Source organism: Harmonia axyridis, chromosome 5 (assembly GCF_914767665.1).
Source record: "Harmonia axyridis chromosome 5, icHarAxyr1.1, whole genome shotgun sequence".
Classification (NCBI taxonomy): domain Eukaryota; kingdom Metazoa; phylum Arthropoda; class Insecta; order Coleoptera; family Coccinellidae; genus Harmonia; species Harmonia axyridis.
The window spans coordinates 3,241,932-3,386,110 of record NC_059505.1 but is presented as its reverse complement, the minus strand read 5'-3'; the positions used below and the strand labels follow the sequence as shown (position 1 = coordinate 3,386,110).

At 34.9% G+C, this 144,179-nt stretch overlaps 13 protein-coding genes across 19 annotated transcripts in view; 3 read left to right on the top strand and 10 right to left on the bottom strand.

Annotated features, from left to right (window-relative positions):
* LOC123680601 (tyrosine decarboxylase-like) overlaps window positions 1–19,082 on the bottom strand; it is a 19,128-nt gene extending 46 nt beyond the window's left edge. The window contains exons 1-12 of one of the 2 annotated variants that reach the window (XM_045618582.1): window positions 18,884–19,082; window positions 6,816–7,132; window positions 5,056–5,107; window positions 4,929–4,999; window positions 4,634–4,870; window positions 4,281–4,567; window positions 2,375–2,627; window positions 2,152–2,317; window positions 1,098–1,150; window positions 538–725; window positions 399–485; window positions 1–294 (exon numbers count right to left, since the gene is read on the bottom strand). The exon at window positions 1–294 is cut by the window's left edge and continues 46 nt beyond it. In XM_045618582.1, coding sequence (XP_045474538.1) covers window positions 120–294; window positions 399–485; window positions 538–725; window positions 1,098–1,150; window positions 2,152–2,317; window positions 2,375–2,627; window positions 4,281–4,567; window positions 4,634–4,870; window positions 4,929–4,999; window positions 5,056–5,107; window positions 6,816–7,130 — 1,884 coding nt within the window. In that variant the 5' untranslated portion in view covers window positions 7,131–7,132; window positions 18,884–19,082 and the 3' untranslated portion in view covers window positions 1–119. Of the gene's footprint in view, window positions 295–398; window positions 486–537; window positions 726–1,097; window positions 1,151–2,151; window positions 2,318–2,374; window positions 2,628–4,280; window positions 4,568–4,633; window positions 4,871–4,928; window positions 5,000–5,055; window positions 5,108–6,815; window positions 7,133–7,268; window positions 7,460–18,883 lie in introns of those variants that run through there. The other variant, XM_045618584.1, reaches the window with a different exon arrangement.
* LOC123680602 (uncharacterized protein DDB_G0283697-like) lies at window positions 7,583–10,940 on the top strand. Its single transcript, XM_045618585.1, has 2 exons — window positions 7,583–8,563; window positions 10,442–10,940. The coding sequence occupies exons 1-2, from the start codon at window positions 7,669–7,671 to the stop codon at window positions 10,873–10,875; spliced, it is 1,329 nt and encodes a 442-aa protein (XP_045474541.1). The 5' UTR covers window positions 7,583–7,668; the 3' UTR covers window positions 10,876–10,940.
* Window positions 19,083–27,566: 8,484 nt separating the features above from the next.
* On the bottom strand, window positions 27,567–28,099 carry LOC123680498 (60S acidic ribosomal protein P2-like). The gene has a single exon (XM_045618427.1). The coding sequence runs from the start codon at window positions 28,097–28,099 to the stop codon at window positions 27,674–27,676; it is 426 nt and encodes a 141-aa protein (XP_045474383.1). The 3' UTR covers window positions 27,567–27,673.
* Window positions 28,056–28,535, bottom strand: LOC123680499 (60S acidic ribosomal protein P2-like). Its single transcript, XM_045618428.1, is given in 2 exon segments — window positions 28,056–28,447; window positions 28,450–28,535. Coding segments are annotated over 2 exon segments (342 nt in total). The 5' UTR covers window positions 28,534–28,535; the 3' UTR covers window positions 28,056–28,189.
* Window positions 28,254–44,333, bottom strand: LOC123680497 (large neutral amino acids transporter small subunit 1). The gene is made up of 8 exons (XM_045618426.1): window positions 43,828–44,333; window positions 38,525–38,771; window positions 34,610–34,735; window positions 34,085–34,178; window positions 33,978–34,022; window positions 31,977–32,301; window positions 30,812–30,886; window positions 28,254–29,431 (listed from the first exon to the last, which is right to left on the bottom strand). The coding sequence occupies exons 1-8, from the start codon at window positions 44,032–44,034 to the stop codon at window positions 29,111–29,113; spliced, it is 1,440 nt and encodes a 479-aa protein (XP_045474382.1). The 5' UTR covers window positions 44,035–44,333; the 3' UTR covers window positions 28,254–29,110.
* A 5,524-nt stretch (window positions 44,334–49,857) lies between these two features.
* Window positions 49,858–65,128, bottom strand: LOC123680303 (N-acetyl-D-glucosamine kinase). The gene is made up of 4 exons (XM_045618129.1): window positions 64,829–65,128; window positions 53,648–53,831; window positions 52,698–52,950; window positions 49,858–50,638 (listed from the first exon to the last, which is right to left on the bottom strand). The coding sequence occupies exons 1-4, from the start codon at window positions 64,855–64,857 to the stop codon at window positions 50,061–50,063; spliced, it is 1,044 nt and encodes a 347-aa protein (XP_045474085.1). The 5' UTR covers window positions 64,858–65,128; the 3' UTR covers window positions 49,858–50,060.
* A 3,244-nt stretch (window positions 65,129–68,372) lies between these two features.
* LOC123680297 (TWiK family of potassium channels protein 18-like) lies at window positions 68,373–78,933 on the bottom strand. 2 transcript variants are annotated; one of them, XM_045618117.1, is made up of 4 exons: window positions 78,315–78,933; window positions 74,503–74,772; window positions 70,521–70,723; window positions 68,373–69,364 (listed from the first exon to the last, which is right to left on the bottom strand). In XM_045618117.1, the coding sequence occupies exons 1-4, from the start codon at window positions 78,742–78,744 to the stop codon at window positions 68,762–68,764; spliced, it is 1,506 nt and encodes a 501-aa protein (XP_045474073.1). In that variant the 5' UTR covers window positions 78,745–78,933; the 3' UTR covers window positions 68,373–68,761. The 2 variants fall into 2 exon arrangements, with proteins under 2 accessions (XP_045474073.1, XP_045474072.1); XM_045618116.1 differs by lacking the exons at window positions 74,503–74,772; window positions 78,315–78,933 and adding an exon at window positions 72,244–73,533.
* Window positions 78,934–83,457: 4,524 nt separating this feature from the next.
* On the bottom strand, window positions 83,458–91,991 carry LOC123680026 (carboxypeptidase D-like). Its single transcript, XM_045617663.1, has 8 exons — window positions 91,708–91,991; window positions 89,837–89,967; window positions 86,702–87,035; window positions 86,316–86,498; window positions 85,159–85,277; window positions 84,919–85,098; window positions 84,481–84,699; window positions 83,458–84,019 (listed from the first exon to the last, which is right to left on the bottom strand). Exons 1-8 carry the CDS (start codon window positions 91,892–91,894, stop codon window positions 83,477–83,479), a joined length of 1,896 nt encoding a protein of 631 aa, XP_045473619.1. The 5' UTR covers window positions 91,895–91,991; the 3' UTR covers window positions 83,458–83,476.
* Window positions 91,992–94,231: 2,240 nt separating this feature from the next.
* Window positions 94,232–104,205, bottom strand: LOC123680028 (carboxypeptidase D-like). Of its 2 annotated transcripts, none has more exons than XM_045617667.1 (8): window positions 103,880–104,205; window positions 102,027–102,157; window positions 98,448–98,781; window positions 98,062–98,244; window positions 96,506–96,624; window positions 96,266–96,445; window positions 95,760–95,921; window positions 94,232–94,782 (listed from the first exon to the last, which is right to left on the bottom strand). In XM_045617667.1, the coding sequence occupies exons 1-8, from the start codon at window positions 104,064–104,066 to the stop codon at window positions 94,261–94,263; spliced, it is 1,818 nt and encodes a 605-aa protein (XP_045473623.1). In that variant the 5' UTR covers window positions 104,067–104,205; the 3' UTR covers window positions 94,232–94,260. The 2 variants fall into 2 exon arrangements, with proteins under 2 accessions (XP_045473623.1, XP_045473624.1); XM_045617668.1 differs by having other exon boundaries at window positions 94,633–94,782; window positions 95,735–95,921; window positions 103,880–104,187.
* A 1,089-nt stretch (window positions 104,206–105,294) lies between these two features.
* Window positions 105,295–107,446, top strand: LOC123680198. The gene is made up of 3 exons (XM_045617982.1): window positions 105,295–105,696; window positions 105,749–106,110; window positions 107,426–107,446. The coding sequence occupies exons 1-3, from the start codon at window positions 105,303–105,305 to the stop codon at window positions 107,444–107,446; spliced, it is 777 nt and encodes a 258-aa protein (XP_045473938.1). The 5' UTR covers window positions 105,295–105,302.
* A 763-nt stretch (window positions 107,447–108,209) lies between these two features.
* Window positions 108,210–114,559, bottom strand: LOC123680027 (carboxypeptidase D-like). 3 transcript variants are annotated; one of them, XM_045617664.1, is made up of 8 exons: window positions 114,322–114,559; window positions 113,463–113,593; window positions 113,025–113,358; window positions 112,533–112,715; window positions 111,403–111,521; window positions 111,163–111,342; window positions 110,664–110,825; window positions 108,210–108,750 (listed from the first exon to the last, which is right to left on the bottom strand). In XM_045617664.1, exons 1-8 carry the CDS (start codon window positions 114,506–114,508, stop codon window positions 108,229–108,231), a joined length of 1,818 nt encoding a protein of 605 aa, XP_045473620.1. In that variant the 5' UTR covers window positions 114,509–114,559; the 3' UTR covers window positions 108,210–108,228. The 3 variants fall into 3 exon arrangements, with proteins under 3 accessions (XP_045473620.1, XP_045473622.1, XP_045473621.1); XM_045617666.1 differs by having other exon boundaries at window positions 108,614–108,750; window positions 110,603–110,825; window positions 114,322–114,557; XM_045617665.1 differs by having other exon boundaries at window positions 108,635–108,750; window positions 110,639–110,825; window positions 114,322–114,557.
* Window positions 114,560–117,589: 3,030 nt separating this feature from the next.
* Window positions 117,590–117,994, top strand: LOC123680197 (FUN14 domain-containing protein 1A-like). Its single transcript, XM_045617980.1, has one exon. The coding sequence runs from the start codon at window positions 117,590–117,592 to the stop codon at window positions 117,992–117,994; it is 405 nt and encodes a 134-aa protein (XP_045473936.1).
* A 2,236-nt stretch (window positions 117,995–120,230) lies between these two features.
* On the bottom strand, window positions 120,231–143,719 carry LOC123680319 (carboxypeptidase D-like). Of its 2 annotated transcripts, XM_045618153.1 has the most exons (8): window positions 143,139–143,719; window positions 130,808–130,938; window positions 128,107–128,440; window positions 126,783–126,860; window positions 125,678–125,848; window positions 123,938–124,056; window positions 123,705–123,884; window positions 120,231–120,684 (listed from the first exon to the last, which is right to left on the bottom strand). In XM_045618153.1, exons 1-8 carry the CDS (start codon window positions 143,323–143,325, stop codon window positions 120,334–120,336), a joined length of 1,551 nt encoding a protein of 516 aa, XP_045474109.1. In that variant the 5' UTR covers window positions 143,326–143,719; the 3' UTR covers window positions 120,231–120,333. The 2 variants fall into 2 exon arrangements, with proteins under 2 accessions (XP_045474109.1, XP_045474110.1); XM_045618154.1 differs by lacking the exon at window positions 126,783–126,860 and having other exon boundaries at window positions 143,139–143,714.
* Window positions 143,720–144,179: the final 460 nt, after the last annotated feature.

The window sequence follows — 144,179 nt, the reverse complement described above, 5'->3', positions numbered from 1 at the left end:
ATCTTCTACCAGTTGTTCTAAGAATTAGGTAGATACAGTTACTATAGACAGAAGCTCAGAAATAGAATACCATGATCGAAAAACATTGATACACAAACTCGTGAATAACACATGAACTTTTAATTTCCATTTCCAGAATTCTGCAATTTTTTTGGAGAAAACTTATATTCTGAAGAAGAATTAGAATTGTTAGCCTTTTTTGAGGTCCCTAAACACTCTGGAGATGGTGATCTGGTACCTCCATTCGTTTTTGATCCAGGATTCAGTCTCACACGAGTGTCCCAGTGGCGAAACCTGAAAAAATTTTTTAATGATAGTTATATTTCCAAACCCTGATATGTAGTTAGATAAATGTCTCGTTAAAAGATATTCATATCAAAGAATTCCTCAAAACCTACCTCAATGGAACATTACTACTTGCACTCTTGTCTTCTGTTTTATTTTGGAAGAGAAATGCTAAGGGCCAACTTATCCAAGATGGACTCCTGGAAACATCATGATTAAATAATGAAAAATTAAGATTTTTTGCATACTCACGAAGGTGATTGGACAGATTCTTGGGTCTGTATTTGAGTCTCTCCAGCAGTCCTTCTTGTAGTCGATGCAGCTATTGATGGATTGTATATTTTCGGGTCGCTTACCATTCGTACAAAGAAGGATCTCTTGTAAGCCAGAAGATCACGCTTCTTCTGGAGTGTAAGTTCGTGAACTTCGTCTTGGATCTCCTGAAGGTAATTTGAATTAGAATTTTATGGAGTAGTACGCACCGCAGATCTACCTTGTAGGTAGATCTGTATAGCCCACAGATCCACCTTTTTGGGTAGATCAATATAGCTCATAAATCTACCTTTTTGGGTAGATGAATACAGCTCATTGATCTACATTTTAGGTAGATCAATAAATACAGTACGAATGTTCTGTATAAGAACCCCATCTATGTATTTAAAGGGCTAAAAATCAAAAGATGATCTTTCATAGATGGAGCTTTCAACGTGATAGTTTTCATTCATTTGAAATAATTTTCTTCTATGGCCTCAATGTGTTTAATGAGGAAAAATTACCATTATTTAGAATATTAAGTATGAATTTTTACTTACTTTATCTGTTAAGATTTCGGTTGCAAACTCTGTGATTACATCCCAAGCGTAAGCTGAAAATGAAAATCAATTATTTTTTCATTAATTCAAAATATATCCAGAAAGACGAGACCCAATGCATACAATAATTAAAACGAAAAAAATACATAGGCGTACGACTTTGCTTCCACCGTTTTTTTCGAAATTCGAGGCATTATTGTAAAAAAAATAGTTATACATTTATGATATGAACTTAAAGACAGAATTTGGTTTTTCAGTGCATCAGGTGAAGAATATCTTCTTTCGGCCATAATTCCAGAACGCATGAAACTATCGCTTCGCGACCTTCGGGTTTTTTAATGCAAAATCGATGGATGTTAAGAAAATACTATCATTATAAATTTGAAATTTCGGAGTAAAATGAACAAAACAATGAACTTCTGACTTAGCGTCTCCTATCGAAAGCAGCAAAGATAAATTTATCATGAGTATATTTTGTCCTCGATCAACAAGATATTATCTCTCAGACGAGAAATAATTTGCTCAAAAATGTTGGTCAAACTGAAATTACAGGCATTTCAATCAGTCAGATTTCTCCCTTTCCGCTACCCTTATTGGATGTCGTAAATTCGAAAGTGACAATTCAAAAAGGGAGATAATTTTCCAAGGATTACAGTGATGATATTTTTTCTTCAACTTTATAAGAAATATTTTTGAGTAAAATTCGTTTTTCTACTCGACGATAGCTATTACGCCCCCTAGCGGTAGATGTATGAACTTCAAAACAATTTCTAGTGTGTTTTCTTTTCTTTTTACCGCAAGTCTCTACGATGAGTGTATCCTGAGATATAGCAGCTTACCTCGCTTATTTGCCCACCCTGTACATAGTCTATTGGAATCATTTTGCAAAAGCCAGCAATAGGGAGATTACCTGTACCTTATTTCTCTAAATATCTTGTAACATTGGCAAAAAGTAATTTATGTGAACAAATTGTTAGTAAAAACAGTTTCCCAAACAAGTGTGGGAAGTAATACTTATCGGTAAAGAGAGTATTCCTTAAAGGTAAGGACTTACTTATGTCATCCTCGGTAGCATGTTGTGCCACTACGCAAAATCTGATGAAATACGTATCTTTCACAGAAGCTGGCACCATGTGCAATTTCCCAGATTCATTTATGTTACTCAGTAATTTTTCATTAGCCCTATTAGATCCTTTCAAACGAAAACAAACCAAACCCAACTGAAACATTTATGAATCGACAATTTCATCAGAGTTACTCAGTAATATTTCACTTACCACTACTTTATGGCATAACTCAAATCTACTATCGCTTTTCACTAAAGCTTCGAATTGTTTCGCTAGCTTCAAATGATGTCTGATGTAAGATTGCAAGCCTGATATTCCGTAACATCTGAACACAAACCACAGCTTCAGAGATCTGAATCTTCTACTTAGAGGAACGCCCCAATGTCTATAATCTATGGTGGAATTTGAATAACCATGTTGCAGATATAGCGGATCGACTACAAGAGCTGATGTCAACTTGAATCTGGAAATATAAATACAATTCAATCCGATGAAGTGTTTCAAGCAAGAAATGAAAGATCGATGAAAACGTCCAGCTGTCAGAGAAATTGAAATATAATAACTGACAAAGAAACTACAACACCTAGAAGAAGGTGTCCAAATTTAAATTTTTTTTGGTAAAACATAGATAGTATAGTAAGAAGTAAATGATTGAAATTTGGAGGAAAAACGAAGAGTTTACAATTTTTTTTCAATAAATTGGTTAATAATTTGTTTGCCCCTCGCGATTATCTATACACTCCCTAACATGTCTTGGCATCGATGCAATAAGATGGTCTATTTCTTCTTGAGGGATACTATCCCAAGGTGCCTGTACTTTATATCTCAGAGCCGCCAAAGACCATGGGGGCTGGGGTAAATTTCCAAGCCTTCTTCTACCCATGATGTCCCAAACAAGCTTTATGTGCGAAAGACCGGGGGATCTAGGTGGCCATGGCAAAAGATTCTCTGGCAACATGGGGCGGGCATTATCTTGATGACATATTGGATTCTCGAGCCGGTTGAGGTAAGGGAGAACATAAGAATCCACTATTTCTTGAAGATAACGCCGCGCTTTCATGTTACCTTATGAATATTAGAGGTGACCTACTTGCATGTGCAATTGCACCCCATACTATAACACCTACTGTCCGATGACACTTAATATCAGAGTGAGGTTCACGTCTTTCTCCCTGACGTCGTCTAACCTAAGGAGAATCGAGATTCATCAGAAAAGACGACCTGATGCCATTCCACATTCCAATGTTGACGTTCTCTGCACCACTGTAATCGTTGCCGGCGATGCTCAACCGTCAGAGGTAACACAAGATGGAGTCGATAATGCTGCAGTCCAAAAAACCTTATCCGGCGGTAATCCATTCGGATAGTTACAGGATGGCCTTGTTTTCCTAACCACTCATCAGCCAAAGATCGAGTTCTCTAATGGCCATGAGTCTTAGATGTCGATCTTGAACTTCGTTTGTGCCCCTTCGACGCCCGTTGCCTACTCTTCTTCGATTTTAGGCATTTTCAAACCTCTATTGACTACATCTCATAACAGTTGTTCGATTTCTGTTCGTACGGTTAGCGATTTCTCGAAATGACAACTCCGCCCCCCGTAGACCAATAATTCGACTTCTTCGAAATTCAATTAGCTGGCCATAAATTCCGCGTACACGTGCTCTAGGCATCTTAACAACAACTAAACATCGATTTTGGAACTCCTCGAATAGCTGGTTTGTTGTAAAATTTGAAAACGACAACAATATTTAAGTAACAAGAATTGTTCACATGAAAACATATTTTTTTCTACAAATTCAATCATTTAGTCCTTGCTATACTATCTATGTTTTACGAAAACAAATTTAAAATTTAAACAGCTCCTTCTGGGTGTTTCTTTGTCAGTATATTCTTATAGTTTTGCACAGAACAGTTATATCTTGATATGTGCAAATTTTTTGGATTTAGAACTAGATAGCTCATTGAGAATGAAACTTCTGAGCACTGTATAACATAATACTTTCAACTAGGCAATAAATGATCTTTTATTTATCGCCATTATATGTATCATTCCTATATCTCATGAATATAGTTGTTTCTATTTGGAGTGAGTGAGTAAAATATTAAAATAACTTACCTATCCCGAACCCACATACAAGAACAGTCATAATTGGTCAACAGGAATTTGTTAGGATTAGTATTGAAAGAATCAGCATATTCTATCCCTTCCAATAGGTATTTCAATTCTGGACATATGAATGCATTTCCTGCGTAGGCTGCATCAACATGTAACCAAACGCATTGAAAATTTTGGACTACCTCGCCTATTTCCTTTATATTATCAAAAGAACAACATGATGTTGTTCCAAGAGTTGACGAAACAAAAAATGGAACGAAACCATTGCTTTCATCTTCTTCCATAGCCTAGAAAAAATATACTCTCTATTCGCATTTTATCTATTTATGTGAATTTGGTCGATGGTTTCTTACCAATCTCAACGTTTCGCTGTTCATAGAAGCATTATCATCAGCTTCTAAAATCCTTAGTTTGACGAAGCTTATCATAGCATCTTTCTCAACAGAAGAATGAGCTTCTCTTGAACAATAACCCATGAGTTTCGATAATAGTACACCTTCTTCTACATTTGGATGTTGCTGTTTCAATCTTTTGATTGCTTGTGCTCTTGCTGCTAACATTGCTACCAAAGTGCATTCGCTTGCGGATGTCTTAGAGAATAGTATCATTAAGAGAAGAAGAAATTTTATATTGTATATTGAAAAATACCTGTATGACACCACCGCCTCTACTTTCTTCAGGATATGAGAGGAATTGATCTGGCAGTCCTATAGCTTTCCCTGAAAATTTTTTCGATCACAATCTTCGTTCAAGATGAGAAACGATTTTTTCTTACCAAACCAATCTAAAACTATTGTTTCCAATTCTGTACAAGCTGGAGAAGCTGCCTGAAATAGCACAATGCTCAATTTGGAGAAGAAAAATTATATTTATGTACTTTTTTTTTTAAACCAAGTAGATAATCATTTAGGACATTATTTATAATGACAATGGCAATATTAATAATTATCAGTCAATTTAGGGCTTATGATAGGTTTGCCAATAAGAATTTTCATTTTGAATAGCACACATTGATTGTTCAAACTCACTACAAAAATAGTGAAAATTATGCAGTAACAATTCACAAAACTGAAACACTTTTGGGTCGTCATAAAGCGTTGATATCATATTTAGTGGTACCGGAAGTCAGACGAATTTTGAAGTTTTTTTCAAGATTTCTTCTCTCTAAACAAAGCTCAATGTCGAGTATTTATCTCATCTAGAGTCTTTCTTTGAAATGTTTTTACCAACCACGCGAACCACCCTGTATATATGTAAAGGGAAACTTTAAATTGCAATAAAACAACGATGGATTATTCGATTGACATGAATTTTATTTATCCGCAAGATAATCTTGTGGCATTACATTTCAAATATGATTTCTGGCATATGACCGTCACGGCTGGCTCGGATGTAGCCCAATCTAGACGTCGAATTTTCGATGACTTTTTACAACATTTGTGGCCGTATATCGGCAATAACACGGCGAATCGTGTCTTCCAAATGGTCAAGGATTTGTGGCTTATCCGCATAGACCAATGACTTTACTTAGCCCCACAGAAAGTAGTCTAGCAGTGTTAAATCACAAGACCTTGGAGGTCAATTCACAGGTCCAAAACGTGAATTTAGGCGGTCACCAAACGTGTCTTTCAATAAATCGATTGTGGCACGAGCTGTGTGACATGTTGCGCCGTCTTGTTGGAACCACAGCTCCTGGACATCATGGTTGTTCAATTCAGGAATGAAAAAATTAGTAATCATGGCTCTATACCGATCACCATTGACTGTAACGTTCTGGCCATCATCGTTTTTGAAGAAGTACGGACCAATGATTCCACCAGCCCATAAAGCGCACCAAACAGTCAGTTTTTCTGGATGTAACGGTGTTTCGACATACACTTGAGGATTAGCTTCACTCCAAATGCGGCAGTTTTGTTTGTTGACGTAGCCATTCAACCAGAAGTGCGCTTCATCGCTAATGGACGTAGTGCGCGATACGTATTCCGCACAGAACCATTATTTTCGAAATAAAATTGCACTATTTGCAAGCGTTGTTCAGGCGTGAGTATATTCATGATGAATTGCCAAACCAAACTGAGAATAAATCACTTGATAGCTGTCAAATCGGTTGCCATCTTGAACATAAATGCCAACTTAAAGTTATATACCTCGAAAAAAAACACCCGTTATAAAATTTCAAGTATTTCTCTCCAGTCTTCCTTTGAAATATTCTAACTAACAGTCTTCACCCTGTATATGTAGTATACGACTAGATTATTCCCTGAAGAGTTTATATTATAGCCATTGACGAGATATGTTATAAGTGATAAAAGTTGACATTTCGATTTTCACTGAAGAGTTCAATCAATATAAGAGACGTTTCACAATCAAACAACAAAAATAGTGTTTCTACATCAACATTTCCACGAAATTCGTATGAATAAATGATGAAAACCAAAATTTGAATCATTATGCAAAAAATTCTAATTTTTTTCTTCATTGGAGAACCTCAATATTTGCCCTTTCATAATAATAGTCGAATATAAAATGATTTACCCACGAAAATCCAATACACCCTATTCCGGCACTCAGAATTTCCGCCATTATACTCGGATATGAATTTCCAGAGGGAAAATATGCGTGGAATCTAGGGTGCTGCCAATGAGTCACACCGGGCATGATTTTATTCTCAATGTCTGCTAGTATTTCCTTCCAATCCTCTGGATGATAGGGAGCTTCTTCTGGGAGCAGTTTTCTCAAATAACCTGGCTCAATATCTGGAGTTACCCTTCGCACATCGATCTTCTCCAAATAGTCTTTGATGTAATCTATCATCTCCTTGCCATAGCAGCTGAACTCTGATCCGTTCATATCTAAAAAAAAAACTAATGTTATTTAAAGTTCTCAAGTTCTTAAAAATGAAGGCAAAATAATATTGGCATTTTATAGAGGATAAAAATTCAAATATTGTTGTAATCCAGGCTTTTATCAATTTTGTAGACTACTTACACTCCTATTGTATGTTGAACAACAACTTTTCGAACCTTCATAGCTTAATTTTCAAATTAATAATCTTGGGGATTGAATTCTTGAAGTTATTAATCCTAACTTTGCAATGCTAAAGAACTGAAGAAACAACTAACGAAGATACCAGAATATTCATCTTAGATTTTAGGCTCACAAAAACCTTTAACATGTTTTTCATATTTCTTCTCTCATGACATCTTATCAACTCGCTCTGTCTATGGATGAATTTTTGTGTCATCGAACCACAAAATAAATTGATATAACGCAGGTTCAATAAACAAGGTAGGCTTTCTACAACAAATTCTCTATAAATTCTGACGTCTGAAATAGACAAAGCAATTTTCTTTCAATCGTAATCAAAATTCGATATAACTGAATAATTATGGTGAGATTCGGAGGCAAAATAAAATCTTCAAGTGGAAGGAAGGGAACACTTCATAGTCAAGTGAAGGGCAGGCGAAACGTAAAAAAGAAACCTCTACTCCCTAAAAAGGGTTTGAACCAAACTTCATACGAGACTGGATTTTTCGATTTTTTTAAAGTATTCTGGAAGAACAATGCTCGCATGGAATTGCTTCAATTAACAAAACAAGTTGCTAACGCGTGGGAAGCTTTACTACCAAAACCAAAACTGAGTAAGAAAAGAGTACTTAAGGACTATTCCAAAGAACTCAAAGCTCTTCAAGACGAAGCACAAAGACAGCAAATGGAAAGAGAAAACCTTGAAAGAATGAAAAAAGAAAAATCCAATAAGAAAAAAACAGAGGAGACATCTGACGAAGATGCTGCAAGCAGAACAGATGCAAGTAGCAGAAGCAATTTTGATGATAGCGAGGCCAGTGTTCGTAGTACTCAAAATGAGGATCAAGAAGATGATGATAATGAAAGTCGAAGTAATGAAGAGGCGGATGATAATGAAAGTCAAAGCGAAAATGATGATACAAAAAGTTACACTGGCGAAGAAAGTATGAGTGAAGCAAACACCTTATCTCGTGATTACTCTGCATCTGACGTCGATGACAATAGAAGAAATGGAAATGAAGGTAATAACAGGAAACGAAAGGCCAAAGAGAGAAAATATAAAAGTTATGAAGCATACCTCAAAGCAAAGAAATGTAAGGTCGAAACGAACGATGAAGATTCCTATAATGATGAAAGAAACAATGACAACAAACATTCAACTCCTAACCCAAATCAACAAGATAATAATTCTAACAAAAAACCTGAAGATGGTATATTTTTTCCTATGAGGGAAGAAACATCTTTCGAAAGAATAGGTTAGTATTTGAAGTGAAACTGATCACTTATTCCTTTGGAAAAAATTAATCTTCAGCATATTATTTTGAATTTTACATGAACATCTTTTAACGATATAATAGAAGATAGGTATTTGGGAAATATTTGATGATATAGTTGCTAAAGCCAATACAGGCAATTAATTTTTGTCATAGGTACTTGTGTGTCATTCGTTGCTCAAAATCTTAGCTATAAATAATTTCTCAAATACTCTTGGATTCGAAATGATTTTTTGTTTTTAACCTCTCAATATTTTCTTAAGAAGTTAGTAGGATTCATGTGGTCCTAACTGATTGCCCATTAGTTTATGTTACCCTTTTATCATATATTTGCCCATAACTGCATAGACTTTTGAAGTAGCCTATATACCTATTCCTAAGAAACTCAATTTTCTTCAAAACATTGAACAGTTTTCACCTAGAATTTAGAGCATTTAATCATTTGATGTTTGAATGTGCTAATGGAAAAGGTTGCAAATCTGACATAATATCAGGCCATTTGAAAAGTCCTCGATCTAGTATAGTAAAACACATTTTTTTGGCAAAATTCGATTTCAATATTCAACATAGTTGCCTTCGAGGGCGATATAGCGATTATAGCGATCTTCCAACTCTTCGATATCATTTTTAGTACGATTTGTCTTTCGCTTCAAAATAGGCCTCAGTTTCGACGGTAACTTCTTCATTGGCGCTAAATTTCTTTCCAACGAGCATACTTTTGAGGTCTGAGAACAAGGAAAAGTCGCTGGGGACCAGATCTGGCTAATACGGTGGATGCAGAAGCAATTCGAAGCACAATTTATGCGATTTTGTCATTGTTTTCATTTAATTGTGACACGGCGCATTATCTTGATGAAACAGCACCTTTTTTTAACGAATTCGTCCTTTAAACGATCCAATAACGCTATATAATAATCGCTGTTGATGGTCTGACCCTTTGGAGGTAATCAATGAATATTATACCTTCCAAATCCCAGAATACTGATGCCAAAACCTTTCCAGCTGACTGTTGTGTTTTTCCTCGCTTTGGATTCGGTTCATCTTGTGTAGTCCACTTAGCTGACTGTCTATTGGACTCCGAAGTGAAATGATGGAGCCATGTTTCATTCATTAACACATATCGACGCAAAAAATCAGGTGTATTGCACTTGAACAGCTTCGAGCACTGCTCAGAATCATTAACACGTTGATGCTTTTGTTGATTATGAGCTCGTGCGGCACCCATTTTGCACACAGCTTTTTCATGTACAAATATTCGTGAATGATATGATGTACACGTTCAGATGATATCTTCACAATGTCTGCTATCTCGATCAACTTCACTTTACGGTCATTCAAAATTATTTTGTGAACTTTTGTGGTTTTTTCGTATGTGACAGCCTCTTTTGGTTGTCCACTGCGTTCGCCGTTTTCGGTGCTCATCTCACCACGTTTGAACAAAGCATACCAATCAATGATGATTGATTTTCTTGGTGCAGACCCCGGAAACTCTTCATCAAGCCAACATTTTGCTTCAACTGTATTTTTTCCATTCAAAAAGCAATATTTAATCAGCACACGAAATTTTTTTTTCGAATAACAAAAGTAGCTACATTTCACAATAAAAATCATATGGATTTAATACTAGCACCGCCATCTGTGCATCAGTCCGGGGACTTTTCAATTGACCTAATATACGACGTCCTTGCTAGTATAGACTGATCAGCTTATTAAGTTTCACCGAAACCTATACGAGTATTTACGAGAATACCGATTCAAAAAGAAAATTGAAATTTAAGATCGTTTGTTATATCTTTGTATGAAGGTTCTTTCCGTCATTTGAGACTCACTGTTGCTCAAATCTCTGTGTATTTTTTTCAGTTAAAAATGATTATAATGATCAGAACGAAATGATGAGGAAGCTGAAACTTTTTGGATCCACAAACGACATCGATGGTCCGGACAATGACGATATAAAAAGACCCGATAGTATTGACAGCCTTGCTTCAGTCGAAATGCCAAAATTACCCTCTCAAGGTAGAGATGTCAACTCGATCTCTAGAACAACAGATACTCTTCACGTGAAAAATTTAGTGGTTGGTATAAGGCAACCGGAACTACAGGAAATCTTTAGAGTTTTCTTGAATGAGATTATTCTGATCAGGGTACTCGATAACAAATTTAATGGAGAAGCTATCGTAGAGTTCAAGACTGTTGAAGCTGCTGAGAGGGCTTGGAGGCAAATGAATGGTGTAGAGTACAAACGGCTCCCTTTGGTTCTGGAGTTTGCCGACAAGGAAGATTTTCTTCTTTGAAGTATTCATTTCATATGTCTTCTTGTGAAGGTAATCGTGAATAAATTGACAGATTCAATAACAAATTGTTTTCAAAGTAAACACATTGAAATTGATTGAGAGAACAGCACAAAATTTCAAAGCGAAATACTCATTTATGAAGAAGATTGAGAAAACTTTTTGAAAAATAATATACACAAATCGTCGAAACTCTTGGCCCCTTTTAGGTTTCTCAAGAAATAAACAATCTGTTCTAGAAATGAGATGAATAGTTTTCTCTATTTCAACTCCAATATATTTTATAGAAAATATTTGTTGGTTACCTCTTTACGTAATGCAGGATGAGACAAAAAAGAAGAATGGGAAAAAAATTAAATTGATCGATTAATTATTTGTGATTAATTAGAGTTACACATATTCAGAGGTGCAGTATCGCGCACCATAATAGCACCAACCTTCGAAAGGAAAGAAGAAGAAGAAATAGTTATTCTACCACTGAATCCAAATTCAATAGTCCGTATTAAAACCTCTTTCTTTTAATCAACTGCTCAATACGCCTAGGCATCCCACGAATCAAGTCATTAATGAAATTTTCAGGCATATACGTTCCATTGAAAGGCTAAACTCAATTTCTGAAAAGTTGAAGGTGGGTTTTGGCGATTGGATATTGCTCTCCCTAAGTAATCCCATACTTGCTCAATTGTGTTCATGTCTGGTGAGTTTGTTGGCCAGTTCATTCTCTGGATATTGTTGTTTTGAATAATGTTATCAGCGTTATCATCCTGATAAATGAAATTATCCCCAAATTTGTTGCACAGAGGAAAAATGAAGGGTCCAATGGTGTTTTCTACGTAGATGGCACCAGTAAATGTTCGTTCAACGATAATAAGAGGGGTACGGCGACCGAACATTATACACCCCAGTACATTACTGATCCGTCTTGAAAGGGCACAACTTCCAGGAGGAAATTGAGTGGCTCTAGTCTGCCTGGACCTCTCCAACCCCTTTCTCGTCGAATATCACTTTGTTAAATGAATCATGACTGGTCCGAAAAAAGTACATTGCGCCATTGTGGTAAAAGCCAGTCTTGGTGGTGTTCTGCCCTTGCCGACGGGTAGCTCTATGTCCAGGTGATAGCTGAGGTACTCTTAAAAGTCTTCTTGCTCCTAAATTTGAGGAATGCGATCAAGTCTTTAGGGTACTGGTTGAAACTACCCGTCTATAGGTCCTCAAAAAATGACTTCAGAGGGCTGTTACAATTACCGTTCGAATCCTTTGAGTAAAATTTGCGATATCATGGTCTTTCCTTGAAGATTTTACTCTTGGTCGATCAGGCACCGGTCTCCGGGCAACGCTACCAGTTTCCAGGAAAAGGGCCACTATCCGCCTTACTGAAGTCCGTGGAATATTCAAACGTTACGCAAGCTGATGGTTCGACAATGCTTCTTCATGTAGGGCTACTATCAATTCTTGCTCAAGCCAAACTGAAAAATGGGATGTTTAGGCATTTTCCACGGAATATTCTCCATATTACAACTCTCGTTATTCGCTGAAAAGTGATTAACTTCGAATACACAAAAAACTTGTCTTGTTATACTTTCAACAAGTTGACAGTCGACAGGAGGGGAAGGCTTTTTACGATGTGTGTATATTCTCTAGAGAATAACCGAAAAGTAAATATAATTTCCATGCTGAAACAAGCTCTATGAGGATGTCAATAAAGGGATGGACCACCGTAATTGTTTACGACAGCGGCAAATTTTCTAGACATGCTTCTTATCAGGATATCATCTTGTTTTTCATAAATTTGTTGCCAGTGTTTTCTCTAACAGTTGATTGCGTTGGTCATAGCATTACCTTACTTTCCTGTTCACATAAGAGACTAGTGACTGTGTGTGCTCTATGAAGACTATGATACATTGATAGTATATTGTGCAACAAGTGGGAAGAGTCCAACTTTTCTCGCGACTGTGGCAAACACACGAGCGAAAAAAGGACTTTCTCCACATGTTGCACACTATACTTCTCCTACAACTGCACAAATTTCAATAATTCAAGTTATGGACTTGATTCAAATCAAAATGGCCTTCGTTGACAGTATGTGCTAATTGATTGCGTTTCCATAGAAACGACTCAAAACCCCAATTGCATTGGTCTACCAAGCGAGATGTGGGCTAAGTGCCGTGAGAAATAATATTTCCCACAGTATGAGAAATACATAGTTTTGAAATTGAGTAAGCTATGAAGAATACGCTACTTTTCATAGCAGTTGTAGGAAATAGTATATTGTGCAACAAGTGGGGAAAGTCCAACTTTTCTAGTGTGGAAGTTTGTGACACGAGCCTGAAAGGCGAGTGCCGCAAACACTCGAGCGAGATGAGGACTTTCTCCACATGTTTCTCACTATACTTTTCCTACAACTGCACAAATTTCAATAATTCAAGTAATGGACTTGATTCAAATCTAAATGGCCTTCGTTGACAGTATGTGCTAATTTATTGCGTCTCCATAGAAACGACTCAAAAGCCCAATTTCATTGGCCTACCAAGCGAGATGTGGGCTAAGTGCCGTGAGAAACAATATTTCCCACAGTATGAGAAATACATAGTTTTGAAATTGAGTAAGCTATGAAGAATACGCTACTTTTCATACCAGTTGTAGGAAAAAGACATTTTTCGCTTAAATCTGCAGCATATGGCACAAACGCAGGTTGCACAATATTGCTTTGATATTGACAAGCCATTATGAAACCTTCTACGGTAACGAGATTAGATTCTACAGTTCACTTCTTGATTGATTATAGCTCAAATTTGGGTTTCTTCGTGCTTGTAAATTTATGAATTTGTCATGAACCGGCATGTGTTTCTCAGATATCCACTGTTCCTTGAAAAAGTTGCTTCAAACGACTTATCACGTTTTTTGAGAAATTTACCATGATTCTATTACACTTATATGAAGCGTATCTTCGTCGAGAGTAAATTGAGTGGCCAACTTGAAAAAAGTTTTTTTTTCAATACGTATCGGTATCAGAATTTCCAAATAATTTACTCAAATCAGAATTTAATCAGAGTGAATCTGTATCCAATCAGTTTTTGTCGCGCTCGAATGAGTCAGCGAAGTCGTTTGCTTCGGGGTTCAAAGTAGACGGGCAAATACCTGAGGAGATATTGATGGCATTTCGATAGCACAGAAAAGAACTCTACGAACAAACGGGATTTCTGTGGCGGTACCGATTAAAAAAGCGAGGATATATACCGCTCATAATAGATAGGTGAGCATTTGTATGAATGCTTATCCTTTGTTAATAATTTTTGGCACACGTTTTCAGCGTTCAGTTAAGCTTATATGAGCTAGAGTAGAGTATAATAGCCAGACGATGAAACAAATGATAGGGTCTACGATTTGACGTAATATCAATGATGACCCATAAATAGAATGACAGTCACTCTCCGTTACTTCATACACTGATTAAGATGTATAGAAACTCTGGTGTTTCTACTTATACCTGTAAAACTTTCAGATAAAACGAAAAAATAAAAATATTTTTCAGATTTGTGTTTACTTGATTTTGAGAGATCATGACAGTTTCAGATGGCGCATACAGCGTTTATATTTGACATTTCTCGCGATTCTCGACCCTCGTGGCTAAGATGCATAGAAAACCTGGTGTGTGCACTGATTCGATTTTGTTTTAGACTTTGAGAAAGTCCACCTGTTGCTTTAGTGTTTTGCTGACTAGAGTTCTGTAAGGTGGCGCTCTTTAGGATTGTTCGAATTCCCGCTATGTATCAAATAATGATTTGAGACACTGCAAAATTTCACAAGAAATTAGAATTCAGTTCCTTTTGATTTATTAATAAAATAATGGAATATACTGACAGACGACTACTGTATATTCTGGTATATTCAGAGTAAGATGCATAGAATACCTGGTGTGTCTACTTATACCTGTAAAACTTTCAGACAAAACGGGAGATTTATACCTACTTGATTTCGAGGGATCGCGGGCTTTTCAGATGGCGCATACATCGTTTGAATTTGACATTTCTCTCAATTCTCGATACTTGTGAACCAAGGGCGTAGATCTTTTTTTTCTTGGGGAGGTATAATCGAAAAAAAATTTTTGACAACTTTTATTCATATCTGTAATGTTAGAAAAAGAAGTTTGATAATGAAGTTTGAACCAAATTACTCGAAATAATTTTTGTTGTTACTAATTCGGTTGTTCTTACCTTGTTCTCAAATAAGAGTTACGAAGGAAAATGAGAAATTACTTGTATAATTTTGAGAAAAAAAAGTTTCATGAATATGAGCCCACAAACGCTTTGCTTTCAATATACAGGTTGTTTCTAGTGTGTCGTACAGTTTATCAAATATTTATTAATCTTCGCTACAGATTAGGTAAATAACTACCAAAACTTAAAGTTAATGCATTCATTAGAGCTTACTAGCTGGATCTTTATAATAATTTGGATTATCCTGAGGATTACTAGAGATTCTTTCTCGAAATCGATAGCAGATACGACAAAACTATAACAAACCAAAAAGTGTAGTACTGGACCAGAGTTTTTTCTACATTTTTCTAAACTAACAGCCATTCACCAAAATATATTTTTGGTGGAAGGAAGCAGGCATCCTTCCAGAAAATATATCACCCTGTAGATTTGCATTCAGAATTAGCATATCACATAGTGAAAACTTTAAACTGGAATATCTTTGGCCAATTCATATTAAATATCTTGTGAAGGGAAGGTTATACGAGAAAATAACTTGAACTTCAACACATGTATTTCAAAACTAAATGTTTGGGGACTCATCTTATAGGACTTTTTTTCTTGAAATGATCCGGAAATCTGTCATTTTCATTTATATCTCCAATTTAGGAGCACCGTGTAATTACCCCCAGAATCCCCCTATTTCTACGCTCTTGTCATGAACTTTGAGTATAGAACAATAATATTTTATATTCTATGGTCTGTCATTATATTCCATTCATTTGAGTAAAAATTCGATATGAACTGAATTGTAATTTATTGTGAATGTTTGCAGTGTCTAAAATCAGTATTTCCTTTTTAAACGGCACCAGGGCAGATGCGGGAATTCGAAAAATTTTAAAGAGCGCCACCTTACAGCACTCTGGTGAAGCAGACCACCAAAGCAACAGGTGGGTCTCTCAAAAAGTCTGAAACAATATCGAATCAGTAAACACACCAGGTATTCTATGCATCTTAATTCAGAGTATGGAAGATTGTCACGAGCATAGAATATAAAATATTATCATTCTATATAGACGAGAATCTAGAGAAATGTCAAATATAAACGCGATCTCTCGAAATCAAGAAGGTATATAAATCTGAAAAATCTCCCGTTTTTGTCTAAAAGACATTAATTTCATTGTGATTTCGATATGAAACAAATTGTAATTTTTTGTAAGAGTTTGCATTGTCTCAAAACAATATTCCATATGAATGAATTCGAACAATTCAGAAGAGCGATACCTTACAGAACATTGGTGAGTTTTCACCAAAGCTAGAGGTGGACTATCTCAAAAAGTGTGAAACATAAAAGAATCAGTGCAAACACCAGGGTTTCTATGCATTATATCAGTGATGAAGCTGCATTGAAAAAAACTCAAAAAAAAAAAAAAATTTAAGAAGAATTTTGCATTGCAATTGATTGATGCATTATTATGGAGAAGGCGATAAGTATCATACTTGTAAATTTTGCTGATGGCTTAGGAACCAGCGTGTTAACAATATATATTATATTAGCAACAGAAAGTGTTAATAATACAGAAAGCTGGATCGGGTAAAAGATATCTACTCGATGCAAGTAATCTCGAGAACAAAGAAATGTTTTATTTCAGTGACAGTTGTGAATATTTTAATAATTGAAATCTATATTAGCTTTCTATGAAAGATGATGAAATTATCAGGTAGTTTCGAATAATTATAGTGCACTTTTTCTCCTACCAAATTTATGGACTTAATTGAACCTTGAGGGTTATGAACAAACCCCTCAAGGTTTAATTAATCTAACCCTAAACGCCTAGCAAAATTCTGGATGTGATAGAGATGTTATGGTACGTGAACTGACTCAATTTCCTCTGAGATAGTTATTATTTTGATATTATTAGTTATATCTTTGCTTCCGATAGAAGTAAAAAGTTTGAAATCTTCCTAATATTCCGTCTGTAGCTCATAATTGAAATTATACAAGTTGAAATATATGAAGTTATGGAATTTTGAGCCAAAAATTGTATTTTTTTATAGAAGAAGGTTTGGCTCACTGAGCCAGAATTGATTTTCCTACTTTTTTGTGATGATTATACCGGTTTATCGAATTTTTATTAATCTTCGCTACAGATTGAGAAAATAAGTAGCAAAACTTATAATGTATTTATCATATATAGCTTACTAACTGGATCTTTATAACAATTTAGATTTTCTTGAGGTTGACTAGAGAATAGTTTGAAATTTTTTTCTCGAAATCAATAGCAGCTACGACAAGATGCCAAATGTGTACTGGACCAAAGTTACTTTTTAAATTTGACTCAACTAACAGTGGACCACCAAAAAAAAAAAGTTCTAGAGGATAGAAGCGGGCACTGTCCCAGAAAATTCATCACCCCGTAGATTTGCACACAAAATTACCAAAGCGCATGATGAAAACTTTAAATTGGAATATTTTTGCCGAACTTGAGTTAAATATCTTGTGGAGAAAGATGCTATGAGAAAAATATTTGAAAAAATCGAACTTCATTAGAGAATGAAGCGTTTGCGGGACCTATGTTAATGAAACTTTTTTTATAAAATGATCCGAGGGGTCTCTCATTTTTGTTTGTACCTTCAACTCAGGAATACCCTGTATAGTTGAAATCTTTTTATAGTTGTATTTCTAATTCCTTCTTGAAGAATATCTCAGTACTGAGAGACATAATAATTTCAGAGTTCCCAAAACGAAATAAATATTGCTCAATTCTGAACTCTATACGGAAATTAGAAAGTAGATTTTGAAAGTTGGCATATATCAATTGCAGACTTTATTTAATTACCAAAATACTGAGATGTTCTTTGTGATGAGGTAATTTGAAACCATTTGGAAGCGATTTTCGTTAAATGCACTCTTCTCCTGAACCAATGAATCAAACAACTGGTATTTTCCATAGAACCCCTATCCTACTAAAAAACTGTTGTATTTGCCACATCATCCAAGTATCATGTCCATTATTAAGCGGATCTTATCGGAAAAAATTCAAAAATGTATGATTCCCGAACTATTTGTAGTAGGTATTACTAAATAAATAAACATTTGAAATGTTATGATTCTCCGTGATTATGATATTTTTTCATTCAATTTTTTGTCTTCAAAATTCATGTAGATATTGGATCAATGTGGTATTAAAATTGATTTCATGGTAATAGTTCTTATAGTTTCCAAATTTTTTCCAATCCATTTGAATTTCACACTTTCCTAAGGGTAGAGTGAAGACATTTCAGCGGAAATCAAAAACTTATTCCACCGAATGATTCCAAATTATTAGAAATAATCTGAACAATTGCAGCGTTCCTCCCAAAAAGGCTACAATATAATTAAATCGTCATCTGCTGCCTGCTACTTTTATGTAGATGGAAATTCTACATCTCACAACAAATTAAAAAAATCACATTAATTTGGATTTTCCTACCCACTTGAATTGAGAACTTAATTTATTTATTGACCTCTAAAGTATTGTGAATTATAAAACTTAAGATACTAGCGTATGAATGAAGTATGAGAATAGATGTTAAACTTCCGCCAATAAAGCCTAATTCATTTAAGTTTCAGTTGTTTTCTCAACTTCCGTCCTAACCAAATTATATCCTGACGCATTTAGCTTAAGCGATAACTATAACTCATACTATATATATTCATAACTATTACCTATAACTTCAGGAAAAAAATCCGATAAATTCAATATAATTCTAAACGCATAATGTTAAACTTGGAATGGAGATCATGTAGAGTCAAGGTAAAGTTCAATCCCTACCTGTTGCTGGAGGTATTCACTAACTGGAAAACGCAACGGAAAATGCTCTTCGAGTTTTCACCACCGACTGATGATATGACCTGTCTGCTAGGGGAGAAGACGAAGAAGCAAGGAGGGAAACCTACCGCAGCCAACAATGATCTCGCTCATTCCATCGGCACTACAGACAGAAATTTTCATTGATTTATTTTTCATTCACCCTGTCCATCTGTTGAGAACAATTCTTTGTTATAAGCATAACTGAGAAAGAGCCTATAGGTTTTATTGATAGTCTGCGAAAATACCATCTTTCCAATTAAGACAAAAGTACTGATTTGAAGTCAGGAGCTTTCGAGCACTTGAAGAGGATACCCAATACATGTGTGACTACAAAACCCATAGAATTGAGATTTTGCTTGTTTATATTAAATCACAATTTCAAACAATTTGAGAAATTTTAAGCAGATCACATCACAGGAAACATTTAAAGGGTTCTCCAATAAGAGGTTTTATTTTGAATAACCCGTTATCTGGGCAGCTGTCATCTTTTGACATTTAGCAAGTAAAAACACCACCATTACTGAAAATTGAACGAAACACGCTTCAACAACACATGAAATGGTGAAAATTTTGCAGTCAAATTTCGCAAAAGTAAAGCACCTTTGGGCTGGCAAGAGTGACACTGGAGGAAAAATTCGATCTTTGGATACAAGTTAGTGATATGAAGAATCGAAACCGTCGTGTCGATCAGAAACAACTGAGAATATTGCCGATGTAGCCTGTAGTTTTGACAAAAATTCAGGATTGTCGATTCCTCGTCGTTCTTGGGAATTAGGCATTCCAAAAAGATCATTATACCGTATTTTGCCTACACACTTAGGTCTTAAAGTCATCTTCATTGATGAGGCCCATTTTCACATTGGAGGCTACACTAATAAGCAGAATTTTCACATTTGGGACTAGAAAATCCAAGAATGAACCCTTTCCATTTCAACATGATTGGATTTGTTATTTTATAAACATTGGGTGTAGGGAGTCATCAAGCCAAGTAGCTTGAAATTTCAACCAAATACTTGGCTTGAAAATCAAGCTCGTGAAAAATTACATACTTGAGCTTGACTTGATTTTAGATATTTATTGTTGGACTTGACATCAAGCTACTTGATATTAAGCTACTTGATATTACATGAGTTTGATATGCACGTGTCGCACGGCATATATTTCTGCAATCTCGTGCGCGCTTAGACTAAATAAGGAGATTCCTCGAGCGCCAAGAGACTGAAACATTCGACAGTGTGACTTTATAAGTAGTTTTCTCACATTTCTATGAAATCTATTGGTAGATTCTGGTAGTTTCAGAAATACCTTTCCAAATTTGGCCAAAATGGCCAGGGATTTTTTATCAACGCCAGCATCTTCAGCTCCTGTTGAAAAACAATTTTCCAGAGCTGCTCTTACACTTACAAACACCCGCAATAGGTTAGGCGACAAATCTATAAGATGCCTTATGTATCTCAGATCCTGGATGGAAAATTATGAAATCAAACAAAGCCTGGAGTTTCCTGAATATTGAGATATTTTATATTTTTATTTTGTTTTGATTCAGAATGATTTAATTGATGTTATATTTCAAAAGAGTTGATATTCTTGGTTCTTTTATACAATGAGTTCAATAAAAAAAGTGTTCTTTGCAAGGTTTCTTCTCATTTCATCATTTTTTCATTGATGTGACGCTATACGATAAAACTGCTGAAAATCAAGTAGCTTGATATGATTCAAATAATAAATACTTGACTTAAGATTGAAAAACTACTACTTGACTTGAGCTTGACTTGATATCAAGTCGAGTAGCTTGAAAATCAAGCCAAGCTGTGAATATCCCTACTCCTCATCATTTGCTCTAACACTGAGAGTTCAATCCGTGAGAGGTTCCTTTGGCAGGATATAAGAATCGGAAAGGTTTATGTTGAATTTATTACTTACGACTTCATCAAATGAGAGGCTAATCAAGCTCTTTCTGACCTACAAATCTGGAAATTCAGAAATCATTAAATCGTAAAATAGATTATGGCCCATTACCCCTGACAATTGACTACGCTATCTTGAGAACTTCGTCTGAATACTTTCGCAGCCGTTGATTGTTTTTCAGAATATTGATTTCTGGATGTTGAAAATTTCACTCAGTTACTTAACGTCGTATTATTTCAAGTAGAAATGGCTACTAAAAAGTTTAGATCATCTTGGCTTTGGCAGGTAGTGGGTGATAAAGATGCATGAAACTGGGAGCCAATTACGTCATAATTATAAAAGCAGAAATTAATTACCAATTACCAAAAGATGTTATCTCAAGTATCAGAGCCTTTGCATTGAAGAGTTTGTACCTTTCTTTCAATCGATATGATTACGTAGATCACGAAAATGCTTGAAGTTGGGTGATTAGTACATTATTTCAGAAATAAATTGATATTTCGAAAAAAAATTAGATAATTTTTCCCGAGGCTGTCTTCTCTTGTGGACTCAACATACGGACCTGAAAGCTCATCATGTTCTAGATCATAACTAGATCTTCGAAGAACGTTTTTATTTGAGGAGTCTGTAACAGATATTTCAGAAGATTCAAGACGATTTTTGTGAAGATATTCAATTTTAACTGATTTTTCCAAAATTTCGAGTTCAGTTTTCTCCTCGGTTGCCTCTTAAACTGTGAGTTCTACGAAAAATCGGTGAATGGTGTGGAAATTGACGATCTCTAATTATTCACATTCTATTCTTACCAAAAATTAACAAAGAGTCGGCACATATTCGTGTTATGACAAAAACTCGGAAGTGCTTTGGGCTTAGTAATCCGCCAAAGTGCTAGCGAGCACTTATTAATAAGAGGATTAAGCACTAAGCCTTTTGTGAAAGTGCTTGAATTACTAAGCACTGAGCACCGCTTTTAAAAAGTGCTCGGAAGCACAAAAAGGCTGCAAGTGCTTTCGAAAGCACTAAGCACAATGTTTTGGCACAGCTCTGCTTTGCATAGTGGAAACTCCTCCGCAAGGCAATAGTGAATTTCAGCCTGATTTTTTAGCACGAACATAATATGTACATTATAGTCGAAGATTCCAGAGCAGCCAGACAATACTTCTGATTGAAAAATTTATCGAATTGAATAGCATTTTTATAGTTTACGAAGTTATTCTTACTTTGCTAGTTTAGGCCGTACATTTTCAACTTTTATTGAATGCTGATTGCTAGTTTTCATATGTTGATGTTCATAAGTTGAACAATTAGTAGGCAGTAATCATCATACCAACTTTCAAATGTTCTATGTTCTAATTTATTGTCAACTCAGCACTTTTTTATGACCAGAAAAACCCATTGTCCAAATCTGACTGAGTGTTGCAAAACCTGTAAGGAAGTCACTGGCAGAAATAATAACATTGATTGTACAGGTTGTCTTGAATTCGATGCTCACTGGAAGCATTTCGAGAACTATAAAACTTAGAGTTTTTTTTTTTCGGAATAATAAAGTTATCAGAAAGCAGATAATAGATATCTTGTTTCATTCTTGAGTTACAGGGCGTTTCTGAAAAATGATTGTGTCAAATATTCGCTATTTTTTTCTGGTTTATAATGTCAATATGATAATCATATCAGATTATGGAGATTAATAACCATTTTGGAGATATAGAGGAGAGTTGGTGTTTTTTAAATGAAATACACTTTATATTTCAATGCAGCTTGTTAGCCTCAGGTTCATCGTTAATTTGAAAAAAAAACTAAAATCCGATGTTTCGAGAACTAAATTTGCATTTCATGAATTGTAATTGATTGTTCGTTGGGATTTTCAAGAAAAACATAAGCCAATAAAATTTTCGATTACAAATAATTGATTCCAATTCAAGAAATGTTAAATTTAGTTATCGAAACATCGAATTTTAGTTTCTTTCTGTCGCAGACTACTCCACACAGTTAGCAAATGCGGTTTTCTCTTATTTAATGTTCTTCCTCGATAACTGGTTAAAGTATTCAATTTGGTTCAGGGTTTGCTTAAGTAACCCCTCTCTTTTTATACGTAGAATTGACTGAAATAATAAGAAATGTAGGTTCTAATTTGAAAATCTTAAGTTTTGATGAATTAGAGTTATCCAAGTTCATGATCTTCTGATAAACACGCTGTACATTGTTGGTCCAAACCGCAATCACCCTGTTTAAGGAGTTTCATAAAAAAATAAATATCTTTGTTATACCTCAATACTTAGAACCTTGGTTAGAACTTTTCGTTATTGGTTCTAATAAAGATTTTTTTAATAGGTCCAAGAATCACCACTTCAAATAGTAGTATATCTTCAAGGAACACCCTGTATATTATAGGTACCCACGCAAAATCAATTAGGGAACCATTGGAACGTTTTCATTGTTCAATACATCCACGAATCATTATAATAAGATACCTAGATTAAATTCTCAAAAGGACCTTTTTATCTATAGATATTCAACCAGTCTTCAGAGTATCGATGTTGTCGTGCATATCTTCTTGCTGATGGTGTCTTTGAGGGAAACCCCAACGCAATCCTTCCATCTTCTGTGAAATCGACCGCAGCCATAATAATTTGCCTCATTTATACCGAAATGATTCCCCAACTTCCTGCATGACTCAATAAGGCGAATTCTTGGTGCTGGCGTCATCCGGAATTCATCTGGAAGTCGAATGGGACACTGGGAGCTGCCAATACCATCATGCCTCCGACAGACTATTAAATTCTCTTTATTCGGGGCTGTTGTTGAGGACGCTTGAAAGCGGCATCCATTTATTTACCCTCTTCCTCTATTTCTGCACTGGAGTAGTGGAGAAAGATCGAAGATTCGATGTGGTAATGAATTTGATTATTAGATAATTATTTTTCGTTGACAGGTTGTAATTAACTTTCGGAATTTGAAAAGAGTTCATGCGTGTGGGTTTTTTTTGATTAAGAGTAAATATAAGCAAGAAATATGCATTTTTCATTAGAATATTACGTAATATGCCAATGTGAAAATTTCGAGAAAAGCTCTTTATATAAAGTCTTCTTTAACTTTCTGGTATTTAAAACATCTAGTATTTTCCAAGAGAAATCAATGGATATTTATTTCATTGTAAAGAAGGTATGCCATTAACGATAGAAAACAATATTAATAACAATAATCTCATAAAAATAATCTTTACTCACAGAAATATTAGGTGTACAACTTTGCATCCGCCGTTTTGCAATAAAGGGCTGTACCGGTGAGTGGTAGTCGAAATAAATAGATCGTAGATGTCATACAATAAGCTTAGGTATTTGTAAACCTAATACCATCGAAATATTAGTCGATTTGGTCTGCATCATAAAGTTATTCTGGATAAAACATGTCAGCTTACGGGCCAAATTGTTGTTATTCACGGGAGGTTTTGATTTTTTGCTTTAATATGGAAAAATCTGTGGCTGAGACTCATCGAATGCTCTCAAATACCTATGGTGAGGCCGCTATTAGTGAAAGAACATGCCGAGAGTGGTTTCGAAGCTTTAAGAACTGTGACCAGCATGGCTGTGGAAGAGAGAAGGTTTTCGAAGATACAGAATTGATCTTCTTCAAGACTCGTGTCAAATGCAAAAATAATTGGCAGGACCATCGGGATTGACGCAACAAGCGATTTACAAACGCCTGAAAGTCGTGAGAATGATTCAGAAACAAGGAAATTAGGTGCTGTACGAGTTGAAGCCGAAAGATATCGATATCGTTTGTTTGCTTATGAACAGCTACTTGCAAGGCAGAGACGGAAGGGATTTTAGCATCGCATTCTGGCTAGAGGCGAGAAATGGGTTCATTACGATAATGCCAAGCGCAGAAAATCATGAGGATATCCCGGCCATGCTTTCACGTCGACGGCTAAACGGAATATCCACGGTTCCAGGGTCATGATCAATATTTGGTAGGACCAGCTCGGCATAGTGTATTATTAGTTGTTAAAACGGACTGAAACAATCACAGGCAATCGTAATCGAAAGCAATTAATGCGTTTGAGCCGAGCATTGAAAAACAAACGTCCGCAATACAACGAGAGATATGATGAAGTGATTTTACAGCGTGACAATGCTCGACCTCATGTTGCGAAAGAGGTAAAGACATACTTGGAAACGATGACATGGGAAGTCCAACCCCCCCTCCATACCATTCTCCCTCGGACTATTACTTGTTTCGATCAATGGCACACGGCCTGGCTGACCAGCACTTTCGGTCTTATGAAGAAGTAAAAAATTGGATCGATTCGTGGATCGCTTCAAAAGATGACCAGTTTTTTCAACGCGGAATTCGTACGCTGCCCGAAAGATGGGAGAAAGTATTGGCCAGCGATGGAGAATACTCCGAATAATAAAAGTATACCCAGTTTTTCACAATAAAGCCTCGAGTTTCGGAAAAAAACGGTAGAAGCAAAGTTTAACGACGCTTTACGATATCTAGAAATACTGTTGCGCCCCTTTTTTTTTAATATATGACTAACAACTTTCACAGTGACCATCCTCAAATTCAAAGAAAATATGCCTAACTTCAGTTGATTTTCACATCACATATTCTATGGCGCTCACATTGAATTCCACAGTCGTTTTCATAGAGATATGGTCCATAATTCTGGAGCAGCTAATAGCTAAGTGGGTGAAAATAATGGACTGAAGTGGACTAAAGGTACTCAATTAATCTAATTGTAAAATGATTCTATACAATCGGCTTTAAAAAGAATGAATATATAGTTTTCAAGAATAATGAACGTATGTAGCTAGAGTGAGATATTTTGATTCATTTGCAATTTTATAGTGACATATCTTTCTGGTTGCAGAATGAAAAAGAAGACGAACATCCTTAATAGTGAAAGATTTGTTTGAGAATATGTGGTACATATTTTGATGACAGGTTTCCATATTCAATAAGAAGTTTATGTTAGGTTCCCATTCCAATTAACTTCAAATTACTATTTTTTTCTGCAAAATAATAGGGAAGGAATATTGTTTTCAGTTCATTATTATTGCTTTAAATGGATTGTTCAATTTTTATTTGCATTAGAATCTTCTTGATCTAGAGAACTTTTGCTGAAGTAACCTACCTGTCTGCTGGGAATTGAAGAAAATGAAATGGCTAGAGATTTCAAAGATAAAGAAAAAAATGTCAAAATAGCGCAATCTCTAACCTTATCTTACCTTCAGCTTTATCTGGCGTTACAAGGATATTCTTATTTTGATTATCTTACAATCGATTTCTTCTTCCTCTCAATATGTGGGTGCTGTTCACTCCATTGTGTATTTGAAGACATTGCTGATTGATCTGAATATCAGACTATTCACACAAACAATTCTTTCATTTACGCATTCATTTAGCGACTAGCCAATGAGTATATGAATTCTTGTAAAACAATCAGTCTTACAACATGTTTTGTTAACGAGGCAGAGAATTTTATATATTTATATTAGGTATAACCTTTTATGGCCAATTATGAACTGGGCTGAAACTGTCGAAAATCTCATAACATTATAAAGTGATGTGTTTTGAAATTCTACCAGCAAGAACTTCACATTTAGATTTTTACTTTTTCAATGTTATTTAGCTAATGCTTCCAATAGGTTAGCTATTTATCAATATTTATATCATAACAGGAAAAAGAGAATTTTGAAAACTACTTCGATCCTTTAGTAGTAAAACCCCAATCGTCTTCTTCATTGAACCAAGGCATTTATGTAAGGCAGTGGCCACCTCATTGACTGGATTTCGATCTCATCGAATATGGGTGGAATATGATGGTAAGGAGTTTAACACAGAACGAAGTGTTAAAGGACACATTGACTATGCTTTTTATCGATGCATATAGTTCTTCCATAAATGAGGGTGGGCTTGTCACTATACTATATGATTGGGAATTTAAGGTGACTTCTAGCACATGCTTCATTGAATAATTTTTCTCCTATTGAAATATGTCAAATAAATTGAATCTTACAATTACATCCGTAAGGCATATCAAAAAATATAATAGAAATATCAATGGATATTGAATAGGTAGAGTTTTCTCACTATACTCATCGTAACCTACAACTGCACTATCAATGAAAACTTAAACCCTGACTACAAATGTGTGTAATCAACAAGACAGTTGAATATTTCAAAACCAGTTGTCTCTCATTTCAGCTTATAAATAATTTATTGTCACAAAATGGTATGATAATGTTCGCAGAATGAAATAACAAATATGAGGCATGTCTTATGATTTTGACAATTTTCGAAATACAAATAAAATGTAAGTATACAGAGCATTGTTATTCTAGTTGATATATCTCACATTCAAATTTCGACGTATCTTCGAAATCTTGGAAAAATTGTATTTCATACAATCCAACGGTAAAAGATGATAAGGTTCAATTACAATAATACCCTTTCATCCGATTTGGTCTTAATTTTTCATGGTATCAAATACAAAACAGTTCTAGGAGAAGGGTATTCGTATTAAAAATCATTAGTTCATCTATGAAAATAAAATGATCCTGATTGTTGTTGAAGTTGGTCAATATGTCATTTCCGATATTCTGTGTATAACACATTCAAGGATGGGTGGGAATGTTCAGATTTTAACTGCAATATTGGTATAATCTCATGAATCGCTGTCACAGATACATTGAGCCATATTAATAAGAAGAAAGATTTGCTCAAAAGGAAAAGGTAAGAGTGAAAGCATATCCTTCAATCCGTATCAATGATGATTATCTTTTATTTGTGAGCAAACCTTTTGCTCTGAAGAAAATTTATTTAAAAACATAGTTGTTCTTAAACTAAGTCCAAGAGACCAAAGCCCATGTCATCATCAGACTCTGATTCTGCAAGTTCTTCCTTCTTCTTTTCTTCTTTCTTTCCTTCAACAGGTAGGGCTGCTGCACCACCGGAGGCAGCTGTGGGAGCAGTAACAGCACCACCAGAAGGTACACTAGCAAGTTTACCCTGTCCTAGTGCAATTACTTCATCAATGGACTTTCCATTTAGCTCGACAATAACTTTTTTGACCTTAGCTAGGTGGCATTCAATACCAACAGAGCTCAATATCTTTTCCAAATCTGAAGCAGTTGGCTTGACTTTTCCGCCATAAGATGCCAAAAGGTAAGCAGCCACGTAACGCATTTTTAAGTCGTTTGACAGGAAACGAGTACTACTGTAAACGAGAGGTGAAGGAGAAATGATTGCATACATGAAACACATGTTGAAATGTAGAAATCAGCTGTTCTGTTCGTTGAGAGTATTGTACAGCAAATATACAGTTACTTACATTCTTCTGTCAAACAGTTTAGGTTAGTCGAAGAGACCAAAGCCCATGTCATCATCAGACTCTGATTCTGCAAGTTCTTCCTTCTTCTTCTCTTCTTTCTTTTCTTCAGCAGCTGGGGCTGCAGCACCACTGGAGTCAGCTGTGGGAGCAGCAACAGCACCACCAGAAGGTACACTAGCAAGTTTACCCTGTCCTTGTGCAATTACTTCATCAATGGACTTTCCATTTAGCTCGGCAATAACTTTTTTGACCTTAGCTAGGTCGCATTCAATACCAACAGAGAGCTCAATATCTTTTCCAAATCTGAAGCAGTTGGATTGACTTTTCCGCCATAAGAGGCCAAAAGGTAAGCAGCCACGTAACGCATTTTTTACTGTGAATTTTTTAAATTAAATTTTTTACTGTGAACATTTCTTTACCCCTAATAGTATTGTAGCATTGTACGTTATTTTATTCAAATCGAAATATTGTTTTGACGCCTATGGTCTGTGAGATTTTACACTCTTTGTAAAACTTGACCTCTCTTACGTTCACTACATCTGCCATATTGAACTACAAACCACAACACATCCTTTTACTTCAACGAATAATCTGCCATTAAACAGATGCATCATTGTTGAAGGATTTGCTAAAAGTAAATGGTGACTTTCATAACCATTTTCTCCTCTTATAAGCAAATGCTATAATTTCTATGGATTACCTTTTACGTTCAAGCAAAATGTTCGCCTTTAATTTTGATACAGATTGAATTAGAAATAATTTTGATACAAATAGAATTTGTTTTGCTTGGTTGTCCTTCTTTTCATTAATATGACTCATTGCAAAATCAATTCAATAACTTATCCCTGAATAAAAAATTCCTTGTATACGATCCCGCATCTGAAGATTCCCACCCAATCATCAGATTTCAATAACAATAACACAATAACAATTAATCGCCATCTTTACAACTGAGCAGTCTTCGCCTTGCCAACAACTAGAAGGATCTTTTGTAAGAACACAGTAGTACTGTTGATCACTTTCAAGAAACATAAAGGTTTATTCTTCCAATAAACGAAACCGAAATAAACAGGAACAGAAGAGAGTATCATCAGGATCCCTATGCCTGTTTCAACAGGACTAGCCACCATGGGAACCGCTGTGATGAAAATGGTCGCCAGTATGTAAAGGATGGGCCAGATGAGGTGAACTTTGATGGGTCGCTCAAGATCTGGACGTTTCCACCTCAACCATGGTACGCAGAGCACAGACACTCCTATGCTGAGCTGAAATATAATGATCGTTATGAGAAAGCAATTCAATGCTAGAGAAAAGCACTGATTTGAGCCCTCGTTCATTAATTAACTGATTGCACTCTTTGAGACCAAAGAACTGTATGTAGCAATATGTGGTCTCAAAGGGCATAACAGGGACAGAAATGAACGAATGCTCAAAAGCTCCTGACTCACATCGAGTGCCTTTTGTTTTAACAGGTGTTTTTTTTCGATGTATAAAACTTTAAGTTGGCATTACTGTTCAAGATATCGACCGAATCAACAGCTGTCAAGTGATTTATTCTCAGTTTGGTTTGGCAATTTATCATGAATAGACTCACACCTGAACAACGCTTGCAACTAGTGCAGTTTCATCTCGAAAATGATGGTTCTGTGCGGAATACGTATCGCGAACTACGTCCATTTTATTTTGTTTAGCGATGAAGCGCACTTCTGGTTGAATGGCTACGTCACCAAACAAAACTGCCGCGTTTGGAGTGAAGCTAATCCTCAAGTGTATGTCGAAACACCGTTACATCCAGAAAAACTGACTGTTTGGTGCGCTTTATGGGCTGGTGGAATCATTGGTCCGTACTTCTTCAAAAACGATGATGGCCAGAACGTTACACTCAATGGTGATCGGTATAGGGCCATGATTACTAACTTTTTCATTCCTGAATTGAACAACCATGATGTCCATAAGCTGTGGTTCCAACAAGACGGCGCAACATGTCACACAGCTCGTGCCACTATCGATTTATTGAAAGACACGTGTGGTGACCGCCCAATTTCACGTTTTGGACCTGTAAATTGGCCTCCAAGATCTTGTGATTTAACACCGCTAGACTACTTTCTGTGGGGCTATGTGAAGTAATTGGTCTATGCGGATAAGCCACAAACCCTTGACCATTTGGAAGACAACTTTCGCCGTGTTATTGCCGATATACGGCCACAAATGTTGGAAAAAGTCATCGAAAATTGGACGTCCAGTTTGAACTACATCCGAGCCAGCCGTGGCGGTCATATGCCAGAAATCATATTTAGAATGTAATGCCACAAGATCATCTTGCGGATAAATAAAATTCATGTCAATCGAATAATCCGTCGTTGTTTAATTGCAATTTAAAGTTCTATAGCTCTAAAAAAACACCCTTTACATGCCATAAAAACATGAAATGACATGATCCTACCAAACATTATGATTTATCAATTTTTCTCGAGGAAACCCTAACGAATATCATATGAAAAATTCGATTCTTTTCATTTCAATATATGCCGTTACATATCAGCAACAAATCGAGGAAGAACATTCTGCATTCAAATTTGTCCAATAGTTTTACATTCAATGACTTAAAATAGTCAATATTGAAGAAGATAGCTCAATAAACTTACCCATGTGGAGAAACCAACGTAGTTGATGAGGGCATATATGTCTGAGACTGTCAAATAAAGCATGGAAAGCATTGCCTGAAAGAACAGAATAAATTGAAATAAACAATCATGAGCTACTGTTCCCAATCTATTTAGAGGATATTGGAAAATTCACTGAGATAATATTGGTTCACAATGAAAACATATTGCGGCAATAAGTTTGTTTCAACACCCAGTTTCAATAATAACGTACATTTGAAAATCAAAGTTTTTGGTCGACATATGAAAGAAATCTTCCGGTCTAGACCATAATATGAAATTTTTATAAGCCAGTAAAATATTTTATGAGATGGGAATATTCTGTTACAAATTTGTGATGACACTGGATTTGCAAGGATAAGAAACTCCTTCCAAAACTATAATATTCTTTTAAACTCTTCCATTTAGATTAGATCAGACTGAATTAAGGAGGTTTCGTTTCACTGCGACCTAATGGTCTATTGTGTCCCCCATCAGAGCTTTTCTCTCCATAACGTGATCTACAGCTCGCCTTCCAGTTCCAGAGTTCTAATGAACTCTAATATCTGGGATGGCTTCATGAAGGCTAATTCCTCACTTCTACAGGTTTCCTGTCCAAAGCAGGTTTTTCGTTGGCTAGCGATGGCGAAGCATTCCATCACCAGGTGATCCGGAGTTTCTTCCTCATCACCACAGAATCTGCACTAGTCATTTTCTGTTAGAACCATTCTCATGAGGTGTTTCCTAAGGCGACAATGCCCTGTGAGGAAACCAGTGAGGAGGTGTACCTATTTTTACTAAGATCCAGATACTTCTTGGATCTGGCAGAGCCACAGTTTCGGAGTAACTTTTTGGAGTGATCCAAACCAGGAAGACTCCACCAGAGAGTTTTTCTCTTTCGGTTTCTTCCATCTCTTGAAACTCTTTCTTGTAGGCACAATTGTCTACACCACAGATAGGTGCCGGGCCGATGAAACTCTTCCATAGTGGATCTCCAATTTTTCCTCAGGTGTATAATGCTTTATTTGAAGGAAAAAGAATTCTTAACATGAAAGACCTCCCTCGACCCCTTGCTGAAAAGTCAAATACAAGTTCTCCCATCAAATCATGACACTCCTCAAAAGCTACATTATTCGAAAGATCCATACAAAAAAAAATGTATTCTTACCATGACCAAAACTGATGGAGCTGGTGTTAAGGTCTTAGCTTGGATCATAGTCAGCAGTTCTGGCATCTGTCCTTGGCAAGCTCCAGCGTAAAACAGTCTCGACGATGTGAGAAGAATACCATTGACAGCTCCAAATGTACTGAGTGCTACAAAAACTGGTATGGTCCATGCAAATGGTCCAAATAGTCTGTTAGCAAACGATACCGCTACAGCCTCGGATTCGAGTACTTCTTCCGGTGATAGAGTCGTGTAAAAAGCTACATTAGTCAGAACGTAAACGACTGTTACTAGTGTGCAAGATATGGCTATGGCAAGTGGCAAGTTCCTGTTGGAATATTCAGATTAATTATAATATGATTCATTCAACTGGATATTTTGTATAATATATTCGTCGAGGAGTATGTCGCTCAAATACAAAATCGTTCGAATTTTTAATTCGATAACTGAATTGAACAGGCTAGCTTTCATTTTTTTTAACGAGCACAATACGAAGTGAGTCCATTGAATATGAAACCAAGCTACAATGGCTCTATGAGATCTCAACTTTCTCCAACATAAAATTTTCAATTTTTTTCACTCCTTATGAAATCTTAATTTTTTGATGCATCAAGAGTTGATGTGTCAGTGATTAGTGTATTTATTAAAATCTAAATTCCTAGGTGGATATTCGAATAGTATTATCATCAAATACGGGTGTTTATTTTTATTTCTGTTGCTTCACATTCAACGTATATCATTGATATATGGTGTACAACTTTGCTTCCGCAGTTTTGCTGTAGAGGTGAGTGGTAATTGAAATAAATAGATCGTAGATGTCATACTATAAGCTTAGGTAATTGTAAACATAACGCCATCGAAATATTTGTGTCTGCATCATAAAGTTATTCTCTATTAAACATGTCAGTTTATGAGCCAAATTCTCGTCATTTCGGAAGATTTTAATTTTCCGCTTTAATATGAAGAAATCTGTGGCTGAGGCTAATCGAATGCTGTCTAATAGGTACCAATATTAAGGCCGCTATTAATGAAATAATGTGCCGAGAGTGATTTCAACGCTTCAAGAACTGAGATTTTGACGTCAAAAAGAGAAGGTTTTCGAAGATGCAGAATTGGAGGTATTACTTGATCAAGACTCGTGTCAAACGAAACAAGAATTGGCAGGATCATTAGGAGTGACGCAACAAGTCATTTCAAAACGCCTGAAAGTCATGGGAATGATTTAGAAACAAGGAAATTGGGTGCCGTACGAGTTGAAGTCGTCTTTGCAAGGCAAAGACGGAAGGGATTTCTGCATCGCATTGTGACTCGAGCCGAAAAATGGGTTCATTACGATAATTCAAAGCGCAGAAAATCATGGGGATATCCCGGCCGTGCTTAAACGTCGACGGCCAAACCGAATATTCACGGTTCCAAGGTCATGCTCAGTATTTGGTGGGACCTGCTCCGCAAAGTGTATTATGAGGTGTTAAAATCGACTGAAACAATTACAGGCGATCGTTTCGATTGCAACTAATTCGTTTGAGCCGTGCATTGAAAGACAAACGGCCAGAATACAACGAGAGACATGATAAAATGATTCTACAGCATGACAATGCTTTACCCCATGTTGCGAAAGTGGTCAAGACATATTTGGAAACGTTGAAATGGGAAGTCCTACCCTAGCCGGTGTTGCTCCCTTGTACTATCACTTGTTTCGATCAATGGAACACGGCCTGTCTGACCAGCCTTGACCATCGGGATTCGTACGCTGCCCAAAAGATTAGAACAAATGGAGGCCAGCGATGTACAATACTTCGAATCACAAATATATAACTAGTTTTTTACAATAAAGCCTCGAACTTCGGAAAAAACGGCAGAAGCAAAATTGTACGCCTATGTATATTTTCATTCTATTAACTCGGGATTCGGAGTGTACCAAATGAAGAAGCCAACTCTCGATTTGTTTATCTTTGTATAGTGTGCATTTATTGAAAGTGAGAAAAATTTATTTATTAAGCTCACCTCACAGGGTCTTTCAGTTCCTCGATGATAAAATTAAGATAGTTCCTAGAAAAAAAAAATAAAATATGGAGCTGATGCTCTTTCTATAATTGTCACCAACAACTTACCATCCATTATAAGCAAAGAGCCCAGAATAGAAGGACAATGCCAACGAAGTAACTTCAGTCTTTGTATTCAAAAAGGTGAAATGTTGAGTCTGACCTGGAACAAACACAATTCTTTCAAACGGTAAAATAATCGAATAATTCATCTCATGTTTCCACAAAAATAAGGAAATGAAAATTGAAGCACTTCAATAGCAATTCTTGGTTCATTTTTATTATGCATGAAAAGAAAGCAGGTTGCACATTCTTAAGAGATTCTTGTGCTGTTTGAAATATCGAATTGTGAAGACTAAAAAAACAAATAATGGATGATAATCTGAAGGTAAACTGTTTTGGCAAATGCAGATCTATATATGGTAAAGCATTTCACAATTGTGGAACTCAATGTTTGAAAATGCTCATCATTTTTTTTTTTTGTTGACTCAATTTGAGTTTGTGGAAACAAAAAACATTCTTACTTTTCCCAAAGCATCTGAAGTATTTTATTCTGAGCTTTCAAAATTTCTAGATAATCCTAGAAATACTCACCATTGTATAATTGGTAAATGCCAGCTCCTATGATGATGAATAAAGCCAGTAATTTAGCGTATGTGAAAACATCTTGGACCCTTGTTGCCCATTTCACATCGTAGCAATTAACAAATGTCAATACCACTGCAAATGAAAATGTCTTGAAATTCTTAAAGTCAATTAGGAGAAAAGGGATTAGGTTTGTTACGGGAATTGGAAGCATTATGGTCCCCAAGGATTTCCCCGAGGAAGATAGAAAGTCAATTGGATAGCAAAGGATCTGACAATTGTTGTTTCATTACAAATATCCCACAGGGACTTAATGAGTTGTTCCAATTTCATCATTATTTTAATTGAATCCACTCCACAACCTTTCATATGAAAGGATTTTACACCCCAAAGAATTTTTTTGTCAACATGTCAATGTTTCAGTTTCAAGTTTCAAACATTATAGCAATTTGTTTTAAACCAAATACATATCACTCTGTTCTAGTATGAAGAGTTATGAGAAGTGACTCCTTTGCCGTTGAGATGTCATCTCAAAAGCTATAAGATCTATTTGCATCCTATTTTTTAATGGAATTATGCTTGACACCAACAGGCAGGATTACATAGTGTTTATTCAAATATTCATGCCATAGGATCCTGAACTCTGTTGACAGATTACCTCACATATCTCACCACCACATAGAAATGCCATGACAACCCGATACTGTAGATGTTTTGTACATTTTTGGGATTACTTTATGAATCAGTTGAGGTTATTGTTGTTTTTGACTCTTGCAGTTTAAATAATGGTTGATAAACGAAAGGCCTCAAACATTTGTTATTTTGTAGTATAAGATGGCATACCTACCATCAGCTTGAGAGAGAACAAAGTATGTCATTTTACTCTAGAAAAATGGGAATATAACGGGTGTTTTTTTTCCGAAGTATATAACTTTAAGTTGGCATTACTGTTCATGATGACGACCGATTCAACAGCTGTCAAATGATTTGTTCTCACTTTGGTTTGGCAATTCATCATGAATAGACTCACGCCTGAACAACGCTTGCAAATAGTGCAATTTTATTTCGAAAATAATGGTTCTGTGCGGAATACGTATCGCGTACTACTTCCATTTTATTTTGTTTAGCGATGAAGCGCACTTCTGGTTGAATGGCTACGTCAACAAACAAAACTGCCGCATTTGGATTGACGCTAATCCTCAAGTGTATGTCGAAATACCGTAACATCCAGAAAAACTGACTGTTTGCTGCGCTTTATGGGTTGGTGCAATCATTGGTCCGTACTTCTTCAAAAACGATGATGGCCAGAACGTTACAGTCAATGGTGATCGGTATAGAGCCATGATTACTAACTTTTTCATTCCTGAATTGAACAACCATGATGTCCAGGAGCTGTGGTTTCAACAAGACGGCGCAACATGTCACAGCTCGTGCCACAATCGATTTATTGAAAGACACTTTTGGTGACCGCCTAATTTCACGTTTTGGACCTGTGAATTGGCCTCCAAGATCTTGTGATTTAACAGCGCTAGACTACTTTCTGTGGGGCTATGTAAAGTCATTGGTCTATGCGGATAAGCCAAAAACCCTTGACCATTTGGGATACAACATTCGCCGTGTTATTGCCGATATACGGCCACAAATATTGGAAAAAGTCATCGAAAATTGGACGTCCAGATTGGACTACATCCGAGCCAGCCGTGGCGGTCATATGCCAGAAATCATATTTAAAATGTAATGCCACAAGATTATCTTGCGGATTAATAAAATTCATGTCAATCGAATAATCCATCGTTGTTTTATTGCAATTTAAAATTCTATAGCTCTAAAAAAACACCCTATATATTATAATTTCATTTTCCTTTTTAGGATATTCGTATTCTGCAATTATGCACCTTATTCGTCTATTAAAAGTATCAAGAAAGATATAAATTTGCAATAAAGTTAAAATTGGTTAATAGGTTTTAAGGAACGTACTCATCATGTTTAGGTATGCTATAGGCTGTAGCTACTTTCACCAGCACGTGAAAAAGCTATACCTGAACTAGCTTAAAGTAATGAAAATCTTTGAGCTCTTAGATAGTTGATGTTATTCTAATGATAAAAGTTTGAAACGAAATTGAAAAGAAAGTAGCAAGAGCGTTAAGGTAGATAAATCGTACGTTTTTAGGAGAATTCTGATAACGATTTTACTTAGGATGTTTATACCTCTATTACTTCTTGTGCATGTCCTTACTGTAACGATTTATGAAGTCAATGGAAACCAGCTTTTAGTGGGTCCATCAGTAAGATCTTCAACTACGAATTGTGGTGTTGGATAAAAGTAAATAATGATGTGAGTATAATGACGGAGCTGAATGGGAACAAGATCTTTTCTGAAAAGCTCAAACTTTGATTTTTTGAAAATAATAGAAATTATAAAATTATAGAAATAGGTACTTCATTGAATAACATTGAAGTATCATTTTGGATGATAATTTTTCGCACTTGTTAAATGAACCAATCAGAAGTTTTCGTCAAGTTCGAATTAATTAGATGATTGCCTGTCGAGTTCAGTGTCTTCAGATGTGTGAATGTGACAGATATTCCGTCGTCATTTCAGAATATTTTCATTTTGCTTGTGAAAAAGTCTTATTAAATTCTAAACGTGATCGATTTTATCTGAGTCTGTGCTTTATTTCATAACTTGACTAAGTTTCTTAGCAACTCCTTATCGTTATGAAATAGATCGACAGACTCGCAAAAAATCAGTTAAACTCATTTAGATGTCTTCTATTCTCGAGTAATATCTATCTAGCTGTTGTTAAATTACACAGATAGTGAAGCACGTCGGGAAGGACTTATAAAATTATTGATAGTGCTCCATTCCTTCCGTTAGGGGAAGTTAAATTCGTAATATCGTAAAAATTCACACCCCAATAATATTTTGATGGCTATTGATATACCCTCATGAGATAAAGGGTGTTTTTTTTCGAGGTATATAACTTTAAATTGGCATTACTTTTAGAGATGGCGACCGATTTGACAGCTATCAAGTGATTTATTCTCAGTTTGGTCTGGCAAACGATCATCAAGTAAGGCGTAGAGTCATCGTATGATCCCAAAATGAGATTGCCGTTGTTCCCGATTTTCATGAGCGAATTTTTTTTAGCGATGAAGCGCACTTCTGGTTGAATGGCTACATCAACAAACAAAACTGCCGCATTTGAAATGAAGCTAATCCTCAAGTGTATGTCAAAACACCGTTACATCCAGAAAAACTGACTGTTTGCTGCGCTTTATGAGCTGGTGGAATCATTGGTCCGTACTTCTTCAAAAACGATGATGGCCAGAACGTTACAGTCAATGGTGATCGGTATAGAGCCATGATTACTAACTTTTTCATTCCTGAATTGAACAACCATGATGTCCAGGAGTCATTGGTCTATGCGGATAAGCCACAAACCCTTGACCATTTGGAAGACAACATTCGCCGTGTTATTGCCGATATACGGCCACAAATGTTGGAAAAAGTCATCGAAAATTGGACGTCCAGGTTGGACTTCATTCGAGCCAGCCGTGGCGATCATATGCCAGAAATCAGATTTAAAATGTAATGCCACAAGATTATCTTGTGGATAAATAAAATTCATGTCAATCGAATAATCCATCGTTGTTTTAATTCAAAGTTCTATAGCTTTAAAAAAATACCCTTCAGAAGTGAGGAAGAGTTCGTTAGAACTCTAGAACTGAAGACTACGATGACCAATGGTAAAAACAGCTCTGATTGGGGGCACAATAGACCACTAGGTCGTGGTGCAATGTAACTCCCCTCAAATCTACAATCTACTCAGCAGCGAACTTCAATTACGAAATCTAGATATTTTCAGTTCGAACAAACCATTTATCTCAATAATACGTATTACAGAAGTCAAAATAACTCACATATACAACATACAGCCAACATTCTAGCAGCATCATTAGGTGGTTCACATTCTGGAAAAAACGGCTTCATGACGTAAACGCTGAAGGTTAAGGCTACAATAGCTTGAGAGCAAGGCCTAACTATCATACACTCTATCCACAGCCTGATGAAGGCCATAAAAGGACCGAAAGTCTCCATTATATAAGCGTAATCTGCTCCACTCTTTCGGATCATGGTTCCTAGCTCTGCATAACAGTAGGCTCCCACCTGAAAATAAGAATTAAAATTCATTTATTGGTTACACAGAGCAAAAGGTATTTTACAACTGTCCATGGACATTTGACATAATAATTCGAAATGGCCTTTGGTTTTTTAAACTACCTTTTGCATTTTGTATTTTCAGCTTTTGTATTTCTACTGTGGTCTTCCTATTACTATTGCCAGTGTAGAGGAAATAAGTTAGATCCACGTATTCATTAAAAGAAACACATGAGTTAAAGTATTCATTACAAAATTCTATCAGCCACTTATCACTTAAAATGTTCCAATTATAAGACTTTTTGGCATGGATAGTGAGAAGTTTTGCTGAAGGCTCCAATAGTGCATGGAATCTTTTCCCATGTTCTTTCCTAAATTCATTCAAGTTTAAAAAAAAAGCGATCTAGGTGTGGTGGCTGTAGAGGTAAATGAAAGGAACTTTTATGGTCAACCGAAATTTTGAAAGTATATTTTCCACTAATTTTATTCTATGATCCCCAAAAAAATTCTATACTACTTAACCAAATGAACACCAAGAAATAGATGCAGTCTCGTTCATTACTCTGACGAATTGTGTATTTTTAATGAATTGTCTCAATTATACTGCCTGTTAGTATTTCTGTGCTAATCCCAGCAAAATACCCTAAAAATACCCTAAAAAATGTCCATCAGCGATTTAAAACATTCACCAATTTCCTCATCAGCTCCAACGTGATTTGCAAAAACGAAAGTAATATTTTTTTCTTTCAAAACCTCAATTTCGTCGATTACGTATTGTTTTTCTCGAATCAATTCAATTTCTGTAAATCAAGAGCTCGCTTTCAGCTCTTCTGCCTCAAAGGTATGAGAAACAAGTATATTTTGTATATCCACTTTGCTGTCCAAATGGTTCACCATTTTTAAATCAAAACAAATTGGCTATTGATTTTCTTCGTATTTGATTCTTCAAAACAAAAATTAAGTAATTATTGCATATTGCTCAAAAACTATTACTTATCATATAGAAAGATCTCCTGTTTAATAGATCTAATGAATATTGTTCGATTTCAGAGCCTTTTTTGTGAAGCAAGTTCTTAAAGTACCCTCCGATTCTTGTTCATGCATTGTATAGAACAAAGCGGCCAAAAATTGATTGTCTGCATAACCTCGTCTGAAATTAATTATCTCTCAAAAACTCTATTGAAATTCTCACTACGTCAGGCATTCTCTAATGAAGTCAACCTCTTGGAAGCTAAGAAGCTCCTAGCAAATCATTTAGGAATTTCATCTCATTCTAATGATGCCCTAGATATGTTGAGGGTGGCTGAATGCTAGATGATATCTTCCTCATAAATGAAAATATCCTGTATTCATCTCTAGTAATGATCTTTTTACCATGATGAGTAATTGAGTACCTACGCTTGCAATCATCTTCCATCTGGAATCATTCATTTTTCCAACATTTTTTGTTTCAGTGTTTTTGATTTATTTCATCAGATTTGCCTCTCAGTATTTTCAAATGCTGGTATAGCTCAGGGTTTTAACCATGCCATCTGATAAATATGATTTGATTTTGTTTCCTTATCTTCACATTGAAGTATTATAGGACTTGAGTGGAAATAAAAAGCAATATTCAATTCGTTTTTGCGAGAACTTCAATAGAATTCAATAGCCCACAATTATTTTGTTCAAAACTGAAACATAGATTTAGATCGAATTACTATTTCATTCTGACTGTGCTTGGAGTAAGTTACATCTATGGTGGGTTTCATAAAATTTCCATCATGGTGATTAGTTCGATCAAATCATTTCTGTGTCCAATTTCAATTCATTTTTGACACTTCCATATTTTTCAATTAACAATCAACGAGTTGATAAGTCAATCAAAGTTTTATGAGACCTGTTGCTAGTATCTAAGCATCTTAACAGTATTAAATCCTAGTTATTGATCATCTGATTATGTCATTTTAAAGCCCGATTTTTGATCTCACAATGTCTTAATAGAAGTAGGTGTAAACTTATTATTTCCGGCAGAAAACGCTCGTTCAAATGTGAGCAATAAAACTCAATTCCACCATTCTTATTCAGTACCTAACTCAATTGAAAGTATTATATGAAACCTTGAACTTATTTCAAAGTTGTGGGGCTTTCTATGTTAAATATAGATCATTAGTGAAATTATTTTATTCTTTGAGTTCAATCTCAAAATTTATTCATTCAAAAAGAGATACCTAAATCTTCAAATTTTTTTGAATGTATTATAACTATTTATTTGGAAAGTAAACATTTTGGGATTGGGTAGAAAAGATACGTTCAATACTGATCTCAAAGAGCAAAAAAGTTATACTAAGGTATCTAAACTGGTGAATTGTGTATTTTCAACAATATGCCTCAATTATACTGCCTTTTAGTATTTCCGTGTATTTTTAATTTCATGCATTGATGATGTGCTAAGTTGATCACTCTAGTAGTTTCAGAGTTTTGAAATCTTATTACGATTCATATGTCCAGATCAAACACTTATAATGTAATTAGTGGTGTAAAACTTGAGTGATATTTCCAATATGTATATATTTTTTTGGGATTCAACTTTGAAGATATATTGTGTTGAATGTGCATACCCAAGCTAGTACAGAATGTTTATTATGAAGTATACAAAAATTATATAGATTTTTCAGAAGAATAACAAGAGATCGATTCAGAAAATTTAGAAAATTGAAACAAAATGTAATAAAACTGAAGAAAATATATTTCAACGTATGAAATTTCCACTTATAATAAGAATGTTTTGATCTTCCATTAGAATTTTATTTTATATATTTCTTGCTTTTTAAATTTTGATAATTCATTCCTTTGAAATTTGCAGAATGAAATTTTGTGAAAAAACCTGTTGAAATGCCGCATTGATCTTTCTAGTTCAAGAATCTAATGAATGGATGAATTCTAAAGACTTAAACTAATATTTCAAGGATTCCGTATAATAATCTACCCGACATACATCCATTGAATTAAAAATATTCATTGCAACGTTAATATTCAATACAATTTCTTTAGCACATATGACTACCTGTAATAGTTTTCTCATGGCCTTGATATTATATGTATATACCTCGCTCAAAAGATTCAAATTCTATAGTTACTAAGAAATGGGGTATTAGGTATAACCATGATCTTAATCTCATATTACGATCTTCATTGAAATGTTCGAGGGATAATTTAAATTAACCTTGAAGATTATTAGATAGATTATCAAATTCGTTCAGAAGAATGGATACGTTTTTTCTATCAAGTTCAGAAGAAATGATCATTCCGCTTGGACTAAAAAGTGTATTTCTTTAGGATTTCACCTTTAACGAATTATTTTATTACTGTGATGCCACAGATCGCATTTACAATGGACATAAATGTCAGTTTTAATTCCAATAAACTATTTTCATTATATGATAGTACTCATTTATTCAATCACCAGTTTTGTCCACGACTTGTGAAATCTCAAAAGATGAGATAATCCATTTGGTCTTCATCTGATTTCAACGACTCAATCTTCATATAATGTTCTGAGTTAAGCATATTCAAAGTGTGGAAACACTAAGCAAATTCGTGCAGGATTCTGTTTGATAAGCATGGACATATTAGGGGTAGACAAAAATTATTTTTCTTGTCCAACTCATTTTTTGATGAATTCATTGAATTTTTACCGTTTTCTTCTGCTTTAGATTTTATATAGGGTATTTCCAAATTGGTGATACAAAAGAAAATGAGAGTTTGCATGAGTCATTAAAAAAAATAAATCGTAGAAACATAGGCCTAAGAAGGCTTTGTTCTCGAGATATAGGATTTTAAAGTTTTATTTTTTTTTCAAGTATTTTTCTTATAGCACCTTCCCTATAAAAGATATTGAACCTTGATTTGGCATAGATATTTCAATTTACAGTTTTCATCATGTGATTTGCTAATTTTGAGCACAAATCTAAAAGGTGGTATTTTTTCTAGGTCAGTGCCATCTTTTTTCTCCAGGACTTTTTTATGGTGGACCACTGATAAATTGTAACTTTGTAAGTGTCTAGACTTTAGTCCAGACACTTTTTGGTTCCTAGTAGTTTTGTGGTATCTGCTACCGTCGCTACCGATTTCTAGAAAAACATTTCAAACTGTTCTCTAGTGGGTAATCCTCAGGAAAATACAAATTATTATAAAGACACTGTTGGTAGGTTATGAACTATGATGAATGAATCAATTAGAATTTTCAATACTTATTTACCCAATCTAGCGAAAATAAGTAAAAATTCTATAAACTGGTGTAATGATCACACAAGATTAGGACTACAAGACACATCCTGTACCTTGAAAACAAAGCGTTTGCATACACATGTTTATAGGACTTCTTTTCTTTAAATCATCCAAGAAATCTCTGATTTTCCTTTGCACCTCCAATTGTTGATCATATCTTGAAAGATGCATGACTTACACATTCTTCAATTGGAAGATGAAAATGACTCGATTCAATCACATTCAAAAATCCAAGAAAAGGTCATTTTTGTATGTTCAAGTTCGAGTTGAAGATTTTTTGTGCTAATTTCAGTTTTCGCAGATGAAAATGCATCTCTGTTATTTATTCAAATAACAACACTCAAATACATTTTTCGTTAATTTTTTTTTGGAATCGTTCGAAGAAGTTTTGGAATGTTGAAAGTCCAAAAATTTAAAGAAAAACAACCACCTGTCAACCATCCACAATTTTTTCTGGAGACTCGAGGTACTTTCATCAAAAAATTCCGTATAAGAATTGAAAAGTGTAAACAGAACATCCCAAAATGTTACAGAAAAATATTCTCGAGAATGATCATATTTTGCTATCCAATTTTCTGAGCATATTAGAATATTTATCGATACTAGGCCATCTATGTGGTAATTTCAAATATTTTCACAAATCGTCCTAATTTTGCGTATTGAAATGCAAGTGTTGCAGGTGATGTAATACATCAAAACACATGTCATCAGCATAAACTCGATTACGTACAAATATTCCCTATGCATTCAAATCAACAAACTTCCCACAAACTAAAAAAAATGAAAAACTACTCACCATCGAAAACAACCCCGAAATTATCCATACCAAGAGGGCAACATTCACACTGCCTGTCTCCTTCAAAACGCCGGTAGGACTCACAAAAATCCCTGAACCTATAATAGAACCTACTATCACTGTTATCCCATTTATAAGGGTCATTTTCGGCTTAAGCGTAATCTCATCATTGGTTTTCGAGTCATCGTCAACCAAATTCACCGTCATTTTGATGCTGGTGCACCGGCAAGACTTTTATCAAATGCCGTGAGCACGTTGACAAGCAACTCTAACGCTCACTCTTCAATGAATGGGATCTTCTGAGAGGGGTAGAACTCACAACGGTGCTGGATGAGAAGGAACCAATTGGCAACGACGCGGAGTGTTGGCCCTTCGGGAATGATGAAAGAATCAATATCTGGACCATTCTGCACTGACAGGTTATTCCCTTATTGTCGCCCTTTGAAAAAAGGGTTGATTTTGTTGAGGTGATGTACAGTCCACTTTGGGGATCGCGAAGGAACTGAGTGATGATATGTTGCAAGAAGATTATAATATGGTAACTAAGCATTTCCATCGATCGTTTCGTTGAGAATGGGAAGCCAAAGGTTACGCGTTGCGTCTTTTAAAATCTGATTTGTGTTAGTTCAAATTATCTTCAGCAGTTGATGGATGAAGTTATATTGTTTTTCAGATTTTAGTCACCTTTTTTTTAACCCTCTATGGCTAATAGAGCCGCAACGACCCTGATTCAGTGAATAATAATGATAATAACCCCTGTATGGCAGTTATGAACCAATAATTATGATTTGAGATGTGTTTGAAATTAATGAGATCGAAAAAGTGTAGCTCAGCATACAGGGTGAGTCTTTGACTTGTAAATATATTTCAACTGAGGATTGTTGAAATCAAAGGAAACACTTTCTTCCTTTACCATTTTTTCCAATTCAGCTCAGTTGAAAAGATAAAGGCTGTGGAAAATCCATTAAAAAAGGTAAATATAAGTTATATCTCGCAAATGGAATAGAATCGAAAGAAATGATTTTCAAAATATAGTTTTTTATTGATGTGAGGAATTTTTTTCGAACATAATATTCCACTAAAGTCTGGTCAACTTTAGAATGTGCAAAAAAAAAACGAATCGGAAAAATTAGTAAAAGGAAAAGTGATTCTTTTGACCTCAGGAATCTTCGGTTGAAATATATGTACAAGTCAAAGACTCACCCTGCATATTAAGTTATTTTCTCTATTTCAGTATCGTAATGAGTTCATTACAGTACTAAAAACAGTGCTGTAATGAACTCATTACTTTTCTATTCTACAAATTAGTTATAGTTCATATTTCATGTGTTGTACAGGGTGGGCAAATGAGCGAGGTAAGCGGTACCACTAAAGCGTACAAGAAAACACACTGAAAATTGTTTTGAAGTTCAAACCTCTACCGCTAGGGGGCGTAATAGCTATCATCGAGTAGAAAAATGAATATTACTCGAAAATGTTTCATATAAAGTTGATAAAAAAACATCATTACTGTAATCCTTGGAAAATTCTCTATCCTTTTGAATTGTCACTTTCGAATTTACGACATCAAATAAGGGAAGGGGAAAGGGAGAAATCTGTCTGATTGAAATGCCTGTAACTTCAGTTTGGCTCAACATTTCTGAGCAAATTAAATCTCGTCTGAGAGATAATATCTTGTTTTTTGAGGATAAAATATACTCATGATGAATTTGTTTTTGCTGCTTTCGATAGGGGGCGCTAAGTCAGCTGTTCATTGTTTTGTTCATTTTACTCCGAAATTTCAAAGGTAATGATAGGATTTTCTTAACAGAAACAGAAGTTCCATCAAATTTGCATGAAGAAACCTGAAGGTCGCAAAGCGATAGTTTCATACGTTCTGGAGATATAACCGAAAGAAGATATTCTTCAACTGATGAACGGCGAAAAACCAAATTGTGTCTTTAGGTTCTGACAGAAACAGAAATCCCATCAGATTTGTAGAAAAAAACCAGGATGTCGCAAAGCGATAGCTTCAGGCGTTCTGGAGTTAGTTACAGATGTTTCAATCCGTCAGATTTATCCCTTTCCCCCACCCTCATTTAATGTCGTAAAATCGGTGAGAATTCAAAAAGATACAGAAGTTTCCAAGGATTACAGTGATGATATTTCATATGATTGACTTCAGTTTGACTTAATTTCGAGTCAATCTCAAACATTCAAGTCGAAGTTGTGCAACTCAATGAACAACCAATGCAGCAGATATTATATGATCTCACGATACATATCATTTTTAATTCCAACACTTTTTTTCCATCAATCATCAGGAACAAAAAATTTTCAATGCGGAACTCTTCATAAACTGGAGTAACCATTTCTCTGTGTACTCAGTAGGAAAGTAGGAATTCCATTTTTTTTCTGGAGACTGGATAAAAGTATCAATTACTAGATGTTCTGTCTTACAATTTTCTGATTACCATTCTGCAAACAAGGTTTAAATTATAGATTTTTCTCATCACGACTGTAATCAGTCTTGATGTGTTACATTTGAAAGGTGCCCATTTGCATGAAATCTAAATACCACGATTGGATTATCACGATTTGAGTATCGTGAAAACAATCTAATTGGCATATTACATTTCCGTTTGTTGTCAATGAGAATAACAGGCCAATTGAAAAGTCCCCGGTCTACCATAGTAAAACACATTTTTTGGCAAAATTCGATTTTATTATTCAACATAGTTGCCTTTGAGGGCGATACAGCTATTATAGCGATCTTTCAACTTTTCGATACCATTTTTGTTGTACGATTTGTCTTTCGCTTCAAAATGGGCCTCAGTTTCGGCGGTTACTTCTTGACTGGCGCTAAATTTCTTTCCAGCGAGCATTCTTTTGGGGTCTGAGAACAGGAAAAAATCGCTGGGGGCCAGATCTGGCGAATAAGGTGGATGCAGAAGCAATTCGAAGCCCAATTCATGCAATTTTACCTTTGTTTTCATTGATTTGTGACACGGCGCATTGTCTTGAGCAAACAGCACCTTTCTTCAAATGAGGCCTTTTTTTAACGACTGTTGTGTTTTTCCTCGCTTTGTATTCGTTTTTGATCACTCCAAAAGGGCCAGACCATCAACAGCAATCATTATATAACGTTATTGGACCGTTTGAAGGATGAAATCGTTAAAAAACAGCCCCATTTGAAGAAAAAAAAGGTGCTGTTTGATCAAGACAATGCGCCGTGTCACAAATCAATGAAAACAATGGCAAAATTGCATGAATTGGACTTCGAATTGCTTCTGCATCCATCTTATTCGCCAGATCTGGGCCCCAGCGACTTTTTCTTGTTCTCAGGCCTCAAAAGAATGCTCGCTGGAGAGAAATTTAGCGCCAATGAAAAGGTAATCGCCGAAACTGAGTCCTATTTTGAAGCGAAAGACAAATCGTACTACAAAAATGGTATAGAAAATTTAGAAGATCGTTATATTCGTTGAATCGCCCTCGAAGGCAACTATGTTGAATAATAAAATCGAATTTCACCAAAAAAATGGGTTTTACTATGGTAGACCGTGGACTTTTCAATTGGCCTGTTATATTTCCGTTTGTTGTCAATGGGAATATCCATTTTCTCCCTATGTGAAATTTGGGAAGTCAAATCATTGACATAGTAAATGATGATTCAACTTCTAGGCAATTTAATAATAAACCACTTAATCCTGTCTCTCAATTCTATTTTATTTTACAAAGGAACGTCTTCAAGACATACTTAATGAGATAATTGAAGTATATTTATATCTGAGAAAGGTTTATTGCAGGGCGAACAATAGCCAAACAAATATATTGTAAGATCCAAATTTTCTCGTCCTATATCTAGATAGAGTTGATAGCCTTATGGACTGTTCGTGGACAACTTACAAAATTGCTAGGTATTTGTCCCTTCCACGTATTCGATTCAATTCCGAATTCAAGTGTTATGCAGTTATTTTTCTGTATTAACTTGTTCATGAATAGATTAGGTTAGATTGAGTATTATAGGTTTGTACCTCTACTCTTATTGAAATTATAATAATAATAATAAAAGGAACGCATAGGGAACTAAACAGTTAGTTACAGAAATATGAGGATGATATTGTATAGGATTTTCCTATAAGAGGTTACCTCTTGAATATCACGCTATATGGGTGGTCATTGTACATTTCATGGGAAGTCATAGGAAGTCACAGGAAGTCATGAGAAGCCCTGGCAATTTCTGTATGATTTATGTAACTTTTCTTTTCTTGCTTTATATCTTCTGGATGCAAGATACGTACCTGAAACTTCATAATGTTTTAGATCAAAGTCTGATCTCCAAAAAATATTTGAGGGGTCTGTGACAAATATTGTAGGAGATACATATAACGATTTTTGTATAGGGATACAATGTTTACGGTTTTTTTCCAAAGGTTGAACTAAGTTTTTCCCTAAACTGTGACGTCTACGAAAAATCAGTGAGCGGTGGAAGATTTGACGATTCCTGATTAGCCAAATTTCGTTCTCGCCCGAAAACAATACCGCATTCTTGCAGATCCGTGGGATTGGATTCCCTACCTCTAACCTTTACAAAATTGAAAGTTCCTCCATATGGGATTATGTACCATTTTATTGATTGATTCGACTATGAATATCACGAAAATGCTTGCAGTTTGGCGATTAGTAAAGGTTTTTTTTTTTTAGAGCTATAGAACTTTAAACTGCAATAAAACAACGATGGATTATTCGATTAACATAAATTTTATTTATCCGCAAGATAATCTTGAGGCATTACATTTTAAATATGATTTCTGGCATATGACCGCCACGGCTGGCTCGGATGTAGTCCAATCTGGACGTCCAATTTTCGATGACTTTTTCCAACATTTGTGGCCGTATATCGGCAATAACACGGCGAATGTTGTCTTCCAAATGGTCAAGGGTTTGTGCCTTATCCGCATAGACCAATGACTTTACATAGTCCCACAGAAAGTAGTCTAGCGGTGTTGAATCACAATATCTTGGAGGCCAATTCACAGGTCCAAAACGTGAAATTAGGCGGTCACCAAACGTGTCTTTCAATAAATCGATTGTGGCACGAGCTGTGTGACATGTTGCGCCGTCTTGTTGGAACCACAGCTCCTGGACATCATGGTTGTTCAATTCGGGAATGAAAAAGTTAGTAATCATGGCTCTATACCGATCACCATTGACTGTAACGTTCTGGCCATCATCGTTTTTGAAGAACTACGGACCAATGATTCCACCAGCTCATAAAGCGCACCAAAGAGTCAGTTTTTCTAGATGTAACGGTGTTTCGAAATACACTTGAGGATTAGCTTCACTTCAAATGCGGCAGTTTTGTTTGTTGACGTAGCCATTCAACCAGAAGTGCGCTTCATCGCTAAACAAAATAAAATGGACGTAGTGCGCGATACACAGAACCATTATTTTCGAAATGATTTTGCACTATTTGCAAGCCTTGTTCAGGCGTGAGTCTATTCATGATGAATTGCCAAACCAAACTGAAAATAAATAACTTGACAGCTGTTAAATCGGACGCCATTTTGAACAGTAATGCCAACTTAAAGTTAAATACCTCGAAAAAAAAACACCCGTTACATTATTTCTCCTGGACTTAAGCTACTCCCTTGAAACCTCACTATGTTTCAGATCAGAACACGATATTCAAAAAACCATTTCAATTTGAGGGGTCTAAAAAACAATTTCGATGCTTTTTGATAGGTTTTTCTTCACGAATATTTCAAAATTATATCAGTGCTTTGTACAGAGTACATATCATCCATTTTTTTTTCGCAAAAAACGAAAAGTTATCTACTTTCTTTTGTTTTTCATTCGAAAATTCAAAATATTTACTTTCTACCATGTAGATTGTCCAAGAAAATTGTATGAAACTACATAAAAATCAGCGAGTTGCAAGAAGAAATATCTCTAATTTCTTTTTGAACTGAGCAACCACGTGGTGGTGCTCCCGCTAAATTAAATGAATTAGAAATATTCGACCTACATAAATAAATAATTGACAACATATTAAAATCAACCATATTTTATTACCAATGTACACAAAAATAGCTCTGAACTGGATCATAGTGAACCAGTTTTATTTTCATTTGAAAAAATAGGAATATAGTTCTTTAGGAGTCTTATCAACATTCAGATATGTACGTATGCATATGATGCTTATGTATATATTATATACAATATTATTTTAACGAATTCTATACATCAATTTTCTAGCTACTTGAACAAACGTAGGAACTGCTATTTCTTTTGTATCTGAAGAGTATCTCATAGTTCTTATTATAACTTCTAGGAACATCTAAACCCAGTTTATCACAAGCCATATAAGCAGCACCAAGTCCACTAGGACATATAACTCTTATGAGCATTAATTTCTGGATATCAGTATTGTCCTCGATGTGTCTAACGAATCCTTCTTTGAGTAAGCTCCAACTGAGCCAAACAGAACCTACACAGGCTACTTGAAGACCATCCGGCATATCAGTTAGTTTTGGTGATGCCTTAGGATAAACAGCTGTTATTGACTTGGCAATATATCGTCCAGCTTCTGAGAATATATGAAGAGCAAGAGGATCACCGGAGTTTGCTAATTCGGCTACTTCTTTGCAAAACCCTGCAATCTTCGCTTTGCAGAATGGACCGTAGAATATGTCTAGGAGGTCTGGTTGGTTGGTGATCTCGAAATATTTTTGGATTCTCTTCCACAGAGTGTCTATAGGATGTGGAGGTTTTTCGAGTTTGTCAATCGCGTCGAAGCAGGTTTTGATGGATCTGTGAGCGATGTCCCAAGCTGAAAAGAGTTGGAAAGTTTAAAAATCTATGTAGAATATGCCACCATTTCAAATAATTCGAAGATGTCAATGAATGTTCTCAATTTATAGGATCGCTCAGTTGAACAACGGACGGATTATCTAATTATAATCAAATATTATTGAAATATTCATGAAAAACCAGTCAAACTAAAGGTTTGGATCATTAAATGTATTTTTTGCTGAGGAAATTTTTAACATATTTTCGATGATGATTTTGTCAACATGGACAGTATGTTAGCAACATCCAGTACCTTTTTCCAGAAGATGCACCTTCGTTAGTTTTTATCAGCTTTCATTACTGACTCAAGTTAGTGCAAATGAAAAATGCATTAGTTTTATCTATTTATTTCAGTTATATCATGGCAAATCTGTTCATACTACCATAGAGAATAGATAATTGACTGAAAGATAGCGAAATAAATGGTGTATCAAGAAGAATGCGAGAAAACCACCAACCAAAACAATGAAGAATATAATGAGATATATCGCTTCCTATCACCTCATAAAAACACAAAAAATCGGCAGTAATGGCTACATCGGCACGGCATAGCTTCTAGAAGCTGATGAATTCAATAATTCAACGGTTGAATGAAACATGAATTACCAAGTTATGTAACATTTATTGCATTATAAAGTAGACATTTGAGAACAATGTATGGTCGAGAACATTATCTTTGAACAGAGACAAATGAAAGCAAGGTATAATATTAGATTAGCAATGATATTCATTAATACCTCGAAAAGTTATTGCTAGCTATAACTATAACATTTAGCCATACCTTAATTTATGAAATTAAAATTATGGATATATTTATATGAATATACAATTTTGCTTCCGCCATTTTGCTATAGATTGCTATAACGGTAAGTGGTAGTCGAAATAAAAAGATCGTAGATGTCATACAATAAGCTTAGGTATTCGTAAACATAACGCCATCGAAATATTAGTCGATTTGTGTCTACATCATAAAGTTATTCTCGATTAAACATGTCAGCTCACGAACCAAATTCTTGTCATTTGCGGAAGGTTTTGATTTTCTGCTTCAATATGAAAAAATATGAGGCTGATGCTCATCGAATGCTCTCAAATACCTATGGTGAGGCCGCTGCTAGTGAAAGAATGTACCGAGAGTGGTTTCAACGCTTCAACAACGCTGATTTTGACGAAGAAGACTTGTGTCAAACGTAACAAGAATTGGCAGGATCATTGAGAGTGACCCAACAAACCATTTCAAAACGCCTGAAAGTTATGGGAATGATTCAGAAACAAGGAAATTGAGTGACGTACGAGGTGAAGCAGAGAGATGTTGAATGGTGTTTGTTTGCTTGTGAACAGCTTCTTGCAAGGCAAAGATGAAAGGGATTTTTGCATCGCATTGTGACGGGTAACAAAAAATGGGTTCATTACGATAATCTCAAATACAGAAAATCATGAAAATATCCCGGTCATGCTTCCACGTCGACAGCCAAACCGAATATTCACGGTTCCACGGTCATGCTCAGTATTTGGTAGGACTAGCTCGGCGTAGTGTATTTTGAGTTGTTAAAACCGCCTCAAGCAATCACAGGCGATCGTTATCGAATGAAATTAATGCGTGTGAGCTGAGCATTAGAGACAAACGGCCGCGATACAACGAGAGACATGATAAAGTGATTTTGCAGCATGACAATGTTCGACCCCATGTTGCGAAGTGGTCAAGACATACTTGGAAACGTTAAAATGGGAAGTCCTACCCCACCCGCCGCATTCTCTAAATGTTGCTCCCTCGGACTATCACTTGTTTCGATCAATGATGCACGGCCTGGCTCACCAGCACTTATGGTATTATGAAGAGGTAAAAATTGGATCGATCCGGGGATTGCTTCAAAAGATGACTAGTTTTTTCAACGCTGGATTCGCACGCTGCGCGAAAGATGGGAGAAAGTAGTGGCCAGGGATGGACAATACTTTTAATCATAATGTAATGTAATGTAATCGAATTTCTGAAAAAAAAATGGCGGAAGAAAAGTTGTACACCTATGTATATTAGAACTTACCACTTCCTTCATCTCCTAGAAGGTAACCCCAGCCACCACATTGTGTCCTTGTCCCATCAGGATTTATGAGAAGAGTATTGGAGCCAGTGCCTGCAATGGAAACCAAACCACCATTATTTGAGGTTGCAGCTACTGATCCGTCAGTATCACTCCCGATAGCAATATATTGACTGAGGTTGGGATAACTTTTTTTAAGTCCCTCAACAAGTTGATTATTTGACTCCTCCAGTTCGCACCCACTTAGGCTCAAACCCTAAAAAATCAAAGAGTAGCACACTATGAAAGAGAGGCGTGTTCAATTTTTCTTCAATGAAAAGGACTTGAAAAGTTAGTTTACTGCTTTCACCGTTGCAAAAATTAATTAACTGCGAAAGAGCAGACCTCATGTTCAGGGATTCAAGGCCTGACTTGATATTCAAGCTACTTGACTTGGGCTTGACTTGAAATCAACACAAGTTCAAGTAGTAGTTCTTCAATGTCAAGTCAAATATTTATTCATCAAGTTCTTGACTTGATTTTGAAAAACTATTACTTGACTTGAACTTGAATTGATTTCAAGTCAAGCCCAAGTCAAGTAGCATGAATATCAAGTCAAGCTCATGATACAAAATCTACCCTAGTGAACCTGCTATCTTATTTGTACGATTATGGTATAAGATTTTGGACTATATTGCATAGTTGATTTGGAAAATATTAAAAGCAAGTAATCATCACAAATTCTTTTGGAAAATATTTTCATTGGCTCAAATTTGTACTGCATTCTGACATTGAATGTTGAAATCCCAGAATTATATCAAAATTATAATTTCCATATCCTTTCCAATGCATGGCAATCTTGGTGGACTAATGAGCCACCAGTTCCCCCACTACGGAGGTTTGGGTGCACAAGGCAGGGACCGCTGAATTGTACTTACTAAAATATCGTAGTTTGATTTTTGTTGATTACTCACCAAGGCTAAAAGTGGTGTATCTAATGAAATTCCGGCTTCTTTCTTGGCCATATTGACTAAGTTTGCTATCCTTTTTCTGCATTCTTCCATTCCTATGAGGTGATGATTTGTTCCTTGGGATTTTACTGTAGTTACTACATTTCCCGATGTATCTAATAGTGTGAGTGTCGAATGGGTAGCCCCACTGAAAGGAGAAATAATCGTGATTAGTAACATTTATTAGATTAATCTATTGCTATTTGCTATTTGAATAGCTTTTGAAAAACTTCAATTCTCTCACGAATATTACATAATGATGATAAGACTCTCTGATCAACGATGAATTTATTGCTATTCTTATAAAAAAAAATTCTTGAAGATTTCTAGTATTTTCAATTTCAAATAACATGGACCGTAAAATATTTTTAACGCCTAAAAGATCTAAAAAGTAGAGAACTTGGTAACAGAAGCGATCAACTTATACAGTGCCTTCGCCAATAAGTTATTCATCTTTATCATTGTGGAGGATTTTCCAGAAAGTGGTTGGGCTGCTATCACTTTTGAAGCTGTCATCTTTTGACATTTGACAAGTAAAACTACGACATCACTAAAAATGGAACGATACACGTTTTCAACAACGGATTTAAATTTTAAATTGTTGAATTTCAGTATTCACTACAAAAATGGTGAAAATTCGCAAACATAAAGCACTTTTGGATGGTCGTGAAGCACATTCTCGGCCGGCTATAGTAGAACTGGTGGAAAAATTTGAGCTGTTGAGACAAGTTAATAATGTGATTTTTGGATTTGAAAGATATATAAAGGGTGTTTTTTTTAGAGCTAAAGAACTTTAAATTGCAATAAAACAACGATGGATTATTCGATTGACATGAATTTTATTTATACGCAAGATAATCTTGTGGCATTACATTTTAAATATGATTTCTGGCATATGACCGCCACGGCTGGCTCGGATGTAGTCCAATCTAGACGTCCAATTTTCGATTACTTTTTCCAACATTTGTGGCCGTATATCGGCAATAACACGGCGAATGTTGTCTTCCAAATGGTCAAGGGTTTGTGGCTTATCCGCATAGACCAATGACTTTACATAGCCCTACAGAAAGTATTCTAGCGGTGGTAAATCACAAGATCTTGGAGGCCAATTCACAGGTCCAAACCGTGAAATTAGGCGGTCACCAAACGTGTCTTTCAATAAATCGATTGTGGCACGAGCTGTGTGACATGTTGCGCCGGCGCCGTCTTGTTGAAACCACAGCTCCTGGACATCATGGTTGTCCAATTCAGGAATGAAAAAGTTAGTAATCATGGCTCTATACCGATCACCATTGACTGTAACGTACTGGCCATCATCGTTTTTGAAGAAGTACGGACCAATGATTCCACCAGTCCATAAAGCGTACCAAACAGTCAGTTTTTCTGGATGTAACGGTGTTTCGACATACACTTGATATTTGATCGAAGTACTGCCTCGTCTATACGCGTTTTGCTGTAGCTCTCAATCAACTTTAGATAATAGATGGTTATCTGTGTTCTACATTGATATTTTAGTGTTGAATGATACAGTTTTCAGTATTTCCTCAGGTAGGATAATATAATTTTCCAATTCACTTTGGTAAATCTTTGTCTTAATTCTGTCGATTTTTTCATCACTGATCTTTGTTTACATCTCTAAGGTCGATATTAGCATCCCACCCGCGCAGATAATTGTTGATCCTGGCGTTCTTTCCCCCCCTTCGTTGAACGCTCATTGGTTTTCGGTTTTTGATCCCCACATTTCACAATCTTTACATATTTCATTCTCTCGGCTCTGTCATGGGAACCGCTTGGACCGCACTGGATCATAATATTTAAATTCAGCAGACCGATAATCGTAGCAAATTATTTCGCGGCCTGATCACCATTTCCTATCATTCCGTGGTCTTCCCTCTCTGTGAAAGTCTCTTGTATCGACCCACAAGAGTGAAAAGTTTACTTGCCTCTCCTTTCCTATTTAAATTAATATTTTTCTACTAATCATGCCCTCGTACTGCTTTAAATGCTCGAAAAAAGCCACCGAATCAGATAAAAATGCTCTACCTGCCGCATATTCTATCATGCTTCGTGTGTTGATATATCGCCTGTTGACTCTGAGTTTATGAGGGAGTCGAAGGGTAAGTGGAGCTGTCCGCCGTGCCTGAGTAGCAAACGATTGCTACGGAGTAACTCGCAATCTGATCAGCCTGTAACACTCGAACATTTTTCTCTCCTAATGAGTAAAATGAGTTCAGTATCTGAGGATATAAAATCAATAAAATCCGATCAGTCTCTAATTTTGGCCGAGCTGCGTGAATGCAAAACAACTCTCGATGAACATACCTCGCAGTTAAGTAGCCATAGCTCCATTATTGACGAGTGTCAAAATAAGTTGTCTCAAATAGAGTCATCACAGAACGCTGTGGTTTCGAGAGTTGATGAGATGACTTACGATATAGTAAAGATTAAATCTACTCTATCCGCTGCTCCCGATAGACTACCATCTCTATGTTCTTTGGATTCCGCTGAGATTTTAGAGCGAGTCAAACGTTCTTATAACATTTTGCTTAAAAATGTACCTGAATCTGACCCAGAGGAGGGTGACACCGACGTGGCTGTCAAGATACTGGAATCGATTGATAACTCTATACAAAGCGCGATTGTCAAGATTTCCCGTATTGGAAAACGTAATCCATCCCACCCACGTCTGCTGAGGGTTTCCTTTTCGAACAACGGGGTTGTGGGAACATTGCTGAGAAACAAGAAGAAGCTTCTCAATTCTGGAGATTTCAAGCGCGTACTAGTTTCTGATGACAAGACTCCTCACCAGTTAGCAACTCTGAGTCAGCTTCGCCTTGATCTGAAGGAACGCGAAACGTCCGGAGAAAGGGACTTGACAATAAAGTACGTCAGGGGAGAGCCAACAATTGTATCCCAGACTCCAGAAAACTGAGTGGTAGTGGTGCCATGCAGGAAAAGAGTTTTATTTATACTTACATTCAATCTCTCCATTCGAAATATCATGAACTTCTCTCATTTGTTAGAGTGCATGGTCCATCGCTCATTTTCATTACTGAATCTTGGTTGCATACTGATATTTCTGATTCTGTAGTCCTTATTCCGAATTACCAATTATATATATTATACGATGGATGGTGTACTCGGCGGTGACTTTGTATATTTACCTTTGTGCTTTTTGGTTTACTTTAGTTTAGTTTAGTAATGTACTTCTGTTTAATTTAATTTTTATTTTTATTTTTTTTCTCCATTTCTGAGCTTTTATAGGTTACCAACCTCAGCTCTTATTCCATGTAATAATAATAATAAACTTGAGGATTAGCTTCACTCCAAATGCGGCAGTTTTGTTTGTTGACGTAGCCATTCAACCAGAAGTGCGTTTCATCGCTAAACAAAATAAAATGGACGTAGTGCGCGATACGTATTCCGCACAGAACCATTATTTTCGAAATCAAATTGCACTATTTGCAAGCGTTGTTCAGGCGTGAGTCTATTCATGATGAATTCTCAAACCAAACACAGAATAAATCACTTGACAGCTGTTAAATCGGTCGCCATCTTGAACAGTAATGCCAACTTAAAGTTATATACCTCGAAAAAAACACCTGTTATGTGGAAGACGTTATTTCCAACAAGACGGCACTACGTGCCACACAAGCAACGGAGTAAACTGTTTATTTCGAGAGAATTTCAAGTTAGACGGCAGGCCGGGCGGACAGAATTGAATTTGAGTACAGATTAGTCATAGTTTGAGAAGTTAGACAAAAGCAATGTTCAAATTTGAACAAAGTGTATTCTCCTTTTTTTTACGGAAGAACATGTTGAATATTAAACTGAATAACTGACCGACAATAGAAAAAATTAACATATATATGCATAATGAATAGTTTAGGTATGCTTATCATATTGGAATAATAGCTAATCGAAGATTAAAAGTTCCAATAATGTTTGAAGAATTCAGTTTACGTTTTCGGAAGAGTAGTATTTGAAATTGTTTAAAAAATCGGTGGGTCTGTAGAACAATCTCGAGAGCTCTTCGAGTGGAGTTTATCTAAAGAATCGATTTTAACTGTAATGATGTGATACAAATGTCAATGCGAAATTTCATTATATTTGTTGAAGCACATTACATATATTTACAACTAAAATAAATATTTACACAGATATTAAAGAGGATATGTGAAAAACATTTATTTATCTCTTGTGTAGTGTTACAAGGGTACCTCAAATATTTTTCAATTTAATATTTGACAAATAATATGATTTCTTAGGAATAACAAATCACAATTTTTTCGATGTTCTCACGCAAAACATCTGCCTCAATATGAAAATCATTAATAATAAAATAGATAAGAAAGAATTAACATAATAGAACTGAAGTTCAGGTTCAAAATATCCCTTTTCTGGCTCTAAAGGTTCAAAAAATTATAATCAACATCATAAGTTAAATACATGGTAATTAATGTAAAAATGTTCAAGATGACTCAGATGGAGACTGAAGAACCATATAACTTATTATATTATATTATATTTAACCAAATTCCTGTGATAAATTGCGCAATTATATATATTATATCTTAATAATTATATAATGTTGTATATCTTGGAAAATTGACTCTGCCGTTTGTAATAAATGAATAAAATAACGAACAACAATTTCTGGTTTCAGATCAATACCATTTGACAAATAATGAAAATTTATTAATTACATTCGAAAGAGCTTTTTTGAGGATAGTCAGCAAATAGATAAACGAGATGAGCAATTTTCGATTACCCTATGAAGCAAATGAGATGAGATCTAGTGCGTATTTCATTTTGATTACATTTAATCTGAATATAGAACGATAAATTAAGCGAAAATAGAGCTGAGAAGATAGAGTACTACGTAACATATCCTAGAATAGAATGTAATTGTTACTCCCAAAAAGAACCTTCGTAATCATTCGAGGAAAATTGATATACTGCAAAATATAAAAAGCCTATACTATCGCAAAAGCTCAACTTTTTCAAAGAACACTTTACATAACGATTTATTTTGACCTCATGTTCCACAAAATATCTCAAATCTTATGAGGAAAAAAATCATATTATAATTACCACGCAGATTTGGACCCAGGTTTTTCCGATAAAAATCCTAATAAAAATTATTTTTTTTTTCACGGTTATATCACATTGAATATTATTTTCAAATTTGATTTCTGGTTAATTATTTGTAAGAATAAATATTTGGAATTGGTAAAGGAAAAAGCTTCAACCCTCTCTGAAATGTCCACGGTTTACGTTTTGGAATGTATAGAATCCAAATATCGAATGAAAAAATTAGACATGAAGTTAGGAGCTTATGAGAGCTCTTCCATTTTTAAGGTCTTGAATCGATTGTGAAGCATTGACAGAGACATTATAACGGGTGTTTTTTTTCCGAGGTATATAACTTTAAGTTGGCATTACTGTTCAAGATGGCTACCGATTCAACAGCTGTCAAGTGATTTATTGTCAGTTTGGTTTGGCAATTCATCACGAATAGACTCACGCCTGAACAATGCTTGCAAATAGTGCAATTTTATTTCGAAAATAATGGTTCTGTGCGGAATACGTATCGCGCACTACGTCCATTTTATTTTGTTTAGCGATGAAGCGCACTTCTGGTTGAATGGCTACGTCAACAAACAAAACTGCCGCATTTGGTGCGCTTTATGGGCTGGTGGAATCATTGGTCCGTACTTCTTCAAAAACGATGATGGCCAGAACGTTACAGTCAATGGTGATCGGTATAGAGCCATGATTACCTACTTTTTCATTCTTGAATTGAACAACCATGATGTCCAGGAGCTGTGGTTACAACAAGACGGCGCAGCATGTCACACAGCTCGTGCCACAATCGATTTATTGAAATACACGTTTGGTGACCGCCTAATCTCACGTTGTGGACCTGTGAATTGGCCTCCAAGATCTTGTGATTTAACACCCCTAGACTACTTTCTGTGGGGCTATGTAAAGTCATTGGTCTATGCGGATAAGCCACAAACCCTTGACCATTTGGAAGACAACATTCGCCGTGTTATTGCCGATATACGGCCACAAATGTTGGAAAAAGTCATCGAAAATTGGACGTCCAGATTGGACTACATCCGAGCCAGCCGTGGCGGTCATATGCCAGAAATCATATTTAAAATGTAATGCCACAAGATTATATTGCGGATAAATAAAATTCATGTCAATCGAATAATCCATCGTTGTTTTATTGCAATTTAAAGTTCTATAGCTCTTAAAAAACACCCTTTATTTCACGTGACTCCAAAGGAAGTCTAAAGGTGTTAAATCACAAGATCTCGGTGGCCAATTGTTAGCACTTCCTCGAGAAATTAACTAAACTAAAATGAATTGGTTCAAGATCAAGTTAATCTGTCGTATTTAAATGCAAATATGGTATTTATCGATTGAATTACAATTACAGAGAACAAACGAGAGTATTAAGTAATCAGAATAACATTCCTGAGAATTTTGGAGCAGGTGAAATTATCGATAGTCTGATGCAAATACGTATTTTTTTATCGTTAAAACCGATGGACACGTGTTCAGATTTCATCGAGAACTGTCAATCAATCTTCACTTGTTTACGGAATAAATGTCTAGCCGTTCGACGTAATACACAGTTAAAATCGAGCGAAAGCAAACAATGTCGAAGGACACTATTTTTGACTGATCATTAACATACAATCGAAAGGATTCGATGAATATCATTTCCGAAAGATAAATTTCCGCAATACTCCATATTTGTCCACTCACCTCATCTCGAAATTCAAAATCCCTAATCCTTGTTATCAGATAACAAGATTGTTTTTGTAGAAAGACAGATAAAAAAATTCGTATTTGGCGACTATGAATATCCCCTACTTTATCAGTTCCTTTTGACTGAATAGACTTGATAATTTCATGTTCATTATCAAGTGTTATCCGATAAATGATTGGAAAATGAATACTTATATGAGGAATGTACATGACGATAGATACCACACCTACCTACTATAAAAATATCCATATATGTACCTATTACGAGAAAAGCCAATATGAAATATATAATTTTGGCTCATTTGTGGTGTTCATCATATACAGATAGAGGGTGTTCTATGAAGTCTTTGAGGGGGCGATTCTTGGATCCATTTTAAGAAAAAAAACTTCGTCTGAACAAATATCGTGAGCATCTTAACTTTAGAAATACACACCGGCAATATTAGGGATAACAAAAACAGAAGTTTGTAGTTCATTTTCTCTTGAACCCTTTGGGCGATTTTAGTAATATTTTTTTTGGATTGTATCTTGATTTTTCGGGAACATAACGGTTCAGATACATAGAACATTTCTTCTTTTCATTCATTGCAACATATAAATTTTGAAATATATTTTTTGAGTATACTGAAACCATAGAGTAATAAACATAGATAGAGAAATTATACGCAATTTTTACATGTCCCCAACATGGTTACATTACGTTGTCGGATTGTGAACTATTTTCAAATCTAAAATTTTACAATATCGTTATGAATGTATATTATATTGAATGAAATATATTTATTTGAACGATTCCCGAGTAAACATTCAAATTTGAATATTTGGAATCCGATATTTTTCCTAATTGTCGAATTTATAATTAGCAGAATATTTATTATTTTCGGTATCTACCTGCTGAAATCCAAGGTTTGGCAACTTTTGCTCTCCTAGTGTCATCGGTTGCTTCATGTCGTTTGGCGCGCTTGAAGTTTGTTTTCTGAATTTCTGATATATTTAGGTATTTATTTCAATATATTTTGAGTTAATATGAAACGTTGATTCACTATGGGACATAAGAAGTGCGTTCTTTGTGGAGAAACTCGCGAATTGAGTGGAATATCTTATCATTGATATGTTTTCATTTCCGCGCGCTTTATGTCAAATTTGATAGTTCATGTTGGGAAGAAAATTTGCTAACTGAAAATGACATATGCTCCCTCTATCTATATTCATTACTCTGAGACTGAAACCATTTGTCTCACAATTGAGATACAGCAATTACTGAAAAGAGAAAATGTCTGTCAGTGATGCTCTCCACAGGGTGTTCTTAATTAAAAACCTACTTTTCATTCTATTTGTATATAACAAAAAACAAAGTAACTGAGGACGGCATCTGAATAGCTATATATTTCCGAGGAATCAGATTTTTTCAAGCTAGTGAGTTCTTTCAATATTAAGTCAGAAAAAGGTACCTAAATATTTTACTACAGGGAAAAGTAGGAAAGAAATTTCAAGTTCCAATGATTAGATACCATATTAGAATTTTAGCGAGGATTTCAGCATGTCAAAAAACGATTTTATTTCATTTTAAAACAGCAATTCCACAGAAAAGGCTTGAATCTATTAATCATCAAGAATTTCAACAAGTATTAAAAATATTGCATTGAATATATTGCATCAAAAAACTACATGCGAAGTTTGATAGAAAAATGATAGAAATACGAGTTGGCCCAAGCGCTCCAAAGCTCCTGACTTCTTGTCAGTAAATAATATATAGCATATTTAGAATCTTGAACTATAAAAATAATTCGAGAGGGCGTTACTTTCTCCTCAGGTTTGATTATGGTAAATCATAGATCAAAATGAATAGACGTCAAGAATTGTTGTTATTAGATCCATTAAAAAAGTTAGTCGAGATATTGTGTGAGATGAAGCAGGAAATAGTAAATCATGGTGTGTAATATATACGGTGTCCCTTACAAAGGAAAATTTGGACTCATTCAGTAGGTCTGATGAATTTAAGGTCTACATAAAATAAACCAACTAAGTAAGTATGCATCCACATGAATTTGGTACAAAAATGAGTTTGGTATATCGCACAGATTTTCCTAGCTGTATAACTTCATAAGCATTGAGATATGCTGTGGAGAGAAAATAATAACAATAGTGTACTTCAGTTTCACAGAGTTTTTACTAAGGATACACATAATGAGGGCATCAATTTCTTGAAGAGGCATGTTTTATTGAACACAAAAAAGATTCGGCGAAAGTCTCAAAGATCGAAGGCAGCATCCAATGTGGTAGGAGAAGTGCAACGAACTTTTGTCGATAACATTAATTCATATAATATTCATGCTTCATTATCTCTCTTAATTGACATTAACTTCCCTCTCATTTATCAATAAATGAATTACAAAAAAAAATCTCCTATGCATTCGATTCTCTATTTAATAATGATGCTATCCGTGAATATACAGGGTGCTTCAGAATGAGATGCTGATCTTCAAGGTTTTTAAACCTTCAAAAAGAGAAGTTCCTATGTACCTTTGTCCTAAACCTTTCAAATAATTAGATAAATGATGTTAAAGTTTGAAGAAAAAAATTTTTTGTCGTAAATTCAAACGCCTTCAAAGATGCTCACTTTCAACAGCTTGTCTGAATTATTTTTGTTCATGCCCAAATAATTATACCTTTTAATACAGTGATAAAATTAATCCACTACTGAAATAATTGACTTCACTTAAATGCTTCTTTTATCGAGAACCGTTAAAAAAAATTATAGGGAGATGAAATGAATGGAAATTTCAGAAATATTTTGAAAGAGCAATGGCGTGCAGAATTTTTTTTTATCTAGTTCACATCCAGTACGAATGTCAAAAGATAAGAAATTTAAAAATCTCCCAAGTTAAGATATGGCCATCGATGCTCGTAAAGAGTGTGTAAAATTTCATAGAAATATACCTATATGGAGTTGTTAAAGTTATAATTTTTTTTTTTCTTTAAACTCTGATCAAAAGATGAGAGGTTTGGGACATTCGTTTCAGGAATTCTTCTCCTTAGAAGCTTCAAACGATCGGTATCCTTTAAGATTAGCATCTTATTCTGAAACACATAGCACTTTATACATAATTGATAAAACGGTGCATTGAGACTTTATATTAACTAACAAAAGCAACTATAATTCTCTTTTGGATATGATTCAAAAGATATGGACAACTTAATGTAACGATGAAAGTAAAAGATTAAAATAATTTTTTCTACTACCGTACAACAGTTTTTCTAGGTGCTGAGGACGTAACAGTTATATTGGAAATTTTCATTTTACAACTTGGACCTTTCATGAGAAAAGATTCACACATTTCCCCAATGAATTATAGGTACATAAAAATCTCTTAATTAATGTTTTTTTCACGCCGACTTCCTTAGATCTCTGTAAGATCGCTCAGAAGTTTAGCTTGGGAGAAGAACCGGTGTTAATTTGTATAGGTGTTGTTACTGTGTCCCATCGTGACTTCAGACACAGCTTTGTTAATTGTTTACCCAACAGCATATATGCCACTATTGTCATGTGAAAACAAATTAAGGCTTTTTACATCATAGTAGGTAATCAATGCAGCAAATGCGTTCAAAACGAGGAAGGCCATTAGCAAATTTTTTTTAAATGAATACCATGGTAACGAACCCAAGATTTCTCAGCGAAAATACTAGCCCCTAGAGTCTTGGAGTTATGGATTTTCGAATATGTAAGTAATTTTACTGAGACATGCGGCATCTTGGTTAAACCGCATATGTGGTAGCAAATAACTCACAGGGTCGAACCCATCAGTGACCAAAAATTTTTGAGCCGCATTTTCAAAAAATTAAGTTGTTCAAGGAGGAAAGGAAATAGTAGACCATTGTGTAAAATAAGCATATTCATTGGTTTTATGCATTTTACAAAACGTAAAATGAGGTTCAAAAGGAGTTCAGAAATGTTTTTCAAAAGTTTATTATTGAATGAAATGAACCAAAATTTGCGTAAAAAATATCTAACAATGTTTCAGAATTTGTTTTTTCAACAGCTGTTTCGTCTCTCTGTGTACGGAACCCTAAGAACAAGAGAAATATTATTTCCTGCACCCCTTCTCTTCTTGTGAAATGATTAATGATAAAGGTTTCATTTCGAAACAATAAAGGTGATGAAATATTCACATTCCTGCATTAAGTACCTGTTAAAAATTCAATAATATGAGGTTAGACTTACTATGAAGCAGGAATTCCTCATAATTTGAATAATTAATCGAAAAAAGACAATTTGTTCAATTAACTTAAAAGAAACATAACATCTTCTGCTTCATAACCAAAAAAATTGTTGGGTACCGAATAAAAATCCTGACTTACCCTTCTATGCCTCCTATGATGTTGCTCATCTCAAATTTGGTGTATCCAGCATTCACAAACAAGTTGTCTTTTACGTAGAAAAAATTCTATGTTCTGCCTGCTCCCAACATACACTCCTAGCTACTGATTGACAACTGTTTACACGAGTACGTCGGTGGATATGTTTTATGAATCAGTTGTAGTTTTCAATGCCATGCACGACCTCTACTGAAGTGTTGGCATCGCTTGTGCGACGTTGTCACGTTGAAGAAAGTCTTGAATGAACTCCTCACTAGTATGTGCAATGATAAGCAGCGTTGTGTCTTCCGTATTTCCAAATCAAATTTCTTGACTGTTTATACCAATATCCTGTTAACCCAAAACGGTTGTCTTAGTTAAGTTTGAAGAAACACTATTAACTCCTTAGGGCAGTTGTCTCCCATGACATATGTTGTATTTTTTATACATAATTTAGAATTTATACATATTAGGTTTGAGATTTTACATGTGAATTAGAATTAACAATGAGAAATGAACTCTGCAATCTAACTAACACAAAAAAAATTCTGCTACACACATGTTATCCTTTAAAGAATGAAGCCCCAGTCAATTTCTATTTGGGCTTATCTGCCTAATAAACACAGCAACAGGAGGAGTCGTACACTGATCTTAGCGACAACGTACTGACAAGTCAGAAAAAAACCTAAGATCCATTTGCAGGAACGTTCATTAAAATGCCGTCATTAAAATTTTAATCTTCTAATGGAAAAAGCCTATTGGCAACCTGCACCGTTTAATGGAGGATTGAAACTTTAAAGCGGAATTAAATTTTAATGAACGTTCCTGCAACTGGGTTTTCAAGTACCAAAAATATTTTGACGGCTACCTTCTTAAGCCCTTGTCAAAACGCAGATCTTTGACCATGTTCTTATTAGAAGGAATCAATTATGTTCTATGTAAGAAGGCTTTGTGGATGTACTTATACCATCGCCATTTCAGGCACAACACTTTCAATTCTTGATCAAACAGCAAATGTTCGAAGAAATATTGAATGTTTGAAGAAATATGGACAAAATTTGGTAACATCCATCGATCTTAAGTGTATAGACAAAATTTAAATTAAAAGGATGCCCGACTAGTTACTTCTCAAAGGTCTAACAAGAATTTTTTTCAAGTAGTAAACATTCATCCTTATCCCCCTTCAGGTAAATAATTGTTGAAGATAAGTACTACATGAGACATTCCAAGTATTTCAGTTGATGAATTTGAATTTCTGAATTTGATGAAATATCCTTATATCCGGCAACGCAGTAGTTGTTATGATAAGGACCATAACCAATACCTCCTAGTCTAGGAGGTATTGCCATAACCCGAATTTTTGGAACCACTATTAATCCGTTGACTTTTTGATGAGCATAGTAGTTACTTTCTTATGAATTGACAGTGACGTCTTCCACTAAAATACTATCAAATAATATTTTGTAAATGTCTAAATTATACAGGTCGAGTTATTAGTGGATCACCTGTTGATATATATTATTTAAAATTTATTATTGCAAGTTCAAATCATTATTGCTGCCGAATACAAATAAACTGATGTTACTTATTCGTTTGATATTGGGCAAGGCCTCTCATTTCGTTTTTATGACTGGTAAGGATGCATATTACAAAGGACTAGGGTATCATTTACATTTGACTGAATAGATAGCGCATCCACCTTATTTGGCACAATCATTACTGAAAGAATGTATTATTCAACATTAACGATAAAGTTTTAATAGACACAATTGAATCCTAATGATTCATATCCGAATTATTTTTTTAAATAGAACATAAATATTCATCTGTTTTTCGATCGTTGAAAAACCAAAATAGGTCTTTCAACTCAGTAGTTTGAGATTATTCAATATGTAAAACATCTTTAAATACAGAGAACAATATGACTCTGTGTAATTTCGTCTGAAAACATTTCCTGAATATATTTTCACATTTGTTGGCAATTCTTTAGCATCAATACAATTCCGAATCTATACAATTCTGAATACCTACATTATATTCTATAAAAAAATAATCTAAATCTCAACCTGAATAGGAAAATGAGATTAAAATTAATAGAAGGTATTCACCGTCTGAAGTGGGAAGACAAATTCTCGGTTTCCAAATTTCCAAGCTTATTCATTATAAGAAGACACGAAAAATGTTGCAGTGCAGTTACAAAAGTTTGGTAGATAAGTTAGGTTAGATAACTAACTGGCATAGAGTAGTATTCACTTTGAGAATTTTGTGTTATTGTAGAACTTATATCAAATTAATTCCAATATTTTGAAATTCGAACTTCATTGATAGTGTTCTTTACAATCTACCTGAGAGTGAATTCTTAAAATTCAAAACATTATTGAATGGAAGTTCGTATTAGGCAACACTCCATACCAAATGTATCATTTGGAAAAAGGAACTTCTCATTTCTCAACCAGGTTACAGGTATGTAAGTATACTGTATAATCCACTACAAAGTTGCAAATCAACGTAATTATATACGTAATTAATATATTTTAATTCATGCTGTCAAACCTAATGGGATAATATTAATTCCTTCAATTCAGTTGTTGCAATAATAAAAATGAGATTAGCACTGACGAGAAGTTAGGATATTTTGAGTTCTCGTTCTTTCGCCAATTGCGCCTTTGGGGACCACATAACTTTGTGGGATATCCAAAAGTGCAATAGCACTCAAAATCTCTTGACTCAAGTTTAAGTCAGTGATTTACCTACTATTTTTTCAATTTTCTGCATGAGTTTTCTATGATAGGTATTGATGATCAACACGAAATTTGGCATGAAGATACCTACTTGTTGTTACTCACAGTTATTACCTACGATTTTTCATATTATTCCACTTATTTTTTTGAGGATCAAAGTTTTCTAATGGAATGTAAGTACTTAGATTATATATTTTGTTCTTGTAATTGTTTCGATTGCATATTCGTAATACTTTCTATTTAGGCATTTAGGGTATAAACAAACATTCATAAAAATATGTTCACCTATATGTTCATTAATTTTTTCACTTACAATACGTTTTTCTAATAATCATCTTCATCAGGTGAAAGTTTAGCTTACAAATATTTGTATACTTTTACCTATCATTATCAACTAAAGTATATACTTATGATGAACCTATAAAGTTATTATTATTATATTAAATTAACTCATTTTCTTGTATTTATATATTTAGTTTTCTTATTGGAGTGTGTATTTAAATGTATTTCATTTGCACGATATAATGCAAAAATTCTCATTGAAAATTTTTTTGAAAAATTAGGTATTACACTGGCTGTAATTGATCGAATTCTATATAGGATAGGATAGGATATGTTTGAAGTCCTAATGCGCCAGTTGATTATACAATGTCCATTCTTAAATCCTTTCAAGAGTTCCGAAAATATGTGAATTTTGTTCTCAATATTTAGAACAATATTTTTCTTTATTGATTTTGAAACTTTGTATGGTTAGTTATTAAACCACAACAAATTGGATGAGGATCGTAATAATAGAATATCACAAAAATATAGGTATGTATATATTCCATATTCTTTTCGGTTAGAACATATATATGTTGAAATTCGACCATCGTGTATCGGTGAAAAAAAAAATCGATTAAAATTCATCTAAACTCATATCTATTCAACTATTTTCTTCATAATTTCTTGAATTTTTCAGGTGATTTTCTTTCATCCAGGAAAATTCGATTGCTGTGTTCCCATATACCTAAATGTTCTTCGCACATTCCTGATTTTTTTGCATCCAATTTTCGTAATGCAAGTTATTTGGAATAAATTTCAAAGATTTCTATATCATTCTTCGGATGTATTGGCCAAATATGGGGAAGGACAGATAGGACAAATTTGAATAATTCAGAAAAATAACGATAAAAATTTCCATATATTTTGCACCCTAGCTCTTTTCTGTCTGCTCCAAATCCGTTTTATTTCTATTCTCTTGGTCGTTAACTTCGTCAGAAATATTTTTATCTACAGTATTCTCATGTATCGACGGCATTTCAACAGGATCAGGTGGAACTGTTATAATACTACCATCTTCAGCAGCCATTGTTACTCCAAGGGAAGCACCTATTTTGGCAGATGCAGATTTAAAGGTATCACTCAATTTCTCTTGCACTACATTGATACACATAGACATTAATGCTAAACCAAAGACGAGGTAAACTATTGAAATAATTGTACATAGCGGGTTATTTGGCACCATATCACCAAAACCTATCGTGGACATCGAAATGAAGACGAAATAAAACGATTGAAAGAAGTTCCAACCTTCCATAAACCCGTAGAAGAAAGCCCCAAAAAATATATACATGAGCAAGATGAATATGGCTACGGAAATTGGCAAGTTGAACTGATCGTCTATCTCGAAGTTTGATAGTGCTGGTGTAGTTGGTGTTTCTTGCGGTGTAGCTACTGCTACAGGGTTTTCCGGATCCCAAATGGCTGAAGGACGTCTGAAGGTCTCATACATCATCTGGGCTCCTTTGAATATTTCCTGCAATCAAGATCACAGTTGAATATCTACATACAAAAGGGCTCGAGAGTTGAAAGGTTTTCTAATAAGAGGTTTCATTTTGAATAGCACGGTATCTGGGCAGCTGTCACTTTTAAAGCTGTCATCTTTTGGAATTTGATCAGTAAAAACTATGTACAACATGAGTAAACCCGGGACGATACATGCTTCCAAACTAGGGATTCATCAAGCCAAGTAGCTTGACATTTTAACCACTACTTGAGTTGAAAATCAAGCTCGTGAAATATTACATACTTGAGCTTGACTTGACTTGATTCTAGATATTTATTGCTTGACTTGCTATCAAGCTACTTGATATTACTTGAACTTGATATGCACGCTTCGCACGGCATATATTTCTGCAATCTCGTACGCGCTTAGACTAAATAAGGGGATTCCTCGAGCTCCGAGAGGCTGAAGCATTCGTCAGTGGGACTTTATTAGTTGTTTTCTCATAGTTCTAAGAATTCTATTGGAGGATTTTGGTAGATGGAGAAATATCTTTCCAAACTTGGCCAAAAAGGCCTAGGATTTTTTAGTAACGCCAGCATCTTCAGCTTCTGTTGAAAGACAATTTTCCAGAGCTGCTCTTACAGTTACAAAAACCCGCAATGGGTTAGGCGACAAATCTATGAGATGCCTCATGTGTCTTAGATCCTGGATGGGAAATTAGGTATGAAATCAAACAAAGCCTGGAGGTTTCTCAATATTGAGAAACTTTATTTTTTATGATTTATAGTGTATAAGTAATGTTTCTATTTCAAAAAAGTTGATATTTTCGGTACTTTTATACAATAATTTCAATGGATAAAAGAAGGTTCCTTCTCATTTCATAATTTCTTGATTGATGTGACACTATCAATAAAACTGCTAAAAATCAAGTAGCTTGATATGATTCAAGTACTTGATAAATAAATACTTGACTTGAGATTGAAAAACTACAACTTGACTTGAAATCAAGTCATGCTCAAGTCAAGTAGTTTGAAAATAGAGCCAATCCGTGAATCCTTACTTGGAACTTAATGATTTTTATGGCCGATATTGTAGATATATGTGATTTCTCATGAAATATAGGTACTCATTTTTTTAAATATCGAATTTAAAACAGAACGCTTTATGAACATGATAGTCGACTCACCTGAACTTGAGCTTGTTTTCTAACACTCCTGCAGCTCCCAGTGTAATACAACCTTCGTACAAAAGACCATAAAAATTTTATGCACCTAGTGAAGAGTTTACCGAAATCGGTTAGAGCTAGAAGGAACAGAGGTATTCCTATCAATGAATAAACTATAGTTATGGCTCGACCTGTCATGGTGGTAGGATATATGTGTCCATATCCTGCAACAAAAAAGGATAAAAATAATTTTTTGATGATTGAAAAAATCCAAATTTTCATTCTTTAGAATTAATATATTTGTTGAGCATTATAGCAAATTTTAACATTCATCAGATACGGTAAATCATTTTGCGTTAGGTACTTCAATTGGATCATTTAAAAAGAATAATATTTTTTTATAATTGATTAACTGAATCTTGATTCAGACTTTTTGTCGATAGAAAGGTGAATTGCTTTGATCATCTTGAATTTGAATAAAGAAAAATATACGACAGAAAGTCGTATCAAAGTATCAAAAAAATTAAGATTAAGTATATTTCTCGAGAAATATTTATTGACAAAATTCTGTTTCATCTTTATATCGTTCCGTTGATAAAATTGGGCAGGAACTCTTACTACAGTGTAATACCTTTATAAATAAACCTATTGATAAATATGATTCAATGATCGAGTGGTGGAAATTCAACAAACAATTTGAATAATCCCTATATTTATAGCCTATGATCAAGTTCATTAATATTTTTTACTGTTGCATAAAAAAACCGCGTTTTCACATCTAGGAACCGCATCAGGCTTTTCGACGTTCTGGTGCAAAAAAATGTTTTCCTACAACTGCTATGAAAAGTAGCGTATTCTTCATAGCTTACTCAATTTCAAAACTATGTTCTGCTCATACTGAGGGAAATATTATTTCTCACGGCACTTTGCCCACACCTCGCTCGGTAGACCAATGAAATTGGGCTTTTGAGTCGTTTCTATGGAAATGGCAATAAATTAGCACATACTGTCAACAAAAGCCATTTTGATTCGAATTAAGTCTATTACTTGAATTATTGAAATTTGTGCAGTTGTAGGAAAAGTATAGTGTGCAACATGTGAAGAAAGTCCTTTTCTCGCTCGTTTGTTTGCGGCACTCGCCTTTCATGCTCGTACCACACTCGCAAGAATAGTTGGACTTTCCCCATTTCTTGCACAATATACCATTAGCTTTTTTCATCGCAGTTAGATCTTATGTTACGGTAATTTATTATTTTTTCGTTATCGAATTGAATTTCCTATTTTGTATAGAGCTTGCAATTCGCAAAATTTCAAATATATCGAATCCACTGGCATGTAAATATCAGTTTTTTTCGCTTGACTCTTCTATGGTTCTAACGATGCAATCAACATGAAATTTTGCATGAAACTTGAAATTGCTAGTCGACATCCAAATATTACAAATGCGAACTTATTTCTCAATCGATGAGGTAGTCCTTTTCAAATTGTAATTTAATAAATTCAATAAATGAGAATAATGAAGAGATTACTTTGTGTTGTCTTCCTTTCATAATATTTCTCAATCTTCTTTCAATATGGATCCGTTTTTCCATTGGAAATATGATCTTGAACGTCTCGGTGAAGATTCTGAAAGTATTTACATCGAACGGATCCATAAGTTTATTATTGAAACCAATAAATCAAAACGAAAATAAACCCAAGAATTCATGTAAATAAAATCAAAACAAAAATAAAATATTCTCACCTATGGTTGATATTACAGTTATACTATATACAATGCCATTCAGAAAACTCCATGATCTCTGACCACTGTAACTAGTCATTCCAGCCTCATGAGCAGTATGTAACTCTTCTTCAAAAACCCTAAGTCTGTTCCTCGCAAGCGATTTCCATTCGTCTTCCCTCATACTATGACTTCTTATCCATAAAAGATCTATAAAGTCTCTTTTAACTCTTTTCACTCCACACTTGTAAAAGTTTTCAAAAGCCCCTTCAGTAAATTTAAAAATGAATCCACCTATACCACAGAATAGAATAACAACAAACAATTCGTTGAAACATCTATTTCTTAAAATTTTGATCCTCCGTATTTCAAGTTTCATTTCTTCCTTATATTTCCTGTATTCCCTACTGATCTCGATTATTTTGAATGTTTTCAGTACAATGAATAGCTCCTTCAGTCCAACATGTCCTTTTATTATTGTTTTGGTGCATACTATATCTTTGGTTTTTGGATCTAGTACTTCTATTATTTTATTTGAAATGTTAGATTCGGTTTTCGATTTTATTTTTCGACGTTTTCGAATTAGTTCGTGTACTTCTGGTCTGAATGTTTTCGTTTTTGGTCTGTCAATCTCAGGACTGTCAGATGTTTGACTACAATCGGATAATCTCCTGAAAGATGAGCTCTTTTGCACCCCGTTTATCATATTATTTCTCCTCAAACTAGCCATCAGTTCTTCTTCTGTGAATTGATAAGGAACTGATTGGCTGCGTTGAGTCTCTTCTCTTGATTTTTTCTTTCTGAATCTACGACTATGGTCAGTCATTGATGTAATGCCTTTCTTTGTTTTGCTAAGGAGACCGTTAAGTTCGTTTTGGGCAATTTCAGCGAAATTTCCAGTCTTATCTTTGAGGTCTTCTAAGAAGTTTCTGGGTGAAAGCTCCCTACCTTCGTGTCCTTTGGTGTTTGTTAATGGTTCACTTTTGAGCGATGAATTTGTTGACAAACCATTCCTTTCGATGGATCTCGTTTTTCGACGTGGTCTTTCGGGAGTTTTCGGGCGTTTTTTGACAGATTCTGCATCGGATTCGCCATTATCAGCTGACATATCCCTGACTGGAGTTTGTGCTCGGTTTCTTCTGGTGTTTAAGGACTGATTTCTTGTTAGGTTTCTTCTTTTTCTTGCCACATTCGCACTTAAAACTTGTTCGGGTGTTACCAACGCCTCAATTCTAGATATATCGACATCTTTATCCGTGATTTTCGCGACCGGTCCATCTTCCGAATCCATTTTATTCAGACTAGTTATATTTAGAATAGTGGAGCTGTGTTATGAAATCTTGCCAACATTTCAGTTCTAGTGACCTATCTCTTAGCTTGATGACATATTTAACTGGAGGTGTATGTTGCGTTTACTTTCTAACCTCCGGTGAAGTACCTTGTCCCGTTTTTCAGATTCCAAGTCAATCGTTTGATTGAAATCGAATTGAAGGTTTTCCAATAGAAATTATACCATTTGAAATTGACGTAATGGCAACAGTGTGTATTATTTTTTGACATTTCTCATGTCATTCGTGTTCTGTAGTTTATGCCATGTTCATGGAAAAAATGCACTCTTCAAAATGTTTGGAAATTGCAGTTTTAGCAAAATCATTGGTCATTAGTAATCAGTGAATACTGGGATAAATTGAAGAAGGATTTATAGATGACATTATTTAATTGGTCGATTCTCCATTCTTCGTATAATAGAAAAATTTTTCTGAAAATTTTTTGATAGTTCTAACAACCAATGAAATTTTTTCATTTTGTGTTATATGAAACAATTGCCCCCATTATCATTTGAATATTATATTAATAAAATAATTGCATTCAGTGCAATAATCAATCACTATGACAACACGATTGAGTTTGACAACTTCATTCCAAATAAATTTAAAAACGTCACGTTTTGGCAATGCCTATGTTCAAAGTATAACTAAGTATAAATGCACTAATCAAAGGAAAATTCCCAAAAATACAACATACAGTCACAAATATATTTGTGACTGTAATTTTAAAACTGCATCTTTGATTGAGATGAATTTTGCATTTGGATATAGACTTACAATAATTTAAAGTTTCATGCAAAATTTTTATGTAGCTTATCGTCGACTTACTAATATTCAGTGACAGCGGTTCCAATCCAGTTGAAGTAGGTATCCTAACATTTCAAGTTTCATTCAAAATTTAGGATCAGAACCAGAGAAAAATATCGGAACTAGATTTAATCCAAAGACTTACCTATTGTTGTATATATAGTACTGCAATATACGACTGCATTGAAAAAAGTCCATATTTTCTTCTCTCCCCCATTAGAAACAATGAGTTTGTCTTTTGAATAAGCGTCTATCACTAATCCTTCAAATTCCTTCAATCTTCTATAAGCTAAACCCTCATATTCTCCAATTGATTTTTCTTCTGGAACTGTAATTGCATATTTTCTTAAACTACGTATTAATGAGTACCTTTCTTTCTGGATATTTGGAAGAAGGATCACATCTTCATTATAACCTGAAAAAAAAGATATTCGTGATATATCAGCATATTCTTAGGTTTTTCCAATAAGAGGTTTAATTTTGAAGAGCCCGCTATCTGCTGAACTCTTACTTTCGAAAATCGATAAGTCTCTATAAGAAGTAGAAATATATTTAGGGTGTTTCTTTTCGAGGTATATAACTTTAAGTGGGCATTACTGTTCAAGATGGCAACCGATTTAACAGTCAAAAGATTTATTCTCAGTTTGGTTTGGCAATTCATCATGACTAACGCCTGAAAAATGCTTGCAAAAAGTGCAATTTTATTTCGAAAATAATGGTTCTGTGCGGAATACGTATCGCGTTTAGCGATCAAGCGCACTTCTGGTTGAATGGCTACATCATCAAACAAAACTGCCGCATTTGGAGTGAAGCTAATCCTCAACTGTATGTCGAAACACCGTTACATCCAGAAAAACTGACTGTTTTGTGCGCTTTATGGGCTGGTGGAATCATTGGTCCGTACTTCTTCAGAAACGATGATGGCCAGAACGTTATAGTCAATGGTGATCGGTATAGAGCCATGATTACTAACTTTTTCATTCCTGAATTGAACAACCATGATGTCCAGGAGCTGTGGTTCCAACAAGACGGCGCAACATGTCACACAGCTCGTTCCACAATCGATTTATTGAAAGACACGTTTGGTGACTGCCTAATTTCACGTTTTGGACCTGTGAATTGGCCTCCAAGATCTTGTGATTTAACACCGCTAAACTACTTTCTGTGGGGCTATGTAAAGTCATTGGTCTATGCGGATAAGCCATAAACCCTTGACCATTTGGAAGACAACATTCGCCGTGTTATTGCCGATATACGGCCACAAATGTTGGAAAAAGTCATCGAAAATTGGACGCCCAGATTGGACTACATCCGAGCCAGCTGTGGCAGTCATATGCCAGAAATCATATTTAAAATGTAATGCCACAAGATTATCTTGCGGATAAATAAAATTCATGTCAATCGAATAATCCATCGTTGTTTTATTGCAATTTAAAGTTCTATAGCTCTAAAAAAACACCCTTTAGATATCCCCCAATTCAGTATTGAGGTGGTGGTTTCATACGAAGTGGAGATACTGGCCCTTATTCATTGAGACCGAAAATGTGGAGTGTTACTCTTTCACTAGCGAAAAATGAGGAAGCATAGTTTCAAGGAGAAAGAAATTATAATTCATATTATATGGTGATGATATTATCTATTTTCTTAAGGTAATATTCCTCATATGATGTATCGAAAATTCAAAATATTTCGCAATTAAGTGAATTGTTTTTGCTGGAAATAGTCCAGCCTTCGTCAAAACACTTCAAGTTTTTCTACATGAGCCAACTACCTCCATACGATTATTTATTAATGCAAGTCATAACTATACACCTACATAATTTTATATAAAAGCAAATATCTTACATGATTTTAATTCTAATCGGGGTATTTCCTAGTAGCATTGTTTAAAAAGAACAATGATAATAAAAATAGGAAGATTTTGGAAGTATTGTGTGGTACCTAATTATCTACATAATTTGAATATTTCATATCTTATGATTTCACGCTTTTGGAAATTGAAGCCACAACTATTTCAATTTCGTCCAATTTTAGAAAATAATCTTTATAATAATGATACTTATCGAAGCCTATGTTGCTTTGACAGTTTCTTCGGCCAAGACTTGGAGAGTCATTGATCGTTTGAGGTGAAGTCGTTTGAGGTGAAGACGATAAATAGGTTTCATTTCTGAAAAAAACAATTGCGTCCGCACTCCGCATAAATGTTTCCGAGAAATGTCTCGCAATACTTTTCTCAGAGAAATGAAGCGTTAAGAAGATTCGTGGACAATTGCCAACTTATAAGGATGTTAATGAGGGTAGTCGAGAGAATTGGCTTCAATGAATGATCGGAAAAAACAAGTGAACATGAAGTAACGAACACATTTTGAAAGACAGAACACCATGTTGTATGCAAGTGTGAAGCTCCTATACAATCTCAATGTTCTCAAGCGATCTGACAGACTCAATTATTTGGTTGTGTGCATGTGCAAACTAGCGATATACCGCTACACCCTAATAAGGGTGAAACCGGTATTTCGCTACTCTCCCTTGATGATATGCATTCTCCTTGGTTCACTTTCGATTATGATTCATATGAGAGTAGCGATATACCGCTACACCCTAATAAGGATGAAACCGGTATATCGCTACTCTCCCTTGATGACATGCATTCTCCTTGGTTTACTTTCGATTATGATTTCTATGAAATAGCGTGGAAATCTTCTGTTTGACAATGGTTATGTTGATGGCATTTTTGTTGATACATTAACCAGATAGATAATTAATATCGAATGATATTACACACTAGGAAATCGTACTTCTTTTTCTTTTTGTATTTTCTTCATATTCTTTTCATGAAATTTTCTATGAACAAATCATACATTTGCAACTGTATGTCCTAGATAACTTCATGAATTCCATCTTTAAGGTCTTCAATCGATGGTACGGCATTGACATAGACCTTACCTTTTATGTGGCCCCAAAGAAAAATTTCTAGAGCTGTAAAATCACAAGACCTAGGTGGCCAATTGGACAGAATTTCGATTGTTTCGTGGCACGTAGTACCGTCTTGTTGAAAATAAACATCGTCCACATCAAAATCTTTCATTTCTAGCCATAAAAAATTATTTATCGTAGCCTAATTCCCAAGATCGACGAGAAATCGACAAACGGGCTTCAGCAGCAATAGTCTCAGTCGATCTAGAGCGACCAACACGGTTTCGATTCGTCACATCACTAACTTGTCCCAATGCTTCACAACGACTCAAAAGTTCTTTAGTTTTGCGAACTGTGACTGCAAAGTTTTCACAAATTTTGTAGTGAATTTTTACAATTTCATTGCTTTGTTGATACGTGTATCGTTCCTTTTTCAGTAATGGCGTAGTTTTTACTAGTCAAATGCCTAAAGATGGCAACTTCAAAAGTTACAGTTGCCCAGATAGGATGCTATTCAAAATGAATCCCCTTTTTGCAAAACCATTTATAACAACATATCTATATTGAAGTGGTAAAAAACAAACCTCTCAAGTATGTGCATGTATTTTCATATGCTTCTTGGATTCCTTAAGAAAATGGCCCAGAAACAAGATAAATGAGTGTATTGAAGTTTTTAATCCAGATTTTTGTTCAGAATACGGAATCAAAACATTAACATCCGAATTTTCCTCAAAAAATTGGATGAACACAATATTGAACAAGTGCGCATCTGACTTCACAAGTGTGCTTTTCTTATTTTTAAAATTTCGTGTCACCGTAAACATTATGCAACATTTCCAACATTCGGTCTAAGAAATTCAACTTGCAATTGAAAAATTGCTAAATGTAAATAATCTGAATTCCTAAAAGATGACTGTCAACTTCGCGGGAGTATAGAGAATAATTGTGCCAACTGAAAGATGAAGAATCACTTTAGGTATTCTCTTTAAATGGTCAATTTGTGAAACATTTCAGATCTAATAAAAAAAGAATTCCACTCACCTTCGACTGCAACAAAAACTAAAGCTCCTCCTATTGTATAAAGTACAAGCACAATAGATAAAAACAAATGAGTAAACCACCTCCTACTCCACGATCTCAACTTCGTATACAACCACAACGCTGATTTTTCTCCAACATCCAATCCACTTTTAGTAAAATCCCTAAGATTGTTGAACATAAAAACTGACTGTTTCCTGTTATATAAACTACTATTTTGGCTCACATATGTACCAGAAAGAACACTTAAAGTAGCACTTTTAGGTCCGTATGGGGTTTGCGGTGATGGAATATTCAGCTTTGGTCTTGGTCTTTGGAAACCCACTCTTCTTGGCTGCCCTGTATCTCTGGAAGGTACGCTGAGGCTGGATTTGATGGATGGTGTTGAAGGTGTTTTTTCATGGTGAATAACAGGTACTGCAGGCTCTGACATATTTGTAAGTTTTTATTTAGCGTTTTAGGGTTGAAACTATCACCGCACAATTTTGAACGATACACTCAATTTTTTTTCACAGCACTTGTTCGGTATATGTTTAATTTTTAATTGTATTAGAGTATAATTAACGTTCCACTTTGGGAATCATGTCACTTTGCTCCCTAATGATCGAGTTCCTAATGATCGAGTTTAGTTTTGCCAGTGCAATTCGTTGTTTGGCATGTTATGTATATCACAGCATTTCGAGCGTCTGGTAGAGTCGAGCGTTTCGTTCGATTCTAAAACTGCTGTCTCGCTTTATTTTGAGATGTACAGTTGAATGTTCTACGGAATTTATACCATTAAATAAAACTATCAATCAAAATGTTAGTATCTCGAGACAATTTTACTACTGATGAGATCTGTGATTCATGTTTCTGAATTAATAGGTTTTTTGGATTAGAAATTTCGAGAACTTTGTTGAACACGGAGATTTCAGCCTTAAGTCTATTTCTTGGGTTTATAGATTAAAATAAAATTCTCAGTTCTTCGTTTCTTGAGATAATGATGGACTGAATTCTGACTAATATTAATGGAACGTAAAAATAATCATGAAGAGTCCGCTTATTTAAAACGAAATTTCCAAAATGGGAGAAGAATTAAATTTCCAAGATTTTATAAAGACTTCAATCAGAATTCTAGTTATTAGATTTTTTATTTTGGTTTTTTAATTTTTCAGAATTGAATTGTTAGATTTTATATGTACCTTTAGTGTTCAATCAGCATTTCGATTAATTGGTTTAATTAATTTTGTTTTAGAATTTCAGTTATTTGTTTTTTCATTACCAATTATTAATTGTGTAGGGTTCAAACCTCAGAGTAATAAATATAGATAGAGGGAGGATATGTCATTTTCAGTAAGCAATTTTGTCCCCAACATGAACTATCAAATTTGACATGAAACAAGCGGAAATGAAAACGTATCAGTGATACGATATTTCACTCGTTTCTCTACAAAAAACACACTTCCTATGTCCCATAGTGAATCAACAATTCATATTAACTCAAAGTATATTGAAATAAATACCTAAATATATCAGAAATTCAGAAAACAAACTTCAAACGCGCGAAACGACGTGAAACAACCGATGACAGTAGGAGAGCAAAAGTTGCCAAACCTTGGATTTCAGCAGGTAGATACAGAAAAAATTAAATATTTTGCTTATTATGAATTCGACAATTAGAAAAAATATCGGATTCCAAATATTCAAATTAGCATTTTGAATCGGGAATCACTCAAATAAATATATTTCATTCAATATAATATACATTCATAACGATATAGTAAAATTGTGGATTTGAAAATATATCACAATCCGACAACGTAATCTATGTTGGGGACATGTAAAAATTTCGTATACTTCCTCTATCTATGCTTATTACTCTATGACTCAAACCAAGAGCTTGGATCGTCAGTTTTGGGTAGCGAATTATGAATATTATTTTCCCTAGAACGCTCCCTGTAATTAATTTCAAATCCTCAGGGACATTTTGCCATTACTGAAACAAGAATCGTTGATATATAACGTCATTATTAATTACCAGTTTAATACACTTCCATTTGAATTAAATGAATGAAATACCAATTTATCATCGTAGCATTGAAGAATAGTTGTTTTACTATGATAATCAATGAAAAAATTTGAAAGCACCTCAGAGTAATGGACATAGATAGAGGGAGCATATGCCATTTTCATTTAGCAAATTTTGTCCCCAACATGAACTATCAAATTTGACATGAAGCGCGCGGAAATGAAAACATATCAGTGATACGATATTTTACTCAATTCGCGAGTTTCTCCACAAAGAACGCACTTCTTATGTCCCATAGTGAATCAACGTTTCATATTAACTCAAAATATATTGAAATAAATACCTAAATATATCAGTAATTCAAAAAACAAACTTTAAGCGCGCCAAACGACGTGCAACAACCGATGACACTAGGAGAGCAGAAGTTGCCAAACCTTGAATTTCAGCTGGTAGATACAGAAAATAATAAATATTCTGCTTATTTTGAATTCGATCAATAGGAAAAATATCGGATTCCAAATATTCAAATTTGCATATTCAATCGGGAATCACTCTAATAAATATATTTCATTCAATATAATATACATTCATAACGATACATATAGTAAAATTGTGGATTTGAAAATATATCACTATCCGACAACGTAATCTAACCATGTTGGGGACATTTGAAAATTACGTATACTCCCTCTATCTATTTTTATTACTCTATGGAAAGCACTAGCGTATAATTAGAAGCTTATTGCGTTTATTCATATTTGTATTGATATGATTTTTTAATGAATTTCGCAAGAACGTCCAAATAAGTAGGAATTTTACAACCGAGTGAAGAGTTTTTCGATAAGGGGTTTTATTTTGAATATCCCGCTACCTAAGCAGCTGTCACCTTTGAAGCTGTCATATTTTGACATTTGACACGTAAAAAGTACGCCATTATAAAAATGGAATGATGCACGTTTCAACAAAGCATTGAAATAGTTAAAATTCGCTACTGAAATGATAAAATTTTGCACTACGCAAAACTAAAGTATTGTATGATAAAAGGGACAACGTAAATTTCAAACAAGATGGCGTTCCATGCCACACAAGCAATAAAACAATCGCAATTTTGCAAGAAAAGTTTCCTGGACCTGTAATTTCTCGAAGAAGTGATCTCAATTGGTAACCGACATCTTGTGATTTAGCTCCTTCAGACTTTTTTTTCGGGGCCCTGTAAAAGATAAGGTCAGTGCTAACGATCCACAATCGATTCGAGTCCTTGAAGATGGAATTCGTATTAGTGGGGAAATACAGCTCCAAATGTGCGATTTGGACATTGAAAATTTCATTAATTTCTTTTAAAATTTTTTTTTTGTCAAAATGAAACCTCTTATTGGAAAACCCTTCACATCAAACATATCGGATATTGATAATTATAATTAGATCTGTTTCATACAGTCACGATTGATTTAACATTTATCAGTTCCAAATTCAACGCTCAATCAAATCCTTCAATGAATACTCTGAATATTTCAAAGTCTAATTCATTACTTTACACCTAATAATTGTGTAGAATTTCATCTTATAGCCAACTATAAAAATTTATCGCCTCTTAAATATGTAATAAAATAAGACACTCTATTGAGAATGTGAACTGTTATTCAACAGCTCTTCCAACTATCGATTAGTAGCTTATACGCCACAGTGACATAGAAAAGCGTAATAACAGTGACGTATAGACCGAAATAATCATGATTAACTTATAAATAGAAACTCCAATTTTAAACGTTATTTATGAAAGTGTGAAGCGAAAAATTTCGTGGTAGAGATAAAATAGATCCACTGATTAGTCATCAACGCTGTGACAGCAGATAGCAGATTAGAGTAATTAGAAATCTGAATTTTTTTTGTTATTTGAAAAATTTTCCGATCTACACAAACAGTGTTAGTATTGGATGGAATTGGGGATTCAAGCCTTGGCTTGTTTTTCAAGCTACTTGGCTTCAGCTTTACTTGGTTTCAATTCAAGCTCAGGTCAAGTATTTATTTATCAAGTACTTGAATCATATCAAGTTAGTTGATTTTATTGAGTTTTATTGTTTAGTGTCAGATCAATAAAAAAATGATGAAATGAGAAGAAATCTTTATTTTTTAAACTTATTGTAGGTATAAAAAAACCGAAAATATCCACTTTTTTGAAATAGAAATATAAATAAAATCATAACAAAATGAAAAATAATAAAAAAATACAATTTCCTTATATTGGGAAACCTCCAGGCTTTGTTTGATTTCATAATAGATTTGTCGCCTAACCTATTGCGGGTTTTTGTAACTGTAAGAGCAGCTCTGAAAAATTGTCTTTCAACAGGAGCTGAAGATGCTGGCGTTGATAAAAAATCCTTAGCCATTTTGGCCAAGTTTGGAAAGATATTTCTGAAACTACCAAAATCTACCAATAGATTTCATAGAAATGTGAGAAAACACAAAAAGTCACACTGGCAAATGCTTCTGTCTCTCGGCGCTCGAGGAATCCCCTTATTTAGTCCCACGAGATTGCAAAAATATATGCCGTGCGACGTGTGCATATCAAGCTCAAGAAATATCAAGTAGCTTGATATCAAGTCAAGCAACAAATATCTGAAATCGAATCAAGTCAAGTTCAAGTATGTAATTTTTCACGAACTTGATTTTCCATTCAAGTAGTTGATTAAAATGTCAAGCTACTTGGCTTGATGAATCCCTAGTAAGAGTTTAGATAAAGGTTTCACAGAAGTTGAAGCTGTGCATGCGTATCTATATTACAACTTCCTAGGATATAACAAAAACGAAAATAGCACACATATGGTGAAGTGATGATTTTTTTAGGAAAAGAAGGTGATGAAAACTCTTGTCATTTTCTCCCTCATCTATGCTCGAAAAATGGAAATTTCATGCACTCACTTGGTTAATAATCAACTTATAAATATACTCAAATAGTTGTATTTAACATAATATATTCAGAAAAATATTTCTATAAAGAGAATAAAACTATTGAAGTGACGATGATATCGTTTCAATCTAATGAATAAAATATCAAGAAATTTTGTGTGACTACGAATTGAATTCCATGGTGGTTCACAGCAGGAAATATTTCAATTGTTCAATTGTAAAATATTGTGCTCTCATCTATGTTGGAATTTTATTTTAATAATATAATACAGATTGTCATTATTGAATATATGTAAGCATTTGTCTTCATCGTGTTCAATGTTATTGAGTTACTGTTGTTCTTTTTATTCTTTCCCTTCAATATCTCTTTGTATTTTTGGAAAAGCTGATCCAATGCTTTTCTCTTTTCTGTGCCAGATTTTTCATCGAAATTCTTCAGTATTTCTTCGTATGGCGTGAAGTCCTTTATTTGTAGTGTTGTCCGCATATATTCCCTAACTGTATAATTTGAAGTGAAGGTATGAAGAACTCCATCGAACGTTTCCGATAGTTGCTTAAGCACTTTGATTTTTTCAGTTTCGTTCTTCTTATCGAAATCTTTCAATGTCGAATCGAAAAGTGACATGTCGGTTATGTTCATTTCATTTCTCATGATGTTTCTTATGTCATCTTCAGTTATGTTCTTATTGAAATCCTTTGGATCGCCGAATATCATTCTGAATATTTCGTTTTCTTTATCTGGGGTTAGAGGAAATGGATAAGTGTTTTTTTCAGAATCATTCAGTATACGCCCCTGAAAAAAATACATTGGTTATTGCTTTTATGGTCATACACTATTACATTCTACCGAGTGTCATTCAGTAGCTATGTGCAGGTTATATCAAATTCCTAGGTTTTGAAATTTTTCTCAGTTATGATTAGATATACCTAGTGTTGCGGTTTTCACTACAGAAACAGATTTGCTGTAGCTCTAATAGTTTTTTGAGTGATTTCCAAATTTTGTCACGCAGTTAGTAAACTTTTGAAGGCAAAATTGGGAAAACGAACAAAATGTCAACGAAGTTTCTAGTTAATTTTCTCCTGAAACCCTTTTGCCTATTTTACCATAACCTTTGTTATGTAGAGTGAAATACGAAAAAATAATCCGATCAAGGTAAAAAAATTTGCAGTTCAGATTGAAATTCGCGATTTGGCAACACTGGGTGCTTCAACTATTGGCAGATAATTTTTGGATTGAATTTTACTGAATTTTACCTGTCTATTGTCCCTTTGAGACTCGGATTGAACTGCCTTCCACGCATGGTGTACAACTCCGGATCCATCTGTAGGTTCGGATCCCTGCAAGGCTGCACTTATTGGCGTTGTTATATTTATCAAAAAAATTCGAAGTTTTGTGTTTTTTGGGCAATTTATTCCAGTTTGGTCTCTCACTTCGAAGGTAACAATTTTGGGATAATATCCAACTGCTTCTACCTGCAATATGTACAGATTATGAAGGGCAACACTCAGCTATCAATATGAAGATGAAGGCTTTCGTCAAGATCATTCATGTCTTGAATTCGAAGCACAAGAAATACATAAACAATTTGAAACGAAGTAATTTTTGGACTTACATTTCATAACTCTCACTTTGTATTGAAATCAAGAAATTGCATTGATAGCTAAATCGATATACACGCTCATAGAACCCACCTTTAATTGGTAAAATCCTGGTAGCAGTATTCTCCAGAAATATCCATTTTGAGAAGATTTGAAAGTCATGTTCCTCCCTATAATTTCAATATTTGCATTTTCTATTGGCCTTTCATCTAAACTATCAAGAATTTGGCCTGAAACACCTTTTAAAGCTTCCAAAGAGTAACTTAAGAGTGACTGAAAATAGAAGACGGAGTTGTAAATACTTTTTCTCTGATTCTGAAATGAACTTATTACCTGCTTATTCTGTTCCCAGAGTTTCTTCAATTCTTGAGGTAATGGATATTTACAACATGATATTTCTAAAGTGATTTCCATACACCCTTTCTTGAAATAGTTGTAATCTTGCATGCCACCTGAAAATAATGTCATAAGTACCAAATCAAAATAGAGAAGAGGCTTTAATATGAACTGTTCACATTTCTTTCCAATTTGGTTCTTGGTTTCATCCAAAGGGCTACCAATTCCGATTTTAGGTGAGTTGGACGCACTTGAATTCTTAGACAGACATATTGACTCCAAATTATCAAGGTTATCAAGCTGTAATCGATTCTAAAGTGCCGAAAAAAACTCAATGAAATAGATAAGAATAACAATGTCTGTTTATAGTCTGGGTTCCCGATCATTCTGGAATTGAAGGAAATGAAGAAACCACCAAACTTGCCAGAAAAAGAGCACAAACTGCTTTACTTGACCCAGAACCTTTCTGTGGTAGGTATATGTGGTATAAGAAAGAATTTCAGGAGAGGGAAAAAACCCGCAAGAAAAACACTCTGACGGAATCTTCTTAGGTTAGATCATTTCAGAAAGTTTCTTCGAAACTTTGATAGTGCGAGATCTTAGAAGTGTCTGGATCTCAGCAAGAATACTTGCTACACCTCCTCACTGGATTCCTTACAGGGTATGGCCGCCTCAGGAAGCACCTTATGAGAAAGAGTCTAGCAGAAAACTTCTGTGGGAAGGAGGAAGAAACTCCGGATCACCTGGTGATGGTATGATCGCTAGTAATATTGGCTAGTAATAGCCAACGCAAAAAATGCTTTAGACAAGAGACTTGTAGAAGTGAGGAAGTAATCTCGTTGAAGCCATCCCAGATACTGCGGTTCATCAGAACTATGGAAAAAGAACGGTAGCTGTAGACTTCGACGACAAATGTCGAGTTCTAATGGGGGACACAATAGACTATAGGTCGCAGTGTAATGGAACCCTTCCTTAAATCTAAATCTAAATTCTAACTGACTGTTGATTCTGTCGAATTTTTTGACAGGCTGATTACTTGGTAGAGCCAAGATTCTGAACGAAAAAATCAATTCATATTTTTGTCTATTTTATATCTATATCATTTATCTCATCCTTATTCTATCCTAGTAATCTTCTGGAAATGAATATCATACCTGTAAAAGAATACCACGCGGCTCCGTTAGTAATACCATATTCAAAATATGGAGTTTGTGGTTTTGTATCATCTTCACAGAGTCCTATTTTCATTTTGGGATGGTTTCTCGCATAAGTTCTCGCCAAATGTTGGAATACATCATTATCTGGTGTTAGAGATGGGAATTTTTCTGGTGTCGATTCTGAAAAGTAATTTTTAGAGAGAATCACTATATGCGGTTGGAACTACACAATAAAACTGCTAAAAATCAAGTAGTTTGATATGATTCAAGTATCAGAATTCCTAATCAGAACTTAAATCGGTACCTATTGCCGTTGTAGATGAGTCAACTCCTATACATACATTCTCTACATTAGCATATGGAAAGTAATGAAAAATACGTACTTGTCACTTTTTCTGAATCAAAAGGATAATTTGCTACCATGGCTCCTCCGTGTAATCCAGCAGATAAAACAAATGGTATTTTATCCATCCAGGCCATCACTGCTTCCGTTTCAGGTTGTCTAGGATTTAGATCCTGATGGAAATAATCGGGAAAATTTCTGTTCAAATCTTCCATGTTGCCATTGACGCCATTCAGACGACCATGCTCACCAACGCATTGACCTTCAGTAGATATGCTGAACCCATCAGGATTCAGGCTAGGCAACAGGTGAATGCGGGAGTTATCCAGCAGACAACTCACTGAAGGATCTTTGCCATAATTATCTCTCAAATACTGCGGAAAAGAAATAATTATAAAACACACTGCAAATTTTAAATGGTTTCTTGCTTATGTTTTGTTGATTTTTCGAGAAATCAATTTTTTCTACGATTGACAGCATATACGAACTGACAAAGAAACTGCAACACTCAGAGGGAGCTGTTTAAATTTTAATTTTTTTTTGGTAAATATAGATTTTTGGCTGATGAGTGGTTAGGAGAACAAGGCCATCCTTTAACTGTCTGAACGGTTTACCGCGGGATAAGGTTTTTTGGACTGCAGCATTATCGAGCCCATCTTGTGTTAACTCTGACGGTTGAGCATCGCCGGCAAGGATTACAGTGGTGCAGAGAACTTCAATATTGGAATGTGGAATGGCATCAATTCGTCTTTTCTGATGAATCTCGATTCTCCTTGGGTGCACATGATGGCCGAAGAAGGGTTAGACGTCGTCTGGGAGAAAGACGTGAACTTGATGTTGAGCGTCATTTACACCGGACAGTAGGTCTTATGGTATTGCACATGCAAGTAGGCCACCTTTAGTCTTTAGGTCCGACCTCATGTTGCCAGAGTTAGTGCAAACTTTTTCGAAGCAACCCATGTGAATATTTTACCATGGCCGCCCATATTTCCCGATCTTTCGCCCATAGAGAATGTTGGAGACATCATGGGTCGAAGGATTGAAAATTTACCCCAGCTCCCACGGACTTTGGCGGTTCTGAGACATGAAGTAATTGTAGCTTGGGATAGTATCCCTCAAAAAGAAATAAACCATCTTATTGCATCAATGCTGAGACGTGTTGGAGAGTGTATAGATAATCGCGGTGGACATAATCAACATATTTACTAAAAAAAATTGTGAACCCTTCGTTTTTTTTCTCAAAATTTCAATCATTCAACTATTTATTTCAGAAATCTTAATTAAGTTAATATCACATACAGGTCATACCTCATGTACCTCCGTGATGTAAAGTGTTTATTTATGAAATAAACTTTATTATTATTATTATTATTAGGTATTATTTACTCCTTGTTATCCTATCTATGTTTTACCAAAAAACTTTCAACAGCTCCTTTTGGGTGTTGCAGTTTCTTTATCAATTAGTATACAGGGTGTCCCGTAAAGACCACGTCAAACCGAGGGAGAATGTAGATCAAAGGATAACCCACCTGCTATGACAAAATTCCTATGATAAAAGTCTTACCGTTTTCGAGATATTTTTTTTTTTCGAAAATAATGAATTTTTGCCCCTTTCAATAGTTTTGCCCTTCCGGTTGGTACAATTTTACATCTTTCTGGTTAATTTTTTCAGTTAAATATTGCTGAAGAATGATTTTAACGTTTACATTAAGAACATCCCCCGAAAATTTTAGAGGGGGGCTAAGATAAATATTTTTATTGGAAATTTTGGTATTGGGTACGTTTCTGACAATGATCTTATTAAAAAAATCTGGATCTGCATGATGTTTTCCAAAATTTGCCGGCAAAATTGAATTTCGTTGAGGTGAATAATTATGCGAGTAATATTTTTGCACGTAAACAATTGCCATTGTTCACTAAGTAATGCAACATCGAAGATTTCTTAACAGAATTGACAAACTTGATATTGTCAGAAACGTACCCATTTGGATAAAAACAGCCATATATTTTTTTTTTCGAATAACAAATTACTTGTGTGATACCTCTCTGAAATCACTATAAAATAGACAATTTATTGGTGTAATGTGCAGCAGTAGCTCGGTACATTTTTTTTCCACTACGATGGGCTAAACTTCATGAACAAAATAATCCAATACCAAAATTTCCAATAAAAATATTTATCTTAGCCCCCCTTTCAAATTTTCGGGGGATGTTTTTAATGTAAACGTTGAAATCATTCTTCTGCAATATTTTACTGAAAAAATTAACCAGAAAGATGTAAAATTGTAGCAACCGTAAGGGCAAAACTATTGAAAGGGGCAAATATTCATTATTTTCAAAAAAAAAAAAATATCTCGAAAACGGTAAGACTTTTATAATGGGAATTTTGTGTTAGCAGGTGGGTTATCCTTTGATCTACATTCTCCCTCGGTTTGACGTGGTCTTCACGGGACACCCTGTATATTGATTTTGCAGACACATATCGATCAGCAAAGTATCACTTTGCCAGTCTAGGCAGCAATATAACTATTTTCCTGCCTGAACAGCAAAGAGATAATTCTCAATGCGAATAAAACATTCGACATTTTCATATCCGATTTTTTCCAAAAAACTGTCCGTTATTCCATAAGTTGTCAAAACTATAATTATCATGGACATTTACATTTCCATAGCAACCAACCATTCCATCAATTGAGATTTCTATCGAATTTCGTTTGATTTATCACTACAGGAAAAAAAGAAAGATTGTGGGAATTGTTATAATTTGCAAATACAATATCCTAGATGTATCATTATAAACAATCGAAGAAAAATTAAATAACTCGGCAGCAAAATAGTTTGATTGCCTTGGCTGAATTCCTAGCCTCGCTATTCGCTCGGCTATGATCTATCAGCCTCGGCAGTCAATTCACTATTTTGCTGCCTAGTGAAACAAATAACAATTTTCAATTCTTCCCTTATTTGTAATTTCATGGATTATATTCTTGAGCTGGTGGAAACAAAAGTTGCATAAACTCCCGATGAATGTTCTGGACAGTGGATGGACGGATTTTTCATTGAATTTTTTGATTCAACATACATACCTATTCATAAACGTAAAGAGTAAAAATTTGTTAATTTTTTCCACTTTTTTTTCATCATTGAAAATAAAAAGGACAATTCCTCTGATACTCACCTCCATGAAATGTAAAAGTAGTTCTCTTCCAACAGCCTCGTTACCATGAATATTAGCGACGAATTTGATATTAGGGAGATCAGACCTAGCTGTTTTAGAACCATTGACTTCCATAACCCATAATGGAAGACCTGAAAATGTTCAAAAAATAACTTCAACCCAAAAAAAAAAATTTGAAAAAAATTTTATGAGAAGAAGAAAAATCACACCATAGCTCGAATTTTCTCCTGAATTACAAAATACATTTCAAAACTATGAAGACTTTTAGGAATGCAGAAAAAGATTTTCTCGGTTGAAAGTTTCATTATAATAATTCAATAATATAGCAGTTGAAACAAATTGAATAATGTGAAATCAATTGAGTTTATTATATAGAAATCACAAATATTTGAAAATCTAGTGAAAAGAGTTACCATTTATCGATAGAATAACTGCTTTATAAATTTGGAATAAAAAAAGTGGAAAAGAAATAGCTTTGTTGATGACAATTTTCTGCAATATGCCATACCTTGAGTAAACACTCAACGGTTCGTGAATTAATCTTATGAAAAAAATGGTGGCTAGAGGACTCACAATTTTTTGAATATTTATGGAGAAAAGATTTTTTTCGAAAAATCCTTTATTTTTTCGGATTCTGCAATTACGTAGTATTATCAGACTGTTTGCAGTTTCGATCAAAAATGTATTCCAAGAGTTATCGAGGAAGAACTTTGAATGAGGAAAAACCCCAATTTCTAACTGTGTGGAGTAGTTTATGACGAAAAATACAGAAAGAAACTGAAATTCGATGTTTCCATAACTAAATTTTACATTTCATGAATTGTTATGAATTATTCGTAATTGAAAATTGTATTCGTTTATGGATTTCCAACAATCTCAACGAACAATTAATTACAATTCATGAAATGTTAAATTTGGTTATCGAAATATCGAATTTTAGTTTCTCTCTGTGTTTTCCAGAAGTCACAGACTACTCCACACCAGTTAGAAATTGCGGTTTTTTCTCATTTCAAGTTCTTCCACGATTACTCCACAAGTATTCATTTTGGGTACAGGGGTTTACTTAAGTAGCCCCCACTAATTTTGAATAGACTGAAATAATGAAAAATATAGGTTCTAATTTGAAAATTTTGAGTTTTGATGAATTTGAGTTGCCCAAGTTCATAATCTTCATGATGTACATTTTTGATCCAAACTGCAATCAGTCTTATAATACTACGTACTTGCAGATTTCAAAAAGAGAAAGGTTTTTTCGAAAAAACTTTTTCTGGAGAAATATTCAAACAAATGTGAATCCTAGTCACCACTATTTTCTTCATAAGAATACTATTAACTCATGAACCGTTGAGTTTTTGCCCAAAGTATGGCATATTGCTGAAATTGTCATCAAAAAAGGTATCTAGTGATATAATAATACATAATACCGTTTCCGGTATAACCGGAAGTTGTAAAAGATCTAAAAATATTTCAGGGAGAAAGATCATTGTCTCAAACCCCAACATGCAAATTTTCAGCACGAAATTATGTTTAGTTTTCCATCAACGTCTAACAGGCCATCGCGGTGAATCACTCTGTATTCATCAACCAAATTAGGAATGTTACTATTTTTTAAGACCTCGGTATAAATAATTTTTGAGGTAGATAAATAATAGCCAAAGGAGATAATATAATATTTCCAATATAAAAAAATTGTTTGGACACACTATGGCTCCAGCAGTTTCAAAACTTTTACCTATTACTGAAATATTATTGTATTTTTTGTTATAATACCGATATGATTATATCGGTTAATATCAACATTGCTTCAATATGACAATTCTTTTAATTAAGTTTTTGAAGTTTTTTCTTTTATCTATTATATTTACTCTTACCGTTGGTCGACCTGCCAATGGAATACAAGTTTGTATGAATATTTTTAGTGATTACTGAAAAATTTCTCATCACCCTCTCCAGTTCCTTATTATTATGATACTTGAAATCAAGACATTCAGAAGGGTAAAAATATACAAAAATTATCAAAAGACACAGAACTACCGGCATAACACTAAGTGCATTCATCGTTGTTGATATTTTATAGAAACACAATAAGGCAAAGCTCGGTGATAACTAAAATTGAAGGTTGAGGCATTCGACCGAGGTTTTTTATCTTAAGGAAATCCCACCAAGCAGTGGTCATCTTACGCGATAATGCGGTGTTATATTCTGAAAAATATGAACAATTTTTCGATGAAGATAAGCTCTTGTGGAGATATTCCTCCGGAAGCTTTGAAAGAATATCTCGAAATTGAAGGAGTCAATGAATACATTCCTACTAGGAAAATCGGCCAAAATGTGTCATCTGTTTGTTCTGTTATCTACAGGGAATCTAGTGGTCAAGCATTCTACCAAGAGGGTCAAGAAATCAGACGGGAATTGAATAATTCAAGAATATTTTACTGAAAAATGTATTGCGAAGTGTTATTGATATAATATATTTTTTCATACGGGGAGTTGTACATGTCAACGTATAACACAAGAGAACAGATAAAAACCTCAGCAAAACTCTGTCTTTCCGTATAGGTGTAGTGATTGGTTTATGAATTTATTTACGAAAGAAACTGACATATTTGACATCTATTGAAGGGCAGCTAAAACAAATTCATCATGAGTATATTTTGTCCTCAATCAAGATATTTTCATTCAGACGAGATCTAATTTGCTCAAAAATGTTGAGGCAAACTGAAGTTACAGGCATTTCAATCCGTCAGATTTCTCCCTTTCACCTACCCTTATTAGATGTAAAATCGAAAGAGACAATTCAGAAAGATAGAGAATTTTCCAAGGATTACAGTGAATATATCCCTCCTGTCAAAAATTCCATGTAAATGGAATGCAACTATCGAAAATTCTGTTCATAGATGCATAGTTTCTATGCATCTTACACAGTTCGAATCTATGGCAATTCCATTCTACATCAGTTTGACATGTGATGTAACAGTTTATTCGGGAAATATTCCCCCGAATTACACTCGTGCGTCAAGGGACTGGTTTAACTGTAGTAGTGTTCAATTGTTCAGGGCTGCAGTCAACAGGGTCCGGATTGCTGTGATGATAGCTAACCTCCGATAGGAGATGCACTGCAAGAAGAAGAAGAATCAAGATGACCGGATAATTTTGCATTCCAGCGTGTTCTCCTTGAAAAACTGCATTCGGTCATTTTCATTTTTGGAGAAAGAGCCCTCCACCTTCGGTGTCGGGCTCTTTCTCCAAAAATGAAAATGAACTCATGCAGTTTTTATGACAACACGCTGTCATGCAAATTTATCGGTAATTTTGATGCAATTACTTACGATTATATTTTATCTTCAACTTCATATGAAACATTTTCGAGTAAAATTCATTTTTCCACTCGACGGCGGTCGGCGACGGTAGCTATTACGCCTCCTAGCGGAAGATGTATGAACTGCAAAACAATTTCCAGTGTGTTTTCTTGAACACTTTAGTGGTAAAATTTTTTACCACTACTACGATGAGTGGATACAGAGAAATAGCCGTTTACTTTGCTTATTTGCCCACCCTGTACATAATAATGACGAGAATATTACAAAGTTTCAAAGTAATAAAAAATACTCCGTTCATTTTAGGTGAAGGCTTTGCTTGAGTAACCCCCACTATTTGTGTACGTAGAATCGACTGAAATAATAAAAAATATAGATTCTAATTTGAAAATCATGAGTTTTGATGAATTTGAGTAGTCCAAGTTCATAATCTTCTTATAAACACCCTATACATTTTTGGTTCAAGCCGCAAACAGTCTTATAATACTACGTATTTGCAGAATCGAGAAAGAAAAAAAATTTTTCGAAAAAAGCTTTTTCTGCTGAAATATTCGAAAAAATGTGAGTCCTCATCGCCACCATTTTTGTATAAGATTCCCAATAACTCATGAACCGTTGAGTTTTCAGCCAAGGTATGACATATTGACGAAATTGCCATAAAAAAAGCTATCTAATGATGCAATATTGAAGTAGTTGTCAGTTTCCGGCATAACCGGAAGTTGTAGAGAAAGATCATGGTCTCAAACCCCAATATGCAAATTTTCAGCTCAAAATTATGATTAGTTTTCCATAAACGTCTAATAGGCTATCCCGGTGAATCACCCTGTATTACAACTTCTCGGGAGCATACATATTGTGAAGTGATGATTTTTTAAGGAAAAAAGGACGATGAAAACTCTTGTCATTTTCCCCCTCATCTATGCTTTTTAATTTAAAAAAAAAAATTTAATTTTATGCACTCATTCGGTTAATAATCAGCTGATAAATATACTTATGTATACTTGTGTAATTTTGTGTGACTACAAATTGAGTTCCCTGGTGGTTCACAGCAGGAAATATTTCAATTGTTCAATTGTAAAATATTGTGCTCTCATCTATCTTGGAATTTTATTTTAACAATATAATACAGATTGTCATTATTGAATATATGTAAGCATTTGTCTTCATCGTGTTCAATGTTATTGAGTTGCTGTTGTTCGTTCTATTCTTTTTCTTTAATATCTCTTGGTATTTTTGAAAAAGCTGATCCAAGGCTTTTATCTTTTCTGTGTCAGACGTATCATCGAAATTCTTCAGTATTTCTTCATACGGTGTGAAGTCCTTTATTTGTAGTGCTGTCCGCATAAATTCTCTAACTTTATAATTTAAAGTGAAGGTATGAAGAACTCCATTCAACGTTTCCGATAATTGCTTGAGTACTTTGATTTTTTCAGTTTCATTCTTCTTATCGAAATCTTTCAATAGCGAATCGAAAATGTTGTTCATTTCATTTGTCATGATTTTTCGTATGACATCTTCAGTTAAGTTCTTATAGAAATCGCCGAATATCTTTCTGAGTGCTTCATCGATTTCGTCTGGGGTTAGAGAAAATGGATAAGTGCTTTTTTCAGAATCATTCAGTATACGCCCCTGAAAAAAATACATTAGTTATTGCTTTTATGGTCATACAATATTACATTCTACCGAATGTCATTCAGTTGCTATGTGCAGGGTATCTCAAATTCGCAGATTTCGAGAGTTTTCTCAGTTATGAGTAGATATAGAGTCTAGCTCTGATAGTTTCTTTGGTACAGAGTGATTTTCAAATTTCGACATGTTAGTGTTAGTTAACTCTTGAAGAGAATACACACATCGTCAAAAGTCTTGGCCCCCTAGGTTTCTCAAGAAATAAACAATCTATATTCTAGATATGAGATGAATATTTTCCTCTATTTCAACTGCAATATATTCGATAAGAAATCTTTGATTGTTACACTTTACTTTATGCAGGATGAAACAAAATAGGAAAAATGAGAAAAAATGTAAATTTATCGATTATTTATTTTTGATTAATTCAAATTTTCAAATTCAGACCTCAGTTAACTTAATTTTTAGTTATATATAGGGGTGAACAAATATAATGAAAAGTAAGCTTCCCTAAATGTAAATGTGACTCCGAAATTATGACATTCAAGTATAGGGAACATTACATGAAAAATATTCAGTATTTCTAAAGGATTCCAAAAGGCAAAAAATATACACGGTGATCCATTTGAAGTAACAAAGTTCATTTTTATTCCGTAAAGAGGAAAGATCTGCCACCAATGTAAATAACACCATAATATCGACCATATCACAAGGTACTTTCACGCCAAAATCCTATAAAAGTCTTGCAATCTGTTTCCAAGATAATTGAGGCGTTCCATATTTGAAACGTACTCTGTATAATGAAATACGAAAATAGAATCCGATCAAGGTGAAAAAATTCGCAATTCAGATTGAAATCCACGGATTGGCAACACTGGGTGCCACAACCATTGGCATATAATTTTTGAATTGAATTATACTGAATTAAACCTATCTGAGACTCGGATTGAACTACCTTCCACGCATGGTGTACAACTCACTCCGGATCCCCCTGTAGGTTCGGATCCCTGCAAGGCTGCACTCATTGGCGTTGTTGCATTTATCAAAAAAATTAAAAGTTTGGTGTTTGTTGGACAATTTATTCCAGTTTGGTCTCTCACTTCGAAGGGAACAATTTTGGGATAATATCCAACTGCTTCTACCTGCAATATATACAGAAAATCAACAACTGAAATTGATTATTTATAAATAAAAACAGAAACATAATAAGTCAACGCAGAGCAGGCACGAAAATCTGGAGCACTGATTTTCCTATAAGATAACATACTAGCACAACTTGACGCTGGTTAAGGGCAACACTCAGCTATCAATATGAAGATGAAGGCTTTCGTCAAGATCATTCATGTCTTGAATTGGAAGCACAAGAAATACATGAACAATTTGAAACGAAGTAATTTTTGGACTTACATTTCATAACTATCACTTTGTATTGAAATCAAGAAATTGCATTGATAGCTAAATCGATATGCACGCTCATAAAACCCACCTTTAATTGGTAAGATCCTGGTAGCAGTATTCTCCAGAAATATCCATTTTGAGAAGATTTGAAAGTCATGTTCCTTCCTATAATTTCAATATTTGCATTTTCTATTGGCCTTTCATCTGAACTATCAAAAATTTGGCCTGAAACACCTTTTAAAGCTTCCAAAGAGTAACTTAAGAGTGACTGAAAATAGAATACGGTGTTGTAAATACTTTATTTTTGATTCTGAAATGAACTAATCACCTGCTTATTCTGTTCCCAGAGTTTCTTCAATTCTTGAGGTAATGGATATTTACAACATGATATTTCTAAAGTGATTTCCATACACCCTTTCTTGAAATAGTTGTAATCTTGCATGCCACCTGAAAATAATGTCATAAGTACCAAATCAAAGTAGAGAAGAGGCTTTAATATAAACGGTTTTACATTTTTTTCCAATTTGGTTCTTGGTTTCATCCAAAGGGCTACGAATTCCGATTTTAGGTGAGTTATACGCACGTTGAATTTGTTTTTGGTTGAATCTATCAACTGTAATTCTATTAAATTGGGATAATGAAACACCGGATTTCTTAACTACTATAATGAATTTGGCTGTACAAGTTATATGTTTACAAGGTAACAGCTACTAGCGTACTGGTCTATGATACCCCAATTTCCTGGGGATATTAATCGTCTCCTTGGATTCTGCATATCAAAGCGCCATCCAGGTCCCTGATTGGTCCACGTCTTTGTTCCTTGCCCTAAGATGTGACTTCACGATGACCATATGTAGCGACAACCTGACGCCGAGGATATGCCAGTTCTATTGTGAGCCCTCGCTGTACCTGCAGGGGTTGGTTTTTCGACCCAAATGCGTCCTTCCGAACATTCAACTGTCCGCAAAGTTTGTGTGAAATTCACTTGACGCAACAGAATTCTTGGACAGACATATAGACTCCAAATTATCAAGGTTATCAAGCTGTAATCTATTCTAAAGTGCCGAAAGAAACTCAATGAAATAGATAAGAATAACAATGTATGTTTATAGTCTGGGTTCCCGATCATTCTGGAATTGAAGGAAATGAAGAAACCAACAAACTTGCCAGAAAAAGAGCACAAACTGCTTTACTTGTCCCAGAACCTTTCTGTGGTAGGTATATGTGGTATAAAAAAGAATTTCAGGAAAGGGAAAAAACTCGCAAGAGAAACACTCTGACGGAATCTTCTTAGGTTAGATCATTTCAGAAAGTTTCTTCGAAACTTTGATAGTGCGAGATCTTAGAAGTGTCTGGATCTCAGCAAGAATACTTGCTACACCTCCTCACTGGATTCCTTACAGGGTATGGCCGCCTCAGGAAGCACCTTATGAGAATGAGTCTAGCAGAAAACTTCTGTGGGAAGGAGGAAGAAACTCCGGATCACCTGGTGATGGTATGATCGCTATTACTAGCCAACGCAAAAAATGCTTCAGACAAGAGACTTGTAGAAGTGAGGAAGTAATCTCGATGAAGCCATCCCAGATACTGCGGTTCATAAGAACTATGGAAAAAGAACGGTAGCTGTAGACTTCGACGACAAATGTCGAGTTCTAATGGGGGACACAATAGACTATAGGTCGCAGTGTAATGGAACCCTTCCTTAAATCTAAATCTAAATTCTAACTGACTGTTGATTCTGTCGAATTTTTTGACAGGCTGATTACTTGGTAGAGCCAAGATTCTGAACGAAAAAATCAATTCATATTTTTGTCTATTTTATATCTATATCATTTATCTCATCCTCATTCTATCCTAGTAATATCCTGGAAATGAATATCATACCTGTAAAAGAATACCACGCGGCTCCGTTAGTAATGCCATCTTCAAAATATGGAGTTTGTGGTTTTGTATCATCTTCACAGAGTCCTATTTTCATTTTGGGATGGTTTCTCGCATAAGTTCTCGCCAAATGTTGGAATACATCATTATCTGGTGTTAGAGATGGGAATTTTTCTGGTGTCGATTCTGAAAAGTAATTTTTAGAGAGAATCACTATATGCGGTTGGAACTACACAATAAAACTGCTAAAAATTAAGTAGTTTGATATGATTCAAGTATCAGAATTCCTAATCAGAACTTAAATCGGTACCTATTGCCGTTGTAGATGAGTCAACTCCTATACATACATTCTCTACATTAGCATATGGAAAGTAATGAAAAATACGTACTTGTCACTTTTTCTGAATCAAAAGGATAATTTGCTACCATGGCTCCTCCGTGTAATCCAGCAGATAAAACAAATGGTATTTTATCCATCCAGGCCATCACTGCTTCCGTTTCAGGTTGTCTAGGATTTAGATCCTGATGGAAATAATCGGGAAAATTTCTGTTCAAATCTTCCATGTTGCCATTGACGCCATTCAGACGACCATGCTCACCAACGCATTGACCTTCAGTAGATATGCTGAACCCATCAGGATTCAGGCTAGGCAACAGGTGAATGCGGGAGTTATCCAGCAGACAACTCACTGAAGGATCTTTGCCATAATTATCTCTCAAATACTGCGGAAAAGAAATAATTATAAAACACACTGCAAATTTTAAATGGTTTCTTGCTTATGTTTTGTTGATTTTTCGAGAAATCAATTTTTTCTACGATTGACAGCATATACGAACTGACAAAGAAACTGCAACACTCAGAAGGAGCTGTTTAAATTTAAATTTTTTTTTGGTAAACATAGATTTTTGGCTGATGAGTGGTTAGGAGAACAAGGCCATCCTTTAACTGTCTGAACGGTTTACCGCGGGATAAGGTTTTTTGGACTGCAGCATTATCGACCCCATCTTGTGTTAACTCTGACGGTTGAGCATCGCCGGCAAGGATTACAGTGGTGCAGAGAACTTCAATATTGGAATGTGGAATGGCATCAGTTCGTATTTTCTGGTGAATCTCGATTATCCTTGGGTGCACATGATGGCCGAAGAAGGGTTAGACGTCGTCTGGGAGAAAGACGTGAACCTGATGTTGAGCGTCATTTACACTGGACAGTAGGTCTTATGGTATTGCACATGCAAGTAGGCCACCTTTAGTCTTTATGCCCGACCTCATGTTGACAGAGTTAGTGCAAACTTTTTCGAAGCAACCCATGTTAATATTTTACCATGGCCGCCCATATTTCCCGATCTTTCGCCCATAGAGAATGGGTAGAAGGCTTGGAAATTTACCACGGACTTAGGCGGCTCTGAGACATGAAGTAATTGTAGCTTGGGATAGTATCCCTCAAAAAAAAATAGACCATCTTATTGCATCAATGCTGAGACGTGTTGGAGAGTGTATAGATAATCGCGGTGGACATTATCAACAAATTTACTAAAAAAAATTGTGAACCCTTCGTTTTTTTCCTCAAAATTTCAATCATTCACTCCTTGTTATCCTATCTATGTTTTACCAAAAAAATTTCAACAGCTCCTTTTGGGTGTTGCAGTTTCTTTGTCAATTAATATATATTGATTTTGCAGACACATATCGATCAGCAAAGTATCACTTTGCCAGTCTATATAACTATTTTCCTGCCTGAACAGCAAAGTGATAATTCTCAATGCAAATAAAACATTCGACATTTTCATATCCGATATTTTCCAAAAAACTGTCCGTTATTCCATAAGTTGTCAAAACTATTATTATCATGGACATTTACATTTCCATAGCAACCAACCATTCCATCAATTGAGATTTCTATAGAATTTCATTTTAATTTATCACTACAGAGAAAAAATAAAGATTGTGGGAATTGTTATAATTTGCAAATGCAATATCCTAGATGTATCATTATAAACAATCGAAGAAAAATTTATATGTTTAACTCGGCAGCAAAATAGTTTGACTGCCTTGGCTGAATTTCTAGCCTCGCTATACGCTCGGCTATGATCTATCAGCCTCGGCACTCAATTCACTATTTTGCTGCCTAGTAAAACAAATAACTATTTTCAATTCTTCTCTAATTTGTAATTTCATGGATTATATTCTTGAGCTGGTGAGAACAAGAGTTGCATAAACTCCCGATGAAAGTTCTGGACAGTGGATGGACGGATTTTTCATTCTACACTGATCAACAATTGCTAGGGATCACTTATGAACTTCTCTTCATTTGTATTATTTCAAGTTATTTCGTGAATATCTGTACATTATATGTTCTCTAAGGAAAAAGTAAGATGTTTTGAGTTGATTATATCAAAGTCTTCCTCACTTCATCGGCTCTTGTTCACAGAATCGATTATTATCTGTAGGCTGTTACAGGTGGAGTGAAAAGCAATGTGGTATTTGTTATTAAATCTGTTTTTTTTTTCATTCAAACACATAAGGTGACAATAATTGAAGAAATGAGAACAATATCAGCTTATCAGTCATGCTGAGAAGACGTTTGGCTCCTGTGCAAATGGACCAAATCATACGGTGGATACAGGATGGTTTGTCCCAGCGAGAAGTGTCCTGGCGGTTGAATGTTTCGCAAAGTGTCGTGAGTCGGGCTTGGAATAGGTTCATCCAAAACGACTCAGTAGCTTATGTTCATGTAGGAGGTCGGCAGCGCAGTACAACAGCTGCCCAAGATCGTCTTGTGATCCTCAATGCTAGGAGAAATCCCACTTACCCGGCGTCGCGGCTCAATAGATCACTGAGAGTTGCAACAGCAGTTCTAATTTCGAACCAGACTGTAAGACGACGACTACATGTTCGTGGTTTGAGAGCACGTAGGAGGGTACAACATCCCCGTTTGAATAGGGAACACCGGGATCATCGACGGCAATGGGCTGAGGAGCACCGCAATTGGACACTTGAAGATTGGATCCGATGTTTATTTACGGATGAGTCTAGATTTCGTTTGGTCAACTCCGATGGACGTATTCTTGCTTGGAGGGAAAGAGGTCGAAGGTATGCAGAACAGTTTATGGTACCCACAACAGCTTTTGGCGGAGGTTCTATATGTGTACGGGGAGGCATTTGTTTGAACCAACGCACAGAGTTGGTTGTTCTGCAGAACACCACCATGACCAGCCAGAGATATCACGATATGATTATTGAACCCATAATTGTTCCGTTTGCGGCTGCCGTGGGCGAGAATTTCATTTTAATTGACGATAATGCCCGTCCACACCGTAGTCGTCTGGTTAATGAAGCGCTAGAAACATGCTATTGATAGGATGGACTGGCCAGCTCGCTCTCCAGACATGAATTGCATCGAACATGTCTGGTCTGAGATGTCTAGACAATTGTCAACCTTAGAACAACCGATCAATAACCTGGAGGACCTTTCTAACGCTTTACGGAATATTTGGACGAATTTGCCCCAAAATTTTATAAATCGTTTGATCGAAAGTATGCCTCGTAGGGTAGAATGCTCGAGACGAGCTCGTGGGGGACCAACTAAGTACTAGCTTAACCGAAACTTTAGCCTTCTTGTGGTTTCATCATAAAATTTTTATGTTATTCAAACACAGAATTTTGAGTGTTCCTAATAAAGTCGTTTTTTCTCTCCAACTTTCCATTTTTTCATTCTTTTCTCAAGTGAACCATATTATCAACTGAAAATATTCTGATATCTGACTAAATTTATAATCTTGGAGCGAATATTTCAGAAATAAATTTAGAACAAGTAAGTGATCCCTATCAATTGTTGAGCAGTGTATTTTCTGATTTTACATACCTACCTGTTCCAAAACGTAAAGAGTGAAAATTTCTTAATTTTTCCCCCGAACGACGTTGAAGGTTTATCATTAAAAATAAAAAGGAAAATTCCTCTGATGCTCACCTCCATGAAATGTAAAAGTAGTTCTCTTCCAACAGCCTCGTTACCATGAATATTAGCGACGAATTTGATATTAGGGAGATCAGACCTAGCTGTTTTAGAACCGCTGACCTCCATAACCCATAATGGAAGACCTGAAAATTTCCAAAAAACAACTTCAACCCAAAAAAAAAAATATGAGAAGAAGAAATATCACACCATAGCTCGAATTTTCTCCTGAATTACAAAATACATTTCAAAACTATGAAGACTTTTAGGAATGCAGAAAAAGATTTTCTTGGTTGAAAGTTTCATTATAATAATTCAATAATATAGCAGTTGAAACAAATGGAATAATGTGAAATCAATTGAGTTTATTATATAGAAATCACAAATATTTGAAAATCTAGTGAAAAGAGTTACCATTTATCGATAGAATAACTGCTTTATAAATTTGGAATAAAAAAAGTGGAAAAGAAATAGCTTTGTTGATGACAATTTTCTGCAATATGCCATACCTTGAGTAAACACTCAACGGTTCGTGAATTAATCTTATGAAAAAAATGGTGGCTAGAGGACTCACAATTTTTTGAATATTTATGGAGAAAAGATTTTTTTCGAAAAATCCTTTATTTTTTCGGATTCTGCAATTACGTAGTATTATCAGACTGTTTGCAGTTTCGATCAAAAATGTATTCCAAGAGTTATCGAGGAAGAACTTTGAATGAGGAAAAACCCCAATTTCTAACTGTGTGGAGTAGTTTATGACGAAAAATACAGAAAGAAACTGAAATTCGATGTTTCCATAACTAAATTTTACATTTCATGAATTGTTATGAATTATTCGTAATTGAAAATTGTATTCGTTTATGGATTTCCAACAATCTCAACGAACAATTAATTACAATTCATGAAATGTTAAATTTGGTTATCGAAATATCGAATTTTAGTTTCTCTCTGTGTTTTCCAGAAGTCACAGACTACTCCACACCAGTTAGAAATTGCGGTTTTTTCTCATTTCAAGTTCTTCCACGATTACTCCACAAGTATTCATTTTGGGTACAGGGGTTTACTTAAGTAGCCCCCACTAATTTTGAATAGACTGAAATAATGAAAAATATAGGTTCTAATTTGAAAATTTTGAGTTTTGATGAATTTGAGTTGCCCAAGTTCATAATCTTCATGATGTACATTTTTGATCCAAACTGCAATCAGTCTTATAATACTACGTACTTGCAGATTTCAAAAAGAGAAAGGTTTTTTCGAAAAAACTTTTTCTGGAGAAATATTCAAACAAATGTGAATCCTAGTCACCACTATTTTCTTCATAAGAATACTATTAACTCATGAACCGTTGAGTTTTTGCCCAAAGTATGGCATATTGCTGAAATTGTCATCAAAAAAGGTATCTAGTGATATAATAATACATAATACCGTTTCCGGTATAACCGGAAGTTGTAGAGATCTAAAAATATTCCAGGGAGAAAGATCATTGTCTCAAACCCAACATGCAAATTTTCAGCAGTTTAGTGTTTAGTTTTCCATCAACGTCTAACAGGCCATCGCGGTGAATCACTCTGTATTCATCAACCAAATTAGGAATGTTACTATTTTTTAAGACCTCGGTATGAATAATTTTTGAGGTAGATAAATAATAGCCAAAGGAGATAATATAATATTTCCAATATAAAAAAATTGTTTGGACACACTATGGCTCCAGCAGTTTCAAAACTTTTACCTATTACTGAAACATTATTGTATTTTTTGTTATAATACCGATATGATTATATCGGTAAATATCAACATTGCTTCAATATGACAATACTTTTAATAAAGTTTTTGAAGTTTTTTCTTTTATATATTATATTTACACTTACCGTTGGTCGACCTGCCAATGGAATACAAGTTTGTATGAATATTTTTAGTGATTACTGAAAAATTTCTCATCACCCTCTCCAGTTCCTTATTATTATGATACTTGAAATCAAGACATTCAGAAGGGTAAAAATATACAAAAATTATCAAAAGACACAGAACTACCGGCATAACACTAAGTGCATTCATCGTTGTTGATATTTTATAGAAACACAATAAGGCAAAGCTCGGTGATAACTAAAATTGAAGGTTGAGGCATTCGACCGAGGTTTTTTATCTTGAGGAAATCCCACCAAGCAGTGGTCATCTTACGTGATAATGCGGTGTTATATTCTGAAAAATATGAACAATTTTTCGATGAAGATAAGCTCTTGTGGAGATATTCCTCCGGAAGCTTCAAAAGAATACCTCGAAATTGAAGGAGTCAATGAATACATTCCTACTAGGAAAATCGGCCAAAATGTGTCATCTGTTTGTTCTGTTATCTACAGGGATTCTAGTGGTCAAGCATTCTACCAAGAGGGTAAAGAAATCAGACGGAAATTGAATAATTCACGAATATTTCACTGAAAAATGTATTGCGAAGTGTTATTGATATAATATATTTTTTCATACGGGGAGTTGTACATGTCAACGTATAACACAAGAGAACAGATAAAAACCTCAGCAAAACTCTGTCTTTCCGTATAGGTGTAGTCATTGGTTTAAGTAATTATTTACGAAATAAACTGACATATTTGACATGTATTGAAGCGCAGCAAAAACAAATTCATCATGAGTATATTTTGTCCTCAATCAAGATATTTTCATTCAGACGAGATCTAATTTGCTCAAAAATGTTGAGGCAAACTGAAGTTACAGGCATTTCAATCAGTCAGATTTCTCCCTTTCACCTACCCTTATTTGATGTAAAATCGAAAGAGACAATTCAGAAAGATAGAGAATTTTCCAAGGATTACAGTGACTATTTCCCTCGTCGGAATTTGCACCAATCAGAAACGCGCAATTTTGAATTACAAATGGTTTCCAGGTGGAAAAACTGTTTGGCAGGACCTGTCAGCAGTTTATTCGCGTTTACCCGCGGCAAAACTTGACATTTGTTGTCACCAAAAATTACAATACATTTTAAAACAAACGTAATTATAACCTCCAAGGACACCAGAAAACGACGCTCAACAATTTTTTCTGATTTTATTGTCAAGTGCTAGTTAGTCAGCTCATATCGTTAAAATGAGTCGCTTTGGAAGCGATTCTTTGTCTAATATTGATCTGGCGATTGAGAAAAGTATACCGTATAATACCCTCAGAACTCATACTTCAATATGGAAACAGTTCATGACATTCTGCAAAGCAAAGAACTATGAGCTTATGGAAAACACAACTTTAGAACAACTAAACCTAATTCTGAAAGATTGGGCGTGGAATATGAAGAAGGAAAACGGTGAAAATTACAAAGAACTAGTTGTGAAGACAATGTGGAACACCGTTGCAAAAAAAATGCAAGAAATGTATTTTGTGAAGTGGAAAATAATTTTTGACCCATTTAAAGACATTATCTTTAAGTCTAGTAGGGAAGCTCGTAATGCGAAAAGAAGGAATTTGCAGACGTGTGCAAATAAAAGGAAGTGCAGCTCTGCTTCATTGAAATTGGATGAGTATTATGCAATGGTTTCATTATGGGATGAAAACACTCCAGCAGGACTCCAACGGAAATTTTACCATATCGCTTCAGTGGAACTTGCCTGGAGAGGTGGAGAAGCAGTAAACTGCAAAGTTCATTATTTTAAAGAGGAAGTGGATAATTCTGGGATGAAAACAGGTAGAATACACATTTCTTTAAATAACTGATTTTCAAAAATCCAACTTTTTAGGAAGAGTAGAATATAATCCTCTCTTCAATAAAACGGCACAGGGTGGAGAAAAAAAAATGGCCGAAAGTAAATGGCTGGTCCCTAACACGAAGAACCCAACCTTTTGTCCAGTCCGCCTAATTAAAATTCTGATGGTTAAACGTTCATCTAGAATGACAACTGATAGATTATTCTTAACGATTAACCCATCCTGGAACAAAGAACTTTCAAGTGGATGGTATAAAAACACTCCAGTGCGAAAAAATGAACTTTCGAAATGGACTAAAGAAGCAGCAGAGAAGGCAGGATTGAATACAAAAGGAATAAAAATAACAAACCACTCTATACGGTCGACAGCAGTCAGTAACTTAGCTAAAGCAGGGGTAGGTGAACAACAATTAATTAAAATTACTGGCCACAGTTCAGCCAACTCAATTAAACGTTATCTGCAAATGGATAATGAGCACTACTCCAACATCATAAACACCCTTAGAAGTGACGCCTCAGAACCTCCAGCTAAAAAGCAGAAAACAGAAGATCCTGCAGTCACTCCTCCCGCTTCTCACTCAACAGATTACATTAATGATGTACCTACACCCCACATCTTCAATGAATCAACAAAAGTTTCAAACAATACCTTTACCGTGTACCAAAATTGCAATTTATATTTTAATTGTACCATAAATAATTAAATTTGTAGTATTTTGGATTAAATAAAATTGAGTATCTGTTTTTCAGTTTTCAAATTAATACCTATACATAGGTAATGCATGCAGAATAATCTGTTACTCAGGAAATAGTCTTGTCAAATACCATTCGGGCATCTAATTTTTCCTGCGAAAAAAATCGAAAAAACACATTGCAAAGTAATATTTTTTGACAAAAAGCATTCGTGCAGGTGCAAAAATCCTCGTCTTCGACTCGGATTTTTGTTGCCACCAGCACTCATGCTTCTTGTCAAAATATTACTTAGCAACGTGTTTTTTCGATTCTTTTCGGAAAAATTAGATGCCCTTATGATATTACTTACGAATATATCCCTCCTGTCAAAAATTCCATGTAAATGGAATGCAACTATCGAAAATTCTGTTCATAGATGCATAGTTTCTATGCATCTTACACAGTTCGAATCTATGGCAATTCCATTTTACATCAGTTTGACATGTGATGTAACAGTTTATTCGGGAAATATTCCCCCGAATTACACTCGTGCATCAAGATGACCGGATAATTTTGCATTCCAGCGTGTTTTCCTTGAAAAACTGTATTCGGTCATTTTCAATTTTGGAGAAAGAGCCCTCCACCTTCGGTGTCGGGCTCTTTCTCCAAAAATGAAAATGAACTCATGCAGTTTTTATGACAACACGCTGTCATGCAAAATTATCGGTAATTTTGATGCACTTGTGCAATTACTTACGATTATATTTTATCTTCAACTTCATATGAAACATTTTCTAGTAAAATTCATTTTTCTACTCGACGGTAGCTATTACGCCTCCTAGCGGAAGATGTATGAACTGCAAAACAATTTCCAGTGTGTTTTCTTGAACACTTTAGTGGTAAAATTTTTTACCACTACTACGATGAGTGGATCCAGAGAAATAGCCGCTTACTTTGCTTATTTGCCCACCCTGTACATAATAATGACGAGAATATTACAAAGTTTCACAGTAATAAAAAATACTCCGTTCATTTCAGGTAAAGGCTTTGCTTGAGTAACCCCTACTATTTGTGTACGTAGAATCGACTGAAATAATAAAAAATATAGATTCTAATTTGAAAATCATGAGTTTTGATGAATTTGAGTAGTCCAAGTTCATAATCTTCTTATAAACACCCTGTACATTTTTGGTTCAAGCCGCAAACAGTCTTATAAAATACTACGTATTTGCAGAATCGAGAAAGAAAAAAAATTTTTCGAAAAAAGCTTTTTCTGCTGAAATATTCAAAAAAATGTGAGTCCTCATCGCCACCATTTTTGTATATGATTCCCAATAACTCATGAACCGTTGAGTTTTCAGCCAAGGTATGACATATTGACGAAATTGCCATAAAAAAAGCTATCTAATGATGCAATATTGAAGTAGTTGTCAGTTTCCGGCATAACCGGAAGTTGTAGAGAAAGATCATGGTCTCAAACCCCAATATGCAAATTTTCAGCTCAAAATTATGATTAGTTTTCCATAAACGTCTAATAGGCTATCCCGGTGAATCACCCTGTATCACAACTTCTCGGGAGCATACATATTGTGAAGTGATGATTTTTTAAGGAAAAAAGGACGATGAAAACTCTTGTCATTTTCCCCCTCATCTATGCTTTTTAATTTAAAAAAAAAATTTTAATTTTATGCACTCATTCGGTTAATAATCAGCTGATAAATATACTTATGTATACTTGTGTAATTTTGTGTGACTACAAATTGAGTTCCCTGGTGGTTCACAGCAGGAAATATTTCAATTGTTCAATTGTAAAATATTGTGCTCTCATCTATCTTGGAATTTTATTTTAATAATATAATACAGATTGTCATTATTGAATATATGTAAGCATTTGTCTTCATCGTGTTCAATGTTATTGAGTTGCTGTTGTTCGTTCTATTCTTTTTCTTTAATATCTCTTGGTATTTTTGAAAAAGCTGATCCAAGGCTTTTATCTTTTCTGTGTCAGACGTATCATCGAAATTCTTCAGTATTTCTTCATACGGTGTGAAGTCCTTTATTTGTAGTGCTGTCCGCATAAATTCTTTAACTTTATAATTCAAAGTGAAGGTATGAAGAACTCCATTCAACGTTTCCGATAATTGCTTGAGTACTTTGATTTTTTCAGTTTCATTCTTCTTATCGAAATCTTTCAATACCGAATCGAAAATGTTGTTCATTTCATTTGTCATGATTTTTCGTATGACATCTTCAGTTAAGTTCTTATAGAAATCGCCGAATATCTTTCTGAGTGCTTCATCGATTTCGTCTGGGGTTAGAGAAAATGGATAAGTGCTTTTTTCTGAATCATTCAGTATACGCCCCTGAAAAAAATACATTAGTTATTGCTTTTATGGTCATACAATATTACATTCTACCGAATGTCTTTCAGTAGCTATGTGCAGGGTATCTCAAAATGTTAGATTTTTGAGAGTTTTCTCAGTTATGAGTAGATATAGAGTCTAGCTCTAATAGTTTCTTTGGTACAGAGTGATTTTCAAATTTCGACATGTTAGTGTTAGTTAACTCTTGAAGATAATACACACATCGTCAAAAGTTTTGGTCCCCAAGTTTTCTCAAGAAATCTATATTCTAGATATGAGATGAATATTTTCCTCTATTTCAACTGCAATATATTTGATAAGAAATCTTTGTTTGTTACACTTTGCTTTATGCAGGATGAAACAAAATAGGAAAAATGAGAAAAAATCTAAATTTATCGATTATTTATTTTTGATTAATTCAAATTTTCAAATTCTAACCTCAGTAAACTTGTTTTTTAGTTATATATAGAGGTGAACAAACATAATGAAAAGTGAGCTTCCCTAAATGTAAATGTGACTCCGAAATTATGACATTCAAGTATAGGGAACAGTACATGAAAAATATTCAGTATTTCTTGAGGATTCCAAAAGGCAGAAAATATACACGGTGGTCCATTCGAAGTAACAAAGTTCATTTTTATTCCGTAAAGAGGAAATACTTGATAACAATGTAAATAACACCATAATATCGGCCATATCACAAAGTACTTTCACACCAAAATCCTATAAAAGTCTTGCAATTTGTTTCCAAGATAATTTAGGCGTTCCATATTTGAAACGTACTCTGTAAAGGGTGTTTTTTTTAGAGCTATAGAACTTTGAATTGCAATAAAACAACGATGGATTATTCGATTGACATGAATTTCATTTATCCGCAAGATAATCTTGTGGCATTACATTTTATATATGATTTCTGGCATATAACCGCCACGGCTGGCTCGGATGTAGTCCAATCTGGACGTCCAATTTTCGATGACTTTTTCCAACATCTGTGGCCGTATATCGGCAATAACACGGCGAATGTTGTCTTCCAAATGGTCAAGAGTTTGTGGCTTATCCGCATAGACCAATGACTTTACATAGCCCACAGAAAGTAGTCTAGCGGTGTTAAATCACAAGATCTTGGAGGCCAATTCACAAGTCCAAAACGTGAAATTAGGCGGTCACCAAAAGTGTCTTTCAATAAATCGATTGTGGCACGAAGTGTGTGACATGTTGCGCCGTCTTGTTGAAACCGCAGCTCCTGGACATCATGGTTGTTCAATTCAGGAATGAAAAAGTTAGTAATCATGGCTCTATATCGATCACCATTGACTGTTACGTTCTGACCATTATCGTTTTTGAAGAAGTACGGACCAATGATTCCACCAGCCCATAAAGCGCACCAAACAGTCAGTTTTTCTGGATGTAACGGTGTTTCGATATACACTTGAGGATTAGCTTCACTCTAAATGCGGCAAGTTGTTTGTTGACGTAGCCATTCAACCAGAAGTGCGCTTCATCGCTAAAATGGACGTAGTGCGCGATACGTACTCCGCACAGAACCATTATTTTCGAAATAAAATTGCACTATTTGCAAGCGTTGTTCAGGCGTGAGTCTATTCGTGATGAATTGCCAAACCAAACTGAAAATAAATCACTTGACTGCTGTTAAATCGGTCGCCATCTTGAACAGTAATGCCAACTTAAAGTTATATACCTCGAAAAAAAACACCCTATATAATGAAATACGAAAAAAGAATCCGATCAAAGTGAAAAAATTCGCAGTTCAGATTGAAATCCACTGATTGGCAACACTGGGTGTCACAACCATTGGCAGATAATTTTTGAATTGAATTATACTGAATTAAACCTGTCTATTGTCCCTTTGAGTCTCGGATTCAACTGCCTTCCACGCATGGTGTACAACTCACTCCGGATCCCTCTGTAGGTTCGGATCCCTGCAAGGCTGCACTTATTGGCGTTGTTGCATTTATCAAAAAAATTCGAAGTTTTGTGTTTTTTGGGCAATTTATTCCAGTTTGGTCTCTCACTTCGAAGGTAACAATTTTGGGATAATATCCAACTGCTTCTACCTGCAATATATACAGATTATGAACAATTTAAATTGATTATTTATAAATAAAAACAGAAACATAATTAGTCAACGCTGAGCAGGCACGAAAATCTGGAGCAGTGGTTGCCTATAAGCGAACAAACTAGCACAACTTGACGCTGCTTGAGAGCAACTGTCAGCTATCAATATGAAGATGAAGGCTTTCGTCGAGATCATTCATGTCTAGAATTCGAAGCACAAGAAATATATGAGCAATTTTAAACGAAATTAATTTTGGACTCCATAACTATCACTTTGTATTGAAATCAATAAATTGCATTGATAGCTAAATCGATATGCACGCTCATAGAACCCACCTTTAATTGGTAAAATCCTGGTAGCAGTATTCTCCAGAAATATCCATTTTGAGAAGATTTAAAAGTCATGTTCCTCCCTATAATTTCAATATTTGCATTTTCTATTGGCCTTTCATCTGAACTATCAAGAATTTGGCCTGAAACACCTTTCAAAGCTTCCAAAGAGTAACTTAAGAGTGACTGAAAATAGAAGACGGAGTTGTAAATACTTTTTCTCTGATTCTGAAATGAACTTATTACCTGCTTATTCTGTTCCCAGAGTTTCTCCAATTCTTGAGGTAATGGATATTTACAACATGATATTTCTAAAGTGATTTCCATACACCCTTTCTTGAAATAGTTATAATCTTGCATGCCACCTGAAAATAATGTCATAAGTACCAGATCAAAGTAGAGAAGAGGCTTTAATATGAACTTTTCTACATTTTTTTCCAATTTGGTTCTTGGTTTCATCCAAAGGGCTATCAATTCCGATTTTGGTTGAGTTGGACGCACGTTGAATTCTTGGACAGACATATAGACTCCAAATTATCAAGGTTATCAAGCTGTAATCGATTCTAAAGTGCCGAAAAAAACTCAATGAAATAGATAAGAATAACAATGTCTGTTTATAGTCTAGGTTCCCGATCATTCTGGAATTGAAAGAAATGTAGAAACCAACAAACTTGCCAGAAAAAGAGCACAAACTGCTTTACTTGACCCAGAACCTTTCTGTGGGAGGTATATGTGGTATAAGAAAAAGTTTCAGTAGAGGGAAAAAACCCGCAAGAGAAACACTCTGACGGAATCTTCTTAGGTTAGATCATTCCAGAAAGTTTCTTCGAAACTTTGATAATGCGAGATCTAAGAAGTATCTGAATCTCAGCAAGAATACTTTCTACACCCCTTCACTGGATTCCTTACAGGGCATGGCCACCTCAGGAAGCACCTTATGAGAACGAGTCTAGCAGAAAACCTCTGTGGGAAGGAGAAAGAAACTCCGGATCACCTGGTGAGGGTATGATCGCTATCACTAGCCAACGAAAAAATGCTTCAGACAAGAGACTTGTAGAAGTGAGGAAGTAATCTCGATGAACCCATCCCAGATACTGGAGTTCATCAGAACTATCGGAAAAGAACGGTAGCTGTAGACTACAACGACAAATGTCGAGCTCTGATGGGGGACACAATGGAACCCTTCCTTAAATCTAAATCTAAATTCTAAAGTGTTTGTGACTGTTGATTCTATCGAATTTTTTGACAGGCTGATTACTTGGTAGAGCCAAAATTCTGAACCAAAAAATCAATTCATATTATTGTCTATTTTATATCTATATCATTTCTCTGATCATTATTCTATCCTAATAATCTCCTGGAAATGAATTTCATACCTGTAAAAGAATACCACGCGGCTCCGTTAGTAATACCATCTTCAAAATATGGAGTTTGTGGTTTTGTATCATCTTCACAGAGTCCTATTTTCATTTTGGGATGGTTTCTCGCATAAGTTCTCGCCAAATGTTGGAATACATCATTATCTGGTGTTAGAGATGGGAATTTTTCTGGTGTAGATTCTAAAAAGTAATTTTTAGGGAGGATCACTTTATGCGGTTGGAACTACACAATAAAATCTCTAAAAATCAAGTAGCTTGATATGATTCAAGTACTTGATGAATAAATACTTGACTTGATATTGAAAAAGTACTACTTGACTTGAGCTTGACTTGAAACAAATCAAGCTCAATCCAAGTAGCTTGAAAATCAAGCCAAGCCGTGAATTCCTAATCAGAACTGAAATCGGTACATATTGCGGTTTAAGATGAGTCAACTTCTATACATAACTTCTTTATATAAGGATATGAAAAGTAATGAAAAATACATACTTGTCACTTTTTCTGAATCAAAAGGATAGTTTGCTACCATGGCTCCTCCGTGTAATCCAGCAGATAAAACGAATGGTATTTTATCCATCCAGGCCATCACTGCTTCCGTTTCAGGTTGTCTAGGATTTAGATCCTGATGGAAATAATCGGGAAAATTTCTGTTCAAATCTTCCGTGTTGCCTTTGACGCCATTCAGACGACCATGCTCACCAACGCATTGACCTTCAGTAGATATACTGAACCCATCAGGATTCAGGCTAGGCAACAGGTGAATGCGGGAGTTATCCAGCAGACAACTCACTGAAGGATCTTTGTCATAATTATCTCTCAAATACTGCGGAAAAGAAATAATTATAAAACACTCTGCAAATTTTGAAATGTTTGTTGCGTATGTTTTGTTGATTTTTCAAGAAATAATTTTATTTCTCTGATGCTCACCTCCATGAAATGTAAAAGTAATTCTCTTCCAACAGCCTCGTTACCATGAATATTAGCGACGAATTTGATGTTAGGGAGATCAGACCTAGCTGTTTTAGAACCACTGAACTCCATAACCCATAATGGAAGACCTGAAAATGTTAAAAAAATAAACACCCTGTACATTTTCGATCCAAACTGCCATCAGTCTTTTAATACTACGTATTTGCAGAATTCAAAGAGAGAAAGGTTTTTTTTGAAAAAAAAATTCCTCTGCAGAAATATTAAAAAAATGTATATCCTCGTCACCACCATTTTCTTCATAAAAACCCCATCAATTCATGAACTGTTGAGTTTTTACCCAAGGTGTGGCATATTGCTGAAATTTCCATCGAAAAAGCTATCTAATGATACAATAATATACTGGGTGTGCCATTTGAAATACGGAGGTAGTAGTCCGTTTCCGGTATAACCAGAAGTTCTAGATATCTAAAAATATTTCAGGGAGAAATATCATTATCTCAAACCCCAACAAATTTTTAGCACGAAATTATGATTAGTTTTCCATAAACGTCTAATAGGCGGTGAATCACCCTGTATTTATGAATGTTGTGAGTTATGAATGAAATTTGAGATAGATAAATAGCTGAAGGGGGAAATATAAGGGGGACACACTATGGCTCCATCAGTTTCGAAACTATTCGATTTTCACCTATTACTAAAATATTGTTGTATTTTTTCTTATAATATATTGTCTTCATATGATTATATCGGTAAATATCAACATTCCTTCAATATTATAATAATTTTAATAAGGTTTTTGAAAGTTTTTTCATGTTATATTTACATTTATTTATCATTATATTATATTTACACTTACCGTTGGTCGACCTGCCAATGGAATACAAGCTTGTATGAATATTTTTAGTGATTAATGAAAAATTTCTCATCAACCTCTCCATTTCCTTATTGTTATGATACTTGAAGTCAAGACATTCTGAAGGGTAAAAATAGACAAAAATTATCAAAAGACACAAAACTACCGGCATAACACTAAGTGCATGCATCGTTGTTGATATTTTATAGAAACATAATAAGGCAAAGCTCGGTGATAACTAAAATTGAAGGTTGAGGTATTCGACCGTGATTTTTTTATCTTTAGGAAATCCTATCAACCAGTGGTCATCTTTCGTCATAATGCGGTGTTATACTCTGAAAAATATGAACAATTTTTTTGATGAAGATAAGCTTTCGTGGAGATATTCCTCCGGAAGCTTCAAAAGAATATCTCGAAATTGAAGGAGTCAATGAATACATTCCTACTATAGAATAGTCCAAAACGAGTCATCTGATGATTCTGTTATCTATAGGGATTCTAGTGGATAAGCATTCTACCAAGAGGGTAAAGAAATCAGACAGGAATTGAATAATTCAAGAATATTTCACTGAAAAATTTATTGCAAAGTGTTATTTATGTAGGATTTTTTTTTATATTGTTGTCTAGGGGTTATACAAAGGCCGCCGGTACTTAACTATTGTTTATTCACACTTTGTACAATACTGAACGTCAATTGAATGTACATCCACTGAACTTTCGTCTATTGTCTGATTATTCGAGTAGATCCTTCTATATCTAACGTCGAATTATCTAACTAGGTGCGTCTAATATATTTTACGTCGAATCATATGCGTCTAATCTCTAATCTCTCACGTCGAATTATTTTACTTTTCCCGTCTAATTTTCAACCCCATGTCCGTCTATTCTCTAACGTCGAATACCACCCTCGTTCATCTGTATCGTACTTCAGTCTCAGTCTTAAGTCTCAAGTACTTCTTCCCCTTACGTCTCCCTATATCGATAAATCTGCATGGTCCACCGTTTTAGGATCGATCGCGTAGTTTTCGTTTCGTCAAATCAGTAGCGTATCATTGGTTAAGAATTCAGATCCCACATTTATATAATATATTTTTTCGAGAAAGAGCAATACATCAGCAAAGGAAATGTATACGGGGAGTTATACATTTCAACGTATAACACAAAAGAATAGATAAAAACCTCAGCAAAAACTCTGTCTTCCCGTATAGGTGTAGCGATTGGTTTATTTATTTATTGACAAAATAAACTGACATATTTATATTGAAGGGCTCCTTCTTCATCCAAACAAGATTCTTTCATCCTTCCTATTCACCAGAAGTTAACAACCCATATATCATAATTAAATCTGAAAATAAAAAGAAAATATCCATAAAGGAGTAATAAATTCATATTCTTGGATGTACAACTTGGTTATCGCAGCATCAAACTCCATTTGAATTGCTCAATATGAGATATTGAGCAATTCAAATGGAGTTTGGTTCTGCGATAAACAAAGACCATTTGAATCCAAATTCAAAACAAGTATAGGAAAACCACTTATTTCAAACTTCCCGCGTTTATCGAGTTTGTTCGAGAACCAGACGCCAGGGGGAGCTATGTCAAAATAATTCGTTTTAGGGAGAGGAGTGTCCCATCTATGGTATCTGTATTCTGTAATCTGTGCATCTTAATTTCTCCTTGAGTTTGGCGTTGTCAGTTGTATAGCACTGACAGTGTCATCTGTGCGGCAGGCCTGGAACTTATTTGTGGCATTTCATAAAGCCATGACTAAGATGCATAGAATACCTGGTGTGTCTACTTATACCTGTAAAACTTTCGGACAAAACGGGAGATTTTTCGGATTTATACCTACTTGATTTCGAGGTTTCGCGGGCTTTTCAGATGGCGCATACATCGTTTACATTTGACATTTCTCTCAATTCGCCACTCTTATGAACCAAGGGCGTAGATCTTTTTTTTCTTGGGGAGGGATAATCGAAAAAAAAATTTTTGAAAACTTTTATTCATATCTGTAATGTTAGAAAAAGAAGTTTGATAATGAAGATTGAACCAAATTACTCGAAATAATTTTTGTTGTAACTAATTCGGTTGTTCTTACCTTGTTCTGAAATAAGAGTTACGAAGGAAAATGAGAAATTACTTGGATAATTTTGAGAAAAAAAAGTTTCATGAATATGAGCCCACAAAGGCTTTGCTTTCAATATACAGGTTGTTTCTAGTGTGTCGTACAGTTTATCAAATATTTATTAGTCTTCGCTACAGATTAGGTAAATAAATACCAAAACTTATAATTAATGCAATCATTAGAGCTTACTAGCTGGATCTTTATAATAATTTGGATTTTCCTGAGGATTACTAGAGATTTTTCTCGAAATTGATAGCAGATACGACAAAACTATAACAAACCAAAAAGTGTAGTACTGGACCAGAGTTATTTCTACATTTTTCTAAACTAACAGCCATTCACCAAAATATAGTTTTGGAGGAAGGAAGCAGGCATCCTTCCAGAAAATATATCACCCTGTAGATTTGCATTCAAAATTAGCATAGTGAACATAGTGAAAACTTTAAACTGGAATATCTATGGCCAATTCATATTAAATATCTTGTGAAGGGAAGGTTATACGAGAAAATAACTTGAACTTCAACACATGTATCTCAAAACAAAATGTTTGGGGACTAATGTTATAGGACTTTTTTTCTTAAAATGGTCCGGAAATCTGTCATTTTCATTTGTATCTCCAATTTAGGAGCACCGTGTAATTACCCCATAGACCAAATATCACATATTGATATTAGGTCTATGAATTACCCCCAGTAACCCCCTATTTCTACGCTCTTGTCGTGAACTTTGAGTATAGAACAATAATATTTTATATTCTATGGTCTGTCATTATATTCCATTCATTTGAGTAAAAATTCGATATGAACTGAATTGTAATTTATTGTGAATGTTTGCAGTGTCTAAAATCAGTATTTCCTTTTTAAACGGCACCAGGCAGATGCGGGAATTCGAAAATTTTAAAGAGCGCCACCTTACAGCACTCTGGTGAAGCACACCACCAAAACAACAGGTGGGTCTCTCAAAAAGTCTGAAACAAAATCGAATCAGTAAACACACCAGGTATTCTATGCATCTTAGCCATGACAAATAGACGCTTTTGTGATCAAACCAGATCTCGAAAAAAAAAATTTGATCCGAATGACATTCACATATTTCACTAATGACAGCTGCTATTGACTTGTAAGAAATTTTATAGGAAAATTACGAATGGCTTCTAAGACCGTGGAAGATGCAATTTTGCAGAGAACCAATCACAACCATCCAAATATTTTTGAGAAAATATTCTGTGAAATCAGGGATACGACTTCTTCAAATCAAATGCTTATAGGAATGTCTTTAGGATGGGTTAGTGGTTTCTTTGCGTTGAAAATAGGAAGGACTACAATGATGGCAATTGGTGGGGGTATGATCTTATTAGAGATGGCTAATGCGAATAAATTGATCAAAATCAACTGGGATAGAGTCAATGAAAATTTTGAGGATGTAAAATATGAAATCAAAAAGCAGAAGGAATCTACTTGGATCAATGAAGCAGTGTATTTTGCAGAGAAGTATACCTCGTTCTCAAGTGGATTCTTGGGTGGTTTCCTAATTGGTTTAGGTTCTCACTAAATTCTTTAAGTAGTTTCTGAACTTTAAACGGAATGTTCAAGTACTTTTCCACAATTGCTGACATATTGCTGTAAATAATTTTTTATTTTTATGGAATTATAATTTCAAATTTGATTGCAATTGGCATTTCTTCATTGGACACCTGACACTCTAGCTTAATACTAATGTTATTGTAATACTTCAAAACACTCGGAAGAACTCCGCAAATTTTATACAATATTTCATCATTTCATTTTACCTTGAATAATATTTCAAATGCAAAGATTATCAATGAAATTCACTTCTGAAAAGCGAAGGTATTCAATTACCAAAGTCCTAGGAGAGAAAGAAACGGAAAAATTAACAATAATATCAGAAAACCTAATATCACTTCGCTCTCAAAAGTGACCTATTCTTTCCAAGCTTTAAAATATAGATGAAAACTGAAAATTACAAAAAACAATAGATTGTTGCGACTACGAGAAGACTCGCTGTGCGAAGCCTGTCAACACAAAATACAATAAATTCTTCCAATTCATGCTTATCCATCCATTTTTACTTTCGCTTTTGCTTTAACTTTTGCTTTACTTTTTGTAACTTTCGGTTTGACTTTCAGTTTAACTTTGGCTTAAATTTTTGCTCAAGTATTTGTTTTAACTTTTGCTTCAACTAAAGAATTACCATTTGTTTCAGCATTTTCTTCGACTTTTGCATTAGCATTGGCTTTTTGCATTCGCTTCAAATTTTGCTTCAGCATTGGATTTAGCAGTTGCTTTAGCCCTTCCTTTAGCAATTGTTTTAGCATTGGCTTTAGCAGTTGCCTTAGTATTTAGTTGAGCATTTGCTTTAGGAGTTGATTCAGCATTTGCCTTCAAATGTGCTTTTGGTTTGACTTTCAGTTTAACTTTGGCTTAAATTTTTGCTCAAGTATTTGTTTTAACTCTTGCTTCAACTGAAGATTTACCATTTGTTTCAGCATTTTCTTCAACTTTTGCATTAGCATTGGCTTCAGCATTCGCTTCAAAATTTGCTTCAGCATTGGATTCAGCAGTTGCTTTAGCGCTTCCTTTAGCAGTTGCCTTAGTATTTAGTTGAGCATTTGCTTTAGGAGTTGATTCAGCATTTGCCTTCGAATGTGCTTTGGCAGTTGCTTAAGCGTTCGTCTTAGAATTGTAGCATATGCTTCAGCATTTGCTTCAGCAGTTGCTATCATTGATTTGGCATTTTATTCAGCAGTTTACTTAGTATTTAGTTTTGCTTTTGCGTTTGGTTCAGCTCTCGCTTTATCATTCGCTTCAATTTTACTTTAGCATTTGCCTCAGAATTCGTTTTGGCAGTTCCTTGCCTGAGAATTCCCTTCGGCATAATTGCAACTTTTACTTTTACAATAATTTTTATTTTTATTTTTACTTTCCCTTTCTTTGAACTTTTACTTTTAATTTTACTTCTACTTTAACTTCTACTTTTACTGTAACTTTTCCTTTTACTTTAACATTTTCTACTTTTACTTTTACTCTTACCATTTTTTTCACTTTCACTTTTACCTTTTCGACTTTTACTTTCACCTTTTAAACCTTCACTTTTACTTTTTCACTTCTACTTTTACTTTTCACTTTCACTTTGCTCTTACTCTTACCCTTACCCTTACCCTTACCTTTACCCTTACTCTCACTCTCACTTTTATTTTCATTTTAACTTTTACTTGTTTCTATGATTTTTCTCCAGTAACTCAGTTATTATTTAATCCTCATCTTTTTTGTTTCTCATATTTTTCAGTAATCTATCTGTAATCCTTGTGTTTTCATTATTCTATATACGAAATCCTTTCCTTCCAAACATTTTTTTCTTCGTTATTGTTTGTCGAACTCTCATCCGTTCCTAGTAGTTTTCATATAGTTATATTCCCTTCTAGCTTTCAAATAATCATGCCCTATTTTCTGCTTCTCCCAATTTGTGCTTTTTAGCTCCCATTCCAAGTGCATATTCCCTTTTTCAGATTCTTAGCACCACCAAATACTTTATTTGTCGATTCTATTATTATACGCTTGAATTTATCCCTCAAGTTCTCCATTTTCTTTCTCTCTCTCTCATTTGAATCTTTGGCTCTTACCTACATTCCTTTGATATCTGAGGTTTTCTCAACTTACCTACAACTTCTGATACTTTCATGTTCTTTACAGAATTGTTTCAAGTTTCAAATTTTGAATGTAAGCAGAAGAAGGTGAAAATAACCAAATAAAAAAAGGAAAACCAGTACTATGAGTAAAAGATTTATTTCTGAAATATCTCATTTAATACTTAACATACATCACAGATCGAGAAACTATACCTAAAGGAATGCAAAATTAAATAAAACAGTGTTATAAAACAACGAACAGGAATATCTCTATTATAATCATCGACAGGAAACAGGAGAAAATATCAGGCTTCAAACCCTTGCTATATTCAGATTTAGAATCGGCACTACGTTGAAAATGTCCTAACAAATTGAACTCTAATAGGGTGGTAGTTTGCCCTTCTTCTGCAGTGGTTTCTCTCAGATCTCGTCCGATAGTTGGCGTTGATGATGGTGGCGTTTCTGCTTTTGGAGTAGTAGGAATCGTCGAATTCAAGAGGAGAATTTTCAATTTCGTCAAGGATGGCAGTTGATCTGCTGAAAAATTCCTGACAGTGAACCCTTGCAGTGTTGAGTAGTATCCTGGCGCATCCACCTGAAATGAAACAGAAAATGTTTATTGAAGTTTCATTTGAATGACGTAAAACGCCAAATAAATGGGGAAACTATCTTAACCCTACACTGCCTATTGTATCAAATCAGATACAACCAAATAAACTTCATTTAAAGTTATCTTATTTAGCAATTTCTTACATATAACGCACCGTATCATATTTGATACATCCTTATTTCAAGATTCAATACGTTTCATAATACATTTCCGCGCGCTAATACCATCTGTGGCATGTTTATGTTTCAAAATGGTAGCTGATTGATATCATATCCAGTGTGTGGTGATTCAGATTTGTTTATCCTTCGAATTTTCGTAAAGTTGCATTATAAAAAATGTTTTTACTTGGATAAAGGTGAGATATATCAAATATAACATAATTTCATTCATTTATACCATGTGATATTATTATATTCGACATAATTTCAGTTGTATCAAATTTGATACATAGCGCATATTTGAATTGAAAAAGAGTTGATGAAAGAACCTAAAGACTCTTCGCATGAATATATCTGCAATATCGATGGAGTTGACATAACATCTGTAGTATGGCTAGATAATGAGTCAGTTATTTTTCTTTCAACATTCAAAGGGAAAATGCCTCCAAAAGAAGTGAAAAGGTGGGACAGAAAATCAAAAAAGTATGTGAATATTGAGTGTCCAAACCTAGTCCCGGAATACAATGCTCATATGGGAGGCGTTGATGCCATGGACAGTCATATTGGCAGGAATAAAATTAAAATTAGATCTAAGAAATGGTATATTGGTCTTTTTTACCATTTAGTCGACATGACCTTAGTAAATACATGGTTGCTCCACAAGAGGTTTGGTAAGCAAGAGCTCAAACAGGTTGATGTTCGGCTAGAAATAGCAGAATGACTCTGTAAGTCACAAAATGGAAACAAGAAACGAGGTAGACCATCCAAGGATTCCGTCGAAAATATGCTTGTTGCGAAAAAGAATAAGTCCACAGTGTTTTCGCATGTTCCTCCGAAGGACGTCAGGACCGATTCTATTGGCCACTGGCCTACCTATGATGATGTGGAGACAAAGATTTAAATTTCCTTCTTGCAAATCATTCTCTCATTTGAAATGTTCAAAATGTGATGTTCATTTGTGTCTCAAAAAGAATAATAATTGTTTTGTTAATTTACACAATTCTTGAAAATGTATTCTCATATGCATTATGTATCAAATTTGATACAACTAATGTTTTTCAAAAATAAAACTTAATAAAAACTCTAGAATTTTTTTATTATTTTTTTATACTTTCTCTCAATACTATGAATCGAAATTATATTTTTTTCAACAAAAAACAAAATTCGAGAAGTGTAGGGTTAAAAGATTAGCGGACCCATAGTAGCCTCTATCGTGGTTGAAGAAGAATCTTTGAAAATAATTTGTAGAGGGTGCATTAGTGAATTTCAACAACAATATAATTGAAAGGTTTATATTTAATTGATTCAGTCCTCACTTGGTGGAAAATCATATTGATTTGGTAAAAAATTAATGTAAACACTTACTACTTTCCACAGATTTCAATTATTTACGGCAATTGTTTCGCCGTCTAAGCGGCTTCATCAGGGTTACATTGCAAAGTGTTAACAACACGTACATTTATTTTTTACCAAATGAAAGGTTCATGTTTATTGTAATTAGATGGTTTATAAGTCTATGAGAAGGAATCTTAAATGCATGCAATTATTAAAATATGACTCTACTCGATATGTTTGGATGGCAGCATCAATATATTCCTCCTTTCTTTCAAGAAAAACCTTTATGATTATCTATAAGCCCAACTCAACAAACCAAATATCAGAAAATGTATAACCTTCCTTGTGAATTTTAAAGAATAATATAACAGGCCAATTGAAAAGTCCACTGTCTACCATACTAAAACACATTTTTTTTTGTCAAAATTCGATTTTATTTCCACCTTCAAACGATGCAATACTGCTATTTTACAATCGCTGTTGGTGGTCTGGTCCTTTTGGAGATAATCAATGAATTATATACTTTGCACATCCCAGAATACCGATGGCATAACCTTGCCAGCAGACTGTTGTGTTTGTCCTCGCTTTGGATACGGTTCATCGTGTGTAGTCCACTCAGCTGACTGTCGATTGGACTCCGGAGTGAAATGATGGAGCTATGTTTCATCCATTGTCACATATCGATGCGAAATTCTGGTTTATTGCACTTAAACAGCTTCAAACACAGCTCATAATCATTAACACGTTGTTGCTTACGATCGATTGTGAGCTCGAGCTGCACCCATTTTGCACACAGCTTTCTCATGTACGGATGTCATATGGATGAAACATGGCTCAAGCATTTCACTCCGGAGTCCAATCGACAGTCAGCTGAGTCGACTGCACACGATGAACGAATCCAAATCGAGGAAACCCACAACAGTCAGCTGGCAAGGTTATGGCATCAGTATTCTGGGATGCGCAAGGTATTATAATCATTGATTACGGACCCATTTGAAGAAAAAAAAGGTGTTGTTTCATTAAGACAATGCTCCGTGTCACAAAACAATGGCAAAATAGCATGAGTTGGGCTTCGAATTGCTTCTGCATCCACCGTATTTGCCAGATATGGCCTCCAGCGACTTTTTTCTATTCTCAGACCTCAAAGAATGCTCGCTGGAAAGAAATTTGGCGCCAATGAAGAAGTAATCCCGAAGCTGAGGCCTATTTTAAAGCGAAAGACAAATCGTACTACAAAAATGATATCGAAAAGTTGGAAGATCGCTATAATCGCTGTATCGCCCTCAAAGGCAACCATGTTGAATAATAAAATCGAATTTTGCCAAAAAAATGTGTTTTACTATGGTAGATCGGGGACTTTTCAATTGGCCTGTTACACTTGACTTTTGGAGTGATAGTAGATATAATAAACGAGAAAATTCAAATCAAAATGTCGAAACGATTGAAGGATTCAATGGGATTTTTTGGTCAAAACATCGTTTGATGCTGGAATATTCTAGCATCTACCCTTACCTGAATTTGGTACTCTCCAGGTAGAAGAAGTCTCCAAAACTCCCCATTTTTTGTAGGATGGAAAGTCATGTTTCTCCCATATATTTGGAGATTTGCTTTTGAAACAGGTAGATTCGTAACAGAATCCAATAATTGACCAGTGACACCTCTGTGCGCTTCCATCACATAGCGTAATAATGCCTGAAAATTGTAATTTTCGTAAATCTACGTTGATGTACGTTGATTTTTTTTACCATTTTATTTTCCTCCCACAGATGAGGCAGCTCACTTGCTCTTGGAAATTTGCAGCAAGATATTTCTAGAGTCAATTCCATACAACCATGTTTGGCATAATTGAAATCTTGCATACCACCTGAAAAGTGAAAAAACAACGTTTTTGAACTAAGATTCGGCAATATCTACTTAAAATTGATTGAAAACTACTTTCCAATCGTCTACTTCCTATACCAAAAATGCAGAAAGGCGCAACAACTTGTCACAAACTTTCTTATCAAATATTGCCGAAATAAAATAAATATTGAATAAAAAGGCATTTCTACTATAAAGAAAATGTCATCTTTGAAATTTATTTTTTATCAAATGGGGTTTTAATTCTATCAGTAAAAATAGGTTATTTTACAAATTATTCGTATACATATGTTCATTGTGCATATCAAGTGGACATTTTCAATTCAAATAAATATTACCTACTTAAAAAAATTGTTATAAAAAATGTTAAATTCAAAGAGGACGCCAAAATGAAACTTTCTCAATATGGTATGAGGACGCCACTGCCCACTTAAATACATATACAGGGTGGCCATTTGAAAACGAAACAGACGAGATTACAGACGAAATAAAGTTTTTCGATAGAAATGCTCGGACAGGTCGATTTCTGTTTCGAGGGGGACAACTTAAGATGTAGGTTACGGACGCATAGCGCTTCAACCCTTGCTGCTACAACCCCTCCCCCAATTTTTGAATAGGGAAGATGGGGTGAGTGATACCTCAATTTAAAGGTATTTTTATACTGATTTCAGCACAGTAATTGTTTTTTCATTTTATGCATTAGTTCTCGAAATATTCATGCGTTAGTTAGTTAGGAAGGAAGCCACAGTCATGGTTGTTTTGAAGCTCAAAATGTCGATTTTTCACAAAACACTACAAGTGCCATGAAAACACTACTTCATTTTCAAATACTTAGTTAAGAATATTTCGAGAACTAATGCATAAAATGAAAAAACAATTACTGTGCTGAAATAAATATGAAAATACCTTTCAAATGAGGTATCACTCACCCCATCTTCCCTATTCAAAATTTGGGGGTGAGAGTTGTAGTAGCAAGGGTTGAAGCGCTATGCGTCCGTAACCTACATCTTAAAATGTCCCCCTCGAAACAGAAATCGACCTGTCCGAGCATTTCTATCGAAAAACTTTATTTCGTCTGTAATCTCGTCTGTTTCGTTTTCAAATGGCCACCCTGTATAAACATTGAAGTGTCACATATTCGAATGCAACTGTTTACATTATTGATTCAACCGATTCTTTTATGATGCGTGAAGATAGTTTCCATGTTAGTAATAAAACTATTACTATTCAATAGTATTTTATTGTGAAGATTTTTTTGTTTACATTCTTAACACAGCAATATGATTGATTGATTCGATGAATCTGTTCAAATTTCCAAATAACTAGCATATTTTTTTATTGCAGAAAATTTTGAAATTCGTAAAGAAATACTAAACGTAAAGAGAACAAAAATACAAATTACACACGTTTTTATATCGAATTAAAGTCATCGTTGCTCATCATGTGACAATAGGTATAAATTGTTGTAGTTTTTACAGCTTTTTTCGCATATTCAATAACTTTTTTTGTCAAATTGATGAACACCTTTTTTGAAAGTCCATTCTTTAACATTGTCAATAAATTGTAGAATAGATCCATATAGCCTATTACGAGATTTTCAAGATTAGCACATTGATTATCCTCACCAGAAAATGGATACCATGCTGCTCCATTTGTTATTCCACCCTTGAATTTTTTTCCATTATCACAGATTACTCCTTTATGCATTGTCAGATGATTATTTGCATACACAGTAGCTAAATGTCTGAAAACGTCATCATCTGGCGTTAAAGATGGTGGATTTATTGGTTTGGAAGCTGTAACAGAATGATATTTTAATATATTTGAAACCAAAATGAAAATGTCATGAGATATAAAGCAGAATTTTCCAATAAGAGGTTTAATTTTGAATATACACCTATCTAGGCAGCTGTCGCTTTTGAAGATGTCATCTTTTGACATTTGACAAGTAAAAACTACGCCATCACTTAAAATGGAACGATACATGCTTCAATAACGCAATGAAATTGTTAAAACTCACTGCAAAAATAGTGGGAATTTTGCAGTCACAGTTCCCTAAACTAAACTGCTTTTGGGTTGATAATGGAATTGATGAAATTTGCGCTGTTGAGACCAGTTGGTGATTTGAAGAATTTAAACTGTGTGCGTCACTCAAGTGATGTAGTCCGTAGTATTGATGATAACCTGTCTATCTAGGTTATCACGTGCCACACAAGCAACGAAACAATGGCAACTTGCGAGAAAAGTTCACTGGTAATGTTATTTCTCGAATAGATGACAATTGGCCACCGGAATCTTGGGATTTAATACCTTCAGACTTTTTCTCTCGAGCCACGTGAAAAATAAAGTCTAAAGTCAATGCTACACATTTGATTCTCTACAATGAAAGAAAGATCCATCGATTTGTCTTAAAATACTCATTTTTTTCATTATCAAAATGAAACCTCTCATCGGAAAACCCTTTAACAGAAAAGTAGATAATATTCCATCACCAATAATATACGAAATTGAAGTAGATGCAGAATGTATTCTCAGGAATCAGTTCACGAATAACTGTAATTTGTGAATTCTGAATCGATAATGGCCGATAAAGACATCTTATGAATGAAATAATGAGCAAAAATTTTTTTCTACAAGTTAGTGCTACCCTTAAACCAAAACTCCTTTGTATAACTAAGTGATTTTCTCAAACATTACACCAACCCACCACCAGAATTTCAAATTTCATACCCAAGTAGTGTAGCCTCAGTCGGTATTCTTCCTGAGAATTCCTTGCTTTTTCAATTCTCCGTAAGAGTGTTTTCCAACCTACAATAGGAATTTCAGAGCTCATCAACTAAAGCACACATCCAATAGAGATGATACGTATGGAATGTAGATTCATTATCTGAATTCCCATTTTATTTCATAACATCTGCGACATACGATATCTTATAATTGCCATATAATGAGCTTTAATTGTTCATAGGAACATATTATCACAGCAGCTAGCATTGCAGGAGAGATCGCCTTGAAAACACTTCGACTTTAAACAGATAATTTTTATTTCTGCTAACTCAGTCTGTCATAAAAAATATCAAAACAAAATGAGTCCATATTCATTTGATCTCAATTCAAATATTCGAAATGTTCATGAATCTATAATGGGTTTATTTAGTATTAGCTAGAATTTATTTTCATTTCCAATGAATTAACACTATTAACGCTATCGCTTTGCGACCTATAGCTGTATAGTATACAGCTATAAAAAGGAAAACCAATGTAAAAATGAATTACAAAGTAATCTTGAAATAATTATGGATTCAATATTTTTGATAATTCATTGTTAAAAGTCACTTGAAAACTTCACTTTTACGTTGAAAATTTGAGCAGTAAAACTGTCTGCGCGAAAATTTGAAGTAGACGTCACAGTTTAGTTTTTAGTGGTGTTCCCGAATATTGAAACAAATTTTCAAAGTTCCGATATACAGGGTGTTGTTTCGAGGATTCAAACGATTCATAATTTTTGTTAACCCGGACCTGGATTTTCAAAGCGGTTATTGCATGATACGTTTGGGCTCTCAATTAGGAACATATTTGCCAAATATGAAGAAAATATACCGGGTGGTTCGTTTGATATGGCCTCAAAAAGAAACGGGCAAAATTCATAAAACATCCTGTATCTCGGCTACGAAGTAAGACCCAATAAATGGGGTATCTCCAGAACCGCCTTGGTGCCACCTATGCACCTGTAAAGTATTTCCGTTTCCCAATGAAACACCCTGTATAAAAAAGTAATTTTATCAGGTAGAAAACATTGAATTATAACCAATGTATTTTGGTGAGTGCAGTTTAGAACTAACAATCATCATGAGACAGCACTGAAAACTTAGTGTTAACTGAACTGTCCTACCGCTACTACGATGAACGTAGGTTCGAAACTGTCAGAAAAGATCACTAGTAAAAATATATAGTAAAAAATAATATTTTCGTCTTGAATGTTATCGTCATTTGAAAATGACAAATTCGTAGTCAAAAGTTAGTTAAAAAAAAATTTGACCAAAATCAAACTCACTTTCTTCCTTTACAGTGTCGAAAGGATAGTTCGCGACAACAGCGCCACCATGAAGTCCAGCGGATAATATGAAAGGTATTCGATCCATCCAACGCATCACAGCCACTGTTTCCGGTTGTCTGGGAATCTTGTTGTCGTGGAAAAAATCTGGAAAGTTCCTGTTTAGATCCTCCACGTCCCCTTGCTTTCCGTTATTCCTGCCGTACTCCCCAGAGCACATTCCTTCGTGGGAGACCGCAAAGCCGTCCGGGTTCATAGTCGGTAGAAAATGCATCCGTGTATTATTGAGAAGCCACTGGATTGTGGTGTTCCTGTCATATTCAGTCCGGAGGTACTGAAATGCAAAAAAGAAAGTTGATGCCAGTGCGGTTTTAGCGAAGTTGAAGGGATCCAAGATTCCTTGAGAGATTCAGATTTTTGTATCTACCAATGACCAAGTATGATCTTCGAGTAGGTAACGGGTGTTTTTTTTTCGAGGTATATAACTTCAAGTTGGCATTACTGTTCAAGATGATGACCGATTTAAAAGCTGTCAAGTGATTTATTCTCAGTTTGGTTTGGCAATTCATCATGAATAGACTCACGCCTGAACAACGCTTGCAAATAGTGCAATTTTATTTCGAAAATAATGGTTCTGTGCGGAATACGTATCGCGCACTACGTCCATTTTATTTCGTTTAGCGATGAAGCGCACTTCTGGTTGAATGGCTACGTCAACAAACAAAACTGCCGCACTTGGAGTGGAGCTAATCCTTAAGTGTATGTCGAAACACCGTTACATCCAGAAAAACTGACTGTTTGGTGCGCTTTATGAGCTGGTGGAATCATTGGTACTTCTTCAAAAACGATGATGGCCAGAACGTTACAGTCAATGGTGATCGGTATAGAGCTATGATTACTAACTTTTTCATTCCTGAATTGAACAACCAGGAGCTGTGGTTCCAACAAGACGACGCAACATGTCACACAGCTCGTGCCACAATCGATTTATTGAAAGACACGTTTGGTGACCGCCTAATTTCACGTTTTGGACCTGTGAATTGGCCTCCAAGATCTTGTGATTTAACACCGCTAAACTACTCTATGGATATCCGGGACATTGTGGTATTGAAGTAAACGAAAAAGCAGATGAACTTGCAAAAAGGGCATCAAGGTTAACACCTCTTGGTTCTGAGCCTTTTTGTGGGCTTGGAAAAGACCAATATAAGGCAGCAGTTCGACAACAGTTTTGTAGCCGATGATATTGGCTGAATCCTGCTTCAGAGCAGAGAGGCTTGCTGGATAGTGTGCTATTCAAGAATGCCGTTATTATATTCTTTTGCCTTCAATATTCCGAAGAATTAGTGAAATAATAAACGAATAATAAAAATATAACATTTTATGTTCAAAACAGCTAATACATATATACGTTTTCTTCCTAGTCATAACTACATAAGTAGAGACTCATAACTAAAGACGATAAATACCTTCAAAAACTTTGATAGCCTTAATGATCAATGGGCAAAATCCCTTTCAGTCGAAAACTAATCCCAAGCGCAGAAAATCATAGAGATATCCAGGTCATGCTTCCACGTCGACGGCCAAACCGAATATTCACGGTTCCAAGGTCATGCTCAGTATTTGGTGGGACCAGCTCGGCCTAGTGTATTATGAGTTGTTAAAACTGACACTTACAATCACAGGCGATCGTTATCGAACGTCATTAATGCGTTTGAGCCGAGCATTGAAACCGCAATACAACGAGAGGCATGATAAAGGAATTTTTCAGCATGTCAATGCTCGACCCCATGTTGCGAAAGTGATCAAGACATATTTGGAAACATTGAAATGGGAAATCCCAACCAATCCGCCGTATTCTCCAGACCTTGTTCCCTCGAACTATCACTTGTTTCGATCAATGACACACGGCCTGACTGACCAGCACTTCCGGTCTTATGAAGAAGTAAGAAATTGGATCGAATCGTAGATCGCTTCAAAATGACTAGTTTTTTGTACGCTGCCCGAAAGATGAGAGAAAGTAGTGACCAACGATGAACAATACTTTGAATCATAAATGTATAACCAGTTTTTTACGATAAAGCTTCGAATTTCGAAAAAAAACTGTGAAAGCAAAGCTGTAAGCCTATGTAGCAAAAAACTAAGTATTCAAATAAGTTCCTTGGGTCAAAAGTTATGATAATATTACATTTGTAGCTTTTATCAATATGTCTACTTTGAATATTCTACTTGGGAACTAGCGTGGACGAGAGTCTTCTGAACAGCTTTTGTATTAAGGGCATACATGTCTACAAAAAACTAATGCCTGAAAATTTCAACTCTTGAGCACATTTTGTAACAATTCGAAAAGTACAGGCTATTGGGTAAAATGGTATACCGCTATTGACTTGGAAAAAGTTGATTTTTTATTCGAGTTTTATATTGCCCACAAATGGACAATTCCATTTAAAAAATCATAAGGTGGGCTGTTCATTGACATTGATTGAGCCATAGTTATTTCAGATCTCAGAGTAATAAACATGTTTATTACTCTGAGGTCCAGATAGAGCCGATTCATAACTCCTTCTTATCAAAAACACAATATGATTCATCCGAATTCATTGCAATTGTTTACGTTCAATCGACCAGAAATGAATTCAATGCATAAATAAATGACGATTATTACAGGTCTATTTGTTCTGATAATCTGATAATTCCACCTCACCTCCATAAAATTCAGTATTATTTCTCTTCCTACTGCTTCGTTGCCATGGATGTTTCCAATGAGTTTGATATTCGGAACTCCTAACGTATTTTCTTCGGCGGCTGTTAGTTCTATCGCCCATAATGGTATTCCTGGAAAAACACATTCATTAGTTTGCATTGTATACATTAGGTACGTTGCAGAAATTAATACATGTGTGATATTATGCAGCATCCATCATCACGTAATAAGTTTCACGTAACAACTATCAAGTTACAAATAATGAAAATGTTACCATTTTAGCAGACTAAACATTTAGCAATGAACATTTCGCAGGCGTTCAAATATTTTCGTAACATATACTGACTAACAAAGACACTGTAACGCCCTGTAGGAGCGTTCTCCTTGGGTGCACATAATGGCCGAATGAGGGTTAGACGACATCGGGGAGAAAGACGTGAACCTCAGGTTGATGTTGAGCGTCATGCGTCAGCGTCAGACAGTATGCGTTATGGATGGGGTGCCTTTCTTTCAATCGATATGATTACGTAGATCACGAAAATGCTTTTAGTTGGGCGGTTAGTACTTTATTTCAGAAATAATTGATTATAAACTGAAATTTTGGAATAAATTTCAATAATTTTATCGGGACTGCTTTCTCTTCTGGACTCAAAATACGTATTTGAAACATCATCATGTTTTAGATCATAACACGATCTTCGAAAAACGTTTTTATTTGAGTGGTCTGTAACAGATATTTTAGGAGATATAACGATTTTTGTGAAGAAATTCAATTTTTACGGGTTTTTCCAAAATTTCGATTCCAGTTTTCTCTTAAAATGTTAGTTCTTCGAAAAATCGGTGATTGGTGTGGAAATTGACGATCTCTCATTATCCAAATTCCGTTCTCACCCAAAAATTTGTATGTCCAAAATTTTCAGTCAAATACGCAATACTTAAAAAATTCATAGGAAGTTTATACCTTTCTTTCAATCGATATGATTACGTAGATCACGAAAAGTTGGGCAATTAGTACATTATTTCAGAAATAATTTCTACCGGCGCATTCGCCATTTTGTTAAGTATAGTATACAGGGTGTGTCAAAAATGTGTACCGAGCTTTCTGGCGGTGATTTTACATTGAAAAATGAGTATAGTTTGATGTATAAACTTATGGCCCAAAATGCATATACCGTATAACTTCTAAACGGTGAATGCCACCAGATTGAAATTTCGTGCATAAATGTATGTTGTTAAAATACATTTTTTTATTATACTTCTACATTTCTGATATTTTCATAAAGGGTATATCCCCCTTAATATGCATTTTCTTCCACACCCAGAAAGCTCGATACTCATTTTTGACTCACCTAGTATAATTGTTCATTTCCATTATCAAAAACTACGTCATTTTCTGAGTGAGTTGGATAGCTTTGTACCACGCAAGGCTGTCGCCAGGACCGGCATACCGGACCTTTTACCTGGGCGCCAAATTATATGAGCCCAAAATCAATCAATAAAACAAGACATAGTTTTGGACATAAAACTATTTCCTCGTTGAAAATTCCACTCTTTGTATTAAAATAAAAAAATACCAAGCGCCAATTATATTGAAATCAACTAAACATGCATTATAACTACGTCGTCTCTTTACTATATCGCGTCGTACATGATTAGGAGATTTTAAGTTCAAAAAAACAATGTCATATGAAATTGAATATATGCCTTATGGAAATAACAGAGGCTTCTTCGAAAAAAATTTAGATGAATGAGGCAATGCAGGGCGGCGAAATTTTTTTGCTGGGGCGCCAAAATGTTTGACCTCGGCCCTGGTACCACGTGCTAACTATTTCGTTAAAAACCTCAATTTCAAAAAGTAAATGAGTCGAATCAGATATCAATATTATTTTATAATACTTATTCAGAGTATTACGAGTATGATAAATAATTAACTAATCATCCTTTTTTTGTCTGATTTCTACCTCCTTGATCTTAATTATACCAATTAATTCAGTAGTTGTCGGTTAATTATCGCCTGATATCAAAAAACAAATGGAGATGTCAACAAATTAACCAGAACCACTATCCACAGTTCAATGGTGTTCACAGTGCGGTTGACAGTATCCCAAAACAATATGAGTAAGCTTCCTTCCAACCAAAACGACAAAATACAGACATGCAACGACCTACAGTCAAATCCTATTTCCTATTGCATCAAAAATATGCATTTGAATATCGAGGTCATTATACCCATGACATCATTGAATTGGGTCTATTCATAGGTAGGAATACTACGCCAATCGTTTAAGAATAGAGTGGCGTTGAGAATAGCTACTTCATCCGTTCAAGATGTAAAAAAGCAGATGAATCGTATATCGAATCTTTATGGATTCTCGAATGAATGTTCTATATAAAATTCAGATGAGTTCCATAAGTATTTTTGTAATTATGTTTAGTCAGATATAATTTTTATATTTTCACATTGCAATATTATTGCTTCAGTGTCTACCGAAAATAAAGAGGAAATTTTTGAAATAAAAATATTTTCGTCAATAATTCAACCATTTCTACTCGAATGAATAAGGTCCAATCACACCACCAGCCCAAAAACACACCAAACTACACTTGGGGATGGGGAGGCTTTTCAACAATCAGTCTTGAAATTTCAGAACTCCAAATGGCAAAATTTTGCTTTTTAACGTAGCCTTCAAGGTGAAAATGGACCTCATCACTGAAGATGGTTTTTTGATGAAAATCCGGATCATTTTGGTGCATTTCCAGGACAACAATCACTTAACATAACAGGCCATTTGAAAAGTTCCCGGTCTACCATAGTGAAACACATTTTTTTGGCAAAATTCGATTTTATTATTCAACATAGTTGCCTTCGAGGGCGATACAGCGATTATAGCGATATTCCAACTTTTCGATGCCATTTTTGTAGTACCATTTGTCTTTCGCTTCAAAATAGGCCTCAGTTTCGGCGATTACTTCTTCATTGGCGCCAAATTTCTTGCCAGCGAGCATTCATTTGAGGTCTGAGAACAGGAAAAAGTCGCTAGGGGCCAGATCTGGCGAATACGGTGGATTCAGAAGCAATTCGAAGCCCAATTCTGCCATTGTTTTCATTGATTTGTGACACGGCGCATTGTCTTGATGAAACAGCACCTTGTTTTTTCTCAAAAAGGGGCCATTTTTTAAAGATTTCATCCTTTAAACGGCCCAATAACGCTATATAATAATCTCTGTTGATGGTCTGGCCCTTTTGGAGATAATCAATGAATATTATACCTTGTGCATCCTAGAATACTCATTCCATAACCTTGCCAGCTGACTGTTGTGTTTTTCCTCGCTTTGGATTCAGTTCATCGTGTGCAATCCACTCAGCTGACTGTCGATTAGACTCCGGAATGAAATGATTCATCCATTGTCACATATATCAACGCAAAAATTTAGGTTTATTGCACTTAAACATCATCAAACACTCAGAATCATTACATACATTACACGTTGTTGCTTTTCAACAATATATCGTTGAAGCTGTATCTCTCAATTTTTATCAATGGCGTAGTTTCACTGGTGAAATGTCAAAAGAGACTGCTGTGACAGCTGTCTAGATAGCGAGCTATTCAAAAAGAAACCTCTTATTAGAAAATCTTTTACTTTTAAAAAATAAGGAGGTTTTTATAAGGAATAATTATTTCACACACAGATAATTTCAAGCAATGAAACAACATATTGATAATAACAATAAACATAGGTAAATAACAAATTAATAATGATCGACTTCCATATTCGAAATATTCGTATATTCTGACTCGAGAAAACTTACAAAATAAATTTGTTGTAAAAATATCTACGACATTGCGAACTCGAGTCAAAACCAAGAAAAAGCTATTTTTGGCACGATGATATAATCTGAAGTCTCGTTACGAATCCAGTCACGTTTTCGAGAATAGACATTCGTGAGTATCACTACAGATTCTGATCAACGGCCTTCTTTGGGAACCGAAATACACAAATGAATTAAAAAAAGATGGCACAAAACTCGAGACTTGTGTACCAGAATATTTTTGAAAAATAACGAACATTTAGTAATTTCCAAAATTTTTACTGATTTATATTGCCAAAATTTGTACATTTGGAAGTCACTCCTTCAGTTTTTTTTTATTGCAAAATGAAATGAAGTTAGTCTCGGAAACTGTAAGAGTTTTTCGTATGAAATTTGTTGCGGTTGCTATAACGCATTGATTCTACTAGATCGACGACACTACCCATGAATTATAATACGAAGATAAAAAATTAAATTTGAACAATTTATTTTGCGTAAATTTGGCAATATAAAATTTCAAATTAGGAAGATGTATCTATAGGTACGACAAAACTCAATACAAAATCCTTACCGTACAGTCCTAGTTTTTCAAGCTTAGGATTCATGAATTTTATCGATATTATTATTCGGATTTCGGAAAAATGACCTAGTGTTCTTAATATTTGTTTTGATAGAAATTTGTATATATATTATGTGCTTTTTTACGTAGGTACCGACATGAAAACTGTATCCTCTGGACAAATATCTTTAGGATTTATTCCACATACAATAGTCTGCAGAACTAAATTTTAGTAATACATTTTCCGGAAGTTACCTACTTATGTTATTTTCGTATTGAACTAGTGAGTTGGCCTATTTCAAAACTCGATGCTATTAATACACTTTACAGATACATTAATTTACCTTCAGTTCGTTTGAATAGGAACCGCTTAGATGAATTGTGATTCTTACCATTATCAGTAGATACCTACACTACCTACTATGTATTTAGGTACTGATCATCCATGTAACAATGCATGATTTTCATGCAATGCAATCCAAAACATAATTGTATTGTAAAGGGTGTTTTTTTTTAGAGCTATAGAACTTTAAATTGCAATAAAACAACGATGGATTATTCGATTGACATGAGTTTTATTTATCCGCAAGCTTATCTTGTGGCATTACATTTTAAATATGATTTATGGCATATGACCGCCACGGCTGGCTCGGATGTAGTCCAATCTGGACGTCCAAGTTTCGATGACTTTTTCCAACATTTGTGGCCGTATATCGGCAATAACACGGCGAATGTTGGCTTCCAAATGGTCAAGGGTTTGTGGCTTATCCACATAGACCAATGATTTTACATAGCCCCACAGAAAGTAGTCTAGCGGTGTTAAATCACAAGATCTTGGAGGCCAATTCACAGGTCCAAAACGTGAAATTAGGCGGTCAACAAACGTGTCTTTCAATAAATCGATTGTGGCACGAGCTGTGTGACATGTTGCGCCGTCTTTTTGGAACCACAGCTCCTGGACATCATGGTTATTCAATTCAGGAATGAAAAAGTTAGTAATCATGGCTCTATACCGATCACCATTGACTGTAACGTTCTGGCCATCATCGTTTTGAGAAGTACGGACCAATGATTCCACCAGCCCATAAAGCGCACCAAACAGTCAGTTTTTCTGAATGTAACGGTGTTTCTACATACACTTGAGGATTAGCTTCACTCCAAATGGGGCAGTTTTGTTTGTTGGCGTAGCCATTCAACCAGAAGTGCGCTTCATCGCTAAACAAAATAAAATGGACGTAGTGCGCGATAAGTATTCCGCACAGAACCATTATTTTCGAAATGAAATTGCACTATTTGCAAGCGTTGTTCAGGCGTGAGTCTATTCACTATGAATTGCCAAACCAAACTGAGAATAAATCACTTGACAGCTGTCAAATCGGTTGCCATCTCGAACAGTAATGCCATCTTAAAGTTATATACCACGAAAAAAAACACCCGTTATATTATCGATATTACCTATTTTCCACAACCTACGTTCATAAAGAATTGAATTATCTGTATGAATAAAAGTGAAAGGTTTTAAAATGAGAAAATTCAGATTGATATTGAAAAAAAAAGGGTATATTTTAACAGAAAGCAATGAATGTTTATCTCATATTGAAGAAGAAGGTATGCCATTAGGTAACGATGGAAAACGATATCAGCCAAATATTCACCACAGCTACGATTACAGCACCATATCCTTCACATGAATTTTCCATGACCAATTTGCACATTTTCGGGTGTATGTCCACGATAACTTCACCAATTCCATCTTTACCGTCTTAAAACGATTATGAGGCATTGGTGTGTACCCTATTTTTCACATGGTTCAAAAGAAAAAAGTCTAAACGTGTTAAATCTCAACATCTCGGTGGCCAATTAAGATCACCTCTTCGAGAAATAACACAACCAAGAAACTTTTGTTGCTGCATTGCGATTTTTTCGTTGCTTTTGTGGCACGTAGCACCGTCTTGTTCAAATTGAATGTCGTTCACATTAATATTCTCCAATTCTCGCCATTAATTATAGCTCGGTAACTAATGAGAAAATAAAATTTCATATATGTAAAACTCCAGAACATATTTTGCCTATTATAGACATTTTTTCAAAATGATAGCGAGAAAAAATGACAACCATTTAAAATGGCTCTTTTTTGTTTTGATCAGTGTATGAGGTGTGGAAATTTCGAATAATGAAACCAGAAATGAAATTGCATTTGATTTTCCTAGAATATCTTAATGATCTCTTAAGTCGCTGATTATATCCTTGAATGGCACAGATATAATCTGAAGTTAGTTATTCATGAATTCTCTTCAAAGAATTCTACGATGGGTTTTACGTTGGTAAAACCCATACCTACCAGATTGATCGATATCACATAATATTCTAGTAACAAAGTATTGATACAATTTGTTGATGAATAGAACAAGGTTAAGTTGTTTGTTCCTTGTTCCTATGTTATACAAACTGAATGTTAAATGTATCTGCGGGTAAATATAGATTCAGATTGTTTCATCGAGAATATCATGTTTCTGATACGTATAATTTTAGATGATATTTGTACAAACTTCAAAAACTGTTGGTCAGAATCTCTACAAAATGAATCACATTTAATGCTCTTCACATTTAATGCTGTATGGATAAGTCAAAATTTCAGTTTTGTGATTTTTTTTAGAATTCGCCTCTTCACCTCTCTGTCAGTGTAACAGCTCTACAAAGATATGAAATAATTTATGCATTTCAATTATACTAACAAGAAAATTGCAACATCCAGAAGGAGCTTTCAAATTCAAAATTTTTTTTGGTAAAACATAGATAGTATAGCAACGAGTGAATGATTGAATTTGGAAAAAACATCGTGAAGGATTTTTCATGAAAACAATTTTTGTTACTCGAATATTGTAGTCGTTTTCTGAATTTTAAAACACGGAGATCCTATGTTTAATTGTTGTTAAAATGCCTAGAGCACGTGTAAGTAACCGGAATTTATCGTCAGCTAAGTGAATTTGAAAGAGGTCGAATTATTGGTTTACGGGAGGCGGGGTTGTCATTTCGAGAAATCGCTAACCGTACGGACAGAATTCCAACTACTGTTATAAGATGTTGTCAAGCATGGTTTGATAATGCCCAAAATCGAAGAAGAGTTGACACCTGACGTGGAAGGGGCACAAATGAAGTTCAAGATCGATGTCAAAGACTTTTGGCCATTAGAGACCGATTTGCTATAACTCGATCTTTGGCTGATGAGTGGTTAGGAGAACAAGGCCATCCTGTAACTCTCCGAACGGTTTACCGCCGGATAAGGACTTTTGGACTGCAGCATTATCGACTCCATCTTGTGTTACTTCTGACGGTTGAGCACCGCCGGCAACGATTACGGTGGTACAGAAAACGTCAACATAGGAATATGGAATGGCATCAGGTCGTATTTTCTGATTAATCTCGTTTCTTCTTGGGTGCACATGATCGCCGAAGAAGGGTTAGACGACGGCGGGAAGAAAGACGTGAACCTCAGTTTGATGTTGAGCGTCATGTACACCGGATAGTAGGCGTTATGATATGGGGTGCTATTGCACATGCAAGTAGGTCACCTTTAGTCTTCATTTGAGGTAACTTGACATCGCCGCGTTACCTTCAAGATATAGTGGAGCCATATGTTCTCCCCTACCTTAACCGGCTCGAGAATCCAATATTTCAGCAAGATAATGCCCGACCTCATGTTGCCAGAGTTAGTTTAAACTTTTTCGAAGCGACCCATGTTAACCTTTTGCCATGGCCGCCCAGATCCCCCGATCTTTCGCCCATAGAGCATGTTTGGGACATTATGGGTAAAAGGCTTGGAAATTTACCCCAGCCCCTATGGACTTCTGAGACTTGAAGTACAGGTAGCTCGGGATAGTATTCTTCAAGAAGAGATAGACTATCTTATTGCATCAATGCAGAGACGTGTTGGGGAGTGTATAGATTATCGCGGTGGACAAATACATTATTAATAAATTTATTGAAAAATCCTACGTTTTTTTCTTCAAATTTCAATCATTTACTCCGTGCTGTAGTATCTATGTTTTATCAAAAAAACAATTAAAATTTGAACAGCTTTTTCTGGGTGTTTTTTTGTCAGTTAGTATATTTTAAATCATCAATGATAAGTGATGGTAGTAATTCAAACTCACAAAAAACAAAAGCAACTTTTGTATTGAAATAGTTTAGAACTCACTATCGCTTCATCAAAATAGGTTCAACCAATGAAGTACCGGTGTTAGATTATCTCAAAAGCTTGATTGAAGAGGTTGTCAAAAATATTCTTCGCCTAAATGTGTTATTTAGTGTCGATAAAAACGTCGAACAAAGAATATATCTTGAATTTTACCATGCAAATGAAATGTATTGTGTTGATGCGCCTCAAATCGTACACAATGTTACATCAGAGGTTAGTCAATAGACTTTATCAGGAACAATAATGCATATAAGTGCATTCAAAAGCGAACAAAATATTTTTGCGCGCTTGTCACAACGGGCTATCTTTTTGTCCACATGTCTGTTATTCACTAATTTTATGCTGAGAAATTTGAAATGTCTTGAATGATCCAACTCGCCTACTGGCTCAAAAAAATAACAGTTTGAAGGTTCAGTGAAATTAAGGTACAAATTAAAATAAATACGTATTTGGACAGGTCCTTATTTCGTGTTAATAAAGGGTGTTTTTTTCGAGGTATATAACTTTAAGTTGGCATTACTGTTCAAGATGGCGACCGATTTAACAGCTGTCAAGTGATTTATTCTCAGTTTGGTTTGGCAATTCATCATGATTAGACTCACGCCTGAACAACGCTTGCAAATAGTGCAAAATGAGATTGCCGTTGTTCCCGATTTTCATAAGCGAATTTTGTTTAGCGATGAAGCGCACTTCAGGTTGAATGAATACGTCAACAAACAAAACTTCCGCATTTGGAGTGAAGCTAATCCACAAGTGTATGTCAAAACCCCGTTACATCCAGAAAAACTGACTGTTTGGTGCGCTTTATGGGCTGGTGGAATCATTGGTCCGTACTTCTTCAAAAACGATCATGGCCAGAACGTTACAGTCAATGGTGATCGGTATAGAGCCTTGATTACTAACTTTTTCATTCCTGAATTGAACAACCATGATGTCCAGGAGCTGTGGTTCCAACAAGACGGCGCAACATGTCACACAGCTCGTGCCACAATCGATTTATTGAAAGACACGTTTGGTGACTGCCTAATTTCACGTTTTGGACCTGTGAATTGGCCTCCAAGATCTTGTGATTTAACACCGCTAGACTACTTTCTGTGGGGCTATGTAAAGTCATTGGTCTATGCGGATAAGCCACAAACCCTTGACCATTTAGAAGACAACATTCGCCGTGTTATTGACGATATACGGCCACAAATGTTGGAAAAATTCATCTAAAATTGGACGTCCAGATTGGACTACATCTGAGCCAGCCTTGGCGGTCATATGCCAGAAATCATATTCAAAATGTATTGCCACAAGATTATCTTGCGGATAAATAGAATTCATGTCAATGGAATAATCCATCGTTGGTTTATTGCAATTTAAAGTTCTATAGCTCTAAAAAAATACCCTTTGCTTTCCACATTTTTTTTAAATTAGGTTTCAGATTCACTGTCAGCCTGAAACCTTGGCGTCACATATTTTAGGAGATAGACAAACATAACACCACATTGTGGACCATGTGGGAGTCCAATTCTCTGCTTCAGCGTTATTAAGGATTTATCTATCAAGAATGTCCATAAAAACTATATTATATTCATAACTGAGCAAATGGTATGGCAGTTGTGAAATGTAAAATGATCCATTCTTGGTTTTTTCTATTTCATCTACATACCTAATATGAATAACTACCTACATCTATTTGAATATTTCGAATGAAGCTCTCAAATTTATGTTTCTGGTTTCAAAGTATATAAATAGTACGTTAATGTAGAGTTGATTATAAAGCAATTAAATGAAGTGGTTCAATAAAAAAATTACAGAAGTTTTGCATTTCTCAGAACACGTGGTACGGTTAATTAAAAGATAAAGAATGAATACTAGATGATGATGAATGGCTAAAATTTAGTGGAATTGAAAGAAACCCCGTAAACTTTATACACACTACAAAAATTCAATCTATTAATTAAAATTCCAATGATAAAATTCATAAAAATGCTGATAGCTTCCTTCACATGATAGAAACTCACTTACGTTGTGAAACCTATATTTTACCATAAAATCTTTTGATCTTCTTCTGAACACATGAATATACATATATCGAATTTTTAATAGAAGTATGGAGTTCGTTGAAGATATCCAGTAGCAAAAAAAAAAAATGACGACCCCACTTTATTTGTAGTTTGATAAACAAAAATACTTTCATTGTGGTTATTTCGAACGATTTTGTACCATTAATTTCAAAAATGAATTTTAGAATTCATGAAAATATAAAATGAGATTACATTTTTCTTGATCAAATAATTTGAAATTGATCTGAAAGAATTAAATATATGTATATCTATTTTAATGTGTGTGCTACTATATCATCTATTCTACTTTTATCTGGTTACTCACTACCTATATAATCTAAATTGTTAAAACGATTCAATAATAGAGATTATTTTATCACTTTGATGCGATATAGTTGGGCACATGTTCACCTAACAGATCCCCTATCATTTCTCCACATTGTCTGTGATTTTAGAATTTTCAACCAGAAATGGATTCAAACGGTAAGGTTCGACTTACTTATTACGAATCTGTCCTTAAATTCGGATCTGTCTGTCTGTCCGTCAGGATGTAAACACGATGACTGAGGAACTGAGAGACATAGAAACTTAAAAAGAAGTTTCAGATCTTTTTCCGACCGAGCCGAAATTTTGCGTGTGTGTATAAATATATACAGGGTGTTAGAGAATAAGTGCGACGAACTTCAAGGAAAATGGTACTTCACTGAGATATTCCAAAGTGAAAATTGCTCGTTAAATTTGTGGCAAAAAACCTCTTATCCGTTTTTTTCGTATGGAGCGACGTTTTCATGAAAAAAATTAATTTTCTTGACATTGATAAATTATCAAGAAATATTTAATGAAAGATAATTTATTGTTAATTAATGTTGAAATAATAATAAATCCAAGCCTCTTGTGAAGTATGGAGTTAGTAGCTGCGTCAGAACCATAGAATATTCAAGCAGATTACGAAAAATTCATTCAAGCGCAAAATTGGCGCATAACTCAACGTGCGCTTAAAAACTCCTGAATTCATGTCAATGCCAATTTTTTTGATATGTGTCGTCCTCAGAGTTATAAACATAGATAGAGGGAACATATATCATTTTCAGTAAGCAAATTTTGTCCCTAACATGAACTATCAAATTTGACATTTAGCACGCGTAAATGAAAATATATCAGTGATACGATATTTCACTCAATTCGCGAGTTTCTCCACAAGGAACGCACTTCCTATGTCCCATAGTGAATCAACGTTTCATATCAACTCAAAATATATTGAAATAAATACCTAAATATATCAGAAATTCAGAAAACAAACTTACAGGGCGCCAAACGACGTGAAACAACCGATGACACTAGGAGAGCAAAAGTTGCCAAATTTTGGATTTCAGCAGGTAGATACAGAAAATAATAAATATTCTGCATACTATAAATTCGACAATTAGGAAAAATATCGGGTTCCAAATAATCAAATTTTCATATTCAATTGTGAATCACTCGAATAAATATATTTAATTCAATAAAATATACATTCATAATGAAATAGTAAAATTGTGGATTTAAAAATATATCACAATCCGACAACGTAATCTAACCATCTTGGGGACATGTTAAAATTGCGTATACTTCCTCTATATATGTTTATTACTCTATGGTGTTGTCTCATAAGAAACTCAAATCTGAACTTAAGTGCATATTATTATTGGATGTTTGAAAAATCAACTACTCACTATTGAAAGAATTTCCAATATTCTCCAATCTAGTTTTGATATTCGTTGTCGTATTCGTAAAATTCTTCAAAACTTGCTCCAATTCACTATTGTTGTGATACTTAAAAGTCAAACACGTACAAGTCCGCACAACACAAACAATTAAAAAAACATCGAACCACAGACCCCCAAAATTCCCGCAAACCATCGCTAAACTTCTTCCTTAAAAAAACAGCCTTACTCAAACGTACCGGCAACCCAGCTGAGCGGTGGATGCGTCAAACCATACTAACGCAGGCTGCTGTATTTTATCGCGTTCAGTCAGGAAACCAGACCTGACTCCTATGAATTAGATTATTATTGAATTAGCCGTACCTATGCCTACTATGATTGAGTCGAGGGGCGATCAATTGTTTATTAGTGAAATTTCGATGTGTGCGAGTCTCTGACTAAGGCAAGGTTACCACCGATGGCAATATGGGACAGATGTGCGCAGTACGCAGCGCGATACCATTAGGATTCGCTCACATTTTTAATTAATTCGATTTCATTGCTCGCATGGAACGATTGACTCACCTGTTCGCGTAAACAACAGAATTCACGTAAGACTGAATCGTTCGGCAAGCTTTGGGTTTAGAATAGAGGAAGACCACGTGGTATTCTGACACATCCATTGAAAATGTCAACTCCCACCTAGTCGTGTTTGGGAATATTTAATTTGTGATGGGACAGTTTATTAGAACCACTGATTTGGCGTCAGGAGCTTTTCGGTGATCGTCATCATTACACCAACGCACAACGGTCGTCCAAGAGATCACAGAACTGTACAGGGTGTCCCAAATTCGATGCTAACTGAAAGCATCTCGAGAACTATAAGACTTAGAGAAAAAATCTTCAAGAATCTTCTTTATCAGAAAGCAGATCAGATATATCTCAATTCGTTATATCTCAAGTTAAAGGGCGTTTCTGAAAAATTACTCTTTTAAATCTTTGGATATATCTTGGTTTCTGTTCGAGAAATTCGAAAAATTCTAAAACTTTTTTCTGGAATTTCATGATTTA

Coding starts and splice junctions, on each gene's coding strand:
- LOC123680303 (XM_045618129.1), bottom strand. CDS start 64,857: ATGAGCAACATCATAGGAGGCATAGAAGG. Junction 53,832..64,828: donor ATCATAGGAGGCATAGAAGG/GTAAGTCAGGAT, acceptor TTCTCCTTTCAG/TGGGGCTACCCATTCGACAC. Junction 50,639..52,697: donor TCTAGGAGATGAAGGAAGTG/GTAAGTTCTAAT, acceptor AACTCTTTTCAG/CTTGGGACATCGCTCACAGA.
- LOC123680028 (XM_045617667.1), bottom strand. CDS start 104,066: ATGAATGCACTTAGTGTTATGCCGGTAGTTCTGTGTCTTTTGATAATT. Junction 102,158..103,879: donor CATTGGCAGGTCGACCAACG/GTAAGTGTAAAT, acceptor GGAAATTTTCAG/GTCTTCCATTATGGGTTATG. Junction 96,446..96,505: donor TCTGGGAACAGAATAAGCAG/GTGATTAGTTCA, acceptor TTCTATTTTCAG/TCACTCTTAAGTTACTCTTT.
- LOC123680319 (XM_045618153.1), bottom strand. CDS start 143,325: ATGGTTTGCGGGAATTTTGGGGGTCTGTGGTTCGATGTTTTTTTAATT. Junction 128,441..130,807: donor TAATACTGAATTTTATGGAG/GTGAGGTGGAAT, acceptor TTTGCATTTCAG/TACCTCCGGACTGAATATGA. Junction 124,057..125,677: donor AGCATGGTATCCATTTTCTG/GTGAGGATAATC, acceptor TTCACTTTTCAG/GTGGTATGCAAGATTTCAAT.
- LOC123680498 (XM_045618427.1), bottom strand. CDS start 28,099: ATGTGTTTCATGTATGCAATCATTTCTCCTTCACCTCTCGTTTACAGT.
- LOC123680497 (XM_045618426.1), bottom strand. CDS start 44,034: ATGACGGTGAATTTGGTTGACGATGACTCGAAAACCAATGATGAGATT. Junction 34,179..34,609: donor CATTTACCAATTATACAATG/GTGAGTATTTCT, acceptor TGTTTGTTCCAG/GTCAGACTCAACATTTCACC. Junction 29,432..30,811: donor ACGTTGGTTTCTCCACATGG/GTAAGTTTATTG, acceptor ATTATATTTCAG/CTCAGCATAGGAGTGTCTGT.
- LOC123680198 (XM_045617982.1), top strand. CDS start 105,303: ATGAAGAAGGAAAACGGTGAAAATTACAAAGAACTAGTTGTGAAGACA. Junction 105,697..105,748: donor TAATTCTGGGATGAAAACAG/GTAGAATACACA, acceptor CCAACTTTTTAG/GAAGAGTAGAATATAATCCT. Junction 106,111..107,425: donor GTAACTTAGCTAAAGCAGGG/GTAGGTGAACAA, acceptor CGTTCATTTCAG/GTAAAGGCTTTGCTTGAGTA.
- LOC123680027 (XM_045617664.1), bottom strand. CDS start 114,508: ATGCATGCACTTAGTGTTATGCCGGTAGTTTTGTGTCTTTTGATAATT. Junction 113,359..113,462: donor TACTTTTACATTTCATGGAG/GTGAGCATCAGA, acceptor TCTTTTCCGCAG/TATTTGAGAGATAATTATGA. Junction 112,716..113,024: donor TGATTCAGAAAAAGTGACAA/GTATGTATTTTT, acceptor ATTACTTTTTAG/AATCTACACCAGAAAAATTC.
- LOC123680602 (XM_045618585.1), top strand. CDS start 7,669: ATGGTGAGATTCGGAGGCAAAATAAAATCTTCAAGTGGAAGGAAGGGA. Junction 8,564..10,441: donor AACATCTTTCGAAAGAATAG/GTTAGTATTTGA, acceptor TATTTTTTTCAG/TTAAAAATGATTATAATGAT.
- LOC123680297 (XM_045618116.1), bottom strand. CDS start 73,513: ATGGATTCGGAAGATGGACCGGTCGCGAAAATCACGGATAAAGATGTC. Junction 70,724..72,243: donor AACTGTAATATCAACCATAG/GTGAGAATATTT, acceptor TTTTTGTTGCAG/GATATGGACACATATATCCT. Junction 69,365..70,520: donor GAAAACAAGCTCAAGTTCAG/GTGAGTCGACTA, acceptor TCTTGATTGCAG/GAAATATTCAAAGGAGCCCA.
- LOC123680026 (XM_045617663.1), bottom strand. CDS start 91,894: ATGAATGCACTTAGTGTTATGCCGGTAGTTCTGTGTCTTTTGATAATT. Junction 87,036..89,836: donor TACTTTTACATTTCATGGAG/GTGAGTATCAGA, acceptor TCTTTTCCGCAG/TATTTGAGAGATAATTATGG. Junction 85,099..85,158: donor TCTGGGAACAGAATAAGCAG/GTAATAAGTTCA, acceptor TTCTATTTTCAG/TCACTCTTAAGTTACTCTTT.
- LOC123680197 (XM_045617980.1), top strand. CDS start 117,590: ATGGCTTCTAAGACCGTGGAAGATGCAATTTTGCAGAGAACCAATCAC.